Source organism: Castor canadensis, chromosome 1 (genome assembly GCF_047511655.1).
Source record: "Castor canadensis chromosome 1, mCasCan1.hap1v2, whole genome shotgun sequence".
In the NCBI taxonomy this organism is placed as follows: domain Eukaryota; kingdom Metazoa; phylum Chordata; class Mammalia; order Rodentia; family Castoridae; genus Castor; species Castor canadensis.
Genome location: NC_133386.1, coordinates 193,687,133 through 193,825,994, shown reverse-complemented (window position 1 = coordinate 193,825,994; position 138,862 = coordinate 193,687,133). Strand labels below are relative to the sequence as shown.

Genomic DNA, 138,862 nt, shown 5'->3' with positions numbered 1-138,862 from the left:
GGCGGGCTGACTCAGGTGTGCTGTCATCGCCTCCCCGGGCCCGCGCGCTTCTGAGAGGGGTGGGAGGGGACCCCCGGCCCCCAACACAGGCGGACACCCGAAGCTTGGAGGGGAGCCCCTGTCCAGGGATGAGGTGCGGGGAAGAGGGGGTGCAACTTCCCGTAATCCTTGGCTCCCGGCCTCTCCTTCAGTCCAACTTGGGTATTCCCTAGACAGCGGCCCCTCTGAGGTACCCCATTATGCTGGTGTCCCGGTTTCCTATAACTGTCTGCTGACTTACCACTTTCTCCTCAATAGAGTGCCAGCTTTTTGAGGGCAGGAAACTCTTCTCATCCATTGTGTGTCCTAACAGGTGCTTAGTGAAGTGTTGGATGGCTTCCTACTGGGTGGGTGGATAGCTAGTCTCAGTTTACAGGAACCACCTCAATGCTTTTGGTCTTCCCCTTCCTCTTTCCCCTACCCACATTTTCAGTCCTCACACCTTCCACCTTCCCTTGAGTCTGATACCAGCGTTCTCTAGAAGGCCCTAAACAGTTTTATCTCCTTCCTTATGCCTCAATTTCCTCAATTGTACAGGGGCACTACACGTCCAAGTCACAGGGCTGCATTTAATCTCCAGCTACTCAAAGTAGCAGTTGTCGTGACTGTTTCTGGGGTCATTCTTTGATAGTGAGGGCTAGCCCAGGAAATTCAGACCCCATGTTGGAATGAGTGGGGCTTCTGCAGTTAAATGTTTGGAGACTTCAGGAAGTAAGTTTATGGCGGAGTGTAATCCAGGACTGTGCCTTCGGGCATGTAGGCCCAACTCTGGATATTCAGACCTTTGGCCTTGGCCGCAGAGCTGGTATGCCCTCTGGTGGCTGTAGGTGGATCTGCAGCCCCACCGAGAGCCAAAGATCGCTAGAAATGGGCTGATAAATGGGACAATTGTTTGGAGAACAGTGGGCTTCCGAAAGGAGGTCGTGTAGAAGAGGTAGAATATTGGTGCAAATTACATGAGTCCTTATATCGTCTTTGGGTCTTTATATCGTGATTAACAGCATCACTCTTCTCAGTGTGCCACGGGCTCCTTCTCCCTCTGGGGGCCCCATCTAGTGAGTCCACAGAAACTCCCTGGTTCTTCCTCCACCTGTTTGGCACCTTCTCCGTATAGAACTCTTGGCAGCTAGTGTAGGAGGTGGGTGGCTCAGCGACCAGGTTCATGCTCTGCAGCTCACTAGCTAGCCAGATGACCTTGGGCAAGCTGCTTAACTTTTCCTAGCCCTCAGTTTTCTTATCTAGAAAATAGGAGAGGGCAATCCTAGTTCCCAGATCATAGGGTTGCTTGAGGATTAAATGAGATAAAGTATGCCAGAACCTGACCCTGTGCTCAGTAAATGCTAATAATGTCGTTTATATCTGTTTTTAGCTTAACAATGACCTGGAGAATAGATATTGCAGTCTAGTGGCAAAAAGCAAAGTTATGATCTGCGATCATAAACAGTGAGTACCAGCACTGGGTATGGGCGTCAGTTCTTAGTTATGACACCCTCCTCATGGGACTGACCTTGACATTGACACCCACTTCCAGCACATGCCAGGGCTGCCCAGTGTGATGACAGGAATCCCAACCTGAATTAGAAGGTCTAGCCTGGGCTCTGTCTCTGAATGACTGTGAAACCTGGGGCAGCCTTTCTGGGCTGCAGACTGCCTGTCATCTTGGATTCAGTGTTCTTGAAAATCCTACAAAGTAGGACTGTAATCCTAGCTACTCAGATAGCAGTGATCAGGGGGATCGAGGTTTGAACCCAGCTGGGGCAAATAGTTTGTGAGACCCTAGCTTGAAAATACGCAAAACAAAAAAGGTCTGGCAGAGTGGCTCAAGTGGTAGAGAACCTGCCTAGCAAGTGTGAGGTCCTGAGTTCAAACACCAGTATTGCCAAAAAAAAAAAAGAAAGCCCTACGAAGCTAAGGCTTTGTGACATCTTTATTTCTTTGTGGCTTCTGGGCCAGACTCTACTGAAAATGGAGATTGCCAGTTAGATTCTGTGCTCCTCTCACTTTCCTAGCTCTAGGGACCCCTGACTCCACTCTGGCCTTCTTAATACTCCCTGAGCTGGTTAGTGACAACACACACTGCATACCCTGGATGGCGCAGGTACAGGTCCAGCCCCTCCTTTCCTGAGGTCCTTGCCCTGTTCTGCTCAGCCCTATGGGACAGGACTGCTTTCCATTCCAGATCCTTTCTAAAATAAGGGAAAACCTAAACCAGATTACTTTAAAAGGCAAGGTTGTCAGAACAGGTTTTCCTCCTCCCTTGCTTAGATTCTAGAGCCTTTGTGAATTCATATTATCTATAACTCACTCCAGGTCATGAACTTATGAGTATTGACTGATTTAGAGTAACTTTATGAGGGAGGCTTATTTATTTATTTGATGTCCTTTTTACCTCTTTCTTTTTTGCTAATTGTACAACAATGGTTTCATTATGACATTTTCATACTTGCATACTATGTACTTTGGACATATTCAACTCCTTTAAAATCTGTGAGAGAAAATGTGTGATATGGCTTATTCCACTTAACATGATGATCTCCAGTTCCATCCATTTTCTTGAAAATGATGTAATTTCATTCTTTATGGATGAATAATACTCATGTGTGTGTGTGTGTGTGTGTGTGTGTGTAACATTTTCTTAATTCATTCATCTGCTTGTGTGTACCTAGGCTGAGTCCATGATCTGGCTACTGGCTATTGTGAATAGTGCCTCAGTAAACATGGGTGTGCTTGTATCTCTAATTGTATGCTGACCTTGAGTCTTTGAGTATATGGCTAGGAGTGGGATAGCAAGATCATATGTTAGCTATAATTTTAATTTTTGAGGAATCTCCATACTGATTTCCACAATGGCTGGACTAATTTATGTCCCCACCAACAATGTATAAGTGGTCAGGAAGGGTCTGTTTATATCCCCTTTTTACAAACGGAAAATAAGCTCAAAGGAGCAGAATGATCTCACACCTGGGGGAGAGGGGTTTTCCCTTGAGCCCATTCTTTCAGGGCTTCTGTTCTGGCATTTGGCCAATGTCTTTCCATGGGGTGAGAAGTCTTTAAGACCAAGGGGATATGCCCTCTCAGAGGCTGTATCCCCTTCCTACACCATACTTGAGGATTGGGAACCCTAGAAACCTCAAATGGCCCCAGTCTACTTCTAGGACATGTGTGAGCCTTTTTTTCTGCTGTACTTTTCTTCTGTGCACATACCCATGGTGGAAACATGGCCCAGGGCAGTGGTTTGGAGGGAGTATGGATGGACCTTAGACCTGTAGGTGAGGTGTTTACATGTATGTCCATAAGGCCTGTGGGTTGAGATGGAGCTATGGTTGGGAAAGGAAGAGGACATGGCATATTTCTGTATAGAACTCCAAGGAGTCAGATCATTCTAAATTTGAACCTAGCTTTCCAATGTCAGGTTATTTATCAGAATGCAAAAAAAAAAATGATGTTGGTGCTGAGAGAGGCCAAGGGTACCTTGAGGACAGGGGTTGCTTGGCTTAGACAGTTGAAGTGAAGAGAAAGCTCCTAACCTATGGTGCCAGTACCTCCATTTGCATTCCAGCCCCAGCCCTGCAAGTGTTAGGGGCAGCTGTGATGGGATGTCAAATAAATTCATCAAAGGTGACTTGACTAAAGCCACAGAGCCAGACTCTGAATCCAGGTTCACGTGAATCATTCCTTCGTTCCTGAAGCTCCTTGTCAGTGTTGACTACAAGTCAGAATTTTGACTTCCCAGAGGTCACTTTGTTAGAAAATTGGGTCCTATTGTGTCTGTTGGATGAAGAAGTCCTCCTTTTCTCACTAGACTATGAATTTGCTGAGTGCAGAGTCCATGTTTTCTTTGATTGTTTATTTTGTGCACCTGGCACAGCCCTGCTAGACACTGAAAAATGTCACTGACATATCAGACACATGGTCTGCAGGGGCAGTTCCTAGCTGAACAATGATGATGCAAGGTGTGATGGGTCATGTTGGTGCTCATCAGAGGGAGCCAAGTCTGTCCTGGAGTGTGGGGGTGGAGAAGTTCTGGGAACTCCTGCCTGGATGCCTATTTGATGAGTTGCCTTAGCCTGGGAACCCATACTATGGAGCAGAAGACTGATAATTTCTCCTACTCCAGGCTTTCCCCTCCTTGAAGACATCAGATGAGGATGGGTGCTTGTGGTATCTCCTCACTACACTACAGGACCTTTGGAAAATACTCTCCTCATCTGTGTAGTAAGTGGATAGACTAGAACAATCCTTTTCCTCTCAGTTCCTTGGGTTGAAGCCACAATTTTCAAGGGAGAGTGAATACATGCAGGAGGGGGATTATAGGGCAGGGCAAAGAGAACTTCTAGCAGGGGGACCGCTGCTGAAGTCCCCCTTCAGCAATATTGTGCAATATTGTGAAGGCCCCTGCCCAGTCCAGGACTCCATTACATGATCCTCCTGACAGATGCCTCTGCCTCTCAGCCCATTTTAGTCAATTAATCTAAAAATTAATCTTCCCAGGGTATACTTTTGATCATGTGTCATCCAGCTCAGAAGGCTCAATGGCCAAACATGGTTGGCAAATGATTTGTGTCCAAATCCACTCTGAAGGGCTCGCTCAAGTTTGTCACAGGAGTCTTAAGATTTCAACAGACAAACAAGTGAAGGAGGTGGATGACTACTTCAGTCAAGAGGATAAGCAGACAGTAAACAAATACTCAGAAAATAGTTCAACTTGTTTGTGATCAAAGGTAGGAAAATGAAAGCTGAATCAGGCTAGCATTTCAGCCTTATTAAATTAGTGGAATTTCATCCAGCGCTGGCAAGGCTGGATGAAGTCTGTGCTCCTACATCTCTGAAAGCCGTGTGCAAAAGTCTGCAAAAACAACCTAGTATGATGTAACAAGAGCCTTGAAAATATTATTACCTTTGACCCACATCTGGGAATTGATCTAAATAACATAATTCAATAGATGAGTAAAAGCTCCAGGCACGCCAGCTGTGTAACCTCTTCCATTTCTCCAGGCAGTGAGATGGTTAAGAAAACCATGGCTAATTGACTCATTGCAATATTGTGGAGCTGGAAAAATGATAATTATCAAGAGTATGCAGAAACACGGAAACTGTTTCTAACATTGTGTTTATTGAGAAAAGGCAGAATACAAAATTTGCGTGAAAACTGATTGCAGCCATGCAAAATAAGTATTCTTCTTGACAGAGTCCAGGGAGAATATGCAAAAATGAAAATTATTGATGGTTGGGAGAATCAAGGGGGTTTTCTCTGTCACTTAACAATCTTCTTTGTTAATGTTGTTGAAATATTACTTCCACAACAGAGTAAGTTCTAGAAAAACAAGATCTCTTTTATGATTTACAGGACAAACCCCCAAACTCCTTAAGTTTATGCTCACTAAAATAATTACAATGATCACATTTATTAGGTGCTTGCTACACTCCAGGAAGTGAAGTGCGTATGTTACACATGGGATTTCATTGAATCTTCACAACAACCCGGTAAGATTAAAAACATTGTACAGGTTAGGAATTCAAGATCCAGTGAGGTTAGCCCAACCGGCTTGACTTCACACAGCAAGTGACCAAGCTAGGCTTCACCCCCTAGAACTCATGCTGAATTCAGAATTAGCTTTGTGTGTCATTGCTTAAAGAACTTCATTCATTGCTGTATTACCACCATGATTTGGGAGCTATCTGTGGCTCACGAATCATGTACTATGATTTACTTAATTCTTCAATTTCAATCAAATCACGTTTTAAACATTTAAATGCCTATTTAGCATTTTCTTAAGCAAGAATCCCCTTGGAATCATCTGTTAAATGTGTATTAAAATTAAAACATTAATATTATTTTATATTATTTTTTGTTTTGGGCAGCACTGGAACTTCAAGCTTGCTATGCATTCGCCCTACCTCTCAAGTCACTCTGCCAGCCCTTTTTTGTGTTGGGTATTTTCCAGATAGGGTTTCTCTACCCAGGCTGGGGTTATGGGCATGAGCCACCAGCACAGAACTCTTTCCTTTTCTCCTTCTCCTTCTCCTCCTCCTCCCCTCTCTTCCTCCTCCCATCTACTCCTTCCCTCCTCCTCCTCCCACCTTCTCCTACCCTCTCCTCCCTCTCTCCTCCTACCTTCTCCTCCCCTCTACCTCCTCTTCCTCCCCCCTCCTTCTCCCACTCCTTCACCCCCCCCCCCCAACTCTTTTTGGCTCAGGGCAGCACTTGAGTCATGCCCAGCCCTTTTGCTTTTAGGCTTTTTGTTTTTCCAGTTCAGGTCTTGTGTTTTTGTTCAGGCCAAGCTCTGATCTTGATCTTCTTACCTTCACCTCCTAAATAGCTGGGATTGTAGGCATGTGTCCCCATAGTGGGCCCCCTATATCCATTTCTGAGGCCTGAATAAACTGCTGCCTGCTCCCCTTGGCCTAAGATTTTCCGGGTGCACTTAGACCAACCCTATGCCCCTTATCCCCTGCTCATCACTTCCCCCTGTCTTGCCTGAGTGTGATCCAGATCAGCACCATCAATGGACAAAAAGGACATTTTGACTCAGATGCCTGCCTACTACAATAATTAATTTGTTAAGCTCTTACCATGTGCCAGGCATTATGCTGGCTCTTTACAATGACCCTTGAAATAGACATGATTTTTAAAAATATCTACTTTATATAGGAAGTTGAGGCCCATCCAGGGTTAAGGCATTGGCTCGTCACACCGTGGGCAATTAACAGAGCCAGGATTTAAGTCTAGCACTTGAATCGGAGTCTTTGATCTTACCACCCTGATCCTGGGTCTCATTAATGATATGGGTCTTGTAACAGGCCAGGATCTCCTCCCCCAACTCCTCCAATGTGGGCCTGTGAGTTGCTCACCTCTCCAGGAGTGGGAAAAGAAGCATTCTCATTTATCATTGATGGGAGTGTTAATTGATATGACTACTTTGGAAGACAGTTTGACAAACAGCTATTAAAGTTAAAATGCACATACTCTTTGATCTAAAAATTCACTTGTTAGGAAATTAGCCTGCAGTTATTCTTGAAGTGTGCACAAGGACATCTGCGGATTGGTAGTCAATGCAGCCTTGTTTGTAGTAGCATGTAATGCAGTAGAACAACCTAAAAACCACCCAAAAGCTATGGGGCAGAAACTCTAGTACATCCCTGTAGAGCCACCAAAAAGAATGAAGAAGGTCTGCATGTTCTTATGTGGAACCTAAGATACTAAGTTAACAAAGTAAGGTGCAGACAGTGAAACAGTATCTATTGTTTACATGGAAAGCCTGTGGGGTAAAACATAGATAAAAAGAAAATAATATACACACTATATTGATAGGTAGACTAGCTTTAGACAGACTTAGAAACAGTAACAGTAGTTGCCTGGAACTCAGTGTTGGAAGGAATCTAACTGAAAAGGGAAGGGCTAAGGACTGGTCCTGCAGCCAGATTTGCTAAGTTTGTGCCAAGTCTTGAGTCTCACTCAGGTTAATTTGAGGGGTTTGGAGATGTGGCATGAGTAATAAGATCTTGGCAAATCTAACTCCTCCCAATATTGCCTCCCACCCATATGCTTACACCATATCCTCCAGGCACTACCCCTGATTGATGCTTTTTTTGTTGTTGTTTGGGGATCAAACACAGGGCCTTGCATCTGTCAAACATTACCCAACTACTGAGCTATGTCCCCAGCCTTGAGACTTATTTTTACTGTGTAACCTCTTGTACTGTTAAAAACAAACAAACCTTGTGCATGTATTACCTCTTTAATAATTTAAATTTTAAAATTAAAAAAAGAAAAATTTCCTGCCTGAGATAAGACCCACTTAAGAATGGGGTCTCTCTAGGCTGAAGGTAGAACATTAGCACCCATAGGAGCAGGTGGGATGTCAGGACCCAGACCCCTCTTCCATAACACAGCCAGGACCTAGGGGCCCTCTCTCTTTATCTCTTATTGTTTCCTTTTTCTGACTAGGAAGAGGTGATGGTTTTACAGGTAGGGTTTTGGTCAGGACATATTTCAATAGCTTCACAGAGTCAAAGGTCCCTTATCTCTCTAGGACTCTTTTTTTCCTTCTAAGACAGGGCTAATACATACTCCATACTGTGCTTGTGAGAGTAAGGAGGTGGTACTGGGTGGTACATGAAGATAAGACAGAGCAACAGGGACAGTCCTCCATGATCTCAGCAAAAAGCAAAAAAGAGTCGACCCATGAGGGTTAAATTTGTCAAATCAGCACCTGGCGTGAGTTCTCGCAATGTCCTTCATCAGTTAGACTATTTTGGTGGTGTAAGTTATAGAAAGCCTACCCCCAACTGGCTTAACCAATAAGAAGGTGTATTATTTATCACACATAGTAGAATTCCCAGGGTTGGTTGATATAGTGGCTTAATAATATTATCAAGGCCTCAGGCTCCTTTGTCCACAGAGCTGACTTCATCTTAAGTCAGATCAGTCCCATCTTGATAAGTCAGTCTCTGGGACAACCAAGACTGCATGCCTCCTTGTTCATTTTCACAATGATAAAGTGGCCAGTCATGGGATGAAAGTCTTTCCCTTCCATCTGGGATTTCTCTTGTCAAAACCCACCTGAGTTGGTCACCAGGAGGGTAATGTACACTGATTGCCTTGGATCAGGGTTCCTGAACCAGTCTCTGACAAGGACTGTGTGATACAACCACTATTGTTTGGGGCTCATTAGGGCAGCCCTGCCAATGAGGTCAAACCCCAAGTCATGTGACTGGTTAACAGCAGGAAGGGGGAGGAGTTCTTGGTGGAGGTGTCAAACACAATGTCTACCACAGTTCTCTAGGCCTAGGTACCAGCTTCTCACCTGGACATGATACAAAGAGAAAGAAAGACCATCCATCTACTCATCCACCCATTTCATAATTTATTGAATTGAACAAAATTAGGATAGGGAGGCAGTGAGATACAGAACTTGGGCTTTCTACAAGACCTGGAGGGGTCACTGAGGACCTTGTGGACTCCCTTGCAGAGCAGTGAGGAGTATCACAGCCTCTGGGTGGGGCCAGCCTTAATCCCTCTTCCTTATTTATTATCTTAACTCTGCAGTCTTGTAGTTGGACCTGGTTCCTTCACAGCTCCCACACCCTCCCCATCCTGAAACCCAGAGAATTCTGGTGCAAAGGCAGATGAGGAATGCCACACATGGTGCATCCCAGATCCTCGTGGACCCAGTGTATGGGCATGACTATGTATTGACTGAGCCATGTACAGAGCAGCAGACATCAGTTTGCTCTTGTGGCCCTTTCTGGGTCAGTCTGCCAGTCCATCTTCTTGGGTCTGTTTGTTATCATTCTTCCAATCTTATCATCTGCTTTGAACCTCTTTGTTGGATGGTCACTTTAGCTAAAACCTCCAGATTTGACTTCCAAGTCCTTTTTGCCTTCATATTGCTTAAAGGCTGACCCCATTAGAGAATAGAATAAATTATGATAAGCCCTAATTTTGAGGGGCACAAATTGGAGGGTGAGGCAGATCAGATGACAACTAGCCCAAGTCACAGTATAGGGATGGACCCTGGCTGCCCCAGCTACAGGAAGCCCAGTGATTGAGGGAAGTTTCTGGATAGCTGTGTCCTCCCTCAGTACAGGCCCTCTGGCTGCCCTGACAGCCTGATTTTGGTAGAAGGAAGGAAGGTTCTGTTACTATTTGTCACCCGATGGCACAGTAAAATTGCACAGAAATTATACTTACCATGTCTTCTCTTGCTGAAGCCATGGGCCTTGGGGTGTGAGCATCACTCCCCAGCCCCATGCCGCTCCACTGCTCAGGTGCTGGGCCTGAGCCTAATCACTTAATTGACCAGTAGCACCTCTTAAGTGTCACTTCCCCTCAGCCCAGACATCTTTCAGCTGCAGACAGATGAACAGCTGATAACATCTGTGACTTTATCCCTGAAGATGTATCTGCTTCTCACTGATGACTCCAAAGCCAAACTGAAAGAAAGGGCAAGTCCAGTGCAGACACTGCCTGCATCCCTTCAGGTAGGCAGGAGCAAAGGGTTCAGGGACAGTATGTGGAAGGGCTATGTTTTGTGAATTGCAGAGAATGGTGTAAATACAAGTGAGAAGACTGGCTCGTCCCATGTCCTCCCATGTTCAGCTGTGAAGGGTGGAAACTGAAGCTCGGTGAGGTGGACAGAGAAGAAAGAGCAAGCGATTGAACTCTTACAGGTGTGGTCTTCTTCCCAGGTACATTTGTGCTTTGCATAGGAGGAAAAGGAACTATGAACATTTTGTGGAAACTTGGGCCATTTGTTTGTAAATCTCTTCTGATCTTTAGGAGCTCTCCCCAGGGAGGATGCCCTTCCCCTGGAGAGAGAATCTCCAGTGCCTACAAGATGCAGTCTCTCAGGATGGGGACAGTGGTTCTGGCCTGGGCTGGGTTCTGCTTACACCAGAAGAGGGCGGGTAAGTGATGTTTGGGATATAGGAAAGTGTTATGAAAACAGAGAAGCTCCAACTTCTAGCGACTCCCAAAGGGATGGTTCATGGAAGTAGGAAGCCATTAAGCTACTTGGCATGTGAAACCCAAAGCCGTTCAACCTCAGGTTGTTAACAGACCCTTAAGACACAGTGCTCGGAGGGAGTTTTGTTTGATTATGTTCCAAACTGTGGGTGCCTTTTGAACAAGAAATTTGCCTTTTCAAATCCCAGAGAAGTAGGATTAAAGGTGCATTCTCCTTTTTTGAAAGATTTGGTTTTAGGGTAAATTTAAGGATGGCTGATTCCACAGAATGCGGAGCAAGCTAGTGAAGAAATAAGGTATAGAGCAGAGTTCTCCCATGAGCACTCCCCAAAGGCATTGACTCATCGGGTCTCTCTGAGGGTGGGGCCCAGGGACTTGCAATCCATTTTAAAGTTAAGGTGTGTCACTCACACCGTTAAAGGCACAGACCTCAAGTGTACAGTTCAGTGAATTTTTTACGTGTATGTCAAGCTGTATAACCATCACCTAGAGGAAGAGAGAGAACCTTTCCAGGTGTTACCGGTAGATGGTCTCAGAAGACCGTGGTTGACAAAAATCGTATGTTCTCCCTCATATGTGGACATTAGATCAAGGGCAAACACAACAATGAGCACATGATAAAAGCTAGAGCACACAAGGGAGGGGTGAGGATAGGTAAGACACCTAAAAAACTAGCTAGCATTTGTTGCCCTTAATGCAGAGAAACTAAAGCAGATACCTTAAAGCAACTGAGGCCAATAGGAAAAGGGGACCAGGAACTAGAGAAAAGGTTAGATTAAAAAGAATTAACCTAGAAGGTAACACCCACGCACAGGAAATCAATGTGAGTCAATGCCCTGTATAGCTATCCTTACCTCAACCAGCAAAACCCCTTGTTCCTTCCTATTATTGCTTATACTCTCTCTACAACAAAATTAGAGATAAGGGCAAAATAGTTTCTGCTGGGTATTGAGGGGGGGAGCGGGAGGGGGTGGAGTGGGTGGTAAGGGAGGGGGTGGGGGCAGGGGGGAGAAATAAACCAAGCCTTGTATGCACATATGAATAATAAAAGAAAAATGAAAAAAAAAAAAAAAAAGAAGACCGTGGTTGAGAAAATCTCGGTTCCCTCTGTCCTGAACAAAGAATTGAGGGGAGACACACAGATTGCAAAGCAGTAGCAAAGTTTTATTGAGAATGAAAGTTGGAGAGTACAGTCCCCAGGAAGAGGGCAGGGAGTGGGCTCCACTGAGGTGACTCACAAGCAACACCTGTGGCTCAAGAGCATGGCACCTTGGTTTGGATGGGTATTTATATATTACAAGGATAAGCAAGGGGAGGATGGGTGTCAATTAGGAGTGGCTTTTGGTGATTGACAGACTGATTAGCTGTGCATGTGAATTCCCTCTGTTATCATGAGATGCAGTCCATATTCATTAAGTTATAATTAGGGCCCCTTGGGACCATGCCCCAGTTCCGATCCATATGAAAATGCTATTTGAAAAGGAACATTTTGGAGTGTTGCTGGGTTTAGTTAGGCCACCTGTTGCCCACTGGACAATCTGCAAAAAGGCTACCTGTTCTTCATGACCTAGTTTGGGTACTTTCCCAAAATTTCCTGCCTCACAGCCACTGGAAGACTCCATCATATCCCTTCCCATTGAAAGGAATGAAACCACCTTCTTGGCAGAGGTAACGAGCCACTCTTGTTGCTTTTATTCCTGTCACTTAGCTTTGCTCATTCTTGAACTTCACACAAATAGAATTATACATTATGAACCAATGTGTACGGTGGTTCTTTTGGTTGACATCAGATCTGTGAAATGTTGTGGATAGCAAAGTTTTGTTCTTTTTTACTGCAGAGTACTATTCTATTGCATGAATGCAGGACAATGTGCTTACCCATATTTTTATTGATGGGCATCTGAGCTACTTCCAATTTTTTTTTTTTTCAATTTTTGGCTTTTAGGAATAAAGCTGTTGAAAATGTTCTGAACCTATCATCTGGTGAGCATATGTACTCTTTTCTCTTTTTTGGTGGTATTGGGGAATGAATTTAGGGCCTCACTCATGCTAGGTAAGCACTCTACCACTTGAGCCACGCCCCCAGCCAGTCATTTTTTGCTTTTAGTTTATTTTTCAGGCAGGGTCTTTCACTTTTGCCTGGGGCCAGCAATCCTCCTCCTCCCCAGCTCCTGAGTGGCTGGTGTTACAGGCATGTGCCACCACCCCAGCTTATATGCACTCACTTCCTTTCAGTTAATACCTTGAATGCAATTGCCTTTGCCATGGGGCAGGTGTGGTAGCTTTGTAATATGCCCCTGTCACTAGGGTGGCCTTGAGGGAGACTCTCAAGGGGACGGGAAGCAGCAGTGAGTCTGTAGCTCAGGCACACCACAGCCCATCTGCTGGCACACCTGACTGGCCTGCAGTGGGCTCTGGCTCCTCCTTTGGCCTCTACTGTGGACGCAGCTGTGCACATGGTTACCTTCGTGGGAAAGGTCGCTGGCTTTTGCAAAATATCCAATCACCAGTGACTGTGGCGAGAAAAGTGGATATAGTTTAGGACTTTGGCCTATCCTCTTGAGGTGCCTATTCATGCCTATGGAGTGCGGCCTGCTTTTGATATCTCCCCCACCACACACACTTTGTCCACAACTGCTTGATCTGTGGGTCTCAAGCCAAGAGAAAAACCCTGCCAGGCTGCTTAGCCAGTGGCCATAGTTCAGTGAGGCCAAATCCCCTCAACAAATGCACAACTGTGAACAAATAGGCTCTGGTTCCCTGGTTGATCCTGGCTGGTCAGTAGGTGTTGAACTCAATTAGAAACTGCCAGACACTTTTCCAGGAACTGTCTCCCTCCAGTTGTCCTTTGTCCTCACCTTACCTGGATGTTTTCATTCTCTTTAGTTTTACCCATTCTGGTAGGTGGGTGGGTGTCTGCATTTTAAAACAAGTTCTTCAGCTTTTTTTTTTTTTTTTTTTTGTAACAACAGGGTTTGAACTGAGGGCCTCACACTTGCTAGGCAGGTGTTCTTACTGCTTGAGCCACTCCAGTGGCCCTTTTTTTGTGTTGGGTTTTTTCAAGATAGTTTTGTGAACTATTTGCGTGAGGTTGGCTTCAAACTTTGATCCTCCTGATCTCTGCCTCTTGAGAAACTAGGATTACAGGCGAGAGCCACCAGTGCCTGGCTTCTTCTTCAACTTCTTATTAAAGGTTAAGAAACTGTTTTGAGGGCTGGTGGAGTAGCTCAAGTGGTAGAGCACTTGCCTAGCAAGCATGAGGCCCTGAGTTCAAACCCCAGTGCCACCAAAAACGAAAAAAAAAAAGGAAACTGGCTTGAGCCATAAAGAAAAATGTGAATTTGTCACTGGTAGCAAAATGGATGGAGCTGGAGGACAAACAGACACAGAAAGACAAGGACCACATGTTCTGTCTCATAGCTGGAAACAACCAAACAAAGAGCTGATTGACCTGGATGGAAGCAGGACAGTGATTAGTAAGGACTGGAGGGAGCCGGGGAGGGGCAAGGGTGGAAGAAGGACAGATGGATGTGATCAATACACACTGTGTGCCTATATGGAAATATCATGCTGAATCCCATTAATATGCACAATTAATATATGTTAAAAATTTGTTTGAAGAAAGACATTGGTATTTGAAGCCATTTTGATTTTGAGTTAAATCTTCACCACTTACTGGCTGAATGAGCTCAGTTGACTTTTTATATCTCTGGGCTTCAGTTTTTTCATCTATGAAATGAATTATTCATCACTGCTAACAAGTATTGATTGCTTACAGATGCCAGACACTGTGCTAAGCACATTACATGAATTCACTCACCAAATTCTCTCGATAAACGTTGAGGTGGGTGCCATCATTATCCCAAGATAGAGAGAATGTGCCTGAGGTTTCATAGTTTATAAATAACAGAACGAGGATTCAAACCCAGACCGCGTGGCTTCACGTTCTTGTTTTGTCACTGCCTGTGACCCTCCATTATAAGGAAACGTGAGGTAACGGAGACAGAGGTCAGTGCAGTTCAGGTGTGCTGATTGTTCCTCAGTGGGTCTCATCAATGGGAAATTGCTTCTCAGTTCTATCAAGCAGCAGAAATTACTCTGAACAAACAAAAGTCAACAGAAAAGCTGCCTGTGATTATGATAAATGCAGCCAGAAAGGTAGACTTTCCATAGGATCCAAAAAATCCAGAGGAATGGCTATGCGGATGGCTCCCTGCCGTGTGTGGTGGATATTTTGGTCCTCGGCAGGTAGGAGACTTTAAGAGGTATTTCAGCCCTCACCTATGTGTCAATCCATCACCTCCCTTCACTCTGACTTTGCATTGAAGAAAGAACCTTCTGGTATTGATTTCCTTTCTCCAAAGTCTATCTTTCCTGAAAGAGATTGTGCTGACCAGTCAACCTCAGGATTCCCGTCTACTGGGTGGTTTTTATTTCCAGTGTAAATTAATAAATTGCATTTTCAGGTTCGTCAATCGGTCTTTTGTGAGTTTGTTTAGTGTGGATCGTTTCCTCTACACCTAACTGAACTCCTGGATGAAACATCGTCAGGGTAGCATAAGAGAGCTGTCTAAAGAACGGGATGGAAATGTATGTTGTGAGAAGACACAGGTCAGAATGTGTACTTCTGAGGAGGGGTGGTGCAGGAACAGCAGGGAAGGAGGGTGACATTGGCACAGGAAGAACTATAGCACTATGGCTAAAGCAAGCCCTGGGGCGTGCCTACCAGAGTTGGAAGCCTTTCTTTTCCCACTTGCTGAGTGACTTGGCTGAGTTCTTCATCTCTCCAGGCCTCATGCTTCTCACTTTTAAAGTTGATAACATAACGACAGTGCCCACCATGTGGTATGCTGTGATTGCATCCACCCTTCCTGACCTTGGGGAATTGGTTCCATGGTCCCCTGTGGATACCCAAATCCAGATGCTCAAACCCCTTTTGTAAAATGACATTGCATTTACATTTGACCTAAACACACGTTTTCTTTCGTACTTCCTTTCCAGGTCTATGTATTAGGTACATAGAGTACCTAGTACGGTGTAAACAGTTGTGACACTGCATGGTTTATGGGATAATGGCAAGGAAAACGTCTGTACAGACTTAGTCCTGGCACATTTTTTTTGGGGTGGTGGGGTGGTACTGAACTCAGGACCTTGTGCTTGCTAGGCAGGTGCTCTACCACCTGAACCATGTGTCCAGCTCTTTTGGCTTGAATTATTTTTTCAAATAGAGTCTCATGGTTTTGCCTAGGCCAGCCTGGACCATGGTACTCCTATGCACGCCTCCCATGTAATTGGGATGACAGGTGTACACCATGATTCTCAGATTATTGGTTGTGATGGGGTCTCACTAACTTTTTGCATGAGCTGGACTTGAACCTTGATCCTCCTTATCTCTGCTTTCCTGAGTAGCAGGGATTACAGGTGTGAGCCACCACTTCCAACTCAAATGAAATTTTGTAAATTAATTGTACAAGGGGCTTTCCATGTATATTTCCATACATGCACATAATATACTTGGACCACTCACCATCTCTATTACTTTTTTTTTTCCCTGTGTTTGGTGGTACTGAGGTTTGAACTCAGGGCTTCATGTTGGCTAGTCAGGCGCTGTACCACTCTACCTCCAGCCCCTCTATTACTCTTTCTCAACTCCCCTCGAGACACAATTTTTTTTCTGAATATTTTTGGCCCTCAGTTGACTGACTCTGAGGATGTAGATCCTGCTGTCATGGAGGACTAACTGGACGGCTGCTTCAAGCTGTTAGCATGATGCTTGGCCCGTAAGTAACACTTCGTAAACAGATGCCATAACTTTTGCCACTAAGTGTTGTGGGTGTTTTTGTTGAGGGCAACTCTAGGGGACACTTCTTGTGCCTGCTGTGTCCCTCATGTCCCAGAGATGGTTTTATGAGGGTTGAGTCTGTGACTTTAAGACGCAGAGGGCAGAACACTCTTTGCAGCTGGGGCTCCTTCTTTGAGCAAGATCACAGCCTGTCCTGTGGTTGCAGCCCGCGAGGAGAGCTGCTTGTGCAATCTATAAGAACATCAGCCCGGGAACTTCTGTGGTTTCTGAGTCACTGTCAGGTCATTTTGGTTTCCAAGCAGAAGCTCCTGAGCAGGCTCACCATACAGACCTTTTCTGCCCTCTTCAGTATGGGGTGGGGAAGGGCAGCATCTAGAGGCAGCCAGGCCCCCTGCAGTGACAGATCCCTGCTCAACACAGAGTTCAGTATTTCAGCAAGTCGGGGTGGAGAGATGCACAGCATTTGCTTCATAGAGGAAGGAGCCAAGTCCCCAAGAGGGACAGATGCTCAAGATGGCCCCACTAGGGAGCTCCAGAGACAGGACAGGACCCCAGGTCTCCTGCTTCCTTGTGCAGTGTTGGCGGGACCTTCCCTAAGTTCACCACACACTTGCTTCTGGTTTGATGGGCAAGGCGGGGAGGAGAGGTAAAGTAGGGCAGGCACCAGGCCTTGGAGGGTTTTCTGGGGTTTCCATTCCTCTGTGCTCCCCTGGCAAGTGGATGTTCCTTCTCCTGATTCATCTTCCCCTAGCTCATCCCTGATCCCTACCCTACTTCCATCCTGGGCCCCTTCAGCACCATGTCCAGCCTCTCCTTGTTTGTCTTTGTCTTTTTCATAAAAAAAATGGAGCTTTCCATTAGCCTCACCTCACCACTGGTGAGTTGGGTACTGAAGAGTCCTATTTTTTTGGTGGGACTGGGGTGTGAACTTGGGACCTTGCATTTGCAAAACAGGCACTCTACTGCTTGAGTCACTCCTGCAGCCCAAGCCCTGCTATCTTCACTACAGAATTTAGTCTCCTCCTGGATCCATTTCTTCTCTGTGGGTGTGGCCAGGGCTGGAGGCACAGATCCATGACTGAACAGAGAGGCAAAGCTTCTCTCATTTTCACCAGTGATGCCTTCCAAAAGGAAGCAAATGATACCTACCACTAGCAACTGATACCTCTATCAACCCAATTCCAGAGCTAATGCTCTGTCCATGCTTGGTGTGTCTGGGGACAGACCCCTCAGGGAGGCTGGGTAAGATATGGGTTAAGAACAATGACCGAGGGCTGATGGAGTGGCTCAAACAGTAGTGTGCCTGCCTAGCAAGCATGAGGCCCTGAGTTCAAACCCCAGTATCACCAAAGCAAACAAGCAAACAAACAAAATTTATGAGGCTGAGCATCTAGCTTTATATCCCAGCCCTGCCATGTACTACCCATGTGATCTTTGGGGAAGTTATTCAGTCCCTCTGGGCCTAAGTTGTTCTAGATAATGGACAATAATAACAATTCTTATCCTGCTAGGAATCTTGTGAGATACTGTGAGAGAATAAGCATAAAGCACTTCAAATAGTACCTGATATGTGGTGTGCTAGCTTTTCTTCATTATAACAAAATACCTGAGATAATTAACTTCTAAGGAGAAAAGGTTAGTCAGGTGTGGTGGTGCATGCCTGCAGCACTCTGGAGTCTGAGGCAGAAGAATTGCAAGTTCAAGGCCAGACTGAGCTACATAGTGAGACCCTGTTGCAAAAAAACAAAAACAAAGACAGACGAGAAATAAGGGGTGTGGGGAGCAAAGGCTTGCTTTGGCTTGCAGTTTCAGAGGTTCTGGTGTATGACCAAGGGGACCCACTGCTTTAGGCCTCTGGTGGGGTACCAGATTGCAATGTTGGGGAGCAACTGCTCATTTCATGACCAGGAAGCAAAAGGAAAAGAGGAAGAGGCCAGGGTCCCACAAGCCCTTTGAGGACCCGTTGCTAACCTCCTGTAAGACTCCACTTCTTAAGGGTCCCACCACCTCCCAATAGTGCCTCCCTGCAGATCAAGTCTTTAATCACAGGCTTTTGGAGGACATCCCACATGCAAATGCTAGCACATGGTCAGGGCTCAGTAGATAGCAAGTGTCCCCAACACTTTCTACGTGTCTTTCAGGGTGGAACACACCTCTGGAAGGACACACTGTTCTCCAACCTGGTCTTTAGAGATACAGGTTTAGACACCATCAGTGCACTCAGGCATCTGTTCCAGAGGAGTCTATCAGGAAGTCAGGATACTTGTAAACCGTGGTTTTATGAATAGGGAAGTAGAGCTAAGAGAAGGGATGCAGGGGGGTCACAGGAGACTCATGAAGCTAGGTATAGTAACGCCTGGGGCTCCTGTTTCTATCCCCAAAGCTCCCTGTGACTGACCAGGAGGCCTGTTCTCTGCAAGGTGGAAGGGAGGCTGCTCTGGGTGCAATAGCTGCCACCATTAGTGTTCTCCAGGGATTAGCTGGCGACTTGACAGGTCAGTGACTCTCCTCCTTCCTATGACTCTTTGGGGATCCTTTCACATATTTACCCTTCATTGAAGAGAAAGGTTTCCCAGAGCACAGAGGCCTCTTCTTCACTCAGGGCCATGGAGCTACCCACCCTTGTCAGGACTGCTTTGAACTCGCTAGGAAACACCCCCGCCCTGCCTCCCCCCCACAGCCTAGTTCTAAGACTCCCTCCTCTTCCTGTCTACTGTGGTTCATGAATGAACTTCCTGTCCAGAGCCCACAGTTCAACCAGCCAGAGGCTCAGGATACTCCTGTCCTCTGTGGAGGTACTGACATACATCTAGGACTACCTAGAGATCAGTTCCCTAGGATGGGGTTCCTTAAACAGGTGACTGAGTCTATCTTTGACTCCCATTTATTTTTGCCATTTATTTAGGTTAGGAACACTTTGCAATCCTTCTCAAATACAACCTTATTTCCTCTTTTTGATTTGATTTCCAGTAATTAAATAATTTTTGTTGACAACAATAGGTACTTATTAATCAGCTAGGATACTAATTGGGAATTTTCATACATTATCTTAAATCTATACCACGAGTCAGCTTTAGTTTTGTAGATGAGGAGAGGGAAGACTGGAGAGTCAGTAATTGGCTGAGTATCAATGTGCAGCTGCTGGTTTTCTTTTTTTTGGCTTTGTCTCAAGAGGACTGGAATTTTTCTCCCAGTTGAATCAAAAGGGAAAATGTTTGCATTTACCTTTTGCCTTCCAAAACAAACTCTTAAAACTCCTTTCAAGACTGTAGGTGGAAAAACCAAACATTTAGATTTGTACAGGTCCAGACTTTGAAAAGAAAGTTTACATTTGTTTGGCTTCTTTATGTCTTTGATGTATCCAAAATCAAAGCCCTTTATATCCACGGCTCGCAGTTCACATCCACATATGAAAATCTAGAAAGGATGGGGATAGGAAAGAGTAGGTGCACACTGTAACTGGGGTTGGAGGAGCACAGTACTGCCTGAGGTTATTTGGAGAAGGCTTGAGAGACAGGCCAGTGGGGAAGTGAACAGCATCGGAAGGTGACACTACTGAGACCAGAGGTCTGGCCAGTGTTTGTGCCAGGGGCAACAGACCATTTTGCCCTGATCTAAATAAATACACCCACCTCCCCACTCTTGCCATAAAAACATCCATGGGGTGGAATTTGGATATCCAGGCACGCTAGCAATGGGGAAGTAAAGGCCCCCAGCACCAGTACTTGGGTGAGATATAAGGTCCCTAGTTCTATGGCTCCCCCCACCCCCCATGCAGTGTGCCATGGCTGGTATCCCTAGAACCTGGTCTAGCCCTTGGTTGACTGGTCCTCTAGCCTTGGAGATGTTTTGAGCAGTTATGTAGTGTTATCAAATGGGAACCATGGAGATAAACTCTTGCAGCAGAATGGTGATGGAGGGGTGGTGGAAGTAGGTAATGCCCGTGTGAGAGATGATGGTGTCTGAATATGGCATTGGCCAATGATGGGTAGGAGAGATGTTAAAGGATATAATCAATAAGATATGATTAATTGGTTTGGGCTGAAATCCAAACACCTTCAGCCCACTGGCCTCAAGTCTTGCCATTTGCCTTGCCAGTTTCTGTCCCACCTGGTTCCTGAATGTTCTTGCTCCATCCAGGCTCCATGCTTTTGAGTGTGCTGTGCTGACCTCTGTCATGAAGAACAGTCCCTCACTCCAGAAATCTTGGGTTTCTTTGTCCCCCCCAGTTGAGGGAGGGTACTGCATCTCCTCTCTCTGAATCCCAGCACCTGGCCCAAAGCCTGGTGCGATATATATATATATATATATATATATATATGTAATCTGTTGAGCCAAGCAATCAATAAAAGAAGATGCGAGGTGAAGGGGAAAGAGATGAGAAGGGAAGGGATGAAGACACTGGTGCATCATCAGACCTTATTATAATCACTCCTCTCTCTGATGTTTCACATTAATCCTCATCGGAGAGACAGGAAAGTGATCAGAATAGTATCTGCCTCTGCTAGCTGCTGGAACTTGAACCAAATAAGATGGAATGGTTCAGAGAACATTCTAATATTCTGTCCAACAGTTTCAGTAGGACTACCATTTTATTAGAAGTGGTGCCTTTTGCCCACATGGATGGGGTATGAGATGGGGACCCTGCCAGAGGAATAAGATAAAGTGATCAGAGTCCTAGATGGCTTGTCCCCAAGTCCTGTGGTCCATTCCTGGATTCTCAGATAGCTCATGAGCTGGGCCTTTCTGAGGGCTCCTGCTGATATGCATTCAAAATTCTCTCTATCTCAGTTTTGACTTTCTGTTCTTCCCTTGCTATTTTCACTTCCTTATCCTCCAGGTCCTCGGGAGAGCAGAATGTAAGCCAGTGCAAGAGCTAGGGCTTGCATTAATTTCAGTGTCTTTGTGTCTTGCAGTAAAAAGGAAACCTTATATCTTAAGCCCTGTCAGTCTTGGGCTGCTGTAGATGGAGCTATCTACAGCAACTGGAAAGGCTACTTCTCTGCAGTTGGCCTGCTGTACTTGCTCCATGTAGGGACTTCATAAACCTACTGGTGCCTTTTTTTTTTTTAAATGATGATTACTATAATTAAGGTGCTATCCTTCTTGCCTTACAGGTAGGTCAAAGAACCTGACTCAGGCTGTGTACTTTGTGAGTCCATTGGGTACAAGACCGCAGCACCCTCCCCCCCACAGCACACAATCAAATCACCTAAATGCCCATGAAATCTGAGTTTTGGACCCAAGGCCCAAACTTCCCAGGATTCCACATGCCAGGTCTGGTCACTCATCCCCATATGCCAAATAAAGCGGCATGGTGAAGGTCAAGAAAGGAGATTTATTACATGGTTTGGGACATGCTGTGGGAAGAAGCAGAGTGAGCACTCAGCCCATCTTTGGTCATCTTCAGAGTACACACATGAGCTCTAGGTTTTGTCTTCTGGTGGCAGGAGACAAAAGGTATGAATAGTCAAACAGTCTCCTTCACAGGTTTGGCCTGGTTGGTCATTATCTCAGTCCTTGTTCTGGGAGAAGTTGTTATCTGGATTTACTGTCTCCTGGTAGGTGGTCCATCCTAAGGAGGCTTTACTTTTGGGAGGAATTTCTGCCCCTTGTCATGAAGATGTTATCAGTTCTGTCTTCTGGAATCCAAGGTGGATTGCAAACAGAATGGCTTAGCATAAAGACAGATACAAAACGAAGGACAGATGCCACGTTTCCTCTTGCTTTTAGTTAACTCATGGGCCTGAGTAAGGAGTCCATGCTTTTCAGCAAAAGCAGTTTGAGCAACTCTTATAGCCACAGACTTTCTTAATCCTTTGTATTTTGGCAGCAATATGGAAAACACTTCCTGGTTCTGGCCTTTCCACTATTTTAACCTCTATTTCTTCTTTAACAAGAAGGCTGGGGTTTGAATAACCTGAGGTCCTGGATCAGAGAATACAGGAAGTTGGGCACAGGGTCTGCAGAACCCATGTAATATGCAAGAAGCTCTACCTTAAATAGAGTTTTTGAGGAGGAAACGGCCATATAGACAAGGAGGATGCCAGCTCACTTGTTTTGGGCTAGAATGATAGCAGTCCATCAGCTGGCTTGCTCTGAGCTGGAATGATAGCAACGCAGCCAGTTAGGCTGGTATATCATGCTGATCACAAACTCCGATGGGCAATTATGTATGTCTTTGATTAATAAAAAATGGGGCAATGAATGAATAGTTAATCAATGCAGTCTGGCGGGAAGGCTCTTTCAGAACCTGAGCTGGGGGGTGAAGCAGGAAGTAATCAAAGAGGTCCTTGGGGGTGAAGAGGCAGCTTCCCGCCTCCCCCCACGTTCAGCATATGATTTCTGAAAAGCCCCTCAGTCCTGGTTCTTGGGTCCCCCTATTCTGTGGTGTGGTGTGTCAGCCTTAGGGGCATGAGTGCCAGAAAAGGGTTCAGTTGGTGGGCAAATGGGAAACAATATGTTCTGTGCCCACCCAAAAGGACAAGGTAAAGCGCTCGGCATAGGCGTGCTTGCCTGTAGCTGCCTGTTTCCTCTCGTGCTGCGTCTGATCTCCAGGAGTGGACCTATGCTTGGAATAGTATTAAACTAACCTGGAGCTGGGCATGGTGGTACACGTCTATAATCCCAACACTTAGGAGGCTGAGGCACGAGGAAAGTTTGACAGAGGCCAGCCTGAGCTCCATAGTGAGAACTGTCTCAACTCCCCTCCTCCCTCAAAGCAAGCAAACAAACAAAAAAAGCAAAACTAAACTAAAACAAGCCAACTTGGTTAGGACAGGGAGAAGCAAGGGAGTGAGGAAGCTGGAAATGAATCAAGAGAGAAGGAAGGAGACCCTGCTGGAGTGCTGGAAGATTGCAGAGGTTAGGAAAAAAAAGACGGAAGATTGTAGCGGTTAGAAAAAGACGCGCGCATCCAAGGGCGCGTAGGTCAAAAAGAGAGAAAGAGAAGGAAGTGAAGGGGCGGGTAGCGGAAATGTGGAAGCGAGCAGGGGACTGGGACATGCGGCGAGGGAGTCGCTGGGCGAGCTGGCGTGGGGCGCGCGGGTAGGACGCGGGTCAGGACCGGGAGTCAGGGGCAGAGAACGGCGATGGGGCGGCGGCCGGCCGAGTCCTGCGGCGTCACTGCGGAGAGGGCCGCCGGCTGGACAGGGGCGCGGGGCGGGGGAGCGGTCCCTGGGCGGGGCGGGGCGGGGGGGGGGAAGTTGGTGGATGTCAGGAGGGGCGGCAGGGAACCGGCTTTGGGAACCCTAGGCAGGCGTCTTGTTGGGAGTTGGGATATTTTTGGCATTAAGTTGTGACTAATGAGCCGTGTGACCTTGGGCAAGCTCCCAGAACCCTCTGAAGCTTTTACTCCAGCAAACTGAAGACAACAAACTTTTGCTGGTAATTGTGAGAATTCGTTGCAGGTACTTGTAAACACCTGGTTCAGATGGGAAGCCATTTTTGTTTTGGCAGTACTGGGGTTTGAACTCAAGGCCTCATGCTTGCTAAGAGAAGCACTCTACCACTTGAGCCACTCGGATAGCCCTTTTTTGTGTTTAGTATTTTTGAGATAGAATCTCGTGAACTAATTGTCCAGGCTGCCCTGGAGCCTTGATCCTCCTGATCTCTGCTTGCTGAGTAGCTAAGATTATAGACATGAACCACAGGCCCATCGGGGGATTTTTCTTGTTTTAGTTGACAGAATAAGCAGTTTGAAATCAGGAGTTCCTGCTTCCCCACCTGCTGTTCTTGGTGGTAACTTGAGGTTGCCTCATCTACTGTTACCCATGTTGCTATTCAAACGCCTTGACAGCTATGAAAGGGTTTGTTTAGTTTTTATGGTCCTGGGTTTGTAACCCAGGGCCTGGCACATGCCTGGCAAGCCCTCTAGGCCGAGCACATCCCCAGGTGATGTATGAAAGTAATTACTCCCTAAACTTAACTGCCAGTGCCCTTTCCTCCACCCCTTTCTCCACCTCTTCCTTTCCCACAGCCTGGAAGAGTTGGAACCAGAGAGCTCCTTAAAGTGAAGAGTTTGCCAGAGGAATTTTCCAAGTGCGCAGAAGCCAGGATCTACAGTGTCTGTTCAGGAAGACAAAGTGGGATTTGAAGATCTGCTTTTCCTCCAGCCATGGCAGGCCAGGGCCTGTCCCTTCATGTGGCCACCCTCTTGACAGGGCTGCTGGAATGCCTTGGCTTTGCTGGTGTCCTCTTTGGCTGGGCTTCTCTAGTATTTGTCTTCAAAACTGAGCATTACTTTAAGGAGCTGTGTGAACCAAATGCTGGGCTCCTGAGCAATGCCACAGAGCAGGCTGGTAAGAACAATGATGGCTTCTCTAATGAAGTTGAGCTTGGTTCTTGGGAGGTGGGAAGAGGTAGGGAGGACTCCACCTTCTGCCCACCTGTTGGCCTTTCTGTAGGAGAGGGAGTGTTAGCATGGTCCCCCCTAAGTCTAAGAAGTTTCAGGAAGGGAAGTACCAGCTCCTGGCGAGGGGAGGAGTGGGTCTTAGGGGCAGCTAATTTTAACTCAGCTTGAAGGATAACTTTCTGCCAGGCAAGCTGTCCAAGATGGAGGGGAGCCCAGGTTGGGTGCCTGCCTACCAGGAGAGCTGGGATGACTGAACTTTGGCCCATGTGCCTTGGGCTTCTGATAGCTCTTCTGTTCCAGACTGCAAAGGCCAGGATGAGAGGTTCTCGCTCATCTTCACCCTGGCATCCTTCATGAACAACTTCATGACATTCCCCACTGGCTACATCTTTGACCGTTTCAAGACCACTGTGGCCCGCCTCATAGCCATGTAAGTTCAGAGGCCCACCTGGAACAGAGAGGAAGTCTCTAGACAGCATCCTGCTTGCAGGGAAACCCTGCTCCAGTGGATGGATTAGAGGATGTGGGTGCTCCCACTAGGCCCACTTTCCGGCACACACCCTTGCTTCCCTTTCTTTAGCTCCTTCCCCTTCTCCATAGGATTGTATCATCTTATTATATACTCAGAGAAGAAGGAACCCAGGCTGACTTCCTGTGAGGGCTGGCCTGGGGCCAGGGTTATAAAATTAGCAGAACCTGATTGCCTTTCTTACCCCAGGGATCCATGTCCTCTTCTCCTACAAGGACTCAAACATCAGGTGGCTCAGGCTTAATCACCATCCTTCTCACAGTCTTCTCTCCCCCAAGGGCTATTTAACAAGGCTGTCTGGGTATCCCCAGTAGTTCTTCTCTGGCTGGTGAGGAGACAGTGGGGGTTTCCATTTCAGATGATAGATGTGTCAGAGGACAAGGGACTTATTATGCTTACACAGTGTGCTGCTGCGTCCTCATCTCTGTGCTCATGGCCAGGTTTAGTGATAAGCTGTGGCCTTCTAGGCACTGTCACATTCCAGAGCAGGTACCACCAAAGAGGCATGTGTGAAATCACCTGTCAGAAGGATTGAGGGCTATTTGAGTCTGAATCAGGAAGTAGCCAGAATAAAGAAAGTCCCTTACACTCTAAGCCTTTGGGTGAATAGTGGCTGTCTCTCAATATTTCTTGGTCTTTGGCTACCTGTCTTCTCCTCTATTCCACCCCACCCTCTTTGCCCTTTCCTTCATGTCTAGCATCAGAGCATCACTTTTATTCCAGGGCCCTGCATTGCTAAGGAATCCCTATAACCTTGCAATTGTGGTCCCCAAATAATTGCACTCAAGAACAGTTTAAAAAATGGTGCTATGGATCAAATGCAGGGCCCTGTGACACTGAGCTACACCTGCAGCTCTATTCTTTAGAACTTTGAGCTTAGAGTTTACATTAGTCTAATCCTTTTCATTTTCAAAAAAGACTCCTGGGACCCGGAGATGAGCAGCTCCTTGCCCAAAGTCACACATTGAGGATGAATTAGAACTCAAGGTTTTGATTTGCAACCCATACACCAACCCTTTTTTCCAAGCAGTTGGCCTTTTGGGACTTCCAGGTGGGGGGAGGCCTTGGCTCTGCCCACATCGCTTTTGGCTGAGTCTTCAGCTCATCCTCAAATGAGTTCATTATCCAAGACTTCCCAATCTAGCCTTGGACCTTGGGATGAGCAAAATGCATCGATGGGAGGTCAGGACCACATTTCAGTCTCATCAGGACTTCTCGCAGCTCTCAGAAGGCATCAGTGTCCCTTTAATTCCCAGGCAGAGAATGCAGTCAACTACCAAATCTGGAGGTTAGGTAAGCAGAATCCTTTTTGTCTCCCAGGATTCTCCTTTTGATAGTATTCTGTTCTGCATTTCAGATTTTTCTACACCAGTGCCACACTCATCATAGCCTTCACCTCTGTGGGTGAGTGTTGTCAGGTGGGTGGGAGGACCCAAGTTCAGGGTATGGATAGATGGGGCAGGTGCTGGGGCAGGTGCAGAAGGTGACAGGCAGAGCACAAGTGCTCTATGGCTATTCAGAGATCCACAGCTTGAAAGAATCCTTAAGAGACGCCGAGTTATTGCTGGACTGTGAAAATAGTTTAGTTCACTGAGAACATGAAAAGGAAGGACAATGGAGGGAAATGGCTCCCAAGAATTTATTCAAGAAATTACTTCGTTCTTAGATGTGTTAAAATGTGGTCTCTTTTTTTTTCCGGAATGAAATTATAATGAGAGTGATAGTTTTGAAAATATCCTCACTTAGCAGGGTAAAAATTGGCAACTATATTGTACAAAAAGCTTTGTTTTCAAATATTACCTGTCTATAGAGGTTTGGGGTTCCAATCTGGTTTACTCTCCACTTCTTTCTTTATGTAAAGGAGAAAACTGAGGCTGTAAAGGCACCTCTAGTAAAGACTTGCCCAATGTCACAGAGAAAGCTAGTGGGAAGAGGGCCTGGGAGGCGGGACTCCTGTCTGCTTGCTGGTGCTTTGGCCAAGAGGTGCCTCCCAACACTCCTCTCCAGGGTCAGATTATGTGGCTTAATTTTTGGGCTAGGAAGGAAAGTAAAGTACTTAACTCTGGTGTGTGGAGTAGCTTTGTTGAAGAGGACATGTCATGTGGTCATCTCCACTTACGTTTAGCAATCCCAGAGGCTGAAGGTTTGGTCCAAACAGCTCATAAGGTCACATTTGTGAATTTTGAGCAATAATCCCCCTCTTCCTCCATAAAATAGGACTTTGTTTTGAAAAAGCTGTCAAGGCAACAATGACTCTATTATAAAAGCAGTCTCCACCAACTTTTAGCTCACTGGAGGAATATACATTTTATAAATACAGAAAGTGGATGGTAAATAGTAGGAATCCTCTAAAATTAGCTCTTTCCAGGGTGTCTGTAGAACAATAGTTACTTAAGAGGATGTTAGGATCACAGGCATGTTATACTAACAAGCATTGAATCACCTGGTGGAAAAATTATTCCTTTGTTATTGCTCTTTCAGTCTTTCTGGTTGAAGTCAGTCTTGGTGTGGAGCTAGTTTGACTTTCACATTGATGAGCAGATCTCATCCAGCCTCAATTTCATAACATTGTTACACAGTGTTAGTATACAATGAAAATAATTTCATTGTATTTATTTTTACATTTATTTCTATTCATGACAGGTAGTGCAAGGATTTCTGTTTACAGTAGTGATAAAAATGTCCTTTAAAAATAGGTTTCTTTTGGATAAAAGTGAGTTAAGTTTAAGAAAACTTTTTTATTGGGGGAATAGAGCTGGAGCTCAAACCCAGGGCATGGCATGTTCTAAGCATGCACTCTACCCCTAAGCTATACGCTTATTCCCTAAAGAAAACATTTTAATAAAGAATAGGACAGACATGGGTTATGCCCAAAATCTTGAAGTTAGGCAGAAGTCTGTGGTTTGGGAAAGACTAATTTATTTATTTTTGAATTGAATGGCTTTATTTATTTGTCCTTTTAAATTTTATTTATTTAGAGTGGTTCAAGCCTAGCAAGTGTAAGGACTTGAGTTCAAATCCCAGAACCACAAAAAAAGAGATTTCATCATTCTATATCATCAGATATAGAATGGGAAAGACTGATTTATCAAGGGCTTCCCTACCCATGACCTTTGAGCTGTTCTGTGGTCGTCCAGCACTTATGGGGCCTGTTGTAACAATTTGCTTACATGTCATTCTTCTCAAGAGCAAGGAGTATATTTACTCATTCTGTATTTCCAATGCCAAGTACAAAGCCTGGCATAAAGGAAGCAAAGGGAAATGGCCATTTTTTTTGACTCAGATCTCACAGTGCCCATGTGAGGCAGGAAGGGAGTAGTGTTCCCATTTAACAGGTGAGGTAACTAAGGAACAGATTCAGAAACCAGCTTAAGATTGTCGTGCAGTGAGTTAGGGACTAGACTGTCCCTTGGCATTGAGCCAAGAGTCCTCTTCTCCCATAGTGTCAAGGATGAAGTAGGAGGAGGTGCTTGTACTATCTCTGTTGGACATGAGGTGTGCTCAGGAGATCTCTGCAGGCACATTTGGAAGAGCTTAGATCAGATCCTAATACCCTGGAAGATGTTAGAAGTGGTTGGAATTAGGGCTCACACCCAGGTATTGTTGGGGGTTTGGAGCAGGTGAGAGCTAGGTTCCTGGAGAAGGGGGGGGGGTCACTGTTTGGGTTGCGATGACCCCACCTCACCTCAGGTTTTGATGGTTCCAGACTCTGCCCTGCTGCTTTTCCTGGCCATGCCAACACTCACTGTTGGTGGAATCCTGTTTCTTATCACCAACCTGCAGGTGTGAACCTGTCCCAATCCCAGGCATTTGGGGGAGGTTGGGACGATGGAGGGAAGGAGAGGTAGTTTTCAATTGCTGCCTCTGATGGGATTGTCCAAAGGCAGGGTGGGACCCTCTTGTTGGAGGTGGGTTTGGGTATTTAAGAGTATCTGGCACATGTTGGATGCTCAGGAAATATTTGTTTCATGAATAAATAAATGATTTAGACTGGATATGTCTTCTTCAGATTGGGAACCTATTTGGCAAACACCGTTCAACCATCATCACCCTCTACAATGGAGCATTTGACTCTTCCTCAGCAGTCTTCCTTATCATCAAGGTAAAAATAACAATAGCCAGCATTTAGGGAACACTTGAGCACTTCTCTGTGCCAGACCCATGACCCTTGCATGATATCTATCAGCCCTCTGAATTAGGTGGTATTTCACTGCCATTTTAGTCTCAGATGGGCTAAGTGCTTACTGAAGGTTTTTTTTTTGTCTTTTTTTAGTGGTACTGGGATTTGAACTCAGGGCTTCACCTTGCTAGGCAGGTGCTCTACCACTGAAGCCAGTCCTATTTTGTGTTTTGTGTTTTTTTGAGATACGGTCTTGAGAACTATTTGCCATTGGCTGAGTTCAAACAGTGAACCTCTTGATCTCTGCTTCCTGAGTAGCTAGGATTTCAGGTGTGAGCCACCGGCTCCCAGCTTGCTGAAGGTTCTGAAGCTTGTAACCATAACACCTGAACCTGAACCTAAGTCTGTCTTGTTCTACAGCCTAAACTTGTGAAACTAGGCCCCTTCTTCACTCTTACCCCAGAGTTTGTATCCAGAAGCTAAGGAAGATGTCATGATATGCTTGGGCCAGGGCTGGGCAGAGGGTGGGAGTCCTTTGGAATGAGGTATTTGCTGATGTGAAGTTCTGCTTTGGATGAGGAGAGGGGAAGGGGCTAGTAGGGAAAGTATGGGCAGACACATTGGCCTATCAGCTCTCCAAGGGCTGATGTTGGGGGATGAATTATTTTTTTAAAAAAATAACTAATTAATTAGTTCTTTTTTTATTGTTGTGCTGGGTGGGAGTACATGGTAGCATTTACAGAGGTTCCTACAATGTATCAAATATGTCATAGTAGAATTCACCCCCTCCACTGCTGGGGGATGAATTCTTGCCGGACCTGTTGTTAGTGGTTCATCAACAGCCACTCTGCTAACAATTTTATTTTTATTTAAGTAAATTAAATTAAAATCTTTTTCTTTTTTTTGGTGGTACTGGGGTTTGAACTCAGGGCTTCATACTTGACAGGCTTGAGAGCCTAATTAATTGACTTTTTTGAGATGGGGTATCATTATGTAGTGTAGGCTGGCCTCAAATTCACTAGGTAGCCTAGGGTGGCCTCGAACTCTTGACTGTTCTGCCTCAGCCTCTTGAATGCTGGAATTACAGGTGTGAATCATGAGGCCTGGCTCTGTTAACAATTGTTTAATTCATTGCTAACAATTTTACGTGGGCAGTGATCTGCCCAGCCAGGTAATGAATGCTGATTGACCTACACCAATCATGGCAATCCTTCCCCTGTCAGTGATAAGCAGAGGTGGGCATATGACCCAGCCCTTGTTAATGAGATAAAGGAGGCGTATAATGGAGCAATCTAGAGGGGATTTCCTCCCTAAAGGAAGGTTACAGCAAAGTAAAAAGAAAGTCTTCTTCCTTGTCTTCCTTCTTACCCTTCTTCTTTGAATGTTGCAGTGGGAGGGTGTGATAGCTGGAGTTGTGGCGACCATACTTTGATTATGAGGCAACAGACTGGTGAACAAAAGCCAGCACACTAAAGATGGTCGAGTGAAAACAGTAAAAGACTGGGTCCCAAGCTGCCCAATCTGGAACTTCCTTCTGGGCTTTGCGTTAGGGCCTTGAGGGAAGAGAATGGATCTCTGGTGCTCACTATCCAGACATAAACCCCACTTAGACCTTGAGCACTTTCGCTTGGAGGGTCAGCTTGTCTTAGTTCCATGAACACCTTGGCTTGGATCTGAGCCTCTGGCCACTGCAGGTTTTCTTCCTCTAGTACAATCCTATGGATGTGCCTCCCTGTTCTTTCCTTTGTCTCAGGAGATTGAAGGGAAGAGCTGAAGCAGGACCTGGAGTCCTTGATTTAATCTGACTCAGCTGCTTCCTCTGACCTTGGGCAAGTCCTTGTGTTCCTCCAACCTCAGTACCACTCTCTGTAAGGGCTGGAGGTGGGGCTAGATAAGTGCTTTCTATACTGGGAGTTGAGGAACTTACTGGTTCCCTTTGATGTTGTGTCAGTCACCTAGGGAGTCACGGGGAGGATGACTTGGCATCTCCCCACGCATGTGTTTTGCAAGTTGAATTTTTGTGTACACATTTGTTTGAAGTGACATGGTGGTGCACAGTTGTAATCCCATCTCTTAGGAGGCTGAGGCAGGAAGATTTTGAGTTCGAAGTCAGCCTGGACTACATAGCAAGACCCTGTCTCAAAAAAAAAAAAAAAAAAGTTGACTTTCCTGCTATTTGGACAAATCAGCACTAGGCTACCAGATCTCCAAGAGCCACACGAGGAGGCTCCACAAGGGTGTGGTAAGGTGACAGGATGACTCCCCAGAGCTGGTGGGCTCCGGAGTAAAGGTCTGTGGGGACCAGGTATCCTTAATCAGCTTCCAGGAAGGTAGGCAAAAGGTTGTGCTGAGATTCCTTTTTGGAAATGTGGCTTCCAGCTCCTGCTCTTACATTGTTTATGTATGATGAAATACATGCAGCTCAAAAGTTGCCATCTTAACCACTTTTAGGGGTACAGCCCAGTGGTATTAAATACATTCACACTGTTGTGCAGTGGTCCTCTGTCTCCACAGCTCTTTTCACCTTATAAAGTTGGAACTCTGTGCCAATTAAATACAAATTCCTCATTTGTCCTCCACATCCAGCCCCTGCAACCCCCCTTCTACCTTCTATGAATTGACTATTCTAGGAGCCCCATGTAAGTAGAATCATATGGATTTGTCCTTTTGTGACTGGCTGATTTCACTTAACATAAAGTATTCAAGGCTCATCCATATTGTAGCATGTGTCAGGATTTTATTCCTCTTTAATGCTGAGTAATACTGTGTTGAACAGATATACCACATTTTGTTTATCCCTCCATCCACTGATGCACACTTAGGTTGTTTCTGTCTTTTGGCCTTGTTGATAATGCTGCTATAACCTGACTTTTCTCTTTTTTCTTCTGCAGCTTCTTTATGAACAGGGCATCAGCATTAGGGCCTCCTTCCTCTTCCTCTCTGCCTGCAGTGTCTGGCATGTTGGACGTACTTTCCTCCTGATGCCTCGGGGACACATTCCTTACCCACTGCCCCCCACCTACAGTTATGGGTAAGGACTCTTGGCCAAAGCTTTACCTCATATGGGACAGGAAACAGGGAAGAGCAAACCTGTCACAGGAGAGGAACCTAGGAAGAGAAGAGTTATCAGTTAGCTATTGCTGCATAACAGTCTTCCCCCAAACTCAATGGCCTAAAGCACTAAGCAGTTATTATTATTATTATTATTATTATTTTAAATCTGTGAGTAGCTGGCAAATCCTAATGCCAGAGCTAGATTTGGATGATCTTAAGATATTTATGCCTCATTATCTGGTGAGTTAGCTGGGGCTTGGCTGCTGTGGAATGGCCTCACCTACATGGGTTTCGAGTGACAGGGGTGTCAGTGTGACATGTTCATTCTTCAGCAGGCTACCTTGGGCTTGCTCACATGTGCATTCAGGGTTCAGAGACAGTGCAGCAATGTACATGATTTCTTGAGGTTTAGACTTGGAATTTGGTATGCCGGTTTTGCCATATTTTCTTGGCAGAGGAGGTTCACAAGTTCAGCCCAGATTCGTGGGATGAGAGATAAAGCTGCCAAGTTGCATTGCACAGGATGGAGAATCAGTGAGATCATTTTTTGCAGCCAGTTATAAGAAGTAGAGGACATTCATTTGCTGTTTGCTTACTATTTGTCAGGCCCTATTGCTTTTTGATTTCATTCTCACAATAATCCTCTCAATCGATATTCTTGCCTTTATTTTCCACCTGAGAAAAATGAGGCTCAGAAGGGATGTGAGCCATGTTTCTGCAGCTGGCAGAAGCCTGGCTCTCATTACAGACACTCTGATTTAACCTGTCTGGGTTGTGACCTGGTCATTGGAGTTGTTAAAATGTAGTTTCATGTGCATTGAAATGGGGCTGCACTGCACTGTTCCCTGTTGTCTGAATCTTGGGGTCAGTTCACAGTCCTTGGCCTGGCTGCTGGGGCTTCTGTTTCCACAGCCTGTGCTCTGAGTTTGGCACCAGAAAGGAAGAGAAGAAAACAGCTGAGTGTGAAAACGTGGAACTGCAGTCAAAGGAGGTCTTTTCCCCAAAGGAAGGTGAGCCCTGTGGTTTAACTCGTCTCCCCTTCAGATCCCAGTCTGTTTTCTCCATGGCTCTTCCTCTGATGAAGTCCCTGAGGGACTCAGAATCAGGCCAGGCAGAGGAAGTTCCTAAAGGATCTTTATAGCCCCCTCACTTTGTAGAGTCTAGAGAGGGCAGGACTTTTGTCTCTTCTCTGTTCTTCTTTTCTCTCATCTTCTTCTCACCCCATGAAGCCTGCCTTTCTTTCTTGCCCTCCTTTTCCCCATTTCTTGGTCCTGCTGTCTCCTGTGATGCCAGTGCACCAAGGCTAGATGGTTTGTTCTGCCACCTCTACTGCTGCCTCCTTTCCCTTCTCTATCTGTTTTGGGTCTTTGTTTACAAATATCACAAACCATTGCTGGCTGTAGGAGAAATAAAAATAGAAGGTGGAGGGAGGAAATGGGAAGGTTTAGGCCAAAGGATACAAAGTTGCAGATTGGTAGGATGAACAAATCTAGAGATTTTATATACAATGAGAGGACTGTCATTAGTAAAATTGTATTATTGTTGAAAGTTTTGCTAGATGAGCAGATTTTAGCTGTTCTTGGCACAAAAAAATGGGTAGCCATGTGACATGATGGATATGATAATTTGCTTCACTATAGTAACCATTTTACTGTCTATATGTATCTCATGACATCATGCTGTATACTTTAAATACACACAATAAATTTTTTTTTTTAAAAAGAATAATAGGATGTTGAGAAGCTTGCAATGTCAAGGGGAAAACTGAACTTGACAGGTTCCAGGAGGTTTAGAACCTGAGTAGTTCTGGGTATTACAGTCTAAAATCATGGCTACCTGCCTGTTTTAGGGAGAATGAGGCCAATTGGGTAAGGAACAGGACATTTAATTCATAGTCCCATCTGGACCATGGAGAATAGGGCAGGAGAAGATTTCTCAAGGAAACGTAGGTTACTGGGACCAAAAGAAAGGGAGGGGAGGAGCAGCCCAGGACAACAGCTGTTCACCACTATCTCTCATTTCCTCTCTTCTCTCCTTCTTTCTTTTCATCATTGTGGCTTAGAAAGATCAGGAAAGTATTATTGCAAGAAGTGTCATTGAGCAGTCTATGAGAGACGGATCAGATTTCAATAGTCAGAAGAACATGAGGAGGGTCATTCAAGGTGGAAGGGCCAGGATGACAAAGCATGAGATGTGGAGGGGTGTGAGTTGTGGGCAGCTGGCAGAGCACTCCGGATGAGTTCTGGGGACAAGGATAGAAGGTGAGCTTGGAGTGAGACTGTCCTGTCATGGGCCACTCTGGTCCATCCTGCCCCTCTACTTTCCTTGTAATTCATGGCCAGTTCCTCCTTTTCCCCATCAGAGAGCCAAGACCCAGGGCAGCAGCATGAACTCCGCTCTTTCCAGAGCTGCGTTCTTTCTCGGCGCTTTATCTGGCACTTCATATGGCTGTCTGTGATACAGTTGTGGCACTACCTCTTCATTGGCACTCTCAACTCTCTGTTGACCAACTTGGCTGGTGGGGACAGGGTACAAGGTAAGTGATGGGGCTGGGAGGTGGTCCACCTGCAGGCCCCACCTGGGGCCTAGTTTGGATACACGGGGGGGAAAGTGACAGGCAGGACAAAGACAGAGTAGGAGAATCCTGTCCTGGAAGTCAGGTCTGCAAATTTCTTACCATCCAACCTGTCTCTGCTCTCTGCAGTCAGCGCCTACATAAATGCCTTCGCCATCACTCAGTTCTTTGGAGTGCTGTGTGCCCCCTGGAATGGGCTTCTCATGGACTACCTTAAACAGAAGTACCAGAAGAAAACAGGAAAGACAGGTGAGACAGAGTCAGGGAACCAGGAGGAGAGAGATGGATCTTTATTTACCTCCATGCACATCCTCGCTTTTGTTTTTAATCCTTTCTACCTGTCCTCATTCATCCATTCAGTCAACCACTAGTCTCCAAGTGACAGTTATTTGCCAGCCATTGTGTCATTCATTGTAATTCAACAACCGACAAGACAGATACGTCTTTTTCTCTAGCTGTCCCTCATCTAGAGGGTAGATGAAGACATGTAATTAGGCAGTTTTGATTCATGAAGTACAGACAGTGCCCACCTTATGATTTTCAACTTTACGATGGTGTAAAAGCAACCCAACGTAACCATTCTGTTTTTCCACTTTTAGGAATTCCATAAATTACATGCGTTATTCAACGCTAACAAATAATAGATTTGCCCACCTGTAGGCTAGTGTAAGCTCTTGGCACATTGAAGCTTTGCTGGGCTAAGCTACAATGGTCAGGAAGGTAGGTGTATTTTTTTTTTTTTCCAGTGATGTGGACTGAACTCCGGGCCTTGCACTTGCCAGACAAGTGCTCTTCCACTGAGCTAAATCCCCAACCCTGATGTTAAGTGTATTAAGTGCATTTTCAACTTTTTTTTTTTTTAACGGTACTGGGATTTGAACTCATGGTCAACACCTTGAGCCACTCTGCAGTCCTTTTTGTGTTGGGTTTTTTCCAGATAGGGTCTCGAGAACTGTGAGCCCAGGCTGGCTTTGAACCGAGATCCTCCTGATCTCTGCCTCCTGAGTAGTTAGGATTACAGGTACTGGGCAGCTGCTCCTCTTCCTTTTTGAACCAGGTACTTCAGCCTCTGCTGCAGCCCTCTGCTCTGCGGTGCCTTCACTGGCTCTGACGTCTCTGCTGTGCCTGGGCTTTGCCCTCTGTGCCTCAGTCCCAGTCCTCTCACTCCAGTATGCCACCTTCATCCTGCAAGTGGTCAGCCGCTCCTTCCTCTATGGGGGCAATGCTGCCTTCCTCACTCTTGCGTAAGTGAGCGTGGGGTATGTTCCATGATGGAGGAACATGCTGGGGCAAAGGGAAGCGGGCTGAAAGTAAAGAAATTGGGAGGTAAGAGTGAAGGCAACTGGATTTGGGAGCAGGTGTAGAGGGGGTGATGTCCCGAGGTGGAGGCTGGACCTTGTGTGGACTGTGCCCTCTGCCTTTATCAACCTGGTGAGCTCCTATTCACCCTCCAATGCCCACTTCTGTTCTAGCCCTCCCAGGAAAGAGTTGGAAAAAAGTGTCTTCCCTTCTTCCATTCTTGCTTCCTTTGAGAGTACATGCATCTGTTTTTTCCTTAAGACTTCCTTCTGTTTTCTCAGGGCCTTCTCTCTGTCCTGTGGTTAGAGTGTTCTTTGAAGAGGGTGAAATGCAAGCTGAGGACAGGGAGTTGAGAGCAAGTGGCTGGCAGAGATCCAGCCCTTGCTTGGAGGGAGGGTCCGCAAATCCTGTGTGTTTCTCTCCCTAGATTTCCTTCTGAGCACTTTGGAAAGCTCTTCGGGCTGGTGATGGCCTTGTCGGCCATTGTGTCTCTGCTCCAGTTCCCCATCTTCACTCTAATCAAAGGTCCCCTCCAGAATGACCCCTTCTATGTGAGTACTGTGGGAAGGGGTGGTTCCTTGGCCAGGTGCTGTCCAGAGTCAGGGCCTAGACCATGAGCAAGACATCTAGGCCAGGGAGACTCTGTGTGGCCCCAGCAGGGGGCACACTAAGCCGACTCAGGTGGTCTGGGTACATCGCCACCAGCATTTCTGCACATGGATGCCTCCTTGGTCTTGCTTCTCAGACTAGGGTCAGTGGGAGTACCCGGCTTGTGCTGGGGGTACCCAAGGCCAAAGGATTAACACAGCGCAGCTTCTCAAAGAGTTTGTTCTGTTCAGAGATTTGGGGAAGAATTTTTTTGTGGGTGGGGAAGCAAAATATACATTCTGGAGTAGGATGCAAAATTCTTACAGAATCTCAAGTAAAACTTAAGATTTTAGATATTTCTTGCTTTGGGCGACTGCAGGCCAACTGTGGCCTGTCCCTTAGGGCTACACCATTTACTACAGTTGGCCCAAGGGCAGGAGTTCTGTACTTTCATCCCTGTGTCCCCACACTTGGAGAAGTTTGTAGATCCTGCCCTAGGAAAGGGGCCAGACTCTCCAGCTTTTTTGCAGAAACTGAAGCTCAAAAAGATTATGTGACTTATGTATCCAGGGGCATACTGCTAAGGAGTCCTTCCATTTGGAATTCAGTGTTCTGACAACTGTACGCTTTTGTTTGCCCCCTTTAAAGAAAATCAACAAGGTGTAAAACAGGAGTTTAAATCTGTCACTAGAAGAAAAAAGACTAAGCTTGAAAACGGAGGAAAATGCCTCACTGTAAAATCAGGTGACTTAACGTCACATTCAGTGTGTAGTCTGATAGGTGCCTCCCCAGCTTCCTATGTGCTCTCTCTGGCCCTATTTCTTCACCTGTGTAATGAGCATACTATTCCTTCCTCACCCAAGAAGGCAGAATGAAAGCTACCAGAAGTCACCGAGTGTCTGGGTGGGAAGCAAAGTGAACTATATAGGACTTTGGCCCTTGGTGGTGGTGGATATGGTTTGGAGTTGCTGGACTGGTTTATTCCTTCCTCTCCCCCCAGGTGAATGTGACGCTTGTGCTTGCCACTCTTCTGACCTTTGTCCACCCCATCCTGGTGTACCTCGAATGCCGCGCTCAGAAAGAAAGCCCTTCTTCAAACCTGTAGTTCAGAAGCCATCTCTTTTCAGATGCTTTTCCTAATCTTTTCTCACCTTTGATGACCCAGTGTCCACAAAGACTTTGCCTGCTTAGGCAACTTTTATTAAGTAGCCGTTATTGAGAGAGAGAAAGAGAGGGAGATAGACCTAACTGTCTGCCAGGACTTCTGATCAGCAAGGAAAGAATCTGAGCTGCCACACCCAAAGCAAAAGCACCTGGAAATTCTCCCTGGTTTTGAAGCAGGCAGTGGCTTCCTGCACGTGGCCTCACAGATCCTTACTGAAAGGGAAGTCATATAGAATATGAGGTGTGTCATTGGCTCATGTATGCTGGAATCTCTGCTGCCAGGTAAATTTGCAGGTGCAATATGAGGTTGTTAATGGCCTCAGCTGTTTCTGGCATTCAAAGGTGATACCAGCAGAAGCCCCAGTTCTGCCTCAGAAAAAACATACTGTTTGGAGAGCTCACCATCAGCTTTGGGGGAAAGAGTTGGAGATGGAGTCCCCTGGGCCTAAGTCATAGCTCTCCCCTAATCCTGGATGACCTTGGGCTGACCCTTCTCAGATCTGAGCACCACTTTTCCCATGTGTAAAATGAGAGAATTTGGAGTTGAAAGTTCTTTCTGGAGCTAATATCCTGGATGGTTTTAAGAACTGTGACAGAGAGTCAGGTTAGGCCAAGGGCCTTGGGAACCAGCTAGTCTACTGGGCAGAAAGATTTCTGATGAGCCTTCCTGGGGATGTTTCCTCTTCAGGAACTGGTATTAACTTTGGTCATTTTATAAAACATTTCCCTAGAGAATAATTTTATAGAATAATAAAGGCTCTGTGTTTAAGGCAACTACTGTTCCACATTTCTGATTTGGGGCTGGCGTGTGTGAGTGTACATGTGTGCACCTGTGCCTCGTGGAGTGAGTACAAGAGTGGAGGTGGAAGAATAGAGGCAGCTCAACACAGAGCAGGGGCACGGAAGCCAGCCACCTTCCTGGTCTGGGTCTTGGGACATGAGCGCTGAGATCCTTCTTCTTCCTCCTCACATTCTTTAGCCTCAAAAGAATCGCCTACTCTCACTCAGCTAGAAGCACTAGTTAGAACTGGAAGCTCCCGGTTTGAGTCTCAGTTCTGCTCCCAGCAGCAATTTCCTTTCCTGCAAAGTGCAGTTAATAATTTCTATCCCTGAGGGCAATTGTGAGAATGTAAAGTAACTCCTCCTGTCTAGTATGAGGTGGGAGCCCATGAGTGTTTGTAACTTTATTTACTCATGACCACAGGGAAAAGGGTCACAAGGAGAAAGAAGGTGAAGGGCTGGAAGAGAGATGAGACATGGACAAGATGGGAGACTTTAGAATATACCAGCTGTTTATTTCCACATGGCCAGGAGGGGTGCTGGGAAAGGACAACTGAAGGGGGAAGGAGTGGAGGGATTCATTCATTCATTCATTCAACAAGCATTCATTGAGCACTTACAGTACATCAGGCTCTATCCTGGGTGTTGGGGATATGGGGGTGCATAGGGGGCTGAAGCAGAGCTCTTTCTTCTCTCTGTGGGTTACTGAAGGGTAATTTCCTGGGGCCTAGGAACCTGGGTCTGAAGACAGACACCAGAGTTCTAAAGATGCCTTCGAACTTGTTATCCTGTTCAGAGACTTTCAGTCCACATTCCAACCTGGCATTCAACGCTCTCAGCATTATGATCCCAACCTCACTCCTCCTCTTCACCACCTATTCCCAAGGGAACAAACCCATCCCCATGGACCAAGGTTCTTGGTCTCTGTGACTGTGTACAACTGGTTCCTCTGTGTGGGTGACTTGGTCCATCTCTGCTTAGAAATCCACTTGATCTGCCCGCGTTCTGCTTGAAATGCCATCTCCTCTACAAAGCCTTTCTCAGATTCTCCAGTAACTCTGTCCTCAGCATTTGGTCACATCTTTCCTGGTGCCGGACATCTGCCTGCTTACCTGGACAGCAAACTGCAGGAAGCAGGGACTGGGTCTTACTTGGCTCAGTCCCCCATGTGTGCTTGGCATCCGCACGATGCCAGGTAAGCCTCAGGAGTGAATATTCATTGAATGAATGGATTCTTCCTTGTTTTGGCCTCAGAACCAATTGGAAGGAGATGACAACACCAAGGGACAAGATGAAATGTGTTGAGGTGGGAAAGACCCATAATTTAATCCCTGCTCTGTCACTTACTAGTCTGACCTTGGAAGGGCCACTTCACCTGTATATCTCATTCCTTTATCATTGTGATGGGAGTAATAGACTTGCCTCCCTAGGCCACTGCAAGGATTACAAATGAGGTCAAGTGCCTGGAACTGAGTAGATCACAGCTAGCATTAGAGATAACATATTAAAGCCAAATGATGCGTCTAAGGCCTATTAATGGGTAAAGGGATAAATAAAATACACCCATACAATGACATATTATTTGGTAATAAAGGGCAATGAAGTACTGACACATGTTACAGCATGGATGAAACTTGAGAACATTATGCTGTTTAAATATGAAATGTCCAGAATAGGCAAATCCATGGGGGCAGGAAGTAGACTAGTGATTGGCTAGGCCTGGTGAGGAGGAAGTGGGTAATGACTGCTAATGGGTAATGGATTTGGGGGCAGTGATAATTTTGTAAAATTAATAATGGTAGTAGATGGAATGTACTATAAAGACCACTGAATTTTACTGTTTTGTTTGTTTTTGAGATAGTCTTGCTATCTAGTCCAGGCTGGTCTTGAAATTGTTATCCTCCTGCCTCAGCATCCTGAGTGCAAGGATTATAGATAGGTAGCATCATGCCCAGTGAATTTTATATTTTAAATGGATGAATTGTGGTAGAGTGCCTGCCTAGCAAGCTGGAGGCCTTGAGTTCAAACCCCAGTACTGCCCTCCTCCCCCAAATGACTAACACTATTTAAAAAGATGCCTTGCTTTCCTAAGAAATGCAGAGACAGCACTTGCATCCTGAGTTAGAGATGATTTCTGGGAAGGTGGACAAGAAGGGAGGCAGTGAGAGAAGCAGCCGAGAAGCTCTGCCTCCTGTTTCTGTCCTGATAGTTCTCCTTCTGCAGCTTCTTCCCCAAAGGGACCAACTGTTCTTTCATATGAGGAAGCAGGCAACCCAGGGGTTTCACAAGTTTTGGGTTGACTCAGCAACAGGCTTCCAGTGTAACCCTTGTCTCCAGCTGCAGTCTCAGCAGAGAGGGACCAGAGGCTACTCTGCCCCACCGTGCCATGCTGGGCCTCTGCTGGGGGACAGCACCTGCCATGTAAAGGGCAGATAGCAACCTGTGTGACATTCTCCCTTCAGCCTGTTTAGCCCAGGGAAGCGTGTCTGACCAGCCTCATTTTATAAATAAGGAGACTTAGGCTTATCAAAGACTACACTGTAAAGCTGACATTTAAGCCAGGTCAGTTTGACTACCAAGGTCACGTTCATCTTAGGCATCACCTTTCCCTTACACTTATTCTTATGTAAGAATCATGGTTGTTGTAAAACAGATGAGGAAATAAAGAACTGCTTGAAAGAAACATTACTGTTAACAGCACATCTTTAAGATAATCATGGGGGTTTTTTTCCAGACCTTCTAGTGGACATATATGATAATTAAAACGATCTCAGAAGACTTTCTTTTTATTATCAAATACTCACTGAAACAGCTGCTTAAAACCCCATCTGAAAGCTATGTCCCACCTCCTTTTTTTTAAATCTCTACCCACTGCTTTGTGGAGTCTCCCATTCACACACTTTAGAGATGCCATGCCCACTGCTTTCTGTCCCCTCTGCTGCCAGTGCAAGGGTCCCAGAAGACAGTGACCCGCAGAGCAGTCCAGATCAACAGACTGGAGAGTAGAAGTAATACTAGAACTCAGGAGGGTGAGATATCATCACAGGTCATCACAAAAGAGTTTCCAAAATATGATGAACACCTGCTAATGACGGCCCATCACCTGATGCCAACTGTGGCTCAGGTGAAGGTGCTGGGTGCCACTGCCTGTGCTCTCAATGCTTTTCCCCAAATTCAAAGCTTGGGGCATGGACCCCAGTCCTGGAGCCCCCCTCCCTGCCAGTCCCTCAGGACATAGAGGAGTCCCAAATGGGTCTGTGTGTGGCCTTGGGGAAGGACATTTCTGATCCAGGCTTTAAAGCACAGGTCTGGTCCTGTGACCATGGATGGGACACAGCTGACCATGTCTAAGCCCTGGATCATGGTTTATGTCATACCATGGTCCCTATAGGCGCTTTGGTTTTCCTTCCTTCCTTCCTTCCTTCCTTCCTATCTTCCTTCTTTCTTCTCTTCTCTTTCTTTCTCTCTCTTCCCCCACCTCCCCTAATTTTCTTTTTGAGACAGCATCTCACTGGCTGCTTTGGAACTCATAATCTCCTTGCTTTAGTCGTCTGAGTGCTGGGATTACAGGCATGTCACTGTCATGCCTGGCTCTGATATTATTTATTTGCTTGTGGTACTGGAGTTTGAACTCAGGGCTTATGCCTTGAGCCACTCCACCATTCCTTTTTTGTGGTGGGCTTTTTCGAGATAGGGTCTCACGGAACTATTTGCCAGGGTTGGCTTCAAACTGTGATCTTTTTTATCTCTGCCTCCTGAGTGGCTAAGATTACAGGCATGAGCCACCAGTCCCCAGCTGATATTTTTATTTTTTTAACTCCAAACATCGCTCATGGGTTCCTCAGTATTTTGTCCAGTGTTGGGCTGGGGCAGTAGCGTGCATGGTTTGAAAGGCTCTGGACTTTGCAAGTGTTGACCAGCTGAGTGACCTTAAAGAAAGCCTTAACCACACTGAGTCTCTGTTTCTTCAGCTGAGATAAGTACCACTGAGATATGTACCACTAAGTACCACTAGAGAGAAGCTTTTGGAATAAAAGACAGAAGCAGCATGGGCTCTGGAATTGGACTAAGACCATCTTCCAGTTCTTCCACAAACTCTGGGACTTAAATTTGCTCTGCCTCCATTTCTTCATCTGTAAAATGGGGGTAATGAAAGAAATATGTTATGGAGCTTTAAGCATTAAATGACTTGATGAAAGCCAAACACTTCAAACAGGACTTGGCACAGTGTGTGCTCAGTATAAACCACCTGGCTGGCAGCAGGTGTGCCATACGTGGCTACGGGTGTTACTGTAGAATCTGTGCTGCCCTGAGGGAAATGCAGAGTGAGGCGTGTCTGTATTTCATTCCTGGCAGAGTCTGGAATGCCACCACCTTGGTTCAGGATGAAAAAGCGCCTTTCAAACATTTACTCAGCTTTGTTTCTGCCCAATAATGCTGCCTACATTCCCCTTTATTGCTTGCAATGGGAAAACTTCAAAGGCAAAAGAAGACAAGAGGCTTCCTAATTATCCAAAATCTTAAGCCAAAGTCAATGAAAAATATCAACCTTCATATTCAATTTTTTGTGCTATGTTTGTTTCTCCAGCAGTCAATGCAGAAAACCAAGTGCACAGAAATGTCAATTACTGGGGTAGGGCTCACTATTCCTTCCGGAGCCCTAGGTGAGGAGAGCTGAGACTGCTCTGGCTCTTGTTCCCACGTCCTCAGGTCAGTATCCTTGAGCAGCCACAGAGCTGTCTGTGCCTCTATTTGTTGCTTAAAAATGGAGGTTGTAGGGTGAATATGGTCAACGTACTGTATCTACTTGTATAAATTTTCATACAATGAGCAATGAAACCTGTTGAAATCATTTTAAGTTTGGGGGGATGGGGGTGAATGATGGTGGGGATGAACCTAACCAAGGCACATTGTAAACACATATAGAAATGTCACAATGAAATCCCCTGCACAACTAATATATGCTAATAAATATGTCAAAAAAAAAAGAAAAGAAAAGAAAATGGAGGTTATAGTGCCTACCTCTGAGAGGTGCAAGGATCAATGAGACTTTCCATAAAAATGCTTGACCCTGGCATATAGTAGGTCCATAATTAACGGCACCTATCATTTTTTATTATAGGCAGGTGCTTTACCACTTGAGCCACTCCTCCTCTTTTCTGGAACTGGGATTTGAACTCAGAGCCTCACACTTGCTAGGCAAGCCTACACATTTAGAAATGGTTGTTTTCTTTTTCTTGCTTACTATGGGTCACGCCCAAACCAGAGTTAACTCCTGCAGTTCCTTCAGCTCTTCCTTTCCAGCCTGTTACCTTGTATAGGTTTTATAGCACTACGTACTTTTCCCCATTGAGCTTGTCACAACTGCAGGTTAATGTGTGACCATATGATAAAAACATACTAAAAAAATACTCATATGTGTCTTCCATTAAGTTGGAAATTCTATGTAGGCTGTAACTGTGTCTTATATTGCCTACTGTGTCCTTAGGGCTTTGCAGACACAGACAGACAGATGCACAGATGCACAAGGGTAAGTAGGAAGAGATTTAATCTCTAATCACATCTCTGAGCTCTGAACTAGCAAACTAGCAGTTGGGGAAAGCAGAGTTATAATGCCAGGTGCTCATGACTTAGCTCCTTTGTGATGGGGACTGTGACTTATTCCATGCAGTGATGAGCATATGTAGAAGATGCTCAGAAGATTCCCCCTTGTGGGGTTGGAATGGCTCAAGTGGTAGAGTGCCTGCCTAGCAAGCATAGGCCCTGAGTTCAAATTCCAGTACTGTCAACACCACCTCCAAAACAAAAACAAAAACAAAACTCCTGCCTAAGATCTCATTTCAGAAAGCATCTCTGCTCAGCTCAATCTGTGTCAAAATTAAATAAAAATTGTGAGGCTGGGCTCAGTGGCTCAAGCCTGTAATCCCAGTTACTCAGGGGACAAAGGCTAGGAGAATCAAGAGTTCAAAACCAGATTGGGAAACAAGTTAGCAAGACCCCTATACCAAAAAAAACAAGTCAGGCATGGTGGCACAGGCCTGTAATCCCAGTTAACAGGAGGTAGGTAGGAGGAGCCATGGCAAAAAGTGCTAAAACCTATCTGAAAAATAAAACAGAAAAGGCTGGGGTCTGGGCTCAAGTGGTAGAGCACTTACCTTGCAAGCACAAAGCCCTGAGTCCAAATCCCAGTACCACAAAAAACTGCTCACTTAGTCAGCAAGCATGAGTTGAGCCTGTGTTGCGTTTTCAGAACTATGCTGGCACAGATACAAAGATGCACACAGGTAAATAAAGCAAGGCTCGGGCCCCACTGAGGAAACAAGAAGATAGCTGCAATGAGATGAGACAGGAGTCAGGACAAAGATAAGCCCTGACTGTCTCCTCTCTGCCTTTCTCTGGGAAAGTCAGGGCAGACTTCATAGGGGAGATGACCCCTGAGTGAGACTTAGATGAAGAGAAGGGATAAGCACTGTAGTTGGGGAGAAAAGGCATCTTGGGCAGGTGAAACAGCAGGTGCCAGGATATGTGGAGATTCTGGCATGTGAAGGAAAGAGCAAAGTATTCAATATAATCAGAGCACTGTGTGAGGGCATGTGTGTGTGTGTGCGTGTGTGTGTGTGTGTGTGTGTGTCTGTATTTGGTTTATGTAGGGGTGTGTATGTGTAGAGTACAGTTGTTCAGTTTGAGGTGTATTGAAATCACAGTGTGAATCTCAGTGCTGTAAGTCTGCAGTTCAGGAGCAGGTGTGGCACTGGAGATGATTTGGGAGCTGAAGCCATAAGAATAGATGAAAACCCATGGTGAGTGTGTGGAGTTAGGAGAGAAGGTCACCAAGGAACCAAGTGATCCCCCAATGTTTAACTTTCCAGAAGAGGATCCCACCAGTAGGAATCTCACCAGAAGGAATGGCTACAAAAGTTGCTAAGAAGGAGACTTTTTTTTTTTTTTTCGGTACTGGGGATTGAATTTAGGGCCTCACACTTGCTAGGCAGGTGCTCTACCACTTGAGCCACTCCACTAGCCCTTTTTTGTGTTGGGTGTTTTTGAGATAGGATCTCACAAACTATTTGCCCAGGCTGGGTTCAAACCATGATCTTCCCGATCTCTGTCCTGAGTAGCTGGGATTACAGGCATGAGCCACTGGCACCTAACTAAGAGACAGTTTTTAAGAAGGAGGAAGTGAAAAAGTGCAATATTCTACAGAGGTGAAGTAGAGTAAGGACTGAAGACATTTTGTTGGGTTTAGCAATTGGATGGTCAGTGGGGGCCTTGACAAGAGGAGGGGCCCTTTTGGGGAACAATGGGAAGGACAGAAACTGTTATGCTGTGAGGAGTCAAGCTTTGGTGCAGTGGAGAAGCCACTGTGTTCTTCAACTTTCAGGAAACATCAAATCATCTATGGCTCAAATTCCAGCAGTACCAGGCCATGGTTTAACCTACAGAAATGTCCTCCCACTTCTCCTCTGCCTATCCTATCCTACTGGTCAGCCTTTCAGAGCCTAGCTGAAGTGCCACCTCCTCAAAGAAGCTCTCTCTGCCTCCCTTTCCCTTTATGTGACTCTGGTAGCATTGATAATTTGGCTCATCCAGCTAATGTATTTTTCTACTCTTCTAAGTACCCACTTAGTACAGTGCCTTTTTTTACTAATAGGTTCATGCTGTTCTTATTTATTTGCTACATCGAACCTCCCTGAGAACAGAGACCACCTCGAAGTATTTGCTGAGTGAATGAGTGAATGATCATTGCACAGCGTTGTGTCCGTGATGGATTAGGCTCAGAAAATACTTTTAGAATAAAAAATGAATGGATTTATACTAACCTAAACTCAGTTAGACTTTCTCCAGGGTGTAAAGTTCAAATTAATTAGTTGATTGATTGATTAATTCAACATATAACTGAAAAACTTTTTCTATGACCTAGGCAAAATTCTAGTACTGAATTTTCTCTGTCTAGACAAGGTCCCTGTTGTCATGAAGTTTACTTCCTGCTGGGTGGGTGGTGGGGGAGGCAGACAAACAAGAAACCAAAAAATAAGCAAGATGAGTTATCATTTTGGTCAGTGTTCTAATGGAAGTAGATGGGATAATGTTGAACAAAGAACTGGATATAAGAGTGTTTGTAGAGGGCTTTAGACAGAGTTTATAGAAGGCTTTTCTGAGGAAGTGACCGTTGAGTTGAGACCTGGCAGATGAGATAGTGCTAATCCAAAGGCTTTAGGTTGGTCAATGGAAATGGTATAAGTCTGATGAAGATCAGTCCTCTAGTGAGGTTGGACCCATAGACAAGATCCTGTTAACGGATGGCCTTACATACTGCGGCAATGAGTTGGTTCAATTGCTGGTGCACAGGAAGACTCTGAATGGGAAGCATAGGGACAATCGGTTTTGATTTATTTATCAAACACGCTGCCTTGTGCCAGAAAGTGGCAGCTGAAATGGGCAGAAGTGGATGAACTGGGGATATATTGAAGGTGGGAGGTGTTTCAGGGAAAGACATTGACTGCAAACAGTCCTAACTGTTTGTCTCCTAACAGTTTGTTAGGAGTCCTAACACTCCTGCTGAGTGTTCAGCTTCTGAGAGAACACCTCTCTGGAGGCGAAAGAGGGAGAGACCTCATGAGGGAGCAGGAAGAACGCTGAACTGGGAATCAGGATATCTGGGTCTAGTCCAGGGTATTCTTCCACATCGGAGACATGGCGACTAGATTGGATTATCTCTAAGGGCCATTCCAGCTCCAGATGTCCATCACTGTGCTCTGTGTCAATTGTTGTGGCACCTAAATGGGGAAATGTTAGAGGAGCTGTTGTCAGGACTGATTTCACAGAGCAACGGCCCAGTTCCCTATCTCCTGGGCCACTTGCCCCAGGGATGGTGTTAGCTCTTTTGCCACCTCTTATCTGACCTACACGGATATTGGCCAAGACCAGTTCAGGGCTCTAGCTCCAGATCAGTTCTGGAGATCGAGTCTCTGAAGCAGAAACTTGGACCTAGAAGGCTCTACCTGGCTTCTGGCCTGAATCGAACTTTTCTCTCTGTCCATTACTTGCTCCTCCATCTTTAGGTTCTTTTTCAGCAGGTCCTTAAGCCCATTCCTTATGGTACTTTTCTATGCCAATTCCTCTACCAACTGTACCAACTGTAATTTTTTTTTTTGGTGGAGGTATTTGATCTCAAGGCCTTGAACTTGCTAGGCAGGTGTTCTACCACTTGAGCCATGTTCCCAGTCTTTTTTACTTTAGGTTGTTTTTCAGGTAGGGTCTCATATTTTTGTCTGGGACAGGTCTTGGACCACCATCCTCCTACCTAAGACTCTTGTGTAGATAGGATTACAGGTGTGAGCCACTGTGCCCAGCCACTAATTATAAATTTTAGCCTGGGAAGGGATGGGCTTTGAGGGCTATATTAGTCTTCTTTGCTACCTAACACATTGCCACACATTTAGCAACCTCAAACACACATTTTTAATAGCTCACAGTTCCATAGGTCAGAAATGTGGGCATGGCATGACTGGTTTTCAGCTCAGGGACCCACAACCTGAAATCAAGGTGCTGCTGAGCAGAGTCCTCTTCCAAGCTCATTGTAGTTGTAGGACTGAGGTCTCTGTTTTCTTGCTGACTGCCAGGGTTTGGGGGCTCTCTTAGGTCCTCAAGGTTGCCCATATTCATTGACATGCGCTCTACTCTAGTCTCAAAGGCAGAAATGGAGAATCTCCCTTGGGTTGATTCTTCCTGTGTTAGGAATCTGTAACTTCAGTAAGAGCTCAGGTCCTTTTAAGAGTTTATCTGATTGGGTCAGAATCACTCAAGATTCCTTTCTTCTCTCTCTCTTCCCCTCCCTCCCTCCTTTCCTTTATTTCTTCCCTCCTTTGTTCACCATTCCCCTACACTTCCTTCACCACTGAGCTACACCCTAGCCCTCTCCCAGTTTTAGAGTCATTTGTGTCATTTAACATGACACAATCATAGGAGTAAAATTCACATTTATCGTCCCAGGAATCATGCAGTTTTGTGTATACCAGGGAGTGTGGCTCTTAGAGGAAATCTTACTATTCTGCCTATCACAGGGGCCTGGGAAGTCATTCCTGGCTCTTTGGGAACAAATCACCCTGCAAACTCATGAGTTCTTTAGTTTTTTTGTTGTTGTTGTTTTGTTTTGTTTTTGTTCTGAGATTCTCCATGGGCTTGGAAGTTCTCTCTCCTTTATTATTTATGTTTTCCTCTTTTTTTTTTTTTTTGGCAGTACTGGGGTTTGAACTCAGGGTCTTATGTTTGCTAGGCAGGCACTTTACTACTTGAGCCACTCTACCAGCCCTCTTTAGTTTTTTAGGCCACAGAAGAATATCATGGAAGGATTGGACCCTTGCCATAGGAACATAACACCATATGTTATCTACAGTTGCTGGGTTATGGCCCCTTGAACCTTATCCATAGTTTTCAGGTTGAGAAACCCTGGTGCAGGGCGTAGGGAGAGATGCAGATAGAGCCTAGGCATAAACAGTGTGAGTTGGGAAGTTGTAGAGTTTTTTACCTTCAAGCTGCTGCATGCTGGGGATTGGATATGGGTGGAATATAGACCACAGTTCCTTGGCAGTATCCACTATTGCCAGATGACCTCTGCTTAGTGCCTGGTACATGCATATTGTACACCTGGTGCAGCAGCCCACACTTGTGGCAGGCAGAGCCCCAAGAGCCAGGTCTGCTCCTGGACAGGCTGTACTGGGGCTATCGCAAGTTTCTCCATAAGCTTACAGCTGGATGAGCCCCTGAAGATAAGATTAGGAGACTAAGTGCAGACGTGATCTGTCAGGTCTTCCATGGTTGAGCTGATATCCAGATGGGTGACTGAGTCTGCTTAGGGACGGCCAACCCCTGTAGTAACCTGGAGGCCCAAAGGGATCATTCCTAAGACCTAGGATACTGTGATGTTGATCCACCACTTCTTAGTGGAAGGGGGCAGGCTTGAGGCTGAAGTCGGGGTAATAGGCATCAGCCCCCTTGCTTGCAGGCACGAAACCTCAAGCTCTCCAGATCTTTGCTTTCATTCAAAATCTATTGAGTACACTGTATCTTGTGATTCAGGGAGAGAACTGTGGTCCAAGGACCTGGGCAAGGAAGCTCCTTGTGATATAGGTCAATGTAAATTATGCCACTGACACCAGATGTAGACATTGGTTCTTTGAGAGCTTGATTAATATGGGTCAGCCTCAAAGACCCTAATCATTTCTGAGCCTAATAATATGACTAGCCAGTCCCTGTGTTTTAGCAATTAGTGGCAGGCAATAGAAACGCTCTGTAGCTGATCTGAGTAGAAAAATACATTTAATGAAAGGAAATAAATAGCTCAGAAAGAATCAGGCTTCAGAAGTGGCCTGGGGAGGATCCCACTGTTACTGCTGATATATAGATCCTGTGACTGGCACCCAGGACGTCACAGGGCTGGACCTTGGGTCCATCCTCCAGCACTGTGGGCACTTCACCCTAGGAACCTGATCTTGTCATCACTACTGCCAGTCAGAGGTCTTCTTGACTCCAATTTATTTTGCCACTAGCTGCAGATTCACAGTCTTGAGTGGATGCTTCTGTTTGATAGAGAATAGTCATATGCCTTAGCTGCAAGGGAGGCTGGGAGTCTATTTGATACTTTTGTCTTCCATAATGACATACCTTCCCCGTCCTTCTCATGATCAATAGGAAGAAAAATCTCAGAAAACAATGGAAGAGGTGAGGTGACTGGGCAGCTAATTGCATGTCCACGACACATGAATTCTCATTTGTTCCTTCTGACTGCCCAGTGAGGTAAGTATTGTTATCCCTGCTTTATAAGCGATGATAATGAGGTACAGAAGGTTGAGAAACATACATGGTCATGACTGTCTGACTTGAACTGATTGACTTTTTGAACACACACTCTCAGCTGCTGCTCTGTCCCCTCATTGGGTGATGATGAAGTGAAATCTCCGGGGTCCCTAACCTGTACAGTTCAGGTCCTGGATTATATTTCAGGGGATTGTTTGAGGTGCCCAAGTAGCCAACTGGCTTCCAAGAATCAGCTTCATCTTATCATTTTCTGGTCGTGGTAGCTGTGTTTGTCTTGCAAAGCATCACTTCAGGGAGAACCCGAGCATGGGGGAGGATTGAGCCCAGCTCCATGCTCTTCTCTAGGGTCTTGTTGATTTTCCCACCCCTTCTCAATTATATACTGCTAACTTTGGTTATGAAGGAAATAATGCTGTCCTGTGCATATGCCAAGTTCATCCCACCTGAACACTTTTGCTCATGCTGTTCCTTCTACCTGGAAAATCTACATTTCCATTCCTTCTACTCTCTGTTTTTTTTGTTGTTGTGGTTGGTACTAGGGTTTGACTGCCAGGCCTCATGCTTGCTAGGTAAGTGCTCTACTCTACCACTTGAGCCATTCCACAGACCTATTTTGTGTTGGGTATGTTTTTTCTTTTTGTTTTTAAATTCATTTATTCACATGTGCATGCATCGTTTGGGCCATTTCTCCCCCCTTTCCCCCGCCCCCTCCCTTTTTCCCACTTCCAGGCAGAACTTGTTCTGCCCTTTTCTCTAATTTTGTTGAAGAGAGGACATAAGCAATAATAAGAAAGACAAAGTGTTTTTGCTAGTTGAGATAAAGATAGCTATACAGAGAGATTCCTAGCATTGCTTTCATGTATAAATGTGTTACATCCCAAGTTGATTCATCTCTAACTGACCTTCTCACTAGTTCCCGATCCCCTTCTCATATTGACCTCTGTCACTTTAAGGTTTCTGTATTAGTTCTTCTGCAGTGGGGACATCAAATACTTTCACGTTTTGGGTTTCTTACCTATCCCCAATACCTCCCGTATGTGCTCTCCCCTTATCATGTGACCCAAGTCCAACCACATTGCTGTATTTGCCCTAAATCTGAAGTCCACATATGAGGGAGAACATATGATTTTTGGACTTCTGAGCCTGGCTAACCTTGCTCAGGATGAAGTTCTCCAGTTCCATCCATTTACTTGCGAATGATAAGATTTCATTCTTCTTCATGGCTGAGTATAATCTTAATCCATTCATCAGTAGTGGGGCATCTTGGCTTGGGTATTGTGAATAGTGCTGCAATAAACATGGGTGTGCAAGTGAGTAACCTGAGTCACATTCCTTTGGGTATATCCCCAGGAGTGGGATTGCTGGATCATATGGCAGATCTATGTTTAGATTTTTAAGAAGCCTCCAAATTTTTTTTCCAGAGTTGTTGCACTAGCTTGCATTCCCACCAGCATTATACGAGGGTTCCTTTTTCCCTACATCCTCGCCAATTGTGTTGGGTATTTTTTTGAGATAGGGTTTCTCAAACTATTTGCTGTGGGCTGTCTTCAAACTGAGATCTTCCTGATCTCTGCCTTCTGAGTAGCTAGGATTACAGGTGTGCACCACGGGCGCTCAGCTACTCTCTACCTTTCTGTGAAGACTGGAGCCAGCTCTGTTTTTCTATGGAGACTTTTCTGCTCTCTTCTCCTGTGGAAGGACTTCCTACTGAGTTGGCAGTGCTGCCTAGCTTGGGTCTTGACCCTTGTTCTCTTGTTTTATCTAGATTTGTCTCATCTTGCCAATTAGATCACACAACAAATGAAGGTCAAGGAAGATGACTCACTCTGATTTTGTCTCCATTTAGACATACACATCAAGCACATGGGAAGCAGGTAGTTTGGTGCCAGAAAGAACTGGATTTGAATCCCAACCTGCTATTAACCATTCATTCACCAACTACTTACCAAGGACTTAGTATGTGTAAGGCACTGTACCAGGCACCAGGATATAATGACAAGTAAAGAGTCATGGCTTCAAATTCATTATTTTATATAATTAAAGAAGGTAAAAAAAGAGATGCTGTCTGTCATCGTGAAATTTATCATTAAAGGAGGGAACAAAATGTTAATCCATTAACCAGATAATCTCACAGAAAGAGGAAAAAAGGACAACCTGTAATAAGGACAAACCCATGGAGCTCCAAGAGGGAATTTGGGTAGTACATGGCAGGGGATGGGAGAAAGTCATGAGCCTCATCTGGAAAAGGGAGACATCAGGCACCTGGCTTGTTAAATTTTTAAAATAAAGATTAAAGGAGATAATATTTGTCATGCATAATATTTAAAACTGGCAGTAAATATTAGCATAATGAAGGTAGTAGGTTGGCCAACCGAGTGGTGAAGTTCTGAAAGCAAGTGGTTAGGCATATATGAACACTTCCTGTGAGTGAAGACCCTCAGGGCAAAGATTCCTAGACCCATTCTTAGTCATGTGGAAACTTTAAAAATTCAGACATCTGTTCTCTACACTAGACCTACTAGCCAAACAGAATTTCTGATTGAGGGGTTTGTATATTTAAAAAAATCTTTATTAAAGCCTCTCCCTGATTTGTAGATTTAGCACACGTTGATCATAACATTGAAGAAATGCAATGTTACCAAAAGAAGGAAATTCTCTCTTCCCACTTTTCTTCCCTCTCCTCCTCACTTGTGGAGGCCACCAAGGTCAGCAGGCTGGTGCAAATCCTTTCCTGAATTCCAAAAGTGATCATAGAAAGGACCTACTTGAGGTTTTTTTTCTTTGTAAAATTGTTGTTATGTTAAATGTTTTTGTGTCTTGCTTTTTTTCCACTTCCTAACATAGCATACACATCTCAGATTTATAGATATAGGCCCAACTCTATTTTAAAAGCCGTATGACATCCTCTAGAATAGTTTGGACACATTTTATTCATGCTCCTATTGGTGGATATCCAAGTTGTATCCAATGATACATAACTTTGTAGAAGTTTTCTTACTTACAGGTGACTTTAAGTAAAGTCAATATCCTTTAAGTAAAGGATAGTCTCCAAAGTGTGAAATTGATCAAATGTACATCTTAAAATCTAATAGATATTGAAAAACTTGTTCCCCATATGCCTTTGGCAATTTACAACCCCCATAATAAATCAGGAAAACTGTGAGTTTTGGAAAAGTTAGCAAGGAGATTCAGAAGTACAGTGCAGAATAACTCTTGGTCCAGGGCAGAAGCAGAATGACCCTCAGTTGCCTGGAAGGAGGGTAGGGGGAGAATCTAGCAGATAAGGAGTGAGCTCCCCAGAGAAGTGAAGAAATGGTTATCAGCTCTCCATCTCCCTCTGAATGAGGAAGACTCTCCTTCCTCAGGGTGACTTCCTCCTCAGTCTGTATAAAGTGCCATTGAAAGAGATGGAGCAAGGGAGAATTGGAGTTTAGAAGTTCCTGATGACCCTGGAAGGATTCTAGTTAGGTGAGTGCTTTCTCTCTTGAATGCAGCTGATTCTGGACAGTGCTTGACCTAGGCTGAGGCTTCAGGAGGGGGTTAGAGGTGGAGAGGGGACCAGCATGTGGCTTTCAGGTTCCATGGGGGCCAGCAGAACAGGACTTTCTCACCCTCTACCTTTCACACTTCTTCTGTGGTCCGTGAAAACTCTACTTGACTGGGAAGAGCAGAGTGTGAAGACATGAGAGGGATGTATAGCTTTTTGAACTTTGAGGAGGGCACACACTTTCTAAGTGCTGGCTGTTCCCAGGAAGACCAACAATCACTGCTTCTCTATCCTTTCTTGTATTATACACTCTGAGGGACTCATTAAATACTCATTAATAAATGTAATATTATTTTCTTTTCCAGGCTCACAGGAAAGCTAGCCTGGGCTGCCCCTCATGGTCTATTTCATTTTATTCAAAAACAGGTCCCTGAGCTCAGCATTAGCTTTTTTGGTCCACCCTGACTTCTATTCTTACCCGACTCTCAAAGCTCCCAAATGGTCTGATTGCTGTGTGTGTGTGTGTGTGTGTGTGTGTGTGTGTGTGTGTGTGTGTGTTTGTGAATGATAAACTGTGTTCTTCATTGCAGGACAAAGTCAAGATGAAACTCCCTCTACTTCTAGCTCTTTTAGTTGGGGCAGTTTCTGCTCTTCATCTGAGTAAGTCTCTTTTGTCTTTACCCTGTCTCTATTTGGTTCTTTTCTATAGTAGATGGGATCCAAATTACATACCTATCCCCTTCTCTGATCATTCTCTATTTCAGAATCTCTGTGCAGTTGAGGAGCAGGACTCTAGTTAGGAGTTGAGGGGACTTCTCAGGGCATCTGTTATATCTGCAGTTTTAGTTCTACTGTGACATTCCCAATTTTGTCCTTTCTACTTAATGCTAAACATTGTTCACAATAATGATAACTTCCTTTACTTTAAGCTTACTGAGAATTTTTGATGCACTATATCCTTTAATTTTCATAGCATCCCCATGAGGTATGTCATATTGTATACCAGTTTCACAAGGACATAAAGCTAGTAGATTGAGTTCACAAATGACTCCATCTAAGCCTTTACTCTTAACCACCTTGACCTCATGGGGAAAGTTGAAGTCTCTTTATGGAGACTTGGTTCTAGGTTCCTCTCTCTCCAGGCAGGGTTGAGTGCTCTGATGCAGAGGGGAAGCAGGAACTGTCTGTGGTTCTGGAGAAAACCACGGGAAGATGGTGAAGGAAGACACTTGGTCTCTCTCTCTGTGTCAGGGCCTGACATTCCCAACTTGGAGAGCCCCTTGGGAGATGAGACTTTGCCTCAGGATGGGGAGCTGCCAAGATGGGAAGCTGAGAGTGCTCCTACTGGGGAGCTGATGCCACTGGAGGAAGAGGAGGAAGGGAGTTCTGGAAGTGAAGAGGTGCCCGAGGAAGATGGGGCCATAGAGTCGGTTTCAGCCCTAGATGAAGTAGACATTGGCCTTCAGTGCCCTAAGGAAGAGGACACAGTGAAACTGGTGGGCAGCCCTGGATTCAAGACCAGCCGCTTCCTCCTGGTGAGGAAGGCCAGGCGGTTTAATCAAGCTCAGGTGAGTGGCCAGTGGAGAGGGGGCTGGGCTTTTGTCTTCAGCTTCTATATCACTGACACTTTCCCTCTTTGTGGGCTCTGTGGAGAGGTGGGGTCAGCAAAGGTGGAGGCCTCTAGAAGGTGCTGGGAGAAGAGGAGAGGTCATGTGGAAATGTTGCATTTTAGTCTAAGTGGCTGTGGCAAGAGAGGGAGGGAGGGAATGAATTTTGGAGACCCGGAGAAAGAAGACTGTGGCCATGTGACTTCCTGCAGAAGGGACACCCCATTCTTCCTGTTTTATACTGCAGATTATTTGCCGGAGGTGCTACCGAGGCAACCTCATCTCCATCCACAGTTTAAGATTTAATTACCAACTCCAGTGTTCTGTCCGTGCATTCAACCAGGGTCAAGTCTGGATTGGAGGCAAGCTTGTACGCTCGGTAAGAGTGGTGTCAGCTCTAAAAAGGGATTACCTCCTGATCTAAGCCTGTGCCTACCTTGCTACAGGTTTCTCTGTGCTTCTCTCCTCTGAAGAGTTGGGACAGAAGGACACCTGGGTGAGGCACTGGGGCATTGCCCAGGCATTGGGAAGAGCCAAGGAATTAGAATCAGGAGGCTTGAGTCCAAGCTCCCCTCAGTGTTTGTTCATCTCTGTGATGCAGGCAAGTCTGTTTCCTCATCTCTAGGAAGCAGGTGGAAGGCTCTGCCCTTGTTAGGGACATTAGGATTGTGCCACAGGGATGCACAGAATGTGGAGGTGATGGTCACTGTGGATCAACGGTTCAGTTGACCAGGACAGTGTCACATGGTCCAGTGGTCAAAGGCCAATAGCCAGCCCAGTGTGCAGCAGGAGGAGCTGGCAAGAGCAGTGCTGGCTTTGCCTTTCTGCCTTCCTCTGCTTCTTCCTCAGCCCACTGCTTCTCTTCTCACCTTTCCTAGCATCACTGCAAACGCTTTCGCTGGGTTGACAACAGCTGCTGGAATTTTGCATTTTGGGCTGCTGGCCAGCCTTTGGCTGGCAAGGGCAGATGCGTGGCCCTGTGTACCCAAGGTGAGCTGTGCTGGGTATGAACAAAGGGAAGGCCTGGGAGGTGGGAAGTGCCCCAAGGAAGAGGTGCCAGGAAGACAGTCTGGCTCTTCAGGGAGAGGTCTTGTGGGACTCCAAAGTCATCTTCATCAAGATGTGGAGCTGGAAAAAAGAGATGGGGGTTCTTCCTGGGGACCCAGTAAGGGTGGACAAGAAGCTAAAGGTCTCTTCCTGTTCCACCTTCACAGGCGGCCACTGGCGCTGCACTCCCTGTGGCAGAAGACTCCCCTTCATCTGTTCCTACTGAGCTGGTCCTAGCCAGGATTTCAAATTCACCCCTTCCTGGGAAGCTGCCTCCACTTCCCTGCCCCTCCTATGCCCTCCGTGCAATAAAACTGTTTTCCTGAGACATGTATTTTCTCCTGTGATCATTGGCCACTCTACTTAGTCTATATTTGAACTTTCTGACTTATAATTTCTCCCTCTTCCATGCCTTTCATGGAGTCAGAAGTTACCACTCTTCAAGGGTGTAGTGTAGGTTGGTGCCTAGAAAGCTTTCTGGTAAGAGGAATGGACTCAGGTGGATCTCATCACAGAAGATCCAGATATTGGACACCTGACCACACACACATATTCCAGACCTTTTAAGGTTTTAGATGAACTCCAAACAGCCTATATTAGCAACTCCAGGTCATTGACCCCCGCCATGAACTGTGGTTGGTTTGATGTTGAAGAAAATTAACATGTCCCTTGGAAAAGTTCACAACTCTCAGAAGCATGTGTATAAGTACCCATTCCTTATACCCATCTTTATGGGTGAAATAAACCAGTGGCATCTACTGGGCACCATTGCGCAGTTGGCCACTAAAGTGTCTGGCCTTATAACACATATTTTATTGGCTGCTTGCCCATCTTCAAATTAATTATCTGCTCCTCTAGTAGGCAACTTCTGTCTATCTCTACAATGTGGGCAAGTCTGAGGTCCTGCTAATTTTCACTCAAATCCTTGTCTCAGTCTCTCCTTCTGAGAAAATCCAATATCAAATGCTAAGTAAGGCCTGGGAACACAAGGCCTTATTCTCATGCTGTTTATAACATAAGCATAAGAACATCTTCAAGCTGTTGCTACTTACTGATCACACAGAAAGTATCCCATAGAGGGCCCCATGTAATGACTCATTATTATCCCTACTGTATAGAACAAGGATTGCCAAAGACTAAACATCTAGATGTATCCAGTGCCAGGAGGTGACTATCTGCTCCAAAGCTTGGTTGTATACTTTGCTAGGGCTAACTGCTCTCCCTCACTCTGAGACTCATCGATAGGCATAAGACTCAATCCAAGCTGGAGGGAGGAAGCTCCAATCAGAGGTGAGGATGAAAGACATCCTACCTGCTTCTCCACCAGAGAAGTGAGCACAAGGAAAGAAGTGGATGCCCTAATGCCCTTTTCCTCCCAATCCTCAAAGCACAGAACGTCATATGGGTTTGCAGACCTAGAATGGCAAAACAGGAACTTTAGTTTTTTTGAGTGTGGCTCAGAGAGAGGAAGCTATTTGCCCAAAGTTACTCTGTAAGTTGAGAAAGAGACTGAAATCAAACAGGTCCATTGCAACCATTGTTCCATGTCAGTTCGTTAGGTTTATAAATGGTGAAATTCTGGAGCACATGCTCTGGGTGAGTGCTGTAAGAATGCAGCTGAAGTAGAACTTTCACTCCTTGCCCTCATGGGCTTTTATTCTGATGTGGGAAAGCATTGCTTCCCCTTATTTCAATATTAATGATGAGGAATAATAGACACTGGGGACATATCTCAGTGGTAGATCAATTGCCTAGTATTTGTGAAGCCCTGGGTTTTGTTCACAGCACTGCAACACAAGCAAACAAACAAACCTGTCTCTCAAGACAGTAAGATGTACCATCTTATGTAGTGGGGAGCTGGACTGAGTCTTGGGACAAAAGGCAGAGTTTGAAAACCCTATGAACATAAATGCAAATGGTGAGGCAGAGACTTAGGAATGTTGACCATTGGCTAGATTGTATGAGAGTAATACATTTGGACATATTGAACAAGGACTCAGGAGTCAGACAAGCTAGAGTCTTGTGTGTCACTTGTTACTAGCTATGTGAACTTGAATAAGTCATTTAGCCTCTCTGAGCTTTTTCAGTAAATACGAAGATTAGAGATGGCAATATCCAATTTGTAGGATGATTTGTATGGATTAAATATGGAAGTATTGGATGTGAAAACCCCTTGATGAAACATAGTGTCTGGTTGTGGTGGACCTTAAAAAATGTTACTTCTGCTTTTAAATCAGGAAAGGATCATTGTGATCATTGTTAAGGTCACGGAAGTCATTAGAATGTTGTTGCTCAGGGTTTTTCTGTGCAAAGAAAATGGGATCAATGTAAGGAAGGGAATGGTCTTAGAGAAGATGGAGGTCCATGAGAGGAGACTGGAGAAAGGCAGCTATTGTGTGGGTAAGGAGCCAGAATATGTGTGTTTATTATGGCCCATGACTTGCTGTTTGACCTTAGACAACTCACTTAAACACTGGGAAGCATTCTCTCAACTGTAAAATGAAAGAACCCATGTAAAGCCTGTGATGGTACTGGCTCATGAGAGTGGACAATCTTATTGTTCATCCCAACCATCAAGTGGAGTGGGGCCCCTGACCTAGACCCCAGGATGAGGAAGGAGAGAGAGAGAGAGAGAGAGAGAGAGAGAGAGAAGGATAATGGATAATGGGGGGTTTACTGGGGGAGGTCTTAAGCTTGAAATCTAGATACCAGGTTTGTGGGTCCTAGCATTGACTAACCCTCCCACAGTTAGTAGAGAAACAGATAGTAGAGGGGTCCGTTGAGTGGGGAGATAACAGCCAAGGTCGTTACTCTGCAATCAGGCCTAGAAGGGACTGCTCAGTTACTTCTCCATTTATAAGTCCCTTGGGAGAGCAGAAGAGGGTATAGAATCCAGGCCTTCTTGCCTTCTGGGCTACCTGTCCCTGTTGTCTTGGAGGGCTGAACTAGAGTGCAGGCAACAAATATGTACTGTACAATAAGACATCTTCCCACACTCCAGTAACCTATGAGATTTTGGCCCAGAGGTCTGGCCAAGTTGGGGCTCAGCACTTGTTTACTTTTCTTTGGATATCAGTGAACTGGGATGGGGTTTGGTTGATTCAAAGTTGATATTTTGTTCATCATGGATGATTTGCATTAATTTTGATTTTAAGAAAGACTGCATCAAGAATATTATTTGTACTGAATACTGAATTTTCTTTGTTCCTGAGATGAGTGCTGACCCTGGTGGTGACAGAGGACTGGTAGGAGACAGGAGGGGAGGGTGGGGTGACAGGATGGTCTACAGAGTGACTAGAAGACCCTCCACGAAGCTTTTCATTTCAGCTGTGGTGTCTTTGCCAGCCCTGGAGATGTGACTTCAGGTTTGACAAAATGGCATATTTAGAAATCAGAATTCCCATATTTTCCAGAGGACATTAGGAAATGATTGTCCTAAATCAAGGGAGGTGCTACTGACACTTAGTGGGTAGAGGCCAGAGGTGCCATTTAACTTTCTAGAAAGCACAGGACAATATTTGAGACAATTTTATTTGGTTCAAATATTAATAATGCAAAGCTTGAGGAATCTTGATTTAGATCTACAGTATAGAAGAAAGAGCATAGGCTTTTCATACATTTAAGTGAGGAGAAGAGGGAAAGAGATGGAGAAAGAGAGAGGAGAAAAACAGAAGCAGAGAGTTTTAGAACACCAAAGACTTAGAAGTCCCTTCTCTCTCACTTCTTCACTTCCTTTGTAACTTTGGGAGTCACTTTCCTTCTCTGAATTTCATTGCTCACATCTATGAAGCAAGAATGGTCATACATTCCTGGTGGCGGGTGGGAATCAAGTGATGTACATGAGGCACCTGGTGTAGATAAGTGCTCAGGAGTGCCGAGATTCCCCCCTCCCCCATCTCTTGTGGTCTCTCAGTTGCTCCCTGGGATTTGCACTTGGCTTCATGGAATACTGACTATGGGAAACTGCTCCTGGGTAAAGGGGCATTGTTCAGACTGAGGCACTAATAATAATTATGCCTGGATATTGGCATGACATTAAAATAAGCCAGAATGTGTGGACTCCCATATAGGACAGAAGGTCCCAGATGCAGAGCGCTGCCTCTGAAGTTCCATCAGAAAGAAGAATTCAGGGGCGAGAGAATGGAGCAAATTTGTTATCATCTCTACTACCCCCAGCCTTGGCCTGGGGCAATCATTCTGGCCTCTTCCTACTTCCCCAAAATCCCAGTATAAGTGCTGATAGAGGGGCCCAACAGCCAGAGGCACTGAGAGTAGAGGCTCCAGACTCTCAGGAGGTAAGTGTTCCCAGACTGCTCAGGGAGGAGAGATCCAGGGCCTGGGAGGAAGCAGGACCCTAAATACAAACACCCAGGAAGCCTGTCCTTAAGACTATTATGGCCACAGTCCTTCCAGCATGAGTGAAGTCAGTTCTGACTTTGAGCTCACTATCTCCGCAGGGTCTGGAATCTAGGCTGAGTGTGACTCCACTCAGGGAAGTGACAAGGAAGAGCTCAGGAGAAGGGGGCTTTTTACCTAAGTTGCCCCTTCTGCCATTCCTTCTTCGTATTCTCCAGCTCAGGGACCATCCACTGGAGGAGGAAGAAGCTCTTTAGTCTGCCCTTTAGTCAACTATCTAAACAAATATCAAGAGCTGTGCTAGGTACACAGGACAGCCCACAGAAAGAAGGTGAAGTTGTGTTCTGTTATAAGACAGAAATGAAATGCCCCCTGCTCCTGCCTCTTCTCCTGCTGGGGAGAGTTTCTGCTCTTCATTTGGGTAAGTCCTCCTTATTTTTGCTCTCATGGGGCCAGAGCCATAGTTTCTCCTTTTCAGTTGACTCATCTTATCTCTGGTAAGATTTCTTCTTGATTCAGAACTATAACACGAATTGTCTGTCATGGCTATTAAAATGAAGGGTTGGTAACTGTTCCAAGATTCTCATGTGTTTCCTCTCTCTCCCCCATTCACAACTGTGGAGTCAGTCAGAGGTCAGGTTCTCATCCATTTGGGAGTCTGACCCAAGACATCTCTTCTTGTCCAACATGGAGAAGCTCCTCCTGTCAGGCTCCAAATGGTGTCCCAGGAAGACTTGAGCTGAATGTTTGGAGCTGTCCGTGGTCCTGGAAGAAGGGAATGCCTGATATGATGGCTGGTTATTTCTTCTTCCTAGAAAACGTTGACCCTCATCTGGAGAGCCCAAAGACAGAGGGGGAGCTGGGACAGGATCTACATGGTGCAGGGGAGCAGGAGGGAGAGTTGGTTTTGACACAAGAGATGATTCAGACAGAGAGAGAGGAGGAAGAGGCTTCTGGGCATCAAGATGCCTTTGAGGAGGAGGAGGACGAGGAGGAGGCCATGGAGTCGGAACCAGCAGCTTTAGACAAGGACTCACTATGCCCTAGGGAAGAGGACACAATTCAAATGCAGCGAAGTCCTGGGTGCAAGACCTGCCGCTATCTGCTGGTGAGGACTCCTAAGACATTTAGAAAAGCTCAGGTAAGTGACAGGGCATTACTGTGGAGTGCCTGGGGGAGGACTCAAACTTTCTCTTTTCTGTTCATTTAGACTAGCAGTTCTCAAAGTTTCAGAATCACCTAGAGGGCTTTTAAAATAGAGTTTGGGGTTTTTCCCCTTTCCCCCTCATAATTTTTCATTTAAGTAAGGTCTGGGAATTTGTATTTATAATAAATTCCCAAGTGATGATGATATTCTTGGTCTGAGGACTGTACTTTGAGAACTCTGCTTTGGATAAAACACTTTGCTACTGGATATAACCATGTTAAAATCTGTTTCCACCTTTCACTGGCCACGTTACTTGGGCAAGTCACTGCTGTTCAGAGCTTCAGTATTTTCATTTGTAAAATGAAGAAACATAGATTGTCCCTTAGTACCCATGGCAGAGTGGTTCCAGAACCCCCTGTAGAAACCAAAATCTTGAATGTCATATAAAAATAGAATGGCATTTTCATATAACCTATGCATATTCTCCTGTGTACTATAAATTATCCTAGATCACTTATAATACCGAGCACAATGTCATTGTTCTGTACATAATGGTTACACTTTATTCTTTGGAGAATAATAGCAAGAAAAAAGTGTACATGTCCAGTCCATTTTTTAGTGTACACAACTAAAAAATATTTTGGATCTGTGAGTTGGGAACCTATGGATATGGAGGAATGACTGTATGGTACCAATCTCCCAGAGTTGTGGTAAAGGCTAAATGAGGTAATGCATTTGGAAGAGTCATAGTAAACACTCAATAAATGGTGACTCTAACTATTGTAAATATTATTTCCTATAAGGATGTGCTAACAACTGATTAAGGATTGAGGGAGGTGAGCAGGCCCCTTATTTCTAACCTGGAAAGGGCTGGAAGAAGCTATACTGGAGATCAAGAACTTCAGAGGTAAGAGAATGGATTCTCTATCTCACCGCTTCTCTTGGCAGAATGTCTGCAGGAGATGCTATGGAGGCAACCTTGTCTCCATTCACAGCTACAATTTCAACTACTATGTTCACTGCTTGACCAGTAGGATCAACCAGGCCCAGGTCTGGATCGGAGGCATCCTCAAAGGCTGGGTAAGTCAGGAAGTTCTTTCTGATTGTCTTAAGGGAGCACTTGCAGGTGCCAAGCCTCAGCCAAGTAGCTGAGGTGTCCTTAGAGAGACAGACAGCGATGTGCTGTCACCTCTCCCTGTCTACATGCTTTGACTTGAAATCAACCATGGTGGGAGTATTTACACCCCAAATATTGGCAATTGGTATTAATTAGTCAGCTTTTCATCACTGTGACAAAATGCCTGAGAGAACAAACTTATTAGGAAGAAAAATTTATTTTGGGTCACAGTTTCAGAATTTTCAGCCCATTATCACTTGGCTTTTTTGATTTGGGTCTATGGCAGCAGTCCATCATGGCAGGAGCATGTGGCAGAGGATGCCTGATCACTTCATGGTGGCAGGGAAGGGGCCAAAGTCTCAATATCTCTTTTAAGGGCATGCCTTTAGTGATCTAACTTACTCCAACCAGGCCCCACCACTTAAATGCTCGTCCACTTCCCAATTGCACCATGAACTGGGGTACCAAGCCTTTAACACACAGGCCTTCACTGGACATTTCAGATCCAAACTATAGCATGTTACACATCAGGGCTCCTTCCTATTTCTCATCTTCTCACCCTTCCCCAGAGCTGATTTTAAAAACATTTCCCAGCACAACACTGGAGTCAGAAGGCAGATTCTAGAAGAATGATTACAGTCTTGGTGTAGCCACATAGTAACTGAAGAGGTTCCTGTATCCTTAGTTTCTTCATCTGTAAAATGGGGCTCTCCCTTCTCTCAGAATGGCTCTGAGACTGTGGATGAATAAATACCATTATACTTGGTATTCACAATTTGGTCCATGGACTAACACTATCAGCATTGCCTGGTGGCTTGTTAGAAATGTAGAATTTTGCGCCCCATGACAGACCACTTGAATCAGAATCTTCATTTTAACAAGATCCCCATGGTACAGCTGGAGAAGCTTATTCTGTGTGTGACTGGGAGAAATGGTTGCTCTCCTCTTGGCATTGCCTGCAAACCCTCAGGGATGGGTCATGGGGATATCTGGCTCCTGGCCAAGTAGGTGGAAAGAGGAGTCATTAGTAGCCCCTGTGTGCCTGCCTTCTTGGACCTCTACCCTTTGAACCACCCTCTCTTTTCTCTAGTTCCTGTGGAAGAAGTTTTGTTGGACTGATGGGAGCTGCTGGGATTTTGGATACTGGGCCCAAGGGCAGCCCACGAATGGGAAAGGCCATTGTGTGGCGCTGTGTACCAAAGGTGAGGAAAATGGGTCCTGGGGCAAGGAAAAGCTTAAGAAAATGGACTCTTAGATGGTTTCCCTTTGAGCTGCCTGGACACACCTCCCCAAACTCACACCACCCAGCTGGAGAACCAAAGCCCTGTTTGTGATGAGCGGTGAGGTATATAAGAATCCCTCAAAGCAAAACCAGATGGTGGGGTGCCATGTGTGTGTCACTGGCTGGAGGTCCTTTACCTCTGATATGAGGGTGACAAATTTGAGTGACTGATGTATTCAGTGAGAGCAGCTCACTGTGAATAGAAGGTGTAGATGAGGGAAAGGAAAGATGTGGGAATGAGAGATGGCTGAGCGACAAGATACCAGCTTTGAACTGCAGATGTGGGTAACAGCATGGATGGCAGATGTGAGGGAGTTTAATGTAGCGGCTAAGATAGTAAATGCTGGAGCAGGAGGGCTGCAATTCACATGCCATCTCTGCTACTTGCCAGCTGAGTACAGGGAAGTTATTGATCTCCGCGAAGTCTCCGATTCCTCATCTATGACATGAGATGGTGGCACCTACCTCCCAGAGTCTTTGTGAGAACTAAACATGACAGACCTTATAAGGCACTTAGCACACAGCCTAAGTCATAGTTAGAGCTCAATAAATGTTAGCTAGTACAACTGACAGGTAGTGATGATGGCAGTGGAAGGGGACATAGAGGTACCTGAGGAGGGAAAGTGTTGGGGACTCAGGTGAGACCCAGAGGAACAGCTGACATTACTGTGCTCTCTGCTGCTAGGGGGCTATTGGCGACGAGCTCCATGCAGAAGGTGCTTGCCTTTTGTCTGCTCCTCCTAAACCAGAAGTACAGAGACCCTGCCTTGGAGCCTCCTGCCTTCACACTTCTGGCTGCCTGTGTCCCACACTCAGCACTGGGTTCTGTCCTCCAGCCTCTCTTGATGATAAATGAAGACTTCCAGCAGCATTTTCTGAGCATTGTTTCTTCATTGCTCCCTTTGGAAAGTAAAAGATGGCCAGATGCTGGCCTCTAGGGTGGGGCTGCACTGTTTAGCTGCAGTGCCACCTGGAGGCAGAGCAGGGATGAGGCAGGACTCTCCCCAATGCCCTTCTCAGCCTTGTTCTGATTCTACCTTCCCACCTTGCTCTGCAGAAGAGGGAAGATTCCATTTGGTGGGCAGTAGGAAGCAGGCCCTTCTGCTGAGCTTGTGCTCTGTATGAGGTGTGGAGTGATGTGGCTTTCTAAAATGGAAGCAAAGGGACTGATTCAAGAGTCAGACATTGAGATTTCACTTGGGGGACACCATGGGTGGAAGGCATGGGGAGAAAGCCCTGTCTTGGGGCAGCCTGCTCATCTAGCCCTTTACTTTTTGGTCTTGGTTAATGACTGCTGTTTCTTATTCTCCTAGACCTCTTGTGGGTTCAGAGCCCAGGGGAGAGGCTCTCTTTCCCTTCCTCTATCCCTGGCTACCTCTGCAGAAGGTCCTTGGTCTTAGAAGGAAGCTACCTTCCACCAGTGGAGCCTTGGAGCCAAAGGGAGGGTACCTGGCCATAGTTTCTACTACTAGTTCTGCTGTCCCAGGCCTCAGCCTCTCTTCTTGAGCCCACTTTCTCAGACCCTGGAGACATTGAGACACAAAGTTATTCTTGGCCTTAACTTTGCACCAGATGGGGCTCCAAGAAAGATTTAGAGTTGAAGCAGGGGACTGGGGTATGGCTTAATGGTAGAGTACTTGCCTACCAAATGTGAGGCCCCTCAGTTCAAATAATTATTATTCTAGAGTTGAAGCAGGAAATTCAGAGCTGAAACTGGGTATTGAGAGGACAGAGCCCTAGTACTTTGTGTGTGTGTGTGTGTGTGTGTGTGTGTGGAGAGAGAGAGAGAGAGAGAGAGAGAGAGAGAGAGAGAGAGAGAGCTTCCTTTGGGGGTGTATTTCCACATGGGGCCCAAGTATTTCTGTTTGTTCACATGTACATGTATGCATATGTATTTTGATGTATATATGAGGCAATCATTACCTACACGTATAGATCCATACATGTGTGAACCTATATGTGTGCATAAATGCCAGTGTGTATTTGTGTGTTATTTGAGTGTACATGTATTTATACCTTTCTGCTTACTTATGGATATGCCTATCTATGAATGTGGTCTGTCTAGCTTTGTACCCTTATACACCTGAATCTCTGTGTATATGATTACATATGTGCTTCTGAGTCTTTGAGCATATGTATGTGAGTGTGTATATGTGTCAGTGTGTATCTGAGCATGTCTGTGTACCTGTCTTTGTGGGTATACATGTGTTTATCTGTATATGCATCTGATATGGTTTCAGGAGCAAACCCCCAGTTTTTCCAGATGTGCTGTGTTTCTAAAAGTGGGGTTGTAGGAACAGGGGACTGGCGACAGCCCTGGAAAGTGGATAGTGGGGAGACAGCAGGGATGAGTGCCTTGAACGTGGGCAGGTCTCTGGTCAGGGGAAATGAGCCTTGGACGGCCATGAGCCTCACCAGTGCTGGGCCCCAAGGACTGTCTCTAGGTGAAAGGTCTGTCTTTGGTAGAAGGGCCTATTCCTCTGCCTTGGATGGAGATTGGGCCAGGCAGTTCTTAATCACAGCAGGACAAGGGATTGTTTTCCCAATGGGCATGGGAGGTATGGAGCAGGGCTCCACGCAGGTCACCTGCATTGAACACTGCAATAAGCCAGTTCTTGAAGCAATAAGCTCATAAAGGAACAGTGGAGTCTGCTGCAGGGGTGGGAGGGTGAGCAGTAAGGGAAGCTCTGCATAGGTAGCTCTGGGAATGGTATTTCAGCTGAACACCAAGCCCTGGTTATCAACCTCCATATATATCACTGATGGGAAATGGCCTATAATCAAAACCAGTAGCCCAACATCCTGACAACCAAAACCAGAAGTAAAAGTAGGAAAGAGAAGAGAGGGAAACCAAGATCCTTCCAGACTGAAGCTTCCTTAGGGTAGGCCAAAGTAAATATGGTTCCCTCTGATCTCTACCTCTGTCCCTTATTGTGTCTTTGCTTCAACCCTTATATATTAATTCCTCTGGCTATTTAAGGCCTTCCAGACTTGAATATCTTGACTAAAAAGAAAATACTCTTGAGAAAAGAAATTCCCCAGAACATTATCTATTAATACCTCTGGGATGTTGATTGACAACTTGCTGAGAACAAGGTTTTGTGAGAAGGAGCACAGAAGGGAGGGATGTATGGAATTGTCAGGAGGTATGGTGGGGATTGGGTGGGAGGAAAAGAAGGAAAGCTATGAAAAAGGAGATTATGAAGCCAAGACAGTGTTGTGTTTACCCAGTTTCTCTTCCTTGAATCCCAAGAAGACTAAATTTCCCAGCATTCATTGCAGTAAAGTTCAGATCTACTGCATCTGGCCAATAGGATGTGATTGGAAGTGGTCACTCTCAGACCTGGTGTCTGAAGGATTCCCTAGATCCTCCAGCTCTCACTTTACCTGCCATAGTGATCGGGAGTCATGTGTCTCAGATGGCATACCTACCAGAGGGACAGGCTGTCTGTTTAGTAAACCTTGAAATTTTGTTACTTCAGCAAAACCTGGTTTAGCTCAACTAACCCATATAGAAAAGAATGTTTCAATACATTTCCTGATTTTTACCAAATAGATATAGACCAGCATTTAAGATTCCAGACTCTGGATTCAGAAAATTCTGGGTTCAAGTCCCAGCTCTCCCATTTCCACTTCTACGAAATGACAGTTGAATTAGGTAATACCTGTCACACATTAAGCCCGTTGCTTACCAATGGTGAGTCATCAATAAATGTTAGCTTTTATGCTGAATCATGAAAGAAGAAATGTAGTGTTAGAAATGATCATGGGTTCCATCTTCATTTCCACGTATTATCAGTTTGTTTTTCTATCAAATAGAATTAATAAACAGGTAGCAGCCTCACTAGGGCTGGTGTGTGGGCCCCTGTGGATGTGTTGGTGATTGTGCTAGGTAAATCATGACGTGACAGAGACAAGCTGGCTATTGTTATTACTACTTATATTAACCCTGCATCTAACACACAAGCAGCAACTTGGTTCAGACATGGGGAGGACAGTATCGGGTTCACACGCACTTACTGGCAGGCTCAGGAGTGGCTGAGGCACTGCAGGAGGACAGGGAAGAGCTATGGGAGAGGGTCCCTCCAAGACACAGTCACCCCATCTCCCACAGAGCATTTCTGTGAGCCCAGCCTCAGCCCAGTCTCAGCCCAGCTTCCTGAAATCTGCATTGGTAATGGACATCCATGGGATTCCTGCTTGGAGAATGTGAAGCTACTTTCCTTGATGTCTCTGCTGGCGAAATAAAGTCTGGTCAGGTCTCTGGAAACTGCACTGAGTCTGGCATTGGGGAGCTATTATCCCATTACCTTGAGGAAGGGGCTGTGAGAGAGGGCAGAGAGAGGGAAGAGGTGATGGACTTCATGGGGAAGAGTTTTACCCTTCTCTCCCTGGGGTGGGGGATCATTAGGGTCTGGCCTGTGGAAGTACCCTGTGTGAACCTCCCAAGCTGCTTCCAGATTTCCTATCTCCCTTTTGTTGAGGGGTCAGCCCTCTCTCTATAGGTAAGTGAATTTCTGCTAAGACCTTGTGATTATGCCCATTTTTACTATGATGCTAAAAAACCCTATACCTCAGGGCTACTCACTTGCATGAGCCTCTTCTTATATCTACTTTCATATTATTTTTTAAAAGATGCTCCCAGTTGGGCATGATGGTACACATCTGAAATCTCAGCACTCAGGATGCTAAAGCAGGGGGATTGAGAGTTCAAGGCCAGCCTGGGCTACATAGTCAGACCCTGTCTCAAAGAAAATACAAGAAGATACCCCCAAATTGTATCCCTGATGGCCTCAAAAACCTGGGTCTGCCCCCAAGCCCTGCCTTAGTGAGATTTTGACCCTCTCACTACTATATGAAACCCAGAAAGGGGACAGGGGGCATCTAAGCCAATGGAGCCGGTTTCCTGTTCTTGACTCCTTCCCTGAGCAGGAGGACACCTGGGTTCTCTCCTGGCCACTAACTCAATGGAACTGGACAGGTCATTTCCCCTTTTGAGCCTCAGTATGCTCATTTGCAAGCAAGAGGATTTCACAAGATGGTTTCTGATGCCTCTTTAAGCTTCTAACTTTAGAAGACTGACCCATTTTTTAGGACCCTTTAGGGACAGGCTAGCTGGCCTGACTGACTGGCGTAGAGGGGACTCGGTCTCACTGGAGCCTTTTCACCAGTGTTTTACATGAAGAATGCTTATCTCCTGGGGCAGGACCCAAGGTCCAGGAATCACCTTCCACCCTGAGAGTGAGGAGCCCCAGATGTGTGTGGGTATGTGTGGCATCCCAGAGGGAAAACAAGAAGAGCCCATTCCTTTCCCTCACCTCTAGCATGAAATAAGGAAAAATTCACCCATAGTCATGCCTATTTCTTTCTGAATTTGAGATCTACCTGAGTCAGAGAAGAGATGCTATACCACTGTCTAACTGGTCTCCTCTAAACTGGGGCCTGAGTTCCTGTGAAATCCTGGGCTTACTCTTCATTGCCCCAATCATGGCTTGGGAAAGGTGCTGATGTCGCAGGGCAGACACCCGGGGAGTGTGTTGTTCTCTTGTGGGTGTGGGCAAAGGAGTTAGTCAGACACGGGTTCAAATCTCAGCTTTCTCACTACCTGGCCATATGGCCTGTGACAAATGACTCAGTCTTTGTGAGCCTCAGTTTATCTTCAAAACAGGGAAACAACTGCCTGGCAGGATTAATCATTTAATCTAGGGATTAAATGAGACAATGTGTGTGAAAGTGCCTGGCACTTTGGGGTCACTTTGGTGGGCCCTTTGGGGTCCTTGTGATTACTATTATTATCTCTAATTTTTGGGAGGGGGACGATGGAGGTGCTGCTGCTCTGAGAGCCTTGGGAAGCAGATTGGGGCATGCAAGGGGTGAAGGTGAGATTCAGGTCTTAGCAGGGAGCACTACCTGTCTGCTGGAGCAATGGGAAGCCCAGACATCTGGGTCCCAGCTGTGGCCTAAGGGGTAAGTAGCAGAAATGAGATCTCCTCTTCTACCCCACCCCTCCTTGCCCAGGTGGGGCCCCTGTTAGAGGTCTGGAGCCCAAGGGTGAGCATGGGGTTGTTGGAAGGGATCCTAGTGGCCAATGGAGTAGGCCCCTGAGTCTGTAGACTGCTTCTCTTCTGTGGTCTGGTCGCTGGGGTACACTGGGTTGGCCAAGGCAGTGACCTTCAGAGTCGTCTCATTCACCTGCAGGCAGAAGGGCTGGTATTGTTATGTTCTGATTCGGGGAAAGGTCTCCTGTGTGACTTATTTGACAGAATTAGCAGTGGAGGCCATGGCCTGGTCATTAGGAGAGCTAGAGAAAATCGGGCAATCCAACTCTTTCTGAATACACCAAGGGAAAACAGAAACCTGAGTCATCCCATGCAGAATTTATCCTGACCCAGAAATAGAGATGGGATGACAAATGGGTGGGGATGTTGACAGGGATGATCTACAGAATCCCCAAAATTCTCCGAAGAGTTCACTCTTGGCTGAACCCTTTCTTGTTTGGACTCCACATATTCACTGAGGCCCAATGAACTTCCCTCACTGACAGTCCCTAGTGTCCAGCACCCCTCATTCTCCTGACCCTCTACTTAAATTGCCCCTTCCAACTCACCTCCTCAAACTTCCTAGCTTTGTACTGGTCGGCCCCCTTGAGGAAGTTGAGCAAGATGATGTCACAGAGAACAGTTCCCTGGAGGAGAGGCAGGACAGGCTTAGGAGGGCCACATGGGATGGGTGGGAGCAGGGTGGCAGAACTCAAGGGACCACTGAGTTGGTCAGGCCCTGGGCATGACAGACATCAGGCCAGGGTAGATGATGAGTCCTTCAGACGGGCCTGACTGATGTTTCCTCTTAGAAAAATACTCAGGGCTTTGCAAGATGTCTTTGTGGTCCACCTTTCCAGCTCCTGGGGATGACCCTATGCCACACACACACAGAGGGCTTGGTAGGAGAAGCCCACCAAGACCTGGGGGAGGAGCCCTGAAAACGGGGCTCTGTCCTTGACTAAGATCTATGGAAACCTGGAGCTTCTGCTACCTTTATGGTGAGAAGCAGGATCCTCTTACCAGATAGAGCCTCCTGAAAATAGGAAAGTGGTTTGGGGTGGTCATGAACTTTGGGAAGTAATGATAGAGAAGTTCCAGCCAGGGCTACCCAGCAGGAGGTGGTGGAAGAGACTGAAACATCTGGTCAGAGGGAGGGCTGGGATGGGCCACTCCCTGTTGTCTGAGTCTGCCTGGGACCCACCCTGACCAGTCTCCTGTCAGAGCCTAGAGTGGCTGAACTCACCACTCCCACAGAAGTGAAGGCTGCCACAGAGCTGATGATGGTGGGGATGATGTTGAACTTGCCGGCCTGTATGCACAAAGAACAAGGCTAGTGGGTAAAGGACTCAGCTGAGAGGTGGTGAGGCCTGAGGCCGAACCTGGAGTCCCAGCCAGAGAGGCATGAGTCAGTGGGTCCCACCCCTCCATGGTCCAGGTGAGGTGACAGGAGATGTGGCCAACTGGCGAGTGGCAGATCCCTCCCCCAAAAGGAGCCCCTTCAGGGCTCAAGAGCTGGCCTGAGATGCCTCCCCAGCCCACCCCATCTAGGACTCACATTTCCATACACCAGCACGTCAAAGCGGATGCCAAAAGCCTTCAGGAGTGTGCGATACTCACTGCCATTCTCCATTTTGTAGTACTTGGCAAACCTGGAGGCCAGAGGAGAAAGTAGGTTCCCCATGGGCTCCTGTCTCTCCTGCCTGAATCCCCAAGGTCCTCTGGAGCCCCGTGATCCTCATTTACTAAGGAGCCCTTACCAGTGGTTTGGTGAGATGTCCTCCCTGTGTGGTTACCTGACCTCCTGCACAGGCATCATCTTGTGGATTTGTTTAAAAAGCAGATTCCCAAACTATACCCAGAACCTGTAGAACCAGCATCTCTGTGGGCGAGACCAAAGACTCTTCCTTTTAAAGAATTTCTCCATATAATTCTGTTGTGTACAAGTCTGAGCCACTGCTTGACTCCAGGCTTCTTCAGTTTTACTTGTTTGGGTATCTCAGGGCCCAGCTCACTGCAGGTACTTCCTCTCTCCCACAGGCTTCTCATCTAATCTGGGCTCAAATCTTCGTTTTACCACCTATCAGCTGTGCAACCTGGGGACAGTTATTTAACCTCTCTGAGACTCAGTTGTCTCATCTGTGAGTGGAAACAATACAGAGGCCTGCTTCCCAAAGTTGTCTTGAGAATTGAGTGAAACCACATAATGTCAGGGGTTCAGAACTGTCTTGGAACATAGTAAGTGCTCAGGAAGTACTTGTTGATATTGGTTGTTGTTATTTGCTGAAGAAATATGTTTACATGTGTATAGCAGCTGAAAAAGTGTTTTTAGACACCTTACCTCCTATGGCACAGGGAAATAATTGCATTATTATTATTATCATTATTATTGTTATTTTGGTGAGACTGGGGTTTGAACTCAGGGCTTTGTATTTGCAAAGCAGGGGCTCTATTGCTTAAGCTACATCTCTAGTACATTTTTTGGAGACGAGGTCTCACGAATTATTTACTCTGGGTGGCCTCAAATCATGATTCTCCCGATCTCAGCCTCCCAAGCATCTTGGATTACAGGCATTAGCTAGTAACATGGGCTAATTGTCCTATTTTTCAAATGAGGCTCTAAGGAGTCAAGTAACATGGCCAGGGTTACTTAACTGGCGAAACTCAGCACTAGATTTGCCCAAGTCCTCTATCCCTTCTCTGCTTTGGCTGCTGGGAGACTTATACTGAGCTGGGGACTTATGAGAACAATCACATTTCATTCTCACCACAGGCAGAGGTGGGAGCTCAACACAAGAGGGGAGGTATTCACACCCCAACTTTGGTAAGGAAGGGACTTGTCTGTGGTTTCACTTAAGAGTTGGATTTGGGGTTTGAATTGCATCAATCTTTTGGCTTCTAAAGCCAGTGCACTGTCTGCCTATCATAACCCAAACCCTAATATTAGCATGGTCTGATCTCTTTTTAGGCTACTGTCCCACAGGTCCAAAGTAGGTTTGTGGTGCCAGCATCCTTGGAGAATGGTGAGGATTAAATGAGACAATGGGAATGAAAAATCTCAGACAGCTCTGTGAGTGTGTGTGGCCAACACTGCTCTTACTCAGTGCTGGCTGTCTCCCTCTGAGTGGCTGTGGTCCCCACAGATTCCCAGGCCTCTCTCTCTTCAGGGAGAGGGATCTTGGAACTCATTCTCTGAATGAGTGATGTGGTACCCTTCCCAAGGACATTTGCATTCGAAACTGTACAGCAGTTTGCCCAAGCAAATCAATAGTGGAGGATTACAGGCACAGGGAGGATGGTAATTGTGATGGAGAAAAGTCACCTTAAAGCAAAAATCCTTGGCCACTGCTCTGGCTGCCATTGGGTAATGGGGAACTTTGGAGCTGGGCAGAAACAAGTCTCACTCCTGGCTCCACCACTTGCTGCCAGTGTGGCCTTTTATGTAACTTAGCTCTCAGTGTGTCAGTTTCCTTCTCTATAGAAATAGACATGCTTTGTTAGCGATAGTGGGTATACACTTGCTGAGGCCAACTCTTTTTTTTTTTTTTGGTGGAACTGAGATTTGAACTCAGAGCTTTGCACTTGCAAGCAGGAGCTCTACTTCCTGAGCCACACTGACAGCCCATTTTGGAGATGGAGCCTCACAAACTATTTGCTCAACCTGGCCTTGAACTTTGATCCTCTCAATCTCAGTCTCCCAAGTAGCCAGGAATATAGGTGTGAGCCACCAGTGCCTAGCTGAGACCAACTCTTCATAGAAATCCCTGATTCTGTCTGCCTCTCCACCCTCATTCTCTGTGTCTTCTCTGCCCAGCTCTGGATCCTGGGAGCCTGGTCTGAGAGAGTGTTTTGACCAAGCGCCCTGCCCAGTTTCCAGGTGGATTCAGTCAAAGGTAAATACTAACAGATCAGTGGCTGGAGGAGACCGGGGTGGGGGGGCGGGAATGGCACAGAAAGTCAGGGTGTTTAGTCTACTGAGTCACTAGCAGTGGCTTAGTTTTCCACTGAAGGCCAAGAACCTGTAGAGCAACGCTGTCTTATAGTCTCACCTTTCTCTAGGTTCTGTGCACCGCTTCCTCTCCTTGCCCACACTAGCCCCATGGTAGCAGTTTCCACATGTTGCCAGACCGGGGACCCTTCACCAGCCAGGTTGGTTCCCTTTATCCTAGGTGCATCTTTGTGAAGACCCCCTGCATCCAATCACCCCCTTGAGACTACCCACTGTTTCACTCCAGGAAATCTACCCTAACCATCCCCATTGTGGCCTGAGAGCTTATCCAGGTTGGGAAGGATTACAGAAGCACAGACAGCATATTTTCTGTTTCTGTCTGTGCCTGGGCATGGCCAGAGCTTGTGTGCTTCAGTGATGCACTTGCTGCCTGAGTAAGACTGAAAACTATCTAGTGAGTTAAGGTTCTAGGAGGAGCTTGACCCAGAAAGGTGTTTCCCGTGGGCATCGCAACTGAAGGGAGAGAAGTAGGATAGGCAAGAGGAACTTCTACAAAGAGTGAGACCCAGGGTAAAAATGAGTGGCCCAAGAAAGGGGCTTAAGGAAGTGCAGCCTCAGCCTGAAGAAGGAACGGCTTGGAGGTTAGGGAAAGAGGGGAGGGTGAGACCATCTTTAACTCTGGCAAGTTATGTCTGGGCGGTGTCAGGGGAATGCTGCACAGACCAAGACAAAGTAATGAATTCAAGGCTCAGCAATGGGAGGATGAGGACATGGATGCTGGGAAGTATCTTGTGTCTATATTAATGCGGAGGTCCAAGAATCCAGTTCTCTAAGGAGGTCTCTCAGGAGATTTCAAACAATTCTGGAAAAGAAGTATCTGGAGTGGGAAGAAAGCTCCAGGAAGTCCTCCCTGTAGTTTTCAGGTTTTGAGGGTTAGCAGAGACTACGAACATCTCCACACCCACCATTTACAGAGCACCAGTAACACAAGTAAATCTCATAATATAAGCATCTCAGCAGTGTTGTTGACCCATTTTATAGATGAAGAGATAGAGGAGAACGTAACTTGCTTCTGTACTGATGACGTCAAAGTCCATATCCAGATTCCTGAACCATCCTGTCTCCAGGTCCAGGTAGCTGTTAAGGATGCAGGGAGCCCTTATGCAAGTTCTCATAGCCCTCCTGTTCTCACAGCACTGGAGAATTTAAGGCCCTTGTTGCAGAACTGTGGCACCTGATACCCATGGGGGAATGGGCAGGGGAGAGAGGGTTGGTTACAGATGTTTGGGGCAGGGCAGAGTTGGGCTATGGTCCTGAAGCCTTCATTTTTGGCCTAAGTCTGCAATCATGAAAAATGCTCTGACATCAATTCAGAGAACAAGAAGTCGGCATTCTGGGCCCTGCCGTTTGAGTGAGGGCTGGCTAAATTTATCCGGGGAAGGAATGTGAAAGGAACAGGGAGAAAAATCAGAGCGGACTTGGTTTTTCTCCAGCACCTGCCTTCCAAGAGGCAATAAGCATGGTTAAGATCATTATCTCACCAGCCACCCACCCTCGAGGAGGCTTGGCAGGGACTCGTTCTCTTCCCTGACTTGAGGGAGGAGGAACAGAGCGCAGAGAGGAGGGACAGAGTACAGTGAGGAGGGACAGAGTACAGAGAGGAGGGAGAGGGCACAAAAGGTAGGGATAGGGCACAGGGAGGAGGGACAGGGTACAGCAAGGAGGGACAAACACAGGGAAGAGGGACAGAGTGCAGGGAGGCAGTCCCAGGCTTAGAAAGGGGAAGGACTCAGGAGTCATGACTTCTGTGCTCCAATGTGGCCAGTGGGGAGCACAGAATCTGGTCCACCACCCTCACAGCAGGGATGGCTCAGTGGTTACCAGGGTCTGGGTTACCTTTTCTCTTGGGACATACTTGGAGCCCATTTCCCTGTCCTTTGTATCTAGCTGGGGCCCCATGACTCTCTTGTCAACGGAAAGCGAATGGAAGCAAGGCTTGCCGTCTTGGGCTGAGGTGATTCAGTGCAATGTACTGTCTTCATTCTTCCTTTTCTCAACTTGATGGTCAATTGCTCAGGAGTCAGGGGAGATTTCTGAGGCCCTAAGGAAGACTGACTCAAGGTGGCAGGAGCACAGATCCCTGAATGACTGCATGGAACTCCCCACCTCCATTGACCCACGGTGCACTGGCACCCTGAGCAAGACACAAACCTTGGTGTTAAGATGCTGAGATGAGGGGGTTGTTTGTCAAAGCAATTAGCAACATTTACCCAGACTATGATAACCTCACCCTCTCCCCCTAGTTTTATGCTGAGAAGATTGAGATTCAGTGAGAGGTATTTTGCCACAGGACAAAGAATGAGGTAAATGCAGGGAGAATTAGATAGAAAAAGGGTCATTCTAGGAATAAACTCTTGATGAAGGTCCTAGGCAATCTGAGTGTTGTGCTTGACTGTTGAACTAGCTTCTTGAACCTGGGAAAGTCACCCAACCTCTCAGGGCGGGGAGGGCGGGGGAAATGGGAATAAAAAGAACTGTGGGGAGAATGAGTTGTTGAAAGAGTGCTCATATCCACTTTCTTCTTATCCTAGGATCAGGATAAAATAAAATAATAATATCTAAATTTACCTTAATCATCACACTGTTCTGACTCCTGGAGATAACTGCTAACGTATACTGAGTGCTTACCATGTTTCAGGTTCTGTGCCAGGTGTCTTACACTTATTAACTCATGTCATGTTCACAACCACCCCATGAAATTAAGAACTATTGCTCTTCCTACATTATAAGTGAGGAGTTAATCAGAATCAGAAAGGCTAAGCAAGTTATCTAATGTCACAAAACCAATAGTTGGAGAATAAAGCCGGGATTTCAGGCTAGTCAGTTGAGCTGTAGAACCCACACTCTTGGCCACTTCTGTGGTTTGCTTATGGTTTATTCCCTCTGAAACTCACGCTGAAATTGAATTCCCATTATGGGATGTTGAGAGGTGGGGCCATGTGGGACCTTGAAGAGGATTAATGAATGGATCAATGGGTATATCAAGAGTGGGTGTGCTGTAAAAACCAGTTTGGCTAGCTCCCTGTCTCTCAGTATATAATGTCCTGTGATGCCTCTGGCCTCTGCCAGCAAGAGGCCATCACCAGACATCCTCCCTCTATCTTGGACCAAAACCATGAGACAAAATAAACCTCCTGTCTTTATAACTTATCCCGTCTGTGGTACTGTTATCAGAAATTAAAAGACTGGGGCAGCCCTGCATTCTAGATTGTTCTTTTTGTTGCCTGATTTCTGTTAAGCCCTGACTAATTTCTCTCAGTACTCCAGCTGGGTGATCCTTTTGCATTTGCTAGGGGATCTCCATCTGAGACATTGACTGTGTGTAGAACAGGAAGCACAAGAGAGTCACACAGTGTGAGAGGAAGGACCCCCTGGTCTCTTCATCTGAAGAGGGAAAGGGCTGAACTACACCATACTTGGGCCTTGATTTCTCCTAAATTCTGATTTTTACCTCTTCGACTTTAGTTTTCTTGGCTGGAAAACATGGTTGATGTGAATGACACCACCATTCAGCACAAGCCCCATCCCTAACCTGGTCTCACCTGCAGTTTGATTCCTTACCATGTACCTCTGCTCCAACACCTTCTCATATTTCCCAAACACACTGTAAAGACACAGCTTTTGCCCATGCTGTTCCATTCTTCTCCCTTATCTACCTTGTGAACTCCTAGTCATCCATTAGGGATTTGCCTCAGATGGCCCATCATTCTTTCATCATTCAACAACACCTTCTGTATACCAGACACTGTGCTAGGCACTGCTAATACACTGGTGATCTTTCTCTTGAGAGGTAGAGAAATATTAATTAATCACATAAAACTGGGTACGTTGTTAAAATTGGACATAAAGAAAGGCTGAGGAAAGGTGTGCCATCCTAAGAGCACAGTTAGAGAAGACATTTGGCCTAGGATAGGTTAGGCAAGGCTTTGTATAAAAGTGACACTCAAGCTGAGACTTGAAGGATGGGGAGTTAAAAGGTACAAAGGCCAGAAATGGAGGCAGCTTTCTTAGTTGAGGGAATTGCATGCCCTACCTTGGGAAAGGACATGGTGCTTATTTTTCTATTTTTGGTGGTCATGGGGTTTGAACTCAGGCCCTTGTGGTTCCTAGGCAAGTGCTCTGCCATTTGAATCACACCCCAGGTCCTTTCCTTTTTGGTTTGTTTTACAGATAGGGTCTTCAGCTAACTTTGCGTTAGCCTGTCTTGGACTGCGATCCTCCTACCACCTCTTCCCAAGTAACAGAGCCTGCAGGAATGTGCGTCCACACCTGGTTTGCTTTTGAGATAGTAGGCTCTGGCTAACTTTTGCCCCAGCTGGCTTCTAATTACACTCCTTCTACCTCCACCTTCCAAGTAGCTGGGATTTCAGGACTGTACCACCGTGCCTGGAAAATGTGGTTTTGAAGAAGCTGAAAGAGCATGGAAGGGTATAGATGGATGAAAGTGGCTGTGACTGGGTCTGTCTTGTCCTGGGTGGCAGAGACAATTGTGTACATATCTTCCCAATTCCATTTTTAGTGACTTCACACTTGTAGTTTGAAATTAACCATAGTGGAGTATTTACACCATGGACACTACAAATCAGGATTTAGCCTTCTTTTTTCCTCTGGAGAATGGGCTTACCAGTTCAGAGCTAAGGCTGTGAAATCCTGCCGGGTTGCCCTTCCAGACTGTAGATGACCATGTAGACTATGGACTACAAGCCTTGTCTTACCGTCTCTTTGCCCAATGACCTAGTGCCCACAGTAAGGGTTTGGACGAATGCTTGCTAGAAGAACACATGAATTTCTGAGGTTGTTGACTTCTCAAAGACTGACTTTAGCAATATTGGCCTCAGGGTTTCCTCCTGCTAACTGGGCAGGTAGAGCTAGTGTAAGGTAGTAACAACAGGGTGTTTGTCTCCCAAATGGATCTAGCAGCTGGCTAGGTGGGAAAGTAAGCGCTATTGCTGCAAAGTAGCCCCTGTGTAGAGGGAGTGGGAAGGGTAGGAACATACTATATGGGGTGCACTTACTCCTGCTTTGCAGTGGGCTGCCCCTCACAACAGAGCTCAGCAGGATAGCCAGTAGACTAGGGACAGGCCTGAATCTTGACTTTGCCACTTGAAATAGTACCCTGGGTCAGCTACCTCACCTCCCTGTGTGTCCTTTAAAAGTGGAGATGACAGCAATAGCTGTAGGGTTATTGAGAGGATTAAATGAGCACACAGCCTTCAATCACTATTATCTATTCATCATCAGGTAACACTGTCTCAGTTGGTTTTGCAGGATGAAGAAAACATAGAAATTCTCAGGCTACTCAACCTGCAAGGGGCACAACTGAAATCTGAACTGTGGCTGCTTGACTCCAAAGCACCTGCTTACCTTTGCTGCTTTCCTAAGACAGGAACTGAAAGGAGAGATCACTGCAGCCCCAGGAGACAGGAAGCTTGGTAGGTAGGTGCATGGTACGCAGGAAGCATGGTAGGTAGGTAGCTGCTGAGGACAGCACCATGTTACTGTGTTTTAATAATGCCTAAGTATCTGAGGAAAGGACACAGCCCAGTTGCCTGCCAGCACTGAGCTGGGAAGGGGAAGAGGAAGAAGAGTAGAGGCTCAGGCAGGGCTGAGCTGTCAGGGATGGGAGACTTCTCTTCAGAGCACACATGGAAGGGCCACTGAGCTCAGACACTTGCGGAAAGCTGGTGGACTAACTTGTCTCCAATTGTCCCTGGCCCAGTCTCGGTGTTGTGGGGCTGTAGGCAACCTCTACAGGCTGTGTTCCCTGGCTCTCTTGCCTTCTGGTCTCAGGGGCTTGGTCAATGAGAGGTACTAGCAGGAAACTAGAGAGCAGGAAGGAGAAAGTGGGGTGGCATTTATTTTGTCTGCTGCTTCCCTGTTCTGCCCTGGCTTTGCCTGTAACTGTGTCTCTCTGTGACTGCTACTCCTGTCAGGGACTCCAGCTCAAAACCAGGCTCCCATTGTTCTTACAATGGCCCACTTTGTTCCTTCCTACCTGCCTCAGCCTCCTTGTTGGTTCTCATTGTGTAAATTTCTTCACAAGACCTTGCTGTGTGTGCTTTTTCTCTGCAACTTTCACTGAGACACCTGTCCTGTGACCAGACAGGACACCCCCAACACATGACTAAATTGAACAGTTTTGAGGCCTGACAGTGCTGAGATGCTTCACGTGTCTGGTCTCTTGTGCCATTAGCAGCAATAGATAACAGATGAGTAAGTACAAACGTCAATTACCGTAACAAATCATTTGTCAGATATATTTCTGCAAGGCAGGGTTGCAGCTCCATTCTAATGGATGGGTCTATAAATAATAGTGCATGCTTCAGCAGCCTGGGTTTTGAAAGCCCTTCCCTAGACACCCATATGTGTTGATTTAGGCTGTTACAATTTGAAGGGGCTTTAAAAATGATCACCTTTAACCAGCCCATTCTACAGAGGAGGAAGCTGAAGCCAAAGGAGGGGATGAAACTTGCTCAAGACTTGAACCTACATCCTGCACTCTGCTTCACCTGCACTTCATCTTGATTTTTCTTGATTTGTCCCAGCACAAAATACAGTTGTCCCTTGCTATCCACAGGGGATTGGTTCCAGGAGCCCCTGGAGATACCAAAATTGATGGATACTCCAGTTCCTTGAATAAAATAGCATGGTATGTGCAAATAACCTATGCACATCCTCCTATATCCTTTAAATAATCTCTAGATTACTTATAATGCCTAATGCAATGTAAACACCGTGTACATAGTGGCCATACAGCCCGGTGCCAGTGGCTCACACCTATAATCATAGCCACACAGGAGGCAGTGATTGGTAGGATTGCAGTTTGAAGTCAGCCCAGGCAAATAGTTTCATGAGACCTTATCTGGAAAAAAATCCATCACAAAAAAAGGGTGGCAGAAGCTATGGAAACAGCCAAGATGCCCCACCACTGACGAATGGATTAAGAAAATGTGGTATCTATACACAATGGAATTTTATGCAGCCATGAAGAAGAACGAAATGTTATCATTCGCTGGTAAATGGATGGAATTGGAGAACATCATTCTGAGTGAGGTTAGCCTGGCCCAAAAGACCAAAAATCGTATGTTCTCCCTCATATGTGGACATTAGATCAAGGGCAAACACAACAAGGGGATTGGACTTTGAGCACATGATAAAAGCGAGAGCACACAAGGGAGGGGTGAGGATAGGTAAGACACCTAAAAAATTAGCTAGCATTTGTTGCCCTTAACTCAGAGAAACTAAAGCAGATACCTTAAAAGCAACTGAGGCCAATAGGAAAAGGGGACCAGGAACTAGAGAAAAGGTTAGATCAAAAAGAATTAACCTAGAAGGTAACACACATGCACAGGAAATTAATGTGAGTCAACTCCCTGTATAGTTATCCTTATCTCAACCAGCAAAAACACTTGTTCCTTCCTATTATTCCTTATACTCTCTCTTCAACAAAATTAGAGATAAGGGCAAAATAGTTTCTGCCGGGTATTGAGGGGACGGGGAGGGGGATGGAGTGGGTGGTAAGGGAGGGTGTGGGGGCAGGGGGAAAAATGACCCAAGCCTGTATGCACATATGAATAATAAAACAATAAAAAAAAAAAAGGGTGGCGGAGTGGCTCAAGTGGTAGAGCACCTGCCTAGCAAGTGTGATGGCCCTGAGTTTAAACCCCAGTACTGCCAAAAAAAAAAAAAAGTCTGTTTTTGTTCAGGACAGATGTAATTATATTCTCAAATATCTTTGATCATGTTTGGTTTCATCCATGAACACAGAATCTATGGACATGGAAGGCTGACTCTATTTTGGGGGTACATACAGTTTTGTCATTTGGGTTCACTAGAATAAATATGCCCCGATCATAGAAACTGGTGTAACTCATCTTTTTATCAGCCACAAAGTTTAGCACATAATATAACCTGGAAGATGGAAGTTACCTTCAGACTCCTCCCCTCATTATCCACAAAGGGCTTCCTCCTGAGGCCTGGATACCTCAGGTGCAAGGAAACACATGAACTATAGGAACAGCCCGATTCTAGCTTTGGATTTTAGCTCCAGCCTTTACAAGTGCTTCCCCATGCTAAGCTGACATTTGCAGAAATCAGTCAATAAACGTTTGCTGAATGGAGAAGGATTTTTATCACGATGTACAAGTCTATTGGAAGCTCTCAGACATCTGTTTAGAAATGATCCATCCTCTGGTAGAGTGGTGGAAACTCCTTCCTAAAGTGGGGACACATAACTGTTACTGCAGCAGGAAAAACAGCAACAAACTTGTGGTTTCCGGGTTTGACTTGAAAGGGAAAACTTGGGCCTGGAATTTGGGTTTCTACGTAAAGGAGGTGGTGTTCTCAGCAAAGCTTTGCCTGGTGAGAAGTAATTTTGCCAGCAGAAATTCACTTTTTACAGTTGATTTCATACTGATAGGAAAATATCTCCTGGCAGACTCATTGCACCTGGGACGGGGCCCAGTCCTTAGAGCTGGGGGAACGCCTCTCCTTAGAGAAGGGTTCAAAGCCAAGTTCATTTATCCACAATCGAGGGACCTAAGCAGCCTCAAAGGAAGACATTTAAAAAATTGTTTGTTGTTGATTTTTTTAAAAAATCATATTAATTTATCCTTAATTAATAAGGCAGGGAAAGATCAGTGGACACAAACGTCAGAAGCTGTACCTGAGACACACATTATTAGCTGTCTGCTTTTGGGAGTGATATGCTTGGCCTCAGTTTCCTCATCTGTAAAATGGAGGCAACCAAACTGGTTCTATCAGTTTACTTGTGGCTATAAGCATAGGCTCTGGAGCCAGCGGCCAGCGTTTGAATTCAGGCTCTAGCTTGATAAGCTGTGTGGTCTTGGACAGGAAAATGAAACTCCCAAGGCCCAGGAAAATGAAACTTCCAAGCCCCAGATTTTGAGCTGGAAAATGCTCTCTCCTCAGAGTGGAAGAGATAATTCATGAAGAGCACTTGCTAAGTTCCTGGCTCCCTGGTAAGTGCACAATGAGTGTCAGATGATATTTTCTACCAGTAACAGTAGTAGTGCAAATCAGATGGACATGAACCCTACACAGGGCTGTGTCAATCCAGGATCACTTGAATTATCTCACTTCCCATGACAGCTCAAGGTGATGAAGAGGAGGCCAGGCATGGTGGCATACTTTCTGTGACCCCAACTACTGGGGAGGTGGAGGTAGGAGGATCATGAGTTCAAGACCAGCTTAGGCAAAATTATTGAGAACCTATCTCAAAAAGAAAATACAAACAAAAGGGCTGAGAGTGTAGTTCAATAGGAAAGCACTTGCCTAGCAAGTGTGAGGACCTGGGTTCAATCCCTAGTACTGGGAGGAGAAAAAGTGAAGAAGAAAAAGGATCATGAGGAATTCAAGCAAATGCACCCAGCTGAAGAGGGCCTTCCATGGTTTCTGTAGAAATGATGGGAGTGGCTGCTTTTAACACACATTTATTCTATGGCTTTTGGAAGGAGAAAAATCCAGATTGTAGAAAGAGTGATCAAAGCCAGCGGCACACTGGATTCTGTCTCTGTTGATTGGCCGAGGATCTATCTTGCTGATCTACACGCTTTGGCATGAAAGCAGAACTGAGGCCAAATCTCAGAGCTTCATGAAATCTGCTGTGGGTACATTTCCAACCCGTAATGATCGCTAGAAACACCTACCGCATGAGGAACATCTAGCATCTGAACAAGTGTTTTTTCGTCCCAGACACCAAGAGAGGAAATCCAAAACTGCATTGCCTTTTAGTAGCAAAGCTGCCTTAGGAGCTCTCAGAGGAGAAATGGGAAGTCAGACATGGCTGTGAACACTGTTCTGTTTCTCTCCCAGCATTTAACAGCTTTTTTTTTTCCCCCCCCATTTGCAAGCCATGTGCTGGTGGAAGGTATGCTAGAAGCCACGGATATAGCCAGACCCCGGCTTTGAGTTTTGATGCGTCTTTTACTTAGGCTGTGTCATCTAGGCAAGGCTGAAAACCTTTCTGAGTTTACTTTGTGGGCAGGGCGGGGGTGGGGGGTGGGGAGGTAGGCTGTGAATCCTGTTCAAAATAGGTGTGAAAGGATTTTTCAGACTTAACTCTAGGGGCTCTTAATCTGAGGGTCAGGGATAGGCTTTTAGAGGTGTATGGAAACCTGAATTTTATACTGCAAAAATGTAAACACACAGGAAAAGGACTGGAAGGAGAGTTCCAAAGATCTAGGATGTAAGCAACCTGCAAGGGAAGGAGGACCAGAAGAGGGAGGGGGAGCCCCTGTCATTACTGTCTGGATCATGTTGTTTGCATTTATTACTCTGAGAAGGCATTTATATCCTATTTTTAGAAATAAAGTATCTTTTTTAAAAATAAATTGTCTGCAATATTGTTTATGTCTGTGAATACGTGCATTTTTCTTGGGCAGCAGTCCATGCTTTCCTCAGGGGCTTAAAGAGGCTGAGACCTCCATAAGATGGTAGATGGCTATACTTGCACAAATGAAAGTTGTTAGGGCTAGATACCACAGGTGCCCCTCCATTAGTGCTTCTCCCTGCTCCAGGCAGCTTCATAGGCCCCTTTGTCTCTGCTGTGGCTGCTGGTGGGACTGCCTGGGCCATGCTCTAATCAGGCTGCACTTTCCTTATAGGTCTGTGTCTCTCCGCTTCCAACAACTGCCTCCTTTCCTTGCCCCTTCAGACCTGTATGGTGACCCATCTTGTCATGTTACTGTCCCTGAGCCTTGTGGTATCCTCTCAGTTTCCCCGCACCCTGCCCACACTTTCAAAGCAGTCCCTTCATTAAACTCTCCTCAAATTACCCAATTTGAATGTGCCATCTGTTTCCTGCTGAGACCCTGACAGATACAGTATTATTAATCTGTCATTGCACCATCAATGCGTATATACTCAGACACACTCACACACCGATATGCTCTCGCTCAGCCTCACACATTCACCCACTAACAACACACCCACTCTTCTGCCAACTCACACACGCACACTCACTCACATAACACCCAGTCTCAGCCCAGCTTAAAATCCTGCTCCCATGAACTGAGGGTCCACCTGTACTGCAGGTGCCCTGCCTATAGCTAAGACTCCCTGCGGGATGCTGCCTTCTGCCTCTGGAGCCCCTTTCACTTGCACAGCATTGGATTATCCTGAACTGGTGATTCTTACTAGTTCTTATTTTCAGAACCAACTGCCCTCTCAACGTGTTTGGAAAGAGCCTTCATAAAAACAGTTAAAAGCATTCTCTGGCCTCTTTAGCCATATACAATTGACCTGGGGGTAAAAACAGAAATCTCTCCACCAAGCTTCAGATAGAAAAAGAACAGAAACCTTTAGGAGATCACACAAAGATTAATTTAGATAGAGAGGACCATGTACATTCAGTAGGGATTGAAGGAAGACATATTTTGGCTCAACCTGGGTCACCTTGCCAATTATTAGAGAAGGCCAATGACAAACAGGTCACTTTATGAAGCAGCCTCTTGACTCAGGGAGACTGATGTAGGAGCTGGTATCGAAAGATCTCTAAGGCTAAGCTAAAAGGCGTCCATGACCTTAGGCAAATCAATTCATCTTTGGAGCTTTGCTTCATCAACTGTAAAGGAACCACTTCAATCTAGGTATCTCCAAGGGGTCTTTAGCACCTATAAATTCTCAAAATCTCAGATTCTGCAGGCAAAGAGCTGCAAGTAGGAGAAGGGACAACATTTGGAGAGGAGCTGCAGAAGTAATTAGTGATGGAAATGCAAATGTCTAGCGGCCTCTGGATATCTGAGTTTGCAGATTAAAACAAGGCTGAATCTTGTTTTAATTCCACTCTCTCAAGAGCAAATGGTGTCAATAGGATGGTGAAAAATCTTGCCTGTGTTGGAGGGAGAGGCAAATGAGTTTTTTTGGAGATCAAAAGGCCAGGCTATGAATTGTGCCTCTAGCATCTGCTAGTCTTTTTGCCTCCTTGGAATTCAGATTCTTTGTTTTTAAGCAGGGCATAGGCAAGTTTTTCTGAGGATTAACAAATTCAAATGTCCCTAGCCTTCCTGGTTGGAGTGGAGATCACTCAAGAAAATATATTTGCATCTAGGCTCCCACAATTACTAGATCTGTGACCTTGGGAAACTGATTTAACTCTATGAGCCTCCATTTTCTCATTTGTAGAGTGGGGGGGGGGCAGAACTGAATCACAGAATGACACACAGAATGCTTTGAACATAGGGTAACTAAGGTCATTCCTTCTCATAAGTAGTTTTGTGAAATCCTAAAGAGTAGTATAAAATTACCATATTGTGGAAATCACACTGTGTGTCCAACCTGACTTTGTGCCCCCTTTATCTTATCTGAGCATTCAGAAAGATGGCCTTGTGGCCTCCCCCACATGGCACTCAGCTTGGCCTTGCATGTCAGTGTGGGGCCACTACCTTGAAATCAGCTTGAGGGCAGTGGGGTGGTACCGAGGTGGACAGATTTGAGGGAGTTTGGCAGAGTCCTCTGCTAGGCATGGATGTCAGATGTTCCCCCATGGCAATATTATTTCTTGGGACTTCTGGAAATGCTTTTCAATCACAAGGATCCAATTGAGTTGCTTTGCCTCATTTGTGCTCTGACTTTGGGGTGGAAGTCAGTTACTTGAGATCCTAGGGGCCTATACCTCACAAGTGTTTTCCCTCAAGCTCTGAGTATCATCTTTCCTATTTCCCCAAATACAAACCAAGCTTATTTAGGACAAGGCCTCTCTTATATCTTGCTGTGCCTAGGTGGGGTGGCAACCATTGCACAATAAATTAAGAACTCCAAACCAATCAAATACTTCTTTAAATGAAAGACATTGTTCTGAAACTGTATGACGTCAATAGTTGGAGGGTCTTCATAATAGTTATAATCTTCATAAACATTCCTGCCAAATGAGTAATTTGGAGGACTGAAGAATTTCCAATGGCCAGAGGGAAGTTATGAGGATGAAAACTTGCATTTTAGATTATGAGAATTTTATTAAAGTGTGCTACTATTTTTAAGCCACCATACAGATATCCTTTGTATTGATTTCAGTGTGATGTACTGACTGAATAAATATGCCAATTTCTGCCAGTGAGCCAAACAGTATTTTTAACCTACTTTAAAATATGTGTTGTTTCCTATGGTTTTTTAAACTCTGGAGTTGATTATGAAAGCAATTTCAATTTTTAAAAATTCTTCTTTTTTTTTTGTAAGAGAACTTACATATATATTTTATTTATTTTCTATTCTTCTTTCTTTCTCTCTCTCTCTCTCTTTTTTTTTTTTTGTTTTTGAGATAGGGTCTTCCTATGTAGCTGAGGCTGGTCTGGAACTCGCTGTGTAGCCCACACTGCCATACTGGCCTTTAACTCATGGATCCTCTAGTCTGCACCTCCTAAGTGCTGGCACTACAGGTGTGTGCCACCATGTGCAACTTCAAATTTAAAGCTTACTGGGGTGGGAAATTATTTATTTGGCTGAGCTGGGGCTTGAACTTAGGGCCTCACACTTGCTAGACAGGCACTCTACCACTTGAGCCACACTGCCAGCCCTTTTTCATGTTGGGTATTTTTGTTTTTGAACTCAGGATCTCACGCTTGCTAAATAGGTGCTATGCCACTTAAGCCACTCCACCAGCCTTATTTTGTGTTGGGTATTTTCAAGATAGGGTCTCTTGAACTATTTGCCCAGGGCTGGCTTTGACCTTGATCCTCCTGATCTCTGCCTCCTGAGTAGCTAGGAGTGCAGGTGTGAGCCACCGACACCCAGATGAAATTATTTTTTAAGTTACAAATTAAAGTGAAAAAAGGTGGATTATGTCAGCCATTATAGTGGGGGAACACCACTACAACAAAGGAAATTTGAGTAACAATTTGAATATATAACAAGTATATTTTATATGTACTTTTTCCCTGATCACTGCCTACTTAGTCTATTTAGCCTCTGTAGTGTATGCCATGTATTTACTCATGGTCCTGCCAGAAAGTTTGGGATTTTCAATCATTAAGGGAAAAACAAAACTGACAACCAAAGCTTAATACCATTGCCATTTCACAGATAGGCAATTAGGAGAGGAGGAGGCCACTAGCTTGTTCAAGAGCCTCAGGTATTCCAAATAGTATCTCTGTGGTTCCTATCTTTCCTTTTGTTCCAAGTGGAAAAAAAAACCAAAAGATATTCTTTAGGTCTCTCAAAGCCATTGGGAATATAAATTGGATGCTATTTAAAGACTGGTTTAAGTTTTTCTTTCAAAAAGCACTGAAAAAAATAATGACCATTAATTATTATTTGTGACTCATGGAATTTCCTGGTTTTGGACAGAAATACAAAAGTACCATCTTGTAAAAATGACTCCTCACTTTGGGGAGTGAGGAGCTTAAAAATTCAGGCACGGGATAGGGAAGGGTGGTTATCTGGGTGTGATCTTAGAGCTTTATGGTATTTAGGGAGACCTTGGCTGTCTGGTCTAACTACCGACCTGAGCAGAATCTTTGGCCTGATCTCCTCTGGTGATAGGAGACCTTACCTTACGGTATAGGCATCCATCACGAATTGCTCAAAGTTAAAGTCCTTGATGAGTTTGAGCTGAAACCTGATGAAGGCAGGAAGGGGGACTCACATTGCTGCTCAGAATGAAATTCTTTGGAACTGCCACATGCCCTCTTCTCACGTGACAAGAAAGCAAGGGTTTACCTGAAGTTATAGCCAGGGGAGACGCTGCTCTTCTCAGAAACACCATCCAGTCGAGTGAAGGAATATTTGGGGATGCACTGGTCCCAGGCCTTGTCCAGGTCACACACCCAGCCGATCTTGATACCCAGAACTCCACCCTGAAGAAAAGGGCCAGATAGAAGCTCTCCCACATGCTCTGCCAGGGTGAGGGGGTGGGGATTTGGAATGAGTGATTTCTTTCCTTTTTGTGGATAGAAGGGAGGAAGGAAAATGGCTGGTAAAGAAGTGCTGTAGCCAGGAACCTCAGAGTCCTACTTGGAATCTTCAGTCTCTGAACCACAAACAGGAGAAAGTGGCCACAGATCCACTTTCCCATTGTGTGCCCGTTTTTAGAAATCTAGGCCTTTCCCTGAGGTGAAATGTGGTGATGGGAATAGGAAACAGCCTTGGGAAGTAGGTGATGGGAAGAGCCCCTTCAGGATTGGGGCAGACAAAAGGAATCACGGACAAAGCCAGTTGTGTGCCTGGGATGCTTCCACCAGGTGGCGCTGTCCCACCACAGCTCTTTCCCAGCAACCCAATGACCTCCCAAGGGCCTTGAAAACTGGAAGGCTGAGCTTCCAGGTTAGGAGTCATGGAAGAAAAGCCAGATCCTCACCGTGCGGGCCAGCTTGGCAAAATCCTGCCCGGCAAACTTGACCACGTCTCCTACCCTCAAGATGGGGCAGAAAGGAGCCTTTTCAGGGTGGAAACGGCATGTCTTCATGTCCCTGGCTGTCAGGTTTGGCAGGAGGTTCCCCCTGGAGAGGAGAGGAGAGAGGCAGGGCCCAGGGTTAATGTGAGGACACTGATGCAAAAATTTTCTTCCAGTTTTGGGAGGCAGGGGCATCTGAGCCCAGATCTCTCAGACATCATCTCCCTTCCCTCTTTCTCTGCACTTTTTGTGACTCCCATCATCCTATAGCCATAGGGCTATGTATATTCATGTCTAATGTCCACCAGGCTGGGACTCCTGGAGGACAGGAGTTACTCTTAATTACTCTATGCACCCACAACACCTGGCATTGCACTTTGCACATGGCGGATGCCCACTAAGTGAAGTGAATGAGTCAAGTAGGATGGGGAGGATGGGATGAACTAATGGAAAGAAAAGGGACAGTACTTGGGGGCTTGATGTGGGAAATTGGATGAGCTCCTTGGGTTCCAACTTCTGTGACATCTGTGTCCAGTGTTAGGTTTAAGTTGGGTTCTAAGCCCCAAGGCAGGGAGACTGACAGGGAAGTTGACCCCAAAGTCAACCTGATATCCCGTGGTCAGGCCTGCTGGGAGACTGGGAATAGGAGCCCCAGGGAGCTGGACAAATGCAGAGGAAATGGGGTGCCTCCATCTTCAGAAAATAAAGTGTGAGGAGTAGGGGAAGGCAAGACTCACTTCTCAAAGTTGAAGAGAGGGAAACGGATGCTGTTCTTGATGAAAATGGTGAAATTCTCAGCTTCCATCATGATAGGCCTGTGGGTGAGAATGAAGCCTTAGTTCTTGGGATGAAGAGAGGGAGACAGGAGAATTTCTTCCCCGGGCCCCTGTCCTGGTGGACAACTCTTACAAAGAGCCCTCTGGAAACTGGCGGTGGGAAGAGCCTCTCTTGGTATGATGGTTGGAGGGAGAAGAGGAGCAGGGGAGATGATACCCTGATACCACTTCCCCATCCCAGAAAAGGACACTACTTAGGGAGACATAAGATCCTCTACAAGGTCAGGGACACAGATCTCTGGACATTGGCAAAAGGGAGGGTGGGGTCCTCTCTCCTTCCTTCTGGATTAGGTCCTTACATTTCCACTGTGTCCACCTCGGTGGGGCACCAGCCCTGGATCTCACAGGTCCGGAGCACAGAGCTGTAGTTCACGCAGCGGCCAGTGAGGATCCCTGGGAGGGTGGAGCCACGTGGCTTAGTGGCTTCCTGCCCATTACCACTCCCTCCCCTCGCCCCTCAGGAGATGATCCTTACCCCAAGAACCCTGGCAGATGAAGGGAAAGGACAGGCATGGGAAGGGGAGTGGACCTGTGACAGTTTTGCCCTGTATGACTTTCTTATCTCCTCCTGGGACACAGAGCAAGCCAAAGGGAGGTGACAGCCCTCCTTTGATGAATTCCAAGCCCCAGCCTCTCCAAAGCCCCTCATCCATCCTCCTTCTTCTTTATTCCTTGCCTTTGGGCCTGAGCCATTCCTTTTGCCTGGAATGCTCTTTATTAAATCCTCTCTGTCCTGCCAAATCCTGCTCATCTTCAGGGTCCATTTCAAATGTCACCTAGTGGAAGCATTTGGAGCCAACCTCTCAGAACCAATTTTGCTTCCTCCTCCAGATTCCTCCAGCCTCATGTACCTCCTTGACATCACTTGCCACTTTACCCACCCCCTTCTACTACCACCATCCCAAAACTGAACTGCTCTGGGGACAGGAGCCATGCCACTTTCACAGCCCCTGTGGTACCAGCAAGCCTCTATAAATTCAGTCAGAATTACATGGAACAGGCTGATTCTCACTCCCTCTCTTAGGGTGGGATCTCCCTCACTGTGTGTGGGGGGATGGGTTCTACCCTCCAGTTTCCCACTAACACCTGGGGTTATGAGGGGGTGCACTCACCCCCACCCGGGAAGCGCTCTGGCCCACACTGGTTGTCGGAAACACAGCGGTACTTCTCCTCGTTCTGTGGGGAGACAGGGCCACAGGTATAGTATATGAAGGATCCTGCCTGGCCCTGGCAAGCCCCTCAGCAAGCACTGTCTCCCAAAGTGGTGGCCTCTGGAGGACAGAGGTTCCATTCACAGCTCCAAAGCTAGACTTTGGACCTCTGCTCACCATACCACCACCCTACTCCTGCAGCATTTTTTTTTCCTTCACCTGCTTTGTTCAGCCTCTCTTTCCTCCTCTCACCTCTGGGCAGAATCCCTGCATCTGGTTTTCAGTAACAATCATCTTGGTGATGATAACAAAGACAGAGGTACCCTTGAGAGGAGAAGGTAGAAAAAAAAAGTCAGTGGTCCCAATCTGTGAGGCAGAGACTATGATAAGCCCCACTCTACAGATTACTTGACCAGGCTCTAGTGAAGTGATTTGACCAAAGTTGCAGGGCTAACGAAAGGAAGAGTGGGATCCAAATCAGCTTTTTCCAGTCACTCTCATGGTCTCTCTTACTCCTTTGGTGTGCTGTTCTTAATTGCAGCATGGGTTATAGTAGAGCTTGGGGAGGAATCCTAGCTTCCTGATGCCCAGCCCTGCATTCTGGAGGGCAGGTTGGGGTTCCCCCACAGCTCCCAGCTGCTGGATCATGGCACCATAGATTTTGGTTTGGGAATCTTATGGGTAATGCTCCTTGTCCTGTCCCTCCTCTCCACCCTCCCCAGATGAGGGCATGCACATGTCTCTGGGGCAGAGGCACCATACCTGGGGTGGTGTCACATAATCAGATACGTCCATGACTCTGTTGGCATAGCGTCCAAAGCCCTTCACCTTGGTTACCACTGAGGACTCAATGGCTGTGTCCCGCACTTGGTAGGCCTTCTCATGCAAGAAAACCCACCTGCAGCAGAAGAGCGGGGATGCAGAGGAAGAGAAGAGAGTCCATAGGTCCAGCAGACGGGGGCTAGGGGAAGACTCCTTCCTACCTACATTAGGACAACATAGGTATACTTGGCAGGAGAAGGCTTGAGCTGAAGGGGCAGGGCCTTTCAGTAAGCTCTTGTTGGCTCAGTGTTTCTCCACTTCCCCCCCATTACCCCCAAGGGATCTTTTTAGAATTTTTTTCTAATTGTCCCCCCTCCCAATGAAACCTTCATAGCACAGATATCTGTTTATATGCTGCATGCATGTTTGTGCTTTATACATAAAGAAGTGAGTTTTTTCATCCCTGAGAAGTTTTTTCACCCCTGTTGAGAATGCATGGCTTAAAGTTATTCCTGCTAATGAGGTGCTCTCCTGGCCGGCCTCCAGGAGAGATAAGGGGCAGAGGGTCCCAGGCCTCTCAGCCTGTGTAGACGAAGCTTTGTCCATGGCTGTATCTAAGCACCTCATACACAGTAAATTTTCAGGAAGCAAATTGAGGAAAGGCCCTTGGAGCAGGGTGCTTGGCAGGGTCCCCCTGTCCAGCCAGATGAGAAGGGTTAGAAGGAAGGGCAGTGTGAGCCTCTGCCTGGCAGGTAAATACAGTTCACTTGGGGAAAGGGGCACCAATCTTATTCCTTAGATTGTGCTGCCACCCAGTGGCCATTACCTGTCCTGTCTTCTCAATATGGGACCAAGTGGATGAGGCAGGGATCCCTTCCCTTTTTCTGCCCCCATCTGTTTCTTCAGACTCTCCCAGCCTTCCCCCACCACAATAAGGGCTTGTGGACACTTCCTGAAAATTCTCCCTGCATTTCTTCAAAGGACTGCCTTTCCACAAGAAATCACCCATCACAGTGCTCAAGGCTCAAGCCACTCTTGGGCTCACTTAATAATAGTTTCAGCCTGAGGCACGGTTGCATTTGTGCCTGATGGCATTACTTTGAGGTAAATGTTGTTATTATTCTCATTCTATAAATGAGAAAACCTATCAAATATGTTTAGCTGAAGCTGTGTACTCTCTCCAACAAATTAATCAATAATCTGCTAAAATTTGTACACCTCATTTTATCATACACATTACTTATAAATACTGTACATTTTACACATATTACTTATCCGTAGTATCCTTGTCTCTATTGTTATTTGAAGTGCTGGGGGTGGAACTCAGGGTCTCATGTATTCTTGGCAAGCACTGTACCCCTGAGTCACAACCCTGGTCCTTCTCAATCTTATTTGAACACGGATGCCAGTTTTGAAGAAACACTGGTGACATCTCATAAAATTGAGCACTGCACCTCAGGAAATGCTGGTTAGCATCATTGTCTTCATCTAACTAGGGCTGTAAAGCCACATTAGAAGATGAGTAGAACGAACTTAAGACTGTGCAGTCTAGAGAAGACCAAGTTATGGGTGTCCTAGGCCAGGCAGCTGCAGAGGCAGCACTTGGACTGGGCTGGCCTTACACAGCAAGGGCCTCAAGCCCAGGATGCTTAACCACCATCAAGCCCGCCACAAACTGTTGCTGTGGAAGGCAGCGGGGATCACATGGGAAGACTGGAGGGCTTGATGTTCACCTTCCAGGTATGCTGAGAGGAGACTCTTCCTTGGGTGTAAGATGGACTGAAGGACCTTTGGGGTCCCCCATTGTTGGAAGATGCAGAAGGCAGTGGCTCTTAGAACGTGCCCAGAGTCACAGCCACATGTAGGATGGGTACCACAATCATGTTTACTGCAAACTCAGGCCATGTTTGCAAGCAGTTCCTCATTCAGTTTACAGTGAGGGGTTCAGAGTAATCTCCCTAATGGAGCTTCCCTCAATCAAATTCATCTTTTTTCTTTATAAAATTTAAGATTTTTTACTTTTAATTGGCAAGCACCAATTGTAGAGATTTATGGGGTCCAGGTGAACATTTTGATATGTGTATATACACTGTGAAATGATTTTACCAAGTGAGTGAACATGTCCATCACCTCACGTATCACTCATTTGAATTCTGAGTGCTCTCTTGAGTGGGAAAGAAAGGGTGGGGTCGTGGTTAGCACTGGCAAACGGCTCCAAACCTGTTACCTGTTTTATTGTTGCTGCTGTGTAGAGGGGCAGCATCTTGATTAATGCACCATTACGAGTTACTTGCATGCTTGTAAAATGCTCTTATGAGTACCACGCCGCTATGGATGTCTGCATTGCTGTTTACTTTACCTCCCTAGCACTTTTCCTTTCTTGTTTTTTTGGAAGGGGAGAAATACACAAAGGTCTCAGTCACCATGTCATGTCCTAACAGAAGAGAAAGGAGCATCTGGTTACAGAAAATGAGGTTATCCCAGTGAACACTATTAGCTCAGGGCCTCATGTCCTCTAGAACGAAGAGAACAAGGTCTACAGCCCTGGCTTTCTGCTCCCAACTTCGCTAAATACTCACCAGGGGTGTAAGACACAGTCCAAACAGCCTTTTGAACCTCAGCGTGCCTGGACACAAGTCTCAGTGTTGATCTAATGAAATAGTTCCCTGAGGCCTGTCTATAAAGTCAGGAAATATTTGCAGATGAGAAGCAGATTTTGGATTATCAGTACCATATAACCAACACTGGACTCTAAGTTGACTCCTTTGATGAATGCTTACCATGAGATAACTTTGTTATTAACTGTCGTGTCACAAGAGAAGAAACTGGCCGGGCGTGGTGGTACACATCTGTAATCCCAGCTACTTGGGAGGCAGAGGCAGGAGGATCATCATCAGTTCAAGGCTGGCCCAGGGAAAGTTAGTGAGACCCTATCTTAAAAACAAAAACAAAAGGGCTGGGGGCATGGCTCAAGTGGTGGAGCGCTTGCCTAGCTTGAGGCCCAAGGTTCAAGCCCCAGTACCAAAAAACAAAACAAAATAACAGTAACAACAACAACAACAACAAAAAAAGAAGAAACTGAGGTACAGAGGGGCAAGCTGATTTGCCCAAGGTCACACTGATATGTGGATTACAAATTAGGCAGTTTGCTCCAAGACTCTCAGAGCCACCTCACTGTAAGGTCTTCAGTTGTGTCCTAGCTCAGGGACAGAGCACAGCTTGCTCCTGAACTGAACCTGATGGCTCTGCTCCATCACCAGGGGGAGGAACCTCTCCTAGTTCTGGAAAGTCTCAGGTGGAAGGGGCCCAGGACTCAGAGGAGCAATTAACCAATCTCGTTCCTCTTCCTCCTCTTCCTCCAAGGCTCCTTCTTGTGCCCAGAGGGGAGGAAAAGCCACATTAGAATTCTCTGAGTTAAATAACAAGTGGAAGAATTTCAGTAGCCTCATGGGACCAACGCTGCCATCAGGGTAGCTTGAAATGAAGGGGGTGCTTCATTTCCAGAACAGAGGGGCTAAGGCTGTCTCTGGAGGCCAGGGCTGAGGAGATGGGGAAGGACTGAGCCTTCGATTCTTGGCATTTACTCTGCTGCTCTGACTTATTTTTCTCTCGCATTCCTGGTTTATTATTTATAGAGCGGAAGGCGGGTGGCAGCTCCTTGGCAGGTGGGATGTACAGGAAAGGGGCCAGAGTAGCATCCCAGCACCCTCCCGTCCACCCCCAGGGAGTCAAGGAGGAGGCCAGGGAGTGGGTGTGAAGAGTGTGTGTTGTGTGTGTCTTGGAGGAAAGGGGTCTCTTAGGAAGGCGTGAGCTGGGCAGAGGGAAAGGGGGAGGCACCAGAGGGAGTTTATGGAATAATAATGGTTACTGTCTATTACTGAGTACTACTGAGTCACCATCTCAGGCAAGGCACTTGACATGTGTCACCTCCCTCCCCATAGCTCCCTAAGTGGAGGATTCCTACACCCATTTTCCAGATCTGGGGACTGGGATGTAGAAGCTCCAAGTGGGCAGAGTTGGGCTACTAACTGGGTGCTCCATGTTGCAGGGGGCTGTGGTATAGAGCAACTGAGGCAGGGAAGAGTTATTTCTCCCTCTGGACCTGTAGGATGGGGAATTCCAATAGGTCTTCCCACCATATTTGTCAAGCGTGCTGACAAGGAGCCTCAGGGTGCTATCTCCGCCAAGGGGATGGGCTAGGGGGCCAAGAAGGTGGAATTCCAGACCCTTCCCTTTAAACCAAAGCATCTCCTCCCTTGTAACTGCTTTAGGTATTGAACCTGATCTAAAATGGAGCTGGTTATTCTGAACCACAAGGAGCACCTGTGCAGATGGTGAGTCTGTGGATTGGGTCTTGCATGGGGAGGAACAGGCCTGGGAGAGCAGGGCTATGCTGGGTCAGAGACCCATCGACATCACTAGACCTCTTGAGGAACGGGGTATCAAAATGCTGAGAAATGCCCTCCCTGCTGGTTTGCAGGGCACAGCCATCACTTCCAGGAACTAAGATTTCTTCTACTTTCTCTCTAGGTCCCTGTGGACCCAGAAAGAAGACTGGCTGTTAGGAAGTCCCACCCTACAGAGGAGACTGGGGATTACCACCTGGAGCAGAGAAGCCATAAGAGACATCAGGTAAACCCTGGCTTCCTGTGCACCTGGGGTAGGTAAAGGGAAGGGTGTGAAGTAGTGTGAACCACGGGCAAGCAGCTGAGGCTAGGGGTGGAGGTGAGAGTGTGCACTGAGACATTAGGTGGTATGCTGCTGCGAATGTGTAAGAGGAATAATTGCCTTGTGTTACATGTGTTCTATGTGAGACTAGGTAGGAAATAATACGGAAGAGATTCAAGTATTAGTTAAACGTTAACACCACACCATTGAAAAATCCTTTCAAATTCTAGTGAGTCTAGGCACCATCATCTCTTTCCTTAGACTGTGTCCCCTTCTATAGGGTTTCCCATAGCCATCCTACTCCCTCCAATCCCTGGGCATGACAACCAACTCCGATCTCATCATGGCTGTCTTTGTCTGTCTCAATCTCTCTCTCTCTCTCTCTCTCTCTCTCTCTCTCTCTCTCTCTCTCACACACACATGACCTTGAAATGTTTCCTTTCTGTTCATTATTCTCCTGTAAAAACAAAAGCTCTCTGAGAATATCTGCAGTCTGGTCTTGTCTGTGTTCCCAGGTATCTTATAGCACTCTCACCTCTGCTCTCTTGCCTCTCTTCTTTTCTTTACCCCTTTGCCAGGCTCCTTGCAAAGGTGGGTTTTCTGCTTTGAGCCCTCCTCCTTCCCTTTTTTTACCTGGTTTCTCCGACTCATTCTTTAGATTCCAGCTTGGACATGACACCTCCAGAAAATCTTCCCTTAGTCCCCTGGTAAGGTCAAACATCTCCCCAGTAGCATTTGTCCTGGTCTGTGCAACTCTCACCCACAGCTGAAGTTTTACACATTTGCTTGTGTGAATTATTGGATTAATGTCCACCTCTTTTCTTACATTGTAAGCTTTATGAGTATGAAGGACCCTGTCTGCTTTTGTCCACCATTCTTTCCTCAGTACACAATGCCTGGTATGAAGACACACTTAATACATTTTTGATAAATGAATGACAATGGATTCATGGAGTCACAGCAGTTCATGGGCTCCTGTACACAGAGATGGGCTTGGGCCAGGGGGCTAGGCTGCCAAGTGCACTGATGTAACTGCAAGGCACTGTTCCTTGGGGAGCTGTCAGGCTGGGAGATGGATGGGGTTAGATATCAAGACGCCAAAGAGCCTCTCATACTCCCTGGAGCAGGCTAGGTTCCAACCCCCAGCACTGTAGGATCCAATCTGATTGTGATGAGGAAGAAACAAGGGGAATGGGGGCTGAGTGGGCCGATTTAGGAATTGGCTGTCTCAGTCTTCAGTCAATCTCCTGCCTGGAGCCAAGGGAGTCAGGCCAGGTTGGGAATGTGCTGAAACAGCTTTTGCCCTAATTTGGACCAATACACCATTCTGTGGCTATAAACAATCATGGTATTGAATACACACATGAACATGGAAGGCTTAAGAATCAACTTTAAGTCAAGCTCTGAAGTTGCAGATATAGAACCATTGCAAACAACATTTCTCACAAAACCTCAATGTTGGAGTCAAACATCAAGACTCTTTAATCCTACCCCAAAGCTTGAACCCCTTCTCTGATATCCCACAAGCAGCACTGGATATACAGCTTTGTTACAGTAACCACAAACCAAAGTCTACTGGCTTGCACCAAACCCATGAAGCAAAAATTGCTTTAAAAAAATCACATCAAGAAAAAAAGGAAAAAAAAAATCACATCAACCCATCTTTCCATGTATACCATCATACAATAAATAAGCCAGTCCTTCAGCTCCAGTCTTCATGCACACAGATGTCTTCTTTGACTTGCTTGAATTAATTCATGCCCTAGTCAGTGGCTTGCTGTCTCTCTCTCACACACACCCACTGTCTCAAGGAACAGCTGGAGACCACACGCCAGGAAAGAGAACCTTTGAGGTTTCTGCCTGCATTTCCTAGTGCCCACCAGTATATGGAAATGACCACAAGAAGGATAGAACATGTTTTCCCCCCATCCATTGTCTGCTCATGTTTCTTTGTTGTCTGTGTGTAGGGGTGTGTGCCTCTAAGAGGAGAGAGCTGAGAGGGGTGTTTGGACCTTGCTGACCTTAAGCAACTCCTAGGATGAGTTTTATAGCACAGACTCAGGTAGGTAAGGAATTTATACTTTTTTGTTAAAGGGCAGCATTTCTGCATTCTTGGGAAGGACCCCACACTATGCCACAAAAGCTACTTTTCTCCTTAGAAACTCTTCCCGAGTGTTTGTCCCCATGTCAAGGGACAGTTTCTTCCTTTATCCTACCTTTCAAGCAGGGGTTTCTTGACTTTCCAAGCTCTCACTATCTCATTCATGACAGGATCGAATTCCTCATTCTAAATCACATTCAATTCTCTCCTTCCTTCTCCAGCTAGTTCTCCTTCCTTCTCCAGCTAGTTCTCCTTCCCATCTGATATCAACCCAATCAGCCTGCCACCACCCCCATGGGGGCAGTATTGCCTTTCTATGCTCCCTTGTCTTTCTGGGACCCCAAAGCCTTGACCAAAGGGAATGGGAAGATGTGGGGAGCATTCTGCCTCTTCTCTGGTTGGGGAAGATGGATCACCTGGCACCTCCCTTGGTGGAGGGCAATGCTGGGGCAAGGACCCCATCCTTTGGAGCATATATCTAGAAACCACTTTCCAACTCTGGAGGATTTACTGGGTAAAAGAATTCACCTGCAGACCAGATCCCGGGTTGGGGGTGTTGGCAGAGACCAGCCCTGAGGACATGGCTCTCCCAGAAGAAAGTGTTTCCCAAAAGAGAGAAGCCCAGGAAGTTGCCCGATAGCATTGAGGGAGGGGGCAAGGAAGGACACCAGGTAGCTCTCCCAACCTAGGACCCATAGGGCCGCAGACTCACCCCACAAAATAGGAGATGATCAGAAGCTGAACTGCTCGGTTGATGATCCCAATGGTCCAGCTCTTCACGACCACCGACTTGGTGGTCTCATAGGTGAAGAAGTCGGATATGCAGTTCATGCCGAGAGAATGCTCAGGGACCACACAAAAGGGGCCTGATGGAAGCCTCAGGAGAGAGAGGACCTGAGGGCAGGGAGACAAAGATCAAGGTTTGGAGGGGGCAGCTTAGAGGGGCTTGAGGAATGAAACCTGTTCTTTTTAGCCAGGCAACCTTAGCCCAGTACCCAGGCTATCTCTTCTCTTGACACTCTGGGCAGCCAACAGTCCAGGGCCAGGGCGGGGGACCCCTTTTTTATTCGTCTCCACCCCACTCCCCTGTGATGTCACAGCAGGGGTGGGGTCTCCATTCCTGGGCTCCTGATTGCCTGGGATGCAGCTGGCTAGGGCCCTCTGGGACTCATGTTTTATCTGCACTCTGTCTAACGTTTTTGTTCCATTCTCTTATGCTGCATTCTCCGCCGAGCTCACCAGCTGCTTCATGCTCTCCCTAAAGCCCCTTGCAATGTCTCCTTCCCCAGTCACCTAATAACCTGCCTGAACTGAGTACCCCCCTCCTCCTGAGTGAGTGTCTGCCTAATTCCACCCAATTCTGGGGCCATCCTCTCCTACCTGAGTTGCCTCTTAGTGCATGAATTTGGGGAAGGGGGTCTAATTGAACATTTTTCTTGGTCTCCAGGGAGGGGGGTGAGGTAAGTCATCTCTCTTTCTCTCTCTCTCTCTCTCAAGGATGGCCTCAAACTTGCAATTCTCCTGCCTCTGCCTCTGGAGTCCTGGGATTTACAGGTGTGTACCACCACACTCAGCAGTCTCATATTTCTAACTCCAGTTGGCAATGGCTGGAGCTCTACATGTGGCATACTGTTGTCACAGTCTCTCTTTTTTTACTGTCAGGTTAGTTATCTGAACCTTTTGTTAGATTATGTGCTCCTGAAAGACTGGGATTGTCTTAATTGTGTTTACCAGTTTCATCAAATCTCAGAGGTGTGCTGGATTAATAAAAGGCCCTCAGTACATACATATTAAGTTCAGATGAATTTATATTGCTAGTAGTGCTATCAACAGCACTATTGTAACCCAGAGGCTAAGGCCATAACTCAGGGTGGTAACAAAGCATTCCACTTGTCTCCTATCCCAGAACTGACTTAGCAACTCAGTGTCATGATTTCCAGAAAAATCGTGAATTTAAATATTCTTTATATAGGACACATATTATGAATCACTCTAAACACAGAATCATCGTGATTACGTCAGAAGAGAATAGAATTGGCGTTGGGGTATCTGGGTTCTAGTTTCCAGCTTTGTTGCCAACTCACTGAGACCCTGGGCAACTCCTTTTTGGGCCTCAGTTTTCTCTTTGCAAAAAAGGGGTAAGAACGATGAACTCACACATCTGTTTCAGGCCTGGCCTGCTCTATTTTGCAAGATGAACCAAGGGGGGGGGGAAGGGGGGAGGGGATGGGAAGTGTCTGCCACCTCCAGGCTAATGTGATTTCAAATCAGCTCTGGCTCCAAGGTAAATCTGACACCAGCACTTGAACTTGATGTGGCCATCTGCCAGCCTCTTCTGGGTGGGGAACCCATAAATTGCGGTTACCAATAGGAAGATGTTGGGTGTAGACGGCGAATTCATTTCAGAAAGGATCCAGACCCACTTGACAGGATACAGCTGGAAGGCAGGACAGTCACAGACACCACATTCCTTTCACAGCTAGTGGGAGAGGCATTTCTCGTCACAAAGCTTGTATATTTTTCTTGTCTGACTCCTTTTTCGGCACCACGGAAGCGATTTTTGTAGGAGGGAGGGTCATGCATCATTCCAGTACACAATCTTGTAGAAAATCTGATGGAAATAAAACTACACTTCTCTTTGGATAGTAGCCTCCACTTGAAAGAGTGCCTGTAACTTTCTAAAGAGCCCTAAGCGCTCCCTTTCCTTAGATTCCAGTTGGGAGGGTCTTCACTTCGACCACCCTCCCCTCAGGTCGTCCAGTCGCCGACGCTCTATGCGACAGTCTCGTCTGTCAGCCCGGCTCGCGTCTCTCTAGCCCACTCATTTTCTCTATGGTTTGTGCACGACTTCCGGTGGCGGGACGCGGGGCCGCGCACGCGGGAAAAGCTGTCCCATCCCCATCGTACTTCCCATACCCTGCATCCCCGCCCCCCTCCCCTAGGTCCCCAGGTCGCCCACCGCCCGCTCCGGGGCCGTCGCGAGGCTGCAGCTTGAAGAGGTGGGTGGTCGCGGTCCCTGGACCCCAGGAGAGCACAGGCCCTGCTCCCCCACGGGACTCTGGAGATGGACCGTTCCGCGTTCAAATCTTTGGGCAGCGGGCGAGTCCATTTTAGGAGGAGGGGAGAGGCGTGGGTCTGGGGCCGCGGAGTGGTGGGAGCGCCGGGAGGGAAGCCCTGCACGCTGAGCTGAGTTGAGGTGCGGGCTCTGAGCAGGCCCTGGGGTTTTGCTGCTCGTTGCCATGGCTCCGGGTGGAGCGCCTGGAGCTGGTGTTGGGATGGGGTGTAAGTGCTACTTCAGGCCCGGTTCACTAGCCTGGTCTGGGCCTGTCTCTTGGAGCATTGCAAAGCTCTCTGTAGGTTCCCAGGCAGAAGAGAGCTTGAGACAGCCAAGGGTTGCCACCTGGCTCCATTGGTGAGCAGAGTGTGTGTGGGGGGGTGTCTTTCATGCTTATTTATCTTCCACTTGAATTCAGATTCCTACCCTGCTGAGCATCTGCACATTCACCCAAGAGTTGGGGCCCAGGTCTCAGATTATTCGGTTTCTCTTGTGCAGCCTAGGGCTCTGTGCCCAGGCCTCCACGGCAGGTCAACATGGCAGAGACACTGGAGTTCAACGATATCTACCAGGAGGTGAAAGGCTCCATGGTGAGAAGAGCTTGGGCTTTTAATGCAGGTGGAGAGAGGGAAAGAGAGCAGAGTTTTGTCCATTAGCAAAAGCTTAATTTTGATGATGTTACTATGTTGGAAAAAGAAGACTCAGGATAACGTATGTGATGTTTCCTCCAATAAAAGGCAGTGCTGAGAAACAGTCCTAAGAATTACAGGATCTTGGAGTTTGAAGGGATTGTATATACCGTTCAATTTCAAATCCCTGTTACATACCAGGAAACTGAGGACCTACAAGGATTCTGGATGCCAGAACCAGGTTTAGAGTCCAGATTTCCTGGCCCTGTCTCTCCTTCTGGCCCTCATCACTTCAGCTGTTGCTCCTGCATTGATAATCTGGCTAACCCCTTAGCAGCCAGAATGGGTGTGAGGTAGAAGTGCACTCAGTACACGTGATGTACTGTTTCTCCTGCATCTGGGCCCATTTTTGTGACAGAATGATGGTCGGTTGCGGTTGAGCCGCCAGGGTATCATTTTCAAGAACAGCAAGACTGGCAAAGTGGACAACATCCAGGCCGGGGAGTTGACAGAAGGCATCTGGCGCCGTGTCGCTCTGGGCCATGGACTTAAACTGCTCACAAAGAATGGCCATGTCTACAAGTATGATGGCTTCCGAGAATCGGTGAGACCTCCTGTTGTCATATCACCCCTTTTTATTGTGCCATCTTGTTTATTTTTAATCTTCTAGAGAGAGGTGGAGTTCCTTCCTCTGATAACCGTGTCATTGCTAGTTTGGGCTCCTCAGAGCAGGGCTGTTGAGATCATTGAATGACATTCAGCTTTGTGTGCTGAAGCCTTGTGCAAAGTTTTTTTGTGTCTTGACCCCACAAGATTTTCTACCATCTTAATTCAGATAGTTGTTTCTCCTTTGATCTGGGTTCAGAATCATAGGCTTGGTACTCTAGTTAAGATTTTGTGTTTCTATTTTGAACTAAGTTGACGACTACTTGGTTTTAATTTCCACTCTCATCAAAACAACACATAATAAAGTTTAAGTTGGCTTAAACTTTTTTTTTTTTTTTTTTTTGTGGTATTGGGGTTTGAACTCAGGGCCTACACCTTGAGCCACTCCAGCAGCCCTTTTTTGTGAAGGGTCTTTTTCGAGATAGGTTCTCACAAACTATTTGCCCAGGTGGGCTTCGAACCTTGATCCTCTTGATCTTTGCCTCCTGAGTGGCGTGAGCCACTGGTGCCTGGCTTAAACTTTTTTTTTTTTTTAAAAGAGGCCTGTTTCTGAGAGTGTCAGTTCCTTCCTTTACTCCTCCTTAGCCTGAGGCCCTGTTCATAAAAACAACCTCTTTTCAGTAACTTTTTAAATAATTTTAGAGCTGATACACTAAATCACTGTGGATTTTTGAGAAAGGATACATTGGGGCAGTTTTTCTGAAATAGGTTATTTAGGACCTTTAAGTTTTGTTAAGGTCACCAGGGTTTACTGGGATTATACTTTCCTCCTTCTACCCATAGGAGTTTGAGAAACTCTCTGATTTCTTTAAAACTCACTATCGTCTTGAGCTAATGGAAAAGGACCTATGTGTGAAGGGATGGAACTGGGGTACAGTGAAGTTTGGTGGTGAGTCTTGGGAAAATTGAGGTTTGGGGGAGAAGGTGGGATGAAGGGTTTTAGCTTTTAATTTGCTTTGTTCTCTTCTCTCTGGCACTGTCTCTGATTTCAGAACAGTTTGTGTGTTCATCATGCATTTATCAAGCACCTGTGGTGTAGCAGACTCTGTGTCTGATCTTGGGGGTATAGTGTGAACTTAATAGTTCCAGTACCCTGTTCTCATGGAACCTACAGTTTGGTTGAAACGTTTTTGTAGACCCAAGCTTGAGGCTTGATAAGCTCTTTCCTCACAGGGCAGCTGCTTTCTTTTGACATTGGTGACCAGCCAGTCTTCGAGATACCCCTAAGCAATGTGTCCCAGTGTACCACAGGCAAGAATGAAGTGACACTGGAATTCCACCAGAATGATGATGCAGAAGTGTCTCTCATGGAGGTGCGCTTCTATGTCCCTCCCACCCAGGAGGATGGTGTGGATCCTGTTGAGGTGAGGCCTTCTCTAGTTGCATGGGAGCAGATAATGCTGAGTAAGCCTTGGTTGTCTGACCACGGATCTGGAGCCTAATTATCAGTGTGTACTTTTGCAGGCCTTTGCCCAGAATGTGCTGTCGAAGGCAGATGTAATTCAGGCCACTGGAGATGCCATCTGCATCTTCCGGGAGCTGCAGTGTCTGACTCCCCGTGGTCGTTATGACATTCGGATCTACCCTACCTTTCTCCACCTGCATGGCAAGACCTTTGACTACAAGATTCCCTATACCACAGTACTGCGTCTCTTTTTGCTGCCTCACAAGGACCAGCGTCAAATGTTTTTTGTGGTAAGCAGAAACCCCTTGGTGTAGATTATCCTGGATTTTGCCTGAGTCTCCAGTAAATAGATCTCACCGGTGTTCAGAGTTCTGTACTGTGAAGCATCAACTGATACTAAACTTTGTCCACTTGTCCTTACCAGATCAGCTTGGATCCCCCCATTAAGCAGGGCCAAACCCGTTACCACTTCCTGATTCTCCTCTTCTCCAAGGATGAGGACATCACCTTAACCCTCAACATGAATGAGTGAGTGTGTCTCTGGACTCTTCTGCTGCTGCCCAGGCAGGAGATAGGTGTGCTTATGACCTCATTTGCTTTGTTTGCAGGGAAGAGGTGGAGAAGCGCTTTGAGGGTCGGCTCACCAAAAACATGTCAGGATCCCTTTACGAGATGGTCAGCCGGGTCATGAAAGCACTTGTGAACCGCAAGATCACAGTCCCAGGCAACTTCCAGGGGTGAGGGTACAGGTGTGGGGTCCTGCCTGGAGATGGGGGTGGGAAATTCTGTGTCCCCTTGGTAGACCCCTCCCGAGAAGGGAATGCAAACTCATAGTTCATAGAAGCTGGTATAGGACCCTGTGTTATGATGGTTGTCAGCACCTCTGTCAGAGCAGCTTTGAGAGATTTACTCAGCGGTGGGCCTGAGCATATGTTACTGCTGCTAGATGTGCTCTTTGGCTCTGCTATGAGGTTGGCACTGATCAGACTCTGCTCCCTCCATCAGGCACTCAGGGGCCCAGTGTATCACCTGCTCCTATAAGGCGAGCTCAGGGCTGCTGTACCCATTGGAGCGGGGCTTCATCTATGTCCACAAGCCACCAGTGCACATCCGCTTTGATGAGATCTCCTTTGTCAACTTTGCCCGTGGTACCACTACCACTCGATCCTTTGACTTTGAAATTGAGACCAAGCAGGGTACTCAGTATACATTCAGCAGCATTGAGAGGTGAGCCTCCCTCTGTTACCTCCTGGGAAGCCTGGCATGGCCTGTGACTTTCCCATCTTTGAGTAGATTTTTTTCTATTGTTTCATTGGGATTCTGTCTTTTGATTACTGACTTTGGAAGTCTCTTCATCACTTTATCTGTTCTTTGAAAAGTTATTTTCTGTATTATGAAAGATGTGTGTGTTGGTACTAGCCCTTTTTCTTCTCCCTTTACTCCCTCCACCCCATGGTGGAAATGCTATCTCTTTCTTTTCCTGGAATAAGCTTTGTGCCCAAGGACATAGCAGCTAATGTTACTGAGTTTATTGAGTTATTTAGCTCAGTGTGGGCTAAATACGTTTTCGTGTTTAAGCCTCATAACAACCCTGTGAAGTATGAAATACAGACCAGTAAAAAAACACGGAAGCATCCCTCTGCCCCAGCACTCACCATGTTCTGTGCATATTTGGTAAATAGGTGCACCTTTCCCTGCCATGCACGTTCCTCTTTCAGGACCAATGTCTGACCTTCCTTACTGCTGTCCTCTGGGGTCTCTGAACTGTTGGGTTGGATAGTGTGGCCAAGACTCCATTTCCACCATCTGTCCTGGCCCATGGGTATCAGAACATTGTTTAGACCATCCTGACTTGTTCCTGATCATCTGGTAACACTGTGTGTCTCCTCTCACAGGGAGGAGTATGGAAAGCTGTTTGATTTTGTCAATGCAAAAAAGCTCAACATCAAAAACCGAGGATTGAAAGAGGTATCTCTGTGTGGGGAGGATGAACCTCTCTCCTGTTCTTTCTGTAGGGGAGAAAAGAGCAGAGGTTTTCTGGCTTCTTTTTCACTCTCTCTTCTCTTCTTACCCTTATAGAAAAAAGAGGTGCGTGTGACCCTTTCCCCCTCCTGGTGCAGGTTTTCTCTGCATGGCTTTAGATCAGTCTGTGCAGCCACTTAGGAGCCCTCTGTGGGCCAGGAGAGGGAGGGGCTTGGACTAACCCAGTCTGGCAGGAAGCACCTGGGTGTAGGCCCTGCACATGGGCTGTGTGTGGACAATCTGGCCCCAGAATCTTCTGGGAGCTGCTGCTCTGATTTCACAGGCATGGGGTAGTGCTTTGGAGAATGCAGGGATTCAGGCTTGAGGGCGATGGCTCTCACCTCCATCTCTTCCCTGGCTAGGGCATGAATCCAAGCTATGATGAATATGCCGACTCTGATGAAGACCAGCATGATGCCTATTTGGAGAGGATGAAGGAGGAGGGCAAGATCCGAGAAGAGAATGCCAATGACAGCAGTGATGACTCAGGAGAAGAAACTGGTGGGTTGGCCTCAGTGCTGGGGAACAGGGGCAGGCAGACTCTCCTCCTGTAGCCTGGGCTAGACTTCTCCTGGGGCCAGAGCTGAATACCTGGGTACGGAGTGGGATTTCCATTAGGTCAAAAGTTGATACACCCTGTGTTCATTTTCAGATGAGTCATTCAACCCAGGTGAAGAGGAGGAAGATGTGGCAGAGGAGTGAGTTTTGTTTGTATCTCATAGGGGTGGGATGGTGCCCTATAAGCTTAAGGGAACCAGCATTTGCCACTGACCCAGGATGGAAAGTGAGATGCTACATGGAAGTTTCTTAAAGTGTCAAGGACTTTATTAGTGTACAAAATGTTTTGAAGTCAGAAAAGTGTAGCGTGTGTGTGTTGGGGGATAGGGTGAGGAGGAGAATGGGAATGAGAGCCAGTGCATCCTCACTTCTGGGAGTCCTCAGGTAAGTTATTGAACCTCAGTTTCCTTACCCGTAAGTGGCAGAAGTACTTTTGTGCTAAATCAGTCAAGATTTTTGATTGACAGTGTCAGAATGTGACTCAAACTAAGTAGCACAAAAGGGATTTTGTAAGTTCATATAACAGAGAGGCTTATAATTGGAGAGGGGTATAATTGGCTTTAGGCACTACTAGAGGTAGGTGCTCAAAAGTTGGGGGATCTCTATTTCTTGCTTCTGATTTCCTTATTTTTAAAGATAGGTTTGCTCCTTTGGGTGTCAGATGGCCCTCAGATCTGGGCATGCTTAATCATACTGGCCTAGCAGCCTGAAGTGCTTCTTTCAGTGTATGGCAAAGTGAATGGTGTGAATCTGAGTTATTAAGTTGTACAGGACTCTCATGGGCCAGAAGTAGGCCATATGCCCACCCTTAGAACCTGCGACTGGTGTGAACCTCTTTTGAGTGAGGGTAAGCTACTTCTCAGCAGGGAAATGGGACTCTTGATCCAGAAGGATTTTATTTTATTTATTTATTTATTTATTTTATTTTATTATTCATATGTGCATACAAGGCTTGGGTCATTTCTCCCCCCTGCCCCCACCCCCTCCCTTACCACCCACTCCGCCCCCTCCCTCTCCCCCCACCCCCTCAATACCCAGCAGAAACTATCTTACCCTTATCTCTGATTTTGTTGTAGAGAGAGTATAAGCAATAATAGGAAGGAACAAGGGTTTTTGCTAGTTGAGATAAGGATAGCTATACAGGGAGTTGACTCACATTGATTTCCTGTGCATGTGAACCTTCTAGGTTAATTCTTTTTGATCTAACCTTTTCTCTAGTTCCTGGTTCCCTTTTCCTATTGGCCTCAGTTGCTTTTAAGGTATCTGCTTTAGTTTCTCTGCGTTAAGGGCAACAAATGCTAGCTAATTTTTTAGGTGTCTTACCTATCCTCACCCCTCCCTTGTGTGCTCTCGCTTTTATCATGTGCTCAAAGTCCAGTCCCACTGTTGTGTTTGCCCTTGTTGATCCAGAAGGATTTTAAATGAATGTTGTGCAGCAAAACCAAAAACAAACCCAAAAGACCCTTCAGGAGTCCAGTAGCTCTACTTGCCACATGCTCAGGGAGATCAGCGCACAAATAGTTATGAAATTGTACCAGCAGACAGGTCAGGCAGGAGGAGTTGTGGTGCATTGGATAGCACTGCCAGTTATATGGGTATTGGTGGCTTCAACTGAAGTTGGTTTTACTTCCTTTTGGTGCTATTTCTTCATCAGAAAAGACTGTAAATATGATTAACCCAAAGGAATAGTAAAGTGGACTTGGCATGTTTAAGGCAAGAACGAGACAGTGCTTCTGTTGTTTCTATACCTGGGGATGGGAACGGAGTAGAACCTGGATTAGGCCAGAATCAAGAAGAGCAGCTGGAGCCTATCAATTCATTTGATTTTCATTGATTGATTCAACAAAGATCTCATTGTGGTGGCTGGGTCTGGAGAGGGCATAGTTGAAGCCACCTCAGCAAAGGTAGGAAGCAGGGTAGGAAACTCCATTAGTAATGGAGTTTCTTTTCTTGGTCTTCCTCTGTTGCTCTTTCTGGTCAGGTGTCTTTTGATTGTCTTTCGTCCTGTTCTGAGGCCTTGGGATCCCATCCTCTTTCCCTGGGTCTAAGCCCCACTCTCTGGCAGGTTTGACAGCAATGCCTCTGCTAGCTCCTCCAGTAATGAGGGTGACAGTGATCGAGATGAGAAGAAGCGGAAACAGCTCAAGAGGGCCAAGATGGCCAAGGATCGGAAGAGCCGCAAGAAGCCTACGGAGGTACGGACTGTTCTCTAGATAGGAGAGAGAGAGTGTGTGTGTGGATCCGTTCTCTTGCCTTTCTCCCATCCACCAACTGTAAGACCTGCTGATTGGTACTCCTGGGGCTGCTTTTTGTAGCCAGTAAATATGATCATTGGGGGGGAGGTATTGTCTTGGAAATTTTTTTTTCTGATCCAGAGATAATTAACTTCTGGAAGATCAGAATTAGGAGACAGACTGCTTGTTTCCCAGGGGCTGCTCCTGAGCTGGAGGAGGAAGGTGCAGCCTCTACCTTTAGGGATCTCTCTTGCCTGATGCTATTTAGTCCTTCCTTCATTTTCTCTGTTAGGTCAACCAAATAATTTCTTTGGGAAAACGTGAGGTATCTGTGGGACATAGATGGCTGATGGCAGTGGGTTCTTTTCCACACAGGTAAAGAAGGGCAAAGACCCCAATGCCCCTAAGAGACCCATGTCTGCATACATGCTGTGGCTCAATGCCAGCCGAGAGAAGATCAAGTCAGATCATCCTGGCATCAGCATCACAGACCTTTCCAAGAAGGCAGGCGAGATCTGGAAGGGAATGTCCAAAGAGAAGAGAGAGGTGAGTGGCAGCAGAGAGCAGGAACAGGGATTTCTCCTAGGCTGAGAAGAGCTTTCTCTGGGTGGTGAGTCTCCTTACTGATAGAGGGGGCAGGGAGAGCTGCTGGTGGAACTTCTCTGTGTAGGTTTTGCCTACATCAGGGAAGAGGCCTCAGTCTTCACTCTGATTTGTGTGTGTGTGACAGGAATGGGACCGCAAGGCTGAGGATGCCAGGAGAGACTATGAAAAAGCCATGAAAGAATATGAAGGAGGGCGAGGCGAGTCCTCTAAAAGGTGAGTGTTGAGAACAGAATGGCCCAGTAATTGCTTTTTTAGCAGATTTTTTTGGGTAGGTCACAGTTGAGAATTTGGATTTTAGATGTGTTTTTGACTGCCGTAGAACAGTGCTTCTCAAACCTGGGCAGGCCACTGCCCAAATATAGGTGATGTACATGAAATTCAAATCACTGGATAAAGATGGCTCATTTTTGTAGAGGTTCAGTTTTATTTGAAGGCATGGGAAAATTTAGGAAAAAATTATTAACTGTAGAGCATAATGAAAAATTCCTATTTTTAAAGATAAAGCAAGAGATGTCACGTTTTGCATATAGGGCTGCTTCAGGCTATGACCTCTCCTTCTTGTGTACTCATTTATGATAATCTCCTTTGGGACACTTTGGGCTGACATGCCTGACTTTATGTTTGCAATGACATAAGTAGTATGGCTGGGACTGGGAAAGGCCTCCCTAAAGCTAGGAGGAGTTTGACTCTCTTGATGATACAAGGAGCTTGATGGCACACCTCCTCTTCCCCTTTGCTAATTCAGGGATAAGTCAAAGAAGAAGAAGAAAGTAAAGGTAAAGATGGAAAAGAAATCCACACCTTCTAGGGGTTCATCATCCAAGTCATCATCAAGGCAGCTAAGTGAGAGCTTCAAGAGCAAAGAATTTGTGTCTAGTGATGAGAGCTCCTCAGGAGAGAACAAGAGCAAAAAGAAGAGGAGGAGGAGCGAGGTGCGGCAGGAGTGTGGGGGCTATGGGACTGCAAGAGGGGGGCATGTGAGTGTGGGCTAGAGGTTGTGGATAGTGTATAAGAGTAATAAGTTGGAATTGGAGTGGACAGGTGGACTTGTGAGGTTCTGAAATGGGTGCTGGAGTTGTAAAGGAGGGGGTAGGAAATAGGGGCCCGTCACCCCTGGAGAGTGGCTGGGAAGGCAACCAGAGCTCTACACTTTTTCCCTTAAGAAATCTTTGTTTTTCAGGACTCTGAAGAAGAGGAACTAGCTAGTACTCCTCCCAGCTCAGAGGACTCGGCATCAGGATCTGATGAGTAGGGAGAGTTCTCTCTACGCACTTACCCTGCCACACCCCAAAGCTCCCCAACTCATGTTTTGGTACCAGTTTCTCCTCACATGAAATGTAGTGCTTGGATTCTGTGCCATCTGAACAAGCTCTCTGGAGGCAGGCACTTCGCTCGGACAGTGGGGAATGGTCTTCCCCCTGCTGCTTCATAAGGACTGCTCCTTGTAGTTTGGGGAGAGACTGGGTAGGATTCTGTCTACTATCTGTTCACAGGGCAGCACAGGATCCAAATCCTCATTCTGCTGTCTGGACCTTAGGGATACAGCTGCTTCTTGTCCTGTTCAGGTTGCTGCAGCAGGGATCATGTGAGGTCAAGCCTATAGCTCCTAACTGGGCCTATTTCTACTTTTATTTTGTATTTCTGGTCAGTGAAATCAACATTTAATAAAGGGAACTGACTTTGGAAACCATGTCTTTATGCCTCCTTTCTAGATGTTTCATTTCCACTTTGCATGGTGGTGTTTACCATTCTGCTGACTGGGTTGGGCCCTGCTGGCTGGCCAGGACATAAGTCTCTAGGTACCTCCTGTTCTATTCCCGGCTGGACAAGCATTGGTTTTCACCCTCTTCTGCCAGGATGTGCCACCTGAGAGGCTAGTAATGAGTACTGATCTGATTAGGCAGTCTCATAGCTCCATTAGCCAAAGCAAGGGGAGGCAGCCCTTACCGCTATCCTTAAGTACTGAGTCAAGGGTCTTCCTTAGGCTTTAGATAACAGAATCAGGATTGACCATCTTCCCTGCAGCCAGGGGAGTGGAAACCTGAGCCTGGAGAGAGGGGGAGGGCGTGTGTGGTGGGGGTGCAGAAAAGGTATGGCCTATGAGTGAAGCTTTTGTTCTTAGGGGAGAAATTTTTTGGGGTGGGAAGAACCTGTATCTGAGAAGGAGGCCTAAAAGGAGACACAGAGCACTAACAACGAAAGCAGAGCTACCATACTGGCTCCAAATCTGAGTACCCACGTGGAGTGGCCACGTTGCGGGCCTTCTCTGGAGGACTCAGGTGTTTGTAACAGGAAGCCTCTCCAGTCGGCCAACGGTTACCTCCTTGCTGGCTGCGCTCTATGGTGCTGCAATCAGTGCAGGCTGCTGGGCGGGAGAAAGGGCTGTCCAAAGCGGTCTCCTCTCTAGGCAGTCATCTCGGTGGCACTCGGTAAATTGCGTCAGTTCGCCCGCCCGAGCCTGGGGCGGGACTGTCATTTGCAAGATCATGAATAATTGAGTACGGCGCGGCGCTTGTTTTGCATACGGTGGGACAGGACGAATTCTGCCCCGGCTCCCCGCTCCGGGTTTCCGCCTATATGAATATTCATGAGATGACCTGGGGGCGTGACTCTGGGCGGTGCTAGGGGTGGGGCCCCGCGAAACTCGCAGTGGCTCGGTCCCGCGGTGGCGGCGGCGGCGGCGGCGGCGGTGGCAGCGGCGGCGGGCACTGGTGTGGGGGCGCCGAACCGAGCGGAGCAGGATCCCGGGGGAGCGCGTGAGTGCGCGGGCCGGCAGGCAGGAGGGTGAGGGAGGGGGCGGGGTCCGGGATCGGGGGCGGGGTAGGGGCCTGGAGGAGCGGGCGCTTTCCAGCCGGGACCTCAGGTTGAGGTGGTGGTGGGGGTCACCAGGAAAGTTTGCAGGAGCCGGGGCGCTCGGGATGCAGGGCACCGGGGAGCTGGCGCGTGTGCGTGGGGGTGGAGGGCTTATGATGTGGAGCTCGTGCCGGCGGAGGCTGAAGAAAGGGGGGAGGGGGTGAGGGCTGGGGCGGGGCCGGGGGCGGGCAGAGCTGCTAGGGGGACCCCTGCTACCCCCCTTCCTTCGGGCCTGCGCTAGCCCCTTCCCCCGGCTCCCTCGGCACGCCCCCAGCCACCGCAGTCCGCCCCCACCTTGTCCTCGTCGCCAGTCCACCGTCTGTTCGCCGGCTGCCTCACAGCCCGCGCACAGTCCTCTGCTTCTGCCGCCGCCCCCTCCTCCACCACCCTCTTCTGCTCCTCCTCTTCGGCTGCTGCTGTCCGCTCTGTGTCCAGAGCTCCCCACTGGGCCCCTCCAGACAGCTCCTTGCCCCGGGCTGTTCCGTCTTCCCGTTGGCCCTCCCTCTTCCAGCAGTTTACATGCTATCCCCCTGGCCCCAGATCCAGCCGGGAGAGCCTAGGGGCAGCCCTGCCTGCGCGGAGGCCCCTAAGGCGCCTGTCCGGGTTTGGGGCTGCCCTGCTTCTCCCCAGTCCTTGTGGTTGTCTTTGCTGCTCGGATCGCTGGGCTTCCACGGTCCCCTGGGGGTGGGGAGTGCTTAGAGCCGCTGTGATTCTGCAGCTTCTGACCATGGCCTTGGTCACCTGAGGCTCCTGGCTGAGGCCTCTCAGTTTCTGAGGCCACCTTCCCATTTAGGGAGCCCGCTTTCATCGCTACAGCCCCTCATAACCACAGACGTGCCCATAAGGCTCCCAGGTGAGAGCATTTTTTGGTTCTGGGCCACCATGTCCCTTGTAGTAATGTTCAAGGACAAGAGGACAATTTTGTTTTTAATTTTATTTTTCTATCACGTGCCCTTCCCCCACATACACACTTGGCCTGGCTCTGCACCTTATTCACCCACTCACAGTGGGCAGTCCACCCTGTTGGCTGATCAGTAGGTTGACCAGTGCTGTGTTTCGCTACCCTCTTTCTTCATACCCTTTCCTATCTTTGAAACAAGCTGAGACAGGGTCAAAGATTGGGGGTGTGTGTGGGGGAGAGGGTGTGTGCAGATTAAGTATCACAGATTCCTTAGAATTTTTCACTGTCTTCTTAGACCAGGTAGAGTAGGAGGTTGCAACCCAGCAGGTCTAGGTTGTCCTCCAGGGCTATATGCATACCAGGTGTTTAGAAGCATCTCCTCCTCTTTAAGAGGGTTAGGGCTCTATTCCCCCTGCTGGAGAGCCTGAGGGGTCTTGGGGGTGGGAGGGTGCTTCAGCAGCTAGGATGGGAACTGAGGAGGTGGTGGAGTGCCTGAAGAACAGGTGACATGACTGCCCCCCCCCCAACCACCACCACAGGGTGTGTGCATGTGAAGGAATGGTCTGGGAATGCTGGCAGCCTGGGGTTGGAGAGAGGAGAGTGGTTACCATGGATGTTAACTCATTGGTGACGCCGAATGTAATCACAGTAATAATGGCGCATGTTTACTGGTTGCTTACACATTGAGCATTGTCTGATTTAAGCTTGGAGAGTCTTAATAACCCCATTTTTCAGATAGGGGAAACTGAGCCTTAGAGAGGTCACACAGCTAGAAAGTGGTAGTCCCACTCAATATTTGAATCCTAAAATATCAGACCCAAAAGCTCCTGTCATAGGCTTAGAGGATAGGGAACCCAATTTGGCTTCTACCATGGTTTATTTCCACCATGGTTTATTATCACCTGGTTTGTTTTCTTCTTCTGTACCCCCTCAGAACTCTTTTAGGCCATTCCCAGGCTGGTGAGTGATACCCACATATTCCCATTTCATAGGCTATGTCTGTCCCTCCCTCATTGTCCTGGAAGGGGGAACCCCAGGGACTTTTCCTCTTAGTTACCCCACCCCCCGGATGTTCTCAAGCCCTGTCCCGTTCTCCCAGCCCAGGCTAGGCCGGCTCCTCCTTCCCCTTGGCGAGGCTCTGGAAATCCAGTGGGAGGCCATTACTATGGCAACAGGACTAGGCCCTGGCTTTACCTCATCAAATTCCAAGCTGAAGCCAAAGCGATTGAGAAATTAAAGAAAAAAATGTATTCCAGATGTTTACTTTTTATTCCTTATTTTTCCGTGTTTGGATGAGACTGCTCTGAGGGAGGGGGAGGGGGGCAGGGAAGGAGAATGGGGAGAAGGGGAGGAAGAGAGCCACTCCCAGCTGTGGAGGGAGGAGGGGAGAGAGGGAGGGAGAGAGGGAGGGTTTGTGAGCGGGAAGGGGGAGGTGGAGCCCCAGGTTGGGGAGGAGCGGGTTTTTCCCGTCTCCCATGAGGTGATTCACAGAGAGGCTTCATACTTTTCGGTCTTCTTACTCTGCCTTGAGTAGATACCTCCAGAGGGGCTGCCTGACCCAAGTGGGGGTGCCTTGGGAACCGTAAGTGGGGTGTCTTGGAGAGCTTGTCATAGGAGGGAGCTTAGTGGGGGTAAGCTCCAGGACTTTGAGATCAGGAGACCAGAGTTGGAGAGGATCTGGGAGAGTTGAGGATGTGGCTGTGGGGACCTCCTTTGACCTCCTCCAACCCCCTCCTGAAGTTCCCTCTTCCTGTCCCACACTGTGTCTGCTAGAAATAGGAAACTTTCCTGGCTAAGCCTGCTGTCAACGCCCAAACTCTTTTCCTCCCTCCTCCTCCTTTCCTGGGTCCTTAGCCAGCCCAGCTCACACTCCTCTACTTCCCAATTCTCAAGCAGGGTCTGCTGCATGTGATGAAGGTATCTACTCTCAGGGAAAGCACAGCCATGGCTTCCCCACCACCCAGGGAAATGGAGGAGGAGCTGGTGCCTGCTGGTTCTGAGCCAGGTACTGATGGGTGATGGGTGCAGGGTGGGGCACTGGCTGGGAGGAGGGTGGGGAGGGGAGAGGCTGCACCCATATTCGAGGGGGGGGGTTAGTTCAACGATGATTCTGTTGAGGTGAAAGTGAGGAAACGCAGGATGAGTTCAAAAGGTTCTCAGTGCATGTTGAGGCTTATATCTCCATCAGGTGTGAGAGCACAGAGGACCTTTGAGATGATGTGGATCATGTTGCATGTTTTGTAGAGAGGGACACGATGTGGATCATGTTGCATGTTTTATAGAGAGGGACACTGAGGCACAGAGGGAGAGTTGGAGTACACCTCTTGGGGTTTGAACGCATACCTTCTGGCTCCTGTCTAGACTCTTTCCTAGACTTAGCTGAATGAGCAGGTGATAGAGTATTCTGTTGTATAAGGGTTTGGGCCATGAGTAACTTCAAGGTTTTTTTTATTATTTGTCATTGGAATGCCTAATATAGAAGGTAGATTTCTGGTCTTTATTTATTTATTTTCTTGTAACAGACTTATTTCTGTTTAGGTTGGGTCAATAGTAAGTTTGCATTCCTGATCATATACAGGATGACAATGGGAAGGTGGCCTGGGAGTGTGGTGGGGGAGGGGACAGCTGGGAGGCAGGGTGGAGAAACTCAGCTGGGATAAAAAGTTCACTATGGAGATAGAGTAGAATGTCATATAAGGGAGAGGACTAAATTGGGGGCAGTTGCTTACAGTGTGGGCAGGCAGGCATTTATTTATTGGCTCATTCACTCATTCATTCATTTGGTAGGAATTAGTGTTGGATGGAAAATAAGATGCAAGAGAAATAAGGTGCCTGCAGGGTCCATAAATAACTTTAGCTTAAAAGGGGAATTGGATAAACATTTTGGAACTTTGGAGAAGAGAGAAGATGCTTCTGGGATGAGTGTAGAAAGTCAAGGAAAGCTTCATAGAACAGGTGGCATTTCACTTGTGCCTAGAAGGATGTGAACATTCTGAAATTGGAGGGTGGGAGATTTGATGGAATAGGAATCACAAGAAGTTTGCTTGCTCATTCTTCTGACAGCCTCCTACCAACTCTTCCTTTTTGTAGGAGACCCTCGGGCCAAACCCCCAGTCAAGCCCAAGCCCCGGGCCCTGCCTGCCAAGCCAGCCCTGCCTGCCAAGCCCAGCCTGTTGGTGCCTGTTGGGCCTCGGCCTCCCCGGGGTCCCCTGGCTGAGCTGCCTTCTGCCCGGAAGATGAACATGCTGGCGGGACCCCAGCCCTATGGTGGCAGCAAGCGTCCCCTTCCATTTGCACCAAGGCCTACAGCTGAGGCCTCTGCTGGAGTAGAAGCCACCCAAGAGTCTGGGAAAGATGAGACTGGGAAAGAGGAGCTGCCGCCTTTAACACCCCCAGCTCGATGTGCTGCCCCAGGGGGTGTGCGGAAAGCCCCTGCCCCCTTCCGTCCAGCCTCAGAGAGGTTTGCAGCCACCACGGTGGAAGAGATACTGGCCAAGATGGAGCAGCCACGGAAAGAGGTCCCTGCCAGCCCTGACCGCCTCTGGGGCTCCCGCCTCACGTTTAACCATGATGGCAGCTCACGTTATGGCCCCAGGACCTATGGTGTGATCACTGGTCCCAGAGAAGATGATGACAAGACTCTTGCCAGGAGATGGTCCCAGGAAGGGCCAGCAAAATCTCCAGTAGAATGCCAGGAAGAACACAGCAAGACTGCTAAGGAGAGGTGAGGCATGGAAGGTTGCGTGTTTTCTTGCAGCCTGGAGGTTGGGGAGCAAGTAGGTGTTCCCATCTAAGGCTGTGGTCCTCAGCTTTAGGTTAAGCGTGTGCTGTGAATATAGCAGACACCAGTCAAAGTCACAAAGCATTTCCCCAGCAGATGGAGCTGTCATTACTGTATTTTTTTTTTTTTTTTTTTTTGCTTTTGCTACCCTGAGGATTAAACCCAGGGCCTTGCACATGCTGGGCAGATGATTTATCATTGAGTTATATCTCCTGCCCAATTACCATATGATTTTAAAAATTGAACATTTCTTTACAGAGATGGTACATGTTTATGACAGACTCCTAGTGTTCAGTACAGAATTTTGTTTTTAGTTTATACACTGAGAGGTGGGCATCAGACTTTGCTTCATCGACTCCATGGCCATCTTGTTTGGGGAAGGGACTGTTATATCCATTCTAAAGATGAAGAAACAGGCTCAAAAGTACTTTCCATATTCCCTCAGCAAATAAGAGGCAAAGATGGAGTTTAAATTCAGTTCTGTTTGATGCCCAAGCTTCTGCTCTTTTTTTTTTTTTCCTTTTCTGGTGGTATTGGGGTTTACACTTGGGGTCTCACACTTGCTAGACAAGCACCACTTGAGTCATGTCCCCAGCTCTTTTTGCTTTAGTGTTTTTTTAATAGGGTCTCGAGTTTTTGACTAGGCCACACCTCCCACTGGGTGACAAGTGCATGCTACTACTCCCAGCTTACTGATTTGAGATAGAATCTCACTAACTTTTTGTCTGGGCTGGCCTCTAAATCCTCCCAATATCTGTTTCCTGAGGAGCTGGGATTGAATGCATGCGCCACTGCACTTAGCTGAGCCTGTGCTTTTTAACTGTGAACTCCTTCTGTGGGAAGAGCAGTGTTCCAAGTGAGGAGTGGTATCAGGATTTGTAGTGCAGACTCTCTGTCAGTGAGGCGGGTCTGATGGGAGAGATAAGATACATCTTGATGCTACTTTAGTTAGTGTCTGCACAGAGATTTTGGCCAGTTGGAGACATTTGCCCACAATGTACTTCCCCAAAGTTGGTGCTAGTGGAAGGCTGGCCAGAAGGTGCCCACTGGGGTAGGGGGGGCACAGGGCACTGAGGAATTTTGGGAACCAGGACTGCACAAACTGTTCTCGGGGCAGGGAGAGCCAGCTGGAGGCATGGCTGGGCTCAGAGACTGCCTTCCCCTTCCTGCTGTGGAGGCTAGGGCTGCTGTGGCCTGGGCTAAGTGGGAACCTGAAAGGTTGGCCCTGCCCTGCCTTCCAGTCTTGCCTTTCTCTCACCTGTAAATACCTGGAGGCTTGGCTCTGGAGTTTGCATGTCCCAGACCAGAGCTGCTGTGAGGTCACACTGCTTCCCAGGCTTGGCTTCCATCCTCCGTCCAAAAAGGGCTTAAGAGGAACAACTTAAGCCTTGGAAAATCACTCTTCCCCTTCCTTCTGCATCGCAATCCTTCAAGAAATACTGGCAGGGCAGCTAGGACCAGCTGCGCTGTCTGGCTGGAGAAGAACTTTAACCCCTCATGGGGCAGGGGAGGAGGTGTTACCTTCTTGGGAACAACTGAGGGGTCTGGGCACACAAGGTGCTTTTCCTAAAAAAGCTCAGTGAATTTAATTCTGTATGTGCAGGTAGGGAGTAGTTACTGTCTCCTTAACACTTGCTCTGTGGAAACTGCAGTTTCCTTGTCACTAGTGGCTTTAAGCAAGCCCTGGGAGAAAATGCCTGAGGCGTTTAATTTTTGGGTGCTGTTGAACTCACTTAGGGAGACTTTCCCTTTACAATTTTGTGGCAGGCTTCAACATCCTGTGCTTCTACTTCCTGTCTCTCTCCCTCACAGGAACCCCCCTTCCAGCCTGGCTATCAACGGGGACCTGGCTAAGCTGGCCAGCTCTGAGCCACCTACCAATGTGAGTTATCTTCCTGTTATGAGTAGATTGTTGTATTTTAGGACTTGAGGTCATGTAGATCATCTCTTCCATGCTCTGTGTGGTTTAGATGGGGAAAGTGAGGCCTATGAACTTGCCCAAGGGCTGGTTCAAAGACCCAGATTTCTCAACTCCAGTGTCTGGATCATCAAGGTGGATAAGTGTAGTTCCTGTTATGAGGCTGGTCATTACAAGCAGTAATTATATCCACAGAACTGCCACTGAGTAAGTCCCTACTATGTGCTAGGCACGTCCTAGGAACATTCACCTACTTAATGCTTGTGATAACTCTGGCTACAGATCCTGTTGTCCCATGTGAGAGCTGAGAATGCCAGGGCTCACAAGACTTTCACTTGTTTGGCCTGAGGCAGGAACTGAGATGCCAACTCCAGAGCCCTTCCTGGCTGGAATGCTGTTTCTGGGTTTCCTGTTCATTCCTTCTTTCCCCCTACCATGCATGCTCTCCTGAATAAACCACATGACAGATGGTCCTTCTTGCTTATAGAGCCCTTGCTAGCAAAGGCTGTCTTGTGATGGAGATCTGACTTCATTTATGTGTCTTCCTATAGTAAGTAGGCTGAGCGCCTACTGTGAGCTCTATGTTGGAGAAGCAGCAGAGAACAGAATATGCACTGCCCCTGCTGTGAGAGAACTCACTTAAGGCAGGGAGGTAGACTCAAACATAGACATCCCATAGGCCAGCAGATACATAGTGTATCAGACGAGTGCTGGGAGAGTTAGAAAGATAGTGTGTTGGGTAAAGGTAGTGGGGACGGACGCCCTCACTGCTAAGGCCAGGGCAGAGCTTAACATTCTTGGTAGAGGGCACTGCACACATAGGCAAGGAAGCCAGGATGTCTGGGTTTCAGTGGGAGAGGAGTTAGGTGGTAGGGAGGACCGGAAGGGGAGAGGGCTGGATGGTGTAAAGGCTATCAAGCTGCTATAAGAACTTGAGTGAGGGGGAAGACACCGTTAAGGATTTTGGAGAAGAAGAGTGATGTGCTGCTACTTAGTTGTAAAGATATCATCTTGCCTGCTGGGTTAAGAATGGGGCACAGGGAGGTTAACAGCAGCAGCAGGGACCAATTGGGGGATGTTGGAATAATGCAGATGAGACCCTGGAGGTGGCCAATAGTGGAGGTGGTGAGAAGTCATTGATTCTGTGATCTAAAGGTGAAGAGGACAGGACATTTCAGATAGATTGTTAGAAGGAGGAGGAAGAGAAGGAAGGAGGAATGTAGGAAGACTCCAGGGCTTTTGACTCAAGCAACTGAAAGGGTGAGATTACCATATACTAAGATGGGGACATCTGAAGGTGAAGAAGGACTGAGAGAGATATGAGGAGCTTACTTTGGAGTTTGTTGAGTTCATGATGCTTTTTAGACATCCAAGTGGAAACAAGTTATTGGATATTCTAGTTTGGTGTTCAGGTAAAATGAAGTCTTGGGAATTGTTAGTGTAGAAGTGATAGCTGAGACTGGCTGAGGTCACTGAGGGAGTGGGTGGCAGTGCAGCAGAGATGAGGCTTGAAGGTACAGCAAGGGAGACTGGGAGGAATCAACTGTGAAATAGGAAGAGAGCCCTGCTAAGCCAAGACAGCCCAGGACTATAGGAGGGGCTGGCAACCGCCAAATGCCCTGCATGGATTGCATCAGGTGAGGACCAGGAGCTTGTTTTACCTATAGGGAGGTCATTAGTGACCTTGACAAGAGTAATGAGGTGGCAAGGTGAAGGAGAAAGCCTGTTTGGAGAGGGTTCAAAAGAGATTGGGACAAGAGGAGCCTCTGATAGTGAACATAGGCAACACTTTCAAGAAAACAGATGGTAGCTAGAGGGAGATGTGGGGTCAAGAATGATTTTTTTTTAAAGACAGAAGAAATTAGAGCAGTTGGTCTGCTGATGGAAATGATCCAGGAGGGAGGGAAAAATCAATGATGCAGGAGAAAGAGGCAGGATTGGCTTTAGCCGGGAGCAAGGACAGTGCCTGGATATAGAAGGGGAGGCTGAGTACAAATGCTTGTGCTCCCTTGGAGGTGGCATTGGGAGAGGGTGCAGCACATGAGCATTGTCTGCAAGTAGCCTCTGTTCTGAAGCAAGGTCTTCAGCTGATGGAGGATGAGGAGGAGGTGTTGGAGGTTTGAGGAGAGACATGCAAATGTGTTGCCTGGGAGTTAATGGAATGAGGTGTGGTGGAGTTGCTGGGTAGCTCTGAGATCTGTCAGTGGTGACTCTGAAGTGAGCCCAGCCATCATGACTACATATTTTTCTCTAGTCATGTCCACCTGCCCTGTCTAGAGACTAGCCTAGGGCTTGTGGAGAGCTGTATTTAAACAGGTTACACAATCTGATGAAGATAACTGGGGAGTTGTATAAAAGATGACTGTAATGGTGGTAAAAAAGAGATGTGAGGGCATGAGGGCCCTGGAAGCAGGGAGAAGGAAGTAGGGTTAATGCACTGTGTTTCCCAAAGGGGTTGAAGATTGCAGGAGTTGAGGAAATAGAGTAAGCAGGACACATAGGGAGTGGTGATGGGCCAGTGGAACACTATAAATTGAGATTATGGTGATGGTGGTAAGTTATTGGGAAGGATAGGGGTAGGGCATGATCTTGGTCCCTGAGTCAGTGGGGAGAAGAAGGTCAAGGTGCAGGTTAGTTAGAATGCTGAAAGGGGTCGACTGTGCTCTTGGAATCACTGTGAATTATAACAGTGGTGCTGGGAGGGTTGTGATCCAGGAGCTACAATTTTCAAGGAATGAGGGGTTTGTAGGAGGCTAACAAGGAGGGACTGTGGGAGGTGTAGTTTAAGGGCATGAGCTTTGATACTAGAATATTGTAAGAAGGAGGGTGAGAAAAAGCAGGCCCCTTCCCCCTCCCAGACCCAGCAGGTGATCATGGAAGAAAATCTATGCTGTGTTGGAGGGGGCAGCCAAGGTTGGATAGAGCCAGAGTCATTTCATTTGTTGGGGGTAGGCAGAGTGAAGGAGGGCCAAAGGCCTGGTGTTAACCCTGACCCTTTCCTCTTCCTGGTGTCTTCCTGCTACTCCATTCCCCATCATCTCACAGTAGCTATTTTTTCTATATCTGATCTTATTTAATCCTTATTTAACTCTTGAGTTAGATAATGGCTATTGCCATCAGCCTCCAAGTGCATATGGGGAAGCTGAGGCTCAGAGAGACCTGAGGGAGGAAGCATTTTTCTTATAGGAGGCAGTGCTGGGATGACTCCAAGACAGGCATTTTTCATGCCCTTTGTCAGAATCCCACAGCCTTTCTGCTTCCTTGGGTAGTGTTAGGACCTGTAGGTGCACAGAGCAGGGTGGGGAGCACTACCCCTCCCCCGGGCCTACTCCTGACCTTAGAATCTGCTCTGAGATAAACCCCTTCCTTCTCCCCCTATTTAGATGGTCAAATTTCCTATTCACTTTATAAAACAAGTATTCTTCACCCATCAATTGTGGCCTCTTAGGAAATCCTCAGATGAGCTTTGGGTTGGGTGGTTGGTTGGGTTTGAACCACTGAAATGGTAAGAATCATGCTAAATGAAAAAGACTGGGTATATTTTATGCGGAAAAGATAAAGGAGGAGAGCTCCATGACTCTAGGAGGTTTAGGAAGCCCTGCCTGAGAGAGCCTGTGGGTACTCTCTCAGTTGCCCTGAGCTTTGGTTTCCTCCTCCCCATTTGTGCAGCGACAGCATGAAGAAGCAGCTGACCTGAGATCTATGTGGGGCTGGAGGGGGCTTCCCCCCCACAGCTGAGATGTGAGTGACAGCTCTTGACCTTTGTCTTGCAGGTTTCCGAGCCCTGGGTCCCCTCAAGTCCAGGTCCCACCTCAGGGCCTGGAGGCTCTGCCAGCCCAGACCTCTCCCCTGAAGTGTCTGGGCCAGCCCCTGGGTCTCCCCAGCTTCACTCACCTGATGAGAGCTCTCCCTGCCATTGTCAACTTCCAGAAGCCCAGAGTCCTGCAGCTTCTGAGGCTTCTTCCTGCCTCCCTGTGACTCCAGCATCTTTCTGTGCAGCCCTGCCTGATGAGGGCACCTGTCATCCCCCTAGCTCCGTACTTCCTGCTGAGGTAGCCCCAGAGTCTCCCAGACCCAGCAGCCCTCCCCTGGAGAAGGTCTCCAGATGCCACAGCCCAGAGCAACCCCCAGCCACCTCACCCCGGCCCTTGATAGAGGGGTATGAGTTGCTGGATCTTGCTCGGACGTTTCCATCTGGGGAGGAGGCAGCAGCCAAGAGAGACACAGACCCCTCCCCCAGCAGTCTGGCTCAGCGCCGGTTCTCTGAAGGTGTGCTCCGGCCACCCAGCCGGGACCAGGAGAAGCTTGGGGGCTCGTTGGCTGCCCTGCCCCAAACCCAGGGAAGCCAGTCAGCCCTGGATCGTCCCTTTGGGAGTGGGGCAGAGTCCAACTGGAGCTTGTCACAATCATTTGAGTGGACCTTCCCCACGCGGCCATCAGGTCTGGGTGTATGGCGACTGGATTCCCCACCTCCCTCCCCTATTACAGAAGCCAGTGAGGCTGCAGAGGCTGCTGAGGCTAGCAATTGTGCTGTGTCTGATCAGGAAGAAGGAGTGTCCCAGAAGGGACAAGGGGCTCAGTCGGCTCCAGGGGGCCCCGGAAGGCCTAGTTCCTGGGTGCAGGGGGATGACCCATGCATCTCCCCACTCCAGAAGGATGATGGAGAGAGTCAGCCTCAGTCTCCAGCTCTTACTTGTGAGTCCCCATCTACAACTGAGTTCCCTCCAGGAACACCCCTACTGCAGGCAGAGGAAAGGCATCAGGACCAGGAGCCACTGTCTGAACCAGAATGCCCCCTCCCTCTGGCCACCAGGGAGGCAGCTCTGCCCATATTGGAGCCAGTAGTGGGGCAGCAGCAGCCAGCACCCCCTGACCAGCCCTGTGTTCTCTTTGCTGATGCCCCTGACCCTGGGCAGGCATTGCCTGCTGAGGAGGAGGCGGTGATCCTAGTCCAGGCTGAGACCACCCAACCCAAGACAGAGGCTGAAGACTGCTGTAGGACATCCCCACAACCTGCAGTCCCTGACAGCAGCTCTCGCTGGCTGGATGAACTCCTGGCTTCACCACCACCCAGTGGTGGCAGTGCAAGGCGGGGAGCTGGATCTGAGCTAAAGGATGCATCATCCCCAAGTACCTGCTCTGAGGTGAGGACAGGGACAGGATGGGAGGAGGCCTCTGGGGATGGAGGCCAGGGCCTTGGTAAGCGTCATTCTTGCAACATGGATATAGCAGTGAGCAAGACTGCTGTGGACCTGCACCTCATAGCTTTATGACCTGGGAAAGCTGGCAGAGCTGCACAGGCTGGTGCTGAGGGTTCAGTTGTAGTATGAGTTCAAATCCTGACACCAGTACTCACTAGCTGAGCAGTCTTGGGAGTATACCTTAATTCTAAGCTTCAGAGGGTCCTTTTATAGTAATTGCATTTGCCTTTTATAATGGGCAAAATGAAATATAGAAAGTGCTTGGTGCAACGTGTGGCATATGCTAAGTGTTCAGCCCATGATTACCAGGAATACTGTGCAAGGCAAAATAGCATAGTCATTTAGAACCTGATAGTATAGCCAGTTTTCTGTGCACATCTCCTAGTTCTGCTGTTTCTTTGCCCAGATGTTACCTGTCCACCTCTGTCTCGGTTTCTGTTTCTGTAAAATGGAGCAATGGGTTCTACTTCAGAGGATGATGGTGGATATTAAATGAGTTCTGACACGTAACGTATTAAGATAGTGCTGGGCTCATCATAAGTGCTTAAGTGTTGGCTTTTATGACTGAACTACCCTTGAGTTCCAGATCTGTTTTGTAGATGGGCAGCTGAAACCTAGAGGAAGCAGATCTTTGTGCACAATTACCCAGCAAGTTTGGTGGCTGGGCCTAGGCCAGGGCACCAGTTCCCGGCCCAGTGCCCTTTTTCCTACCAGGCTGCCTCTGCATTAAAGGGCTGGGATCCAGGTGGCTTTTGAGATTTATTTTTCAATCCTGGCCTGGACGGGTAGGGGTAGGACTGGAGGCAAGGGGTGGGGGCTCAGGAGTCCAGAGGAGGAGCAGGAAGGGGTTAACATCAAACTGACTCTGCAGTAGGTGTGTCTGTCCCAGGATGTGGGTGACTCAACTGGCTTCTGGGCGGGGCTGCCAGAGCTGCAGCTGCTCTGAGGGAGCTCAGGGAGCTGGGCCAGGGAGCAGGAGCTGGAGCCGTTGGACAGGTCCAGGCTAGGGGAGCAACCCAGCCCTGTCCCATACTCACCGCACCCAGCAGCCCCAGGGTGGTGGTGGTGGGGGTGGGGCCATGGCCCAGCCTGGTTGTGGGGAAGCCAGCATGTCTGTCCTGGAGCGGCTGCTGGCCAACGCAGCCCTGCGGGATGAGGCCGGCAGGCTCAGAGGCCCTGAGCCCCGAGCCCGCCTGCCCTCTGGGGTGAGTCAGGGAAGGTGGGGTGGGAGTGCAGGGAACCCTGTGCCAGAGACTGCCGCTCCTGGCTTTCCTGGGCCGGCTGAGGTGAGGGTGGAGAGCTCTTCTGGTGAGAGCAGGCAGAGGATCTTTCCTTGGGAAGGAAGGGCCTGGGTACCCAGGAAGGGGATCTGTGTCTTGACCTCTCCTAATTGAAAGGGCCCTCCACTTCCCCCCCAGTCCTATGTACAGACTGCTCCTTCAGGCAGGATTTCTCCTGGCACTTAGCCAGGTGTTGCCCAAGGGTTGTAAACATGACCATAGGACCATTGGTTGAGTGCCCATTTGTGCCAGGTTATGCTGAGTAGGTGTTTTAAATGATCTTAATCCTCTCACACTGGCTCCTTGCAGTAGAAATTGTCTGTTTTTAAGGATGAGGACCCTGAGGCCCAGAGAAGTTAAGTGATTTGCTCAAGGTCACACAGCTGAAATCCAAATCCTGACTCTGTTCTAAAGTGGGGCTCTCTGGCACTGGAGCAGCACTGACTGTCATTCTGGATTGAATTCCACCTCAGTTGACTGTAAGCATTATTTCTTTGTCTGTTTTTTTCTGATTCCCAGGGACTTCTTGGCTGGGCCCAGAAAGATCTGCAGAGTGAATTTGGAATTGCAGCAGACCCACATCCTGGCAGTTTCAGTCCTTCCAGCTGGCGCCAAGATGCTTCTCAGGACTATGATCTTGGGGGCACAAGCCCTCTTGGAGAGCCAGGCCTTGGGGAGAGGGACTGGACCAGCAAGTATGGCCAAGGAGCTGGGGAAGGGAGCAGAAAGGAGTGGGCCAGCAGGTATGGCCGTGGCCAGGAAGGGAGAGAAGGCAGCAGCAGCCAAGACTGGAGTGAAGTATCTGCCCCAGGGGGGCTCATGGCCCATGAGCGGGTAGTTGGAAAGCCAGCCCAGCTGGGCTCTCAGAGCCAGGAGACTGGTGTGCAGGAATGGGAGTTCAGAAAGAGGGATTCCCAGGGCACTTACTCCAGCCGGGATGCAGAGCTCCAGGACCAGGAATTCGGAAAGAGAGGTTCGCGGGGTCCTTACAGCAGTGGAGACGCAAGCCTTCAGGACTGGGAATTTGGGAAGAGAGATTCTCTAGGCTCCTACGCCAGCCAGGATGCAGAGGAGCAGGGCCGAGAATCAGGGATGCAGGACCACCATGGTGGCTATGGCAGTCAGGATGCTGAGGAGCAGGACCGGGAGTTTGAGAAGAGAGACTCTTCACTTGGCACCTACAGCAGCCGGGCTGCATCACAGCAGGACGAGGAGTTTGGGAAGAGCTCATGGATGAGGGACTACAGCAGCAGCAGTGGCTCTGGGGCTGTCAGTGCACAGGACAGAGGCTTTGGACCGCGAGCTCTGAGTTCTGGGTTCAGCCCTGAGGATGCCCAGCAGCAGGATGAGGAGTTTGAGAAGAAGATGCTGAGTGGGGAAGATAGCCTGGGTGAGACCAGCAGGGATGCAGGCCGGCCAGAAGAAGGAGAGTCAGGAGGCCTGTTCAGCCCCAGCATCCCCCATTTGCAAGATGGGGCCCTCAGGCAGAGAGACGAGGGTAACTGGCAGGGCAGTAACACGAATCAGGATGTTGGAGGGCTGCAGGGGAGGCCACTGGCAGGGGCTCAGAGCCCTGTTGATACTGACCTGGAAGAAGGGGAGCTAGGGAAGCAAGGCTGGGATGGGGAGTTCAGCCTTAGTGTTGTCCGTCAGCCAGAGGCAGCATTTAGCCCAAGGCGGCAAGACTGGAGTGAGGACTTGTGCATTGAGGCCACTGAGAGGAGTTATCAGTTTGGTGTCATCAGCACGGACAGAGTGAGCAGTGCTTCCAGTAAGATGGGAGGTGGTCACTTTGTGCCTCCTGGAGAGACCACGGCTGGGGCCGTGGACTGGACTGACCAGCTGGGTCTCAGGAACTTGGAAGTATCTAGCTGTGTGAGGTCTAGGGGCTCGAGTGAGGCCAGAGAGAATGCTGTGGGACAGATGGACTGGTCAGACAGCCTGGGCTTGAGAGACAGGGACCTGGCCAGCCGTTTGGAAACTAGAGGGTCTGAAGAGCCCAGAGGATTGGGAGCTGGGGAGAAGGACTGGATTTCTGATGTTGGGGTGAGGAGTAGAGATTTGGCTGGGGCTGGGGAGGTGAGAGGCCACAGTCAGGCTAGAGAGAGTGGTGTGGGACAACCTGACTGGTCAAGTGTGGAGGCAGGAGAGTTCCTTAAATCAAGGGAACGTGGAGTTGGACAGGCAGACTGGACACCTGATCTCAGACTGAGAAACATGGCCCCAGGGGCAAGTTGCAGCCCTGGAGAGCCCAGAGAGCTTGGGGTGGGTCAGGTGGACTGGGGCGACAATCTAGGTCTAAGGAATTTGGAGGTGTCCTGTGACCTGGAGTCTGGAGGTTCTCGGGGCTGTGGAGTGGGGCAGATGGACTGGGCCCAGGACCTGGGGCTTCGGAACATGGAGCTCTCTGGGGCCCCAAGTGAAGCAAGGGAGCATGGAGTAGGAGAGATGTACCCTCGCCTGGAGCTAAGCCCTAGGAACAATGGTGGTTTGTCCCCTGGTTTGGAGGTCGGAGACCCCCTGGAGGCCAGGGAGCTAGGGGTTGGGGAGACAAGTGGGCCAGAGACACTGGGTGAAGACAACTCCTCACCTTCCTTTGAGACCTTCCCTGAAGACCCTGGAATGGAGACAGGAGAAGCCCCAGGCTTTGGAGCCAGGTAAGGGAGCCCCATCTGAGGGTGGGAGGGCAGGTGTGACTGTTCTCTAAAGAAGCGGAATCTTTCTAAGGAGGAAAGAGCCAGCTTTTCCTGTGGACTTGCAGTGTTTGGAAAATGGAGACTTTGGGCTGTGAAAGTTTAATTTTGCTTTAGCTGCTTTGTATTGAAATATGAAACATACAGAGGTGAATTCCTTTTTTTGGAGGATGAATGTAAGGTGTTTACTCTTTTGCAACTCATGTTTTAGGTTTTTCTTGGTGCTTTTGAATGGTGGCTGTGTGGGGGAAGTGAAGTCTGCCACATCTTGAATGGTTCATGATGGATTCTGTTCTTGTACACAGTGGTCAGTTCTCCAGGCCTCCTAGCCCTGAAGCCATAGGTACTCCTGGGCCAGGAAATGTGGTGCTTCCACAGGTAGAGGAAGGAAAACCTCGTGTCATCTTGGCCTGGTCCACTACAGATGGGTGACGTGGTGCTCATTGTCCAAGAAGTTAGGAACTTGGTACACTTGCCTGCCCTGTCATAGAGCCCAGGCAAGCAGCAGTTCAGGAACCTGAAACTGTTGGGACCTGGCTCCTGGCCCATGACCTTGATCCCCCACCCCAAGTTGCTGAAAGAGGACTTTCCAAAGGAACAGACTGGTATTTTAGGAGTCAACTACAGTCTGTCTCATGGATGTTCTAAAACCAACTGAGGTGATTTCACACCTTTTGGAAATGGTGTGAACAAAGGCATCAAGTGAATATGTCATTAATATTTCTATCCATTGAGGTTTTATTTTATTTTCTTTAGTAGAAAAATTTACCTTTTCCAGCCCCAGAGCGGGAGCTTCCCATTGGGCATGTGGGAAGGGAAGGGAAAGGAGGTGTTGGTGAGGGCTGTTCAAAGTGGAAGGGGCAGATGGTAGTGGGAGGAGGGAAGTAGGGACCAGGAAGGGGCTGAAGAGGCTCTGGATAGGCATTGGGTGAGGCATTTGGGATGGAGGTGGAGCAGGAGGCCAGGAAGGAAGCTTTCTGGGGGACCAGGCTGTTGAGAAGTGGGAAAGTATAGGAAATGATGGAGGCTACAATAGAGAGTTGTGGAGTTGGGTATACTTAGAACTAGAAGTTGGGAAGCTCCTGTGATCCTTGACTAGTTGCCTGACTCAGCCTCAGTGTCTAACAGTTAGACTTGGGAAACCCAGGGTTCTGGCTGTAATATTCCTGGTGCAGGGAGGTGGGCTTGGTGTGGCTGCTCCTGATTTCTCTTCCAGGAACTCAGCACTCCACATGCCCCAGTGCTCAGCTGCTCATTTTTACCTCATTGATCTTCGAAGCTGCTCTGTGAATCTGGGACAGGGATTTTGATTCTCTCCCTTTGGCAGGTCAAGAGAGTATGTGACCCTCATAAGGACACAGAGGTGGCAATATGTCTTTTCCAGCTTGTTTCTGTCAACTGCTTTCAGATGTGGCTATTGTGTTTAACTTAGACTTTCAAAGAGTGGGGCCCAGGGCCCTCTGCCTTTCCCTTCTCATTAGGACAAATGGGGTGGCTCTTGAGAAAGGCAGAGTCCTTCCCTTTGTTTAGCATGGAGGGAGGGGACTGCCTGCAAGCTGGCAGGGTAGGGATGGCTGTGATGGTTGGGCTGCTTTGTTCTCCATACTTTAAAATGTCTGGGCTTTTCTGGCCATGTTGCCATAATCTAGCCAGTGTTGGCAGTCTCAGGGATTAGCCCTGATGCTGTACAGGTGAGCTTCAGTGTGTGCAGCAGAAAGCATGCCTCTTTCACAGCCTAATGGAAACAGTTGTTTTGGAGGGGCCTGTGTGGATTTTATGCTTTCTGGCAGCTTTTTCCAAAATGTGTCCTAACAAAAGCCAGTCCATGCTTATGGTTGGAAATGTGCATGCTCTGTGGCCATATGAGAGACTCAGTGTGTCTGGTAGGACATCTTAGGACCTTGAAGTTGAGGAGTGCAGTGTTGCTCACTTACCTAATGAATGGTGTTCTGAGCATCTGACACAGGGAAATTTTACCTGATGGAAAGTTTTAAGAAAAATTTGGAGGTTTCCTTTGTATCTGGAAGTCCTTGGGAGTAGGGCAAAGTAGTCTGGCTTTGGGCCCATCTGCTGAACTTGGGTCTCAATTCTCTCACCACCTCTGTGACCTTGGGCAGGTGCCTTCTCTTAGGGCTCCACATTCCTCATCTGTAAATTGGGAGTAGTGTACTCCCAGTTCCCATGGAGTTTTTGTGAGGACCAGGTTAGTACATCCAAAGTAATAGATATAAAGCTGTCCAGCATGTGGTAGTCACTGAGAAAAATGTTAGTCACCTGTATTTGTATTCATTTTGCAAGTTTGGATGTGATGTGTGATTCATAAGATGAGACCCTCAGGGACATTTTGTCGTCATCTTCATATGGACAAAAGTGTCTGTGGACACTGTTGGCTGGACTGCTGTCTGGTACAGCTGTGGTGAGGCCAGCATGGAGGTGGGTGGGGTGGGGAGAGCTTGGGCCTCTCCTGGGTCTGGGGCCATCTTGTCCTGGTAGAGTGGTGCTCCTAGGTACCCCAGAGCTAGAGTACTGTCCTTTCCTTTTTCTGGCCTCCTCGTCATCCCTTGCTCTTCTCCTTGGGCCCAGAAACACAGAAGTCTCTGAGCCATTTTGGGGTCTTCATAGAGGCCAAGAGTATCCTCAGAGATCAAGTACCCCTACCATTTCATGGGTGGGGAAATGGGTCCACAGAGGCATTGTAATTTACAGAGGTTCCCATAGCTTGTGATTGCGAGTTTCTTTTTGTTCCTGTGTGCCCCAATCCTGTGGTTCTCTCTGTCTCCCTAGGATCAAGGCCAGCTGTTGTCCCTTCAGGCACATTGTTCTAGCTACAGCCTTGACCTTCTCTGATTTCAGGTCTCAGAGCCTTAAATATCCTGGGTTTGTACCCTAGGTATGAGGCGGTGGTGGGGTCAGGGCTGGGATAGTCCAAAGTCCAGACTAGGTGATGAGTATAGATGATGGGAGATGAGATGCATCCTTGAAGATGGCGAACATTATCCTGGTAATTTGTTGTCAAGTGCTAGGTGCATATTTCTGCTAATAAACCCAGCAAAGTTTATATTTGCTTTTATTATCCCCATTTTACAGATAAAGAAACTAAGGCTTAGAGTAGACATGTAACTTGTGACCAAGGCCACTGGTACAGAGGGGACAGAGCCTGCATCTGTCCAGGAGTGGCAGGGCTCAGTACCCAGGTCCCTAATTTCTTTTTCCTTTGGCTTACTTGCCAGGAAACCTCAGGTTGTACCCCTGGGCTCTCAGGGGCAGGACAGCTGCTCCTGAGATAAGGGGTGAAGGCGAGGCCTCCGGGTGGATGCATACTGCATTTTCTAGGGTTCTCCCAATCACCATGGCCACCCCCAGGGCCCACCCAGCTCCCTTTGTTGACCTCTGCCCTTGTGGCTTGGGACCAGCTTTCATTCGGAGAATGACTCTTTCCATCCACCCCTTGGTTGTAGGACCTTCCCTTGGCTGCTCTGCCCTTCCCAGGAACGGGTTTGGGACCTATCTTTTCAGACGTGGTGGGGACCCATTGCTACCTCTTCCTCACCATACTTCCTGACCCTTAAACTGGCTTCAAGGTGAGCTGACTCTGGCTCCCATCCAGGGCTGCTCCTGATTCTGCTGCCTTGCTGTACCGCAGCAACTGCTATCACCTTCCTCTCTCTCCTCCCTCCCCACACTCCTCTCTCTCCTCCCTCCCCACACTCCTCTCTCTCCTCCCTCCCCACACTGCTTTAATTTCCTTCTGTCAGCAGCTTGTGGAAAGACAGACTGACGCATGTTCTATGCCTCCCTGCCCCGTCTTCCTGCTCAGTATTGACTCACCTGCCTCATTCTCCTCCCCATTCAATACCAGGGGAACTCGACAGCCTGGCTTCTGGGCACCACCAGCCAGCCTTTTCCCACCCCTCTGTGATGGCTTGACTATGGGGTGCATGCATGTATTGTGGTGTGGCTCTGTGCTGTGTGTAGGTGTGGTGGATACCAGCACACACCTGTCCTGCCTGAGCTGTGCGACGAGTGTGTGTGTTTTAGGGAGTGAGAGCTGGACATGGTGTGAAGTAGAGTCCATGAGAGTGTGTGGCGCCTCTTGGGTGTGTTTGTTATAATCCCTCCAGGTTATGAGGGAGAGGTAGGCAAAAGACGCATAGGCTGTGTTGAAGTCCAAGGTGACTCCGCCTTTCATTCACTCAGCAAACATTTGCTTTGTCTGGCTCCTGGGCCAGGTGCTGGGGGCACAAAGACAAAAAGGGCCTGACTTTGCCCTTGAGGAGCTGGGGGTTGGGACAAGGGACAAAGAATCCTAGGAGTGAGCATGGGCTGGCACAGGTTGGAGCCCACAGCTCAAGTTGAGGGGCCCATGCTGGCTGGCTGGCTGGGGGAGAGAAGTAGACAGCTTCAGAGGAGGAAGTGGGCTGAGCGAGAGTCAGTGAAGGGACAATGGTGTAGGGCAAGTGTCCCAGGTGAAGGAATAGCTTGTGTCTGTGTATCTGGCTGGGGGCTGGGTATGTTGTAGGCATCTGTGGTTATTCTGTGGGACTGGAGAATAAAGAGATAATGATGTGGGGGTAGGGTGGAAGATGACACAAGGTTGCATAGGCTCATTCCAAGAAATCACTGCTTAAGCAGGAGGAAGCATGAACAACAGCAATGACAGCAGTAATAATAGCTGGGATTTGTAGACATTTTGCTATTTGCTGTATGTACTAAGTGTTTTAGCTTCCTAGTTCTCCATTCCCCCATCCCCTGCCCTGCATTCATTCAAGGTCTCAGGTACAGGTTGGGCGTTCCTAATCTGAAAATAAAAAATTCAAAATGCCCCAAAATCTGAAACTTTTTGAGCATAGACGTCTATGCTCACATTATGTGTCATAAGTAGAAAATTTCATACCTGGTTTCACATGACAGGTCTCAGTTAAAATGCAGGTGCACTAAAAAAACAAACAAACAAACAAAAAACTATCTATCTACCTATCTATCTATATAATTACCTCCAGGCTGCATGTATAAGATATAGATGAGCCATAGATGAGTTTCATGTTTAGATTTGGATCCTGTCCCCGAGATAGCTCATTATGTACAGGCAAATTTTCCAAAATTTGGAGAATATCCGAACTCCCTTTGAATCCTGCTGCTTATTCCTCTCCAAGCTGTAGTAAGTGGTAGATTGGGGATTAGAACCTAACAGGCTGGTCCAACCCCTCCCCTCTAGGCTGTGGGCTTCAGGCAAGAGAGACCAGGTTTCACCAGTGACCTTATTTTCTGGTTTGTCCTCTTTGCAGCTCTAGCAGGTGTCTGGCCCGCTCCCCGCCCTCTGGCTCCCATTGCCTATTAGAGGGGATGCTGGCAGCCAGCAGCTCTAAAACTACGGCTCGAAGGGCATCAGCGGCCTCAGGCCTCAGGGTCCTGTTGGAGGAGGAAGGAGTCACAGCAGGTGCTGACCAAGGGGAGCCCCTGGAGCCTCTGCCTTCGAGGGACCCTATGCCCTCCTGTAGGCCCCAGCCTGATGGTGAAGCCAGCCGGACAGAAGAGGTGGATGGCAGCTGGGGCCCAGCTATGGCCAGGCGGGGCGAGCAGGGGCCTACTCCAACCCCTCAGCGGCCCCCACAAGGCCCTCCCCCCAGCTGCCCCAGTCAGGACTTCTCCTTCATCGAGGTCAGTGCAGAGCAAGCCTGGGGTGGTGGGTGAGCAAGAGCCTCATTCCTGGGGCTTCCTTGTGTGTTTAGTTTGGGAGGCAGGAAACAGGCTATGGATGCTATGGGAACAGGAAGCTGTAACTGCAGGAGGTACCAGCCATGACAACTATTATTGAGGGACTTCTGTAGGGTAAGGGAGGCAGGACCATGGGGTGGCAGTGGCAATGGTATTGCTGATGTTTTGAGCAGGACACTGAGATCCTTGACAGTGCCATGTATCGGAGCCGTGCCAACTTGGGGCGCAAGCGTGGGCACCGGGCCCCGGCTATCCGGCCTGGGGGTACCCTGGGCCTGTCAGAGGCGGCAGACTCAGATGCACGTCTATTCCAAGATTCTACAGGTAGGATCAATGTATTATTTAGTGGTGTCTCTGTTGGTGTCTGGGGCATGTGATCCAGGTTGTGGGTGATGGTGGCACTTGGGGTGCCACCTGTGCTGTGATACCTACTTCCCTGCATTTGCAGAGCCACGGGCTTCTCGGGTGCCATCTTCAGATGAGGAGGTAGTGGAAGAGCCTCAGAGCCGTCGGACACGGATGTCTTTGGGACTAAAAGTCAATCTCTTTCCTGGCCTGAGCCCTTCAGCCCTGAAGGTACCATCTGATCATTTAGTGAGCACATCCAGCCATCTGGCCTCCTTGAGCCCAGCTTTTGTGTTCTGTATACAGCTATCTATTCCCTTAATCCCCTCTCCCATTCCTCTCAACTGCTCTCCATGGAGGGCTCTGGAAGGTACCTTTACCCTGCTGGACCCCCAGTGGTATGCCAATTGAGATGGAAGGAAGAACAAGGTGGATTGGACAGGAACTCTTGTAAGCATTTGCTCTTAGGCTTGAGGTAGCTGCAGGAGTCAGCCATGGGGTCTGGGCTATGGGGGCATTACAGGCAGAGGGAGCAGAGGAGCAAAATCACAGGTCTGGGAAGTCACTACTGGCTTTGTTCAGCCCAGTTTGTTGAACTTAGTTCAGCAGTATCTTTTTGAGGACCTGCTGTTGTAAGGCAAGGCTCAGCTCTGAAGGAGGTTCTTTTTTGTATGACTCCCTGTTCACTGGGGCAAAAGGATTGCAGAGGGGTCTAGGCCTGGTTCTGGAGACTGCACTCTCTTGGGAGAAGACCTGACCCACTGAATCCTGCCACCTGTCCCTCTTATGTCCATCTCTCAGGCCAAGCTGCGCTCCCGGAACCGTTCAGCTGAGGAGGGGGAGCAGGTGGAGAGTAAATCAAGCCAGAAGGAGTCCTCAGTCCAGCGTTCCAAGTCCTGCAAGGTCCCAGGGCTGGGGAAGCCCCTCACATTACCTCCCAAGCCAGAGAAATCCTCAGGGTAGGTGACTAAGCTCTAGACATCCCCTGACCTCCATGTATTACCCTGAAAGGAAAGCCCCTCTTTACAGAAGGGGAAGCTGACATGCCTCACGCTGTGTAAGTTGGTGACGGAGTTCCAGTTTTCCAGCTCCACCCCAGGGTGCCTGTTCTGGTTGGAGGGCAGATTTCTGTCCTGATGTTGTATTCTCATTTTGTTCAACTTCCCTGAAGTTTACTTTCTGAACCTTTGCACTCTGTCTTCTAGGTCAGAAGGATCATCGCCCAACTGGCTGCAAGCTCTGAAGCTGAAGAAGAAGAAGGTCTGAGAAGTCATGGAGGTGAGGGCACGGTCCTGGGCTTAGATCCAGCTTGGGATTCAGGTGTAAGTAAAGCCTGTCCTGGAGAACCTGGGAACCCTATGCCCCTTCTAACCCTTAGCTCCCATCCCCCTTTCCATCCTTAGCTTAGAAAGAGGCAGGTGAAACCAAGTTCCAGAGACTTGGTAAATCCTTTGGCTTCCCTGTTCCACAGGGACAAACTAGGGGGAGGGGCTTCCACCCTAGTTAGCTTCTTAGGCTCCAGAACATTTTCCAGGTCCTCTGGCCATTCTGAGTGTGGTAAGTAAGCCTGTTCATTCAGTTTAGGGTTTCTGGGGGTACTCACCAGGCTTGAGATCCTAGCCAGAGTCTTTCTCAAAACTGGGCTAAGCTGGGGGAGCCAGAATAGGGGTCAGAGGGAGCTGAAGCCTCATCTTCTCCCCTGATCACTTGTCCTCTTTCACCATTGCAGGTTCTTCCCATCTGGCAGTCTCAGGCAGCACCTGTTCTATGGGGTCCTGAGCAAGGAGATGGCTGGAGCCCCACCAAGGCCCAGGCTGCAGCCTCCATCCCCCTCCACCACTGAGGAGTGTCTGGGAGGCACATTTATGCACTTTGTATCACCTTCCTAACTTTCTTCCACATCTCCCTCCCAACCTGGATTCCATCACTAGTGGTTGAAGGTTTTGGTCCTTCCTTTGTTTTCTTCCTTCCCTCCTCTCTGCTTCCTCCTCCAGCCTCCCTTGGGTTTTCTTTTGATACCAATTTATAGCATTTTTTATAAAAGCCTTTGATTTTTGTAATGGGCGGAGCCCTATCCAAGCCCCACCTCAGATTTTCTTCCGCCCCGCCAGGTGCCCCACAGAGACCAATGACGTTTTGCCACTTGAAACAATGAATAAAGTTTTTTGGGAATTGGTGTTGCCCAGGTTTGTTGTATATGGTCATAGTTCCCAATCCCACTTCTAAGACTGAAGTGCTAGTTCTAGCCCAGTGTTAATCAAGTTTTTGTTAACACAGGTTTTTGTTGGTGTGACGAAAAATATAGTTTAAAAAAAATTTCATTAGCATATAATAGTTGTACAAGGGGATACATTGTGATATTTACATATGTGCTTACAATATATCAGTATCCATTGTTCTCCCTCTTATTTCATTCTTCTATTTTCATATATGGATATAAAATACATCTACCGTATTCATCCTCATTCACCCTTTCCTTATGCCTACCCTCTTCCCACTGGTACCCACCCCTAGAAAAGATGTTTTACCTTTCTGTCCTTCATTTTTAAAAAATTTAAGTATCTATTGATAGTCCAAGGGGATTTCAGGCCTGTATGTTTCGTACTTTAATCAAATTAATGCCCCCATTGCTCTTTATCACCATGCTTCCCTAATTTTCAACAGCTTATGTGGTATTATAGTATATTCATATATAGATGAATTGTTTCAATATTTTTCTTCTCTAACATTTTCTTTCCCTCTCTTGCCTCCTATTGTCCCCTCAGACAGACCCCACCAATGCAGTCTCTCTCACTATATATGTGTATATATTTATATATGATCATATATGTATTTATATGTACATTTAACTTGTAGGTCTAGTTTCCACATATGAGGGAAAATGTGATCTTTGACTTTTAGAGCCTGAATTTTTTGGGGAGCAGAACTGGGATTTGAATTCAGGGCCTCATGCTTGCTAGGCAAGTGCTGTACCACTTGAGCCACTCCATCAGTCCTATGAGCAAGCAATTTAAGGAAGGAAAGATTATTTTGGCTTACATTTCACAAGTTTGAGTCTGTCATGACAGAGGGTGGTGGATCAGCTCACTTCATGGTAGCTAGGAAGCAGAGAAGCATGCCTGTGCTACCAGGCTTCTTCCTTCTTGCTCTTTTATTCCATGTGGGCCCCCAGCCTAACTGGGTGGTGCTGCCCACATTCAGGGTGGGTCTTCCCTGCTTAGTTAATCCTTTCTGGAAATGCCCTTACAGTCATACCCAGAGGTGTGCTTTACTAATCTCCTAGGTGCTTCTCAAGCTAATCAAGTTGATGAGATTAACCAGGAGCTCACTCAGACATTTCACATGTCACTTCTTCCACTCACTGGGCTCAGTGTCCTTGCGGTGTGGACATTGGTTATAGTAGGCTGATTGCTAATTCAAACACCCCCAAACCTCAGCAGTTTAACACAAAAGGTTT

General features: G+C 47.2%; 6 protein-coding genes across 19 annotated transcripts; 5 read left to right on the top strand and 1 right to left on the bottom strand.

Annotated features, from left to right (window-relative positions):
* Positions 1–23,153: 23,153 nt before the first annotated feature.
* On the top strand, positions 23,154–54,700 carry Slc43a3 (solute carrier family 43 member 3). Of its 8 annotated transcripts, XR_012438567.1 has the most exons (15): positions 23,233–23,357; positions 24,289–24,610; positions 24,964–25,093; positions 26,550–26,596; positions 28,899–28,975; positions 29,202–29,294; positions 32,204–32,343; positions 33,279–33,376; positions 34,729–34,902; positions 35,071–35,190; positions 35,999–36,185; positions 36,668–36,791; positions 43,361–43,482; positions 44,261–44,302; positions 50,464–50,557. XR_012438567.1 is itself a non-coding variant. In XM_074045789.1 (14 exons), the coding sequence occupies exons 2-13, from the start codon at positions 24,427–24,429 to the stop codon at positions 43,448–43,450; spliced, it is 1,464 nt and encodes a 487-aa protein (XP_073901890.1). In that variant the 5' UTR covers positions 23,233–23,357; positions 24,289–24,426; the 3' UTR covers positions 43,451–43,482; positions 50,464–50,559. The 8 variants fall into 8 exon arrangements, 6 of the variants coding, with proteins under 6 accessions (XP_073901884.1, XP_073901890.1, XP_020023228.2 ...); XR_012438569.1 differs by lacking the exons at positions 43,361–43,482; positions 44,261–44,302 and adding an exon at positions 54,667–54,700 and having other exon boundaries at positions 50,464–50,568; XM_074045789.1 differs by lacking the exon at positions 44,261–44,302 and having other exon boundaries at positions 50,464–50,559.
* On the top strand, positions 50,579–57,058 carry Prg2 (proteoglycan 2, pro eosinophil major basic protein). Its single transcript, XM_020167646.2, has 6 exons — positions 50,579–54,057; positions 54,667–54,736; positions 55,328–55,644; positions 55,931–56,062; positions 56,562–56,673; positions 56,898–57,058. The coding sequence occupies exons 2-6, from the start codon at positions 54,679–54,681 to the stop codon at positions 56,954–56,956; spliced, it is 678 nt and encodes a 225-aa protein (XP_020023235.1). The 5' UTR covers positions 50,579–54,057; positions 54,667–54,678; the 3' UTR covers positions 56,957–57,058.
* A 3,918-nt stretch (positions 57,059–60,976) lies between these two features.
* On the top strand, positions 60,977–65,503 carry Prg3 (proteoglycan 3, pro eosinophil major basic protein 2). The gene is made up of 6 exons (XM_020167651.2): positions 60,977–61,025; positions 61,305–61,507; positions 61,902–62,227; positions 63,182–63,313; positions 64,441–64,552; positions 65,318–65,503. Exons 2-6 carry the CDS (start codon positions 61,447–61,449, stop codon positions 65,374–65,376), a joined length of 690 nt encoding a protein of 229 aa, XP_020023240.2. The 5' UTR covers positions 60,977–61,025; positions 61,305–61,446; the 3' UTR covers positions 65,377–65,503.
* Positions 65,504–68,339: 2,836 nt separating this feature from the next.
* On the bottom strand, positions 68,340–102,442 carry P2rx3 (purinergic receptor P2X 3). The gene is made up of 13 exons (XM_020167647.2): positions 101,909–102,442; positions 100,256–100,437; positions 92,775–92,910; positions 92,265–92,336; positions 91,974–92,037; positions 91,161–91,254; positions 90,763–90,840; positions 89,990–90,131; positions 89,353–89,489; positions 72,229–72,322; positions 71,917–71,982; positions 71,240–71,317; positions 68,340–70,824 (listed from the first exon to the last, which is right to left on the bottom strand). The coding sequence occupies exons 1-13, from the start codon at positions 101,942–101,944 to the stop codon at positions 70,711–70,713; spliced, it is 1,293 nt and encodes a 430-aa protein (XP_020023236.2). The 5' UTR covers positions 101,945–102,442; the 3' UTR covers positions 68,340–70,710.
* Positions 102,385–112,405, top strand: Ssrp1 (structure specific recognition protein 1). 3 transcript variants are annotated; one of them, XM_020167650.2, is made up of 17 exons: positions 102,385–102,542; positions 103,017–103,188; positions 103,646–103,831; positions 104,677–104,782; positions 105,067–105,257; positions 105,358–105,588; positions 105,723–105,826; positions 105,907–106,035; positions 106,304–106,525; positions 107,194–107,266; positions 107,683–107,821; positions 107,973–108,018; positions 109,944–110,073; positions 110,488–110,658; positions 110,843–110,931; positions 111,464–111,650; positions 111,899–112,405. In XM_020167650.2, exons 2-17 carry the CDS (start codon positions 103,135–103,137, stop codon positions 111,968–111,970), a joined length of 2,130 nt encoding a protein of 709 aa, XP_020023239.1. In that variant the 5' UTR covers positions 102,385–102,542; positions 103,017–103,134; the 3' UTR covers positions 111,971–112,405. The 3 variants fall into 3 exon arrangements, with proteins under 3 accessions (XP_020023239.1, XP_073901853.1, XP_073901848.1); XM_074045752.1 differs by having other exon boundaries at positions 102,390–102,542; positions 103,097–103,188; XM_074045747.1 differs by lacking the exon at positions 102,385–102,542 and adding an exon at positions 102,578–102,739.
* A 951-nt stretch (positions 112,406–113,356) lies between these two features.
* Positions 113,357–137,585, top strand: Tnks1bp1 (tankyrase 1 binding protein 1). 5 transcript variants are annotated; one of them, XM_074045723.1, is made up of 12 exons: positions 113,357–113,474; positions 116,366–116,477; positions 117,563–118,196; positions 120,066–120,135; positions 123,945–125,315; positions 127,172–129,309; positions 134,631–135,003; positions 135,234–135,384; positions 135,509–135,636; positions 136,207–136,364; positions 136,611–136,683; positions 137,135–137,585. In XM_074045723.1, the coding sequence occupies exons 2-11, from the start codon at positions 116,384–116,386 to the stop codon at positions 136,669–136,671; spliced, it is 5,178 nt and encodes a 1,725-aa protein (XP_073901824.1). In that variant the 5' UTR covers positions 113,357–113,474; positions 116,366–116,383; the 3' UTR covers positions 136,672–136,683; positions 137,135–137,585. The 5 variants fall into 5 exon arrangements, with proteins under 5 accessions (XP_073901824.1, XP_020023213.2, XP_073901835.1 ...); XM_020167624.2 differs by having other exon boundaries at positions 113,361–113,474; positions 116,369–116,477; XM_074045734.1 differs by lacking the exon at positions 113,357–113,474 and adding an exon at positions 113,826–114,424 and having other exon boundaries at positions 116,369–116,477.
* Positions 137,586–138,862: the final 1,277 nt, after the last annotated feature.

What these genes read in the sequence shown, in the direction of transcription:
- Slc43a3 (XM_074045783.1), top strand. Translation starts at nt 24,427, where the DNA reads ATGGCAGGCCAGGGCCTGTCCCTTCATGTGGCCACCCTCTTGACAGGG. An exon ending in CATAGCCTTCACCTCTGTGG is followed by an intron (nt 26,597 to 28,898) that starts GTGAGTGTTGTC and finishes TGATGGTTCCAG; the next exon opens with ACTCTGCCCTGCTGCTTTTC. An exon ending in CAGTCTTCCTTATCATCAAG is followed by an intron (nt 29,295 to 32,203) that starts GTAAAAATAACA and finishes TTTCTTCTGCAG; the next exon opens with CTTCTTTATGAACAGGGCAT.
- Prg2 (XM_020167646.2), top strand. Translation starts at nt 54,679, where the DNA reads ATGAAACTCCCTCTACTTCTAGCTCTTTTAGTTGGGGCAGTTTCTGCT. An exon ending in GGCGGTTTAATCAAGCTCAG is followed by an intron (nt 55,645 to 55,930) that starts GTGAGTGGCCAG and finishes TTTATACTGCAG; the next exon opens with ATTATTTGCCGGAGGTGCTA. An exon ending in GAGGCAAGCTTGTACGCTCG is followed by an intron (nt 56,063 to 56,561) that starts GTAAGAGTGGTG and finishes CACCTTTCCTAG; the next exon opens with CATCACTGCAAACGCTTTCG.
- Prg3 (XM_020167651.2), top strand. Translation starts at nt 61,447, where the DNA reads ATGAAATGCCCCCTGCTCCTGCCTCTTCTCCTGCTGGGGAGAGTTTCT. An exon ending in AGACATTTAGAAAAGCTCAG is followed by an intron (nt 62,228 to 63,181) that starts GTAAGTGACAGG and finishes TTCTCTTGGCAG; the next exon opens with AATGTCTGCAGGAGATGCTA. An exon ending in TGTGGCGCTGTGTACCAAAG is followed by an intron (nt 64,553 to 65,317) that starts GTGAGGAAAATG and finishes CTCTGCTGCTAG; the next exon opens with GGGGCTATTGGCGACGAGCT.
- P2rx3 (XM_020167647.2), bottom strand. Translation starts at nt 101,944, where the DNA reads ATGAATTCGCCGTCTACACCCAACATCTTCCTATTG. An exon ending in TTGCCAAGCTGGCCCGCACG is followed by an intron (nt 89,490 to 89,989) that starts GTGAGGATCTGG and finishes CCTTTTCTTCAG; the next exon opens with GGTGGAGTTCTGGGTATCAA. An exon ending in TCCCCTGGCTATAACTTCAG is followed by an intron (nt 72,323 to 89,352) that starts GTAAACCCTTGC and finishes TCTGGCCTCCAG; the next exon opens with GTTTGCCAAGTACTACAAAA.
- Ssrp1 (XM_020167650.2), top strand. Translation starts at nt 103,135, where the DNA reads ATGGCAGAGACACTGGAGTTCAACGATATCTACCAGGAGGTGAAAGGC. An exon ending in GAGGAAGATGTGGCAGAGGA is followed by an intron (nt 108,019 to 109,943) that starts GTGAGTTTTGTT and finishes ACTCTCTGGCAG; the next exon opens with GTTTGACAGCAATGCCTCTG. An exon ending in CGAGGCGAGTCCTCTAAAAG is followed by an intron (nt 110,932 to 111,463) that starts GTGAGTGTTGAG and finishes TTGCTAATTCAG; the next exon opens with GGATAAGTCAAAGAAGAAGA.
- Tnks1bp1 (XM_074045723.1), top strand. Translation starts at nt 116,384, where the DNA reads ATGAAGGTATCTACTCTCAGGGAAAGCACAGCCATGGCTTCCCCACCA. An exon ending in CCCCAAGTACCTGCTCTGAG is followed by an intron (nt 125,316 to 127,171) that starts GTGAGGACAGGG and finishes TCTGATTCCCAG; the next exon opens with GGACTTCTTGGCTGGGCCCA. An exon ending in TCTATTCCAAGATTCTACAG is followed by an intron (nt 135,385 to 135,508) that starts GTAGGATCAATG and finishes CTGCATTTGCAG; the next exon opens with AGCCACGGGCTTCTCGGGTG.